At 43.6% G+C, this 144,179-nt stretch overlaps 1 protein-coding gene across 2 annotated transcripts; it reads left to right on the top strand.

Annotated features, from left to right (window-relative positions):
- The first annotated feature begins 64,895 nt into the window (after positions 1-64,895).
- On the top strand, positions 64,896-123,552 carry KIAA0040 (KIAA0040 ortholog). Of its 2 annotated transcripts, XM_068242545.1 has the most exons (4): positions 64,896-65,024; positions 84,176-84,311; positions 95,213-95,264; positions 122,687-123,552. In XM_068242545.1, exon 4 carries the CDS (start codon positions 122,829-122,831, stop codon positions 123,126-123,128), a length of 300 nt encoding a protein of 99 aa, XP_068098646.1. In that variant the 5' UTR covers positions 64,896-65,024; positions 84,176-84,311; positions 95,213-95,264; positions 122,687-122,828; the 3' UTR covers positions 123,129-123,552. The 2 variants fall into 2 exon arrangements, with proteins under 2 accessions (XP_068098646.1, XP_068098645.1); XM_068242544.1 differs by lacking the exon at positions 84,176-84,311.
- The last annotated feature ends 20,627 nt before the right edge of the window (positions 123,553-144,179 follow it).

Raw genomic sequence — 144,179 nt, 5'->3', positions numbered from 1 at the left:
CTGCAAAAGTTCGCCTGCGGGACCCGAACGCGAACCACTGAAGTTCGCATGGAACCGTTCGCAGGCGAACCGTTCGGCCCAACTCTAAGGACCATATCCATGCCAATGTTTAGGTTAACTTCTTTACGACCGCTCCACGCCAAGTGGCGCGAATGCGGCGGCAGCCCCAGGACCGCTAAACGTCAATTGGCGTGAAGTCCTGGGGCGGGGTTTTGCAGGAGATCGCGCAATGATGCGCATGCATGTCTGCTTGAATGACAGATCTCCACTCCGCCATTAGTCTGCTAGTGGGGATCGCCTCTAGCAGACTGTTAGTGAAACCGTCTAACTGCAGCCCTGTACAGGGGACAGCCGTGTCACTCGGCTGTCCCCTCTGGAGGCTCAGGAAGTGATCAGCTCTCATAGGTTGATGTCTATGAGAGCCACTCACTGTGATTGGCTGGTGGGGATGGATCGGGGAAATAAAAAAAAAAACATTTTTATTCAAAAAAAATTAATAAAATAAAATAAAAAAATAACTGCCTGCAGCAGCGATCAGAGCCCACCAACAAAAATCTCTGTTGGTGGGCAGTAAAGGGGGGCAATCACTTGTGTGCTGGGTTATACATCCCTGCAGGGAGCCCTTAAAGCTATAGTGACCTAAATTGTAAAAAATAGGTCACTAGGGGAGTAAAGCCTGTGGTCCTTTAGCGATTAACCTCCTTAGTGGTATGGACAGCTTATTTCGTCCATAACCGCCGGAGGGCGCCGCTCAGGCCCCGCTGGGCCGATTTGCATGTTTTTTTTAAAACAGGCAGCAAGCACTTTGCTTGCTGCGTCTTATAGATGATTGCCGCCGATCTGCCGTTACCCGACGTGTAACAGGGCCCCCCCAGACCTCGTGCGCAGCCTGGCCAATCAGTGCCAGGCAGCGCTGAGGGGTGGATCGGGACTCCCTGTGACGTCGATGACGTCATTCTGCTCGTCGCCATGGCGACGGGGGAAGCCCTAAAGGAAATCCCGTTCAGAACGGGATTTCCTTATGGGCAAGTGCGCCGGCGGCGATCGGAGGGGTGGGAGGGATGCGGCAGGGGGAATCCTGTAGCTAGCGCTAGGCTAGCTACATGATTTAAAAAAAAAAAATCAAAAAATACTGCGCAGCAGCCCCCCTGCCGATCTTAATAGAGCGCCAGGGAGGTAGAAATGGAGACGTGTTCTACTTGATGCACCTTTCCTGATTCAGTCCCATCACTTAATTTGAGGTGTGCCAAAAATGTGTGAGGACCTCGGCCCATGATGCAGGGGCGTTACAACAAATCATGGAGCCCTCCAGCAAAACTTTGATGGGGCCCCCTTAATGTTCTCAAGCCCTCCCTTACCTCTACTTGTTGACCCTCACAGCCTAAGGGGTCATCTTACTTGGGCCATAAAACAAGTGTGTGGCCATCAGAATCTTCACATCCATAACATGTGTAGCCACAAAAACACCTGATCTGGATTATCAGAGGGTGGGAAGGTTAGTAGTTGCCCCACCACCTCTGGGCCCCCCTGCAGTTGCAATAGCTGCTCCCCTGTAGTTATGCCCCTGCCTTGAGGGCTGCAGTTGGACATCCCTAACTGTACTACTCACTAGGCTTGTATGAAGCAGGTTAACTTCTGTCTTAGGATGTTAGGAGACTTTACCTGAAGATAAAAAGGCCAGTAGTTTATGAATTTGTTAAAGCAGACCCAAACCAAAAAAATGTTTTATTCAAAATATTTAGTTACACCACTCTGACTGACACATACAAAGATAAATAAACACTCATTCAAGCCTATGAGCATTTTAGTGCATACTTTTCACCCTTCTTTTTTTTATAACTAGGGTTATACAGGTGGCAGCCATTAGCAATTCCTCCTTTGCCAGACAACACCTACTCCACCAGTTTGCCAGATTCTTAATATGAAAGGAAGGCAGGAGTTCCTCCAATAAATGTAAAATATTTTATATTTGTTATCATGCAGCTGAAAAAAGGCTGCTATTTATTATTATAATTTATAAAATAGATTTTATTTCTGAAATCTTGTATTTTTAATTTGGGTCCACTTTAAATAGAATAACCCACGTGAAACAGTCTGAGATAAACGTAATGAGTTCTAGACTAATGTCTCTTTAAAAAAAGAGACTTTGTATAGCCCATCTTTTCTCCTGCATCCTGTTCTACCATCTCCAGAGCTGTGCCTGTACTGATTGCAAGGCGTATACAAAGTGAAAGATCTTCAAGGAAAAATATCATCTATAATATGATGTCAATAGATACTACAGTATATCATTTTTTAACTTTACAGTATACCATTAGTAATGAGCTCGAATTTCGCATAGTGTTTTGTTATGCTTCATAGACTTCAATGCATTTGTGAAAAACTGTTTTTTTCTCATATGTGTCTTATGCCTCATCGCCTTTGAAGCGTTTGTGCGAAAAATCAGTTGCAAAAATGTGAAACAAAAAAAAATGAAATTACCGGTATTCATTACCATCAACACTATATAACATCGTTAATTGTATGGTTTAGGTCACAGCTTTGTGAGGCAGATTAACCCCATGTATACTACAGCCATGGCAAGACTGAGAATTTATGAAAAAATGACAGAAGCCTTCTCAGGGAGAACACTATAGCTATGCCCATATCAATTCAGCCATAACATTATTACTACTCATGATACCAAAGATATCTATTTATATAAAACTTTTCTCTCACCTCACGAGCAGTGTTTTTCTGCACATGTAAGCCATCTACCTGGGACCTAGGAGCTTGAGGCTAGTTGCACACATAGCAGAAACGCTAGCGTTGCAGAAAACGCTGCGTTTTTGCCGCTAATGGAAGTCTATGGGCCGCAGGAAAAAACGCATATGCATTTTATATGTGTGCGTATTCAAAAACTATGGTTTTGTTGCATATTGTACAAAAACGCATAAAAAACGCACATAATGAAAGTCAATAGGAACGCAATGATATACGTTTTTCATCCATTTTTATATGCATTTTCCCTCAAAAAATTGTTTTGTGGTGTATTTCCGCTTCCTGTTGTCTTCCTAGTGATTTACATACATGGAAATATAAAAACGAATGAAAAACGCATACCGAACTGCAAGCGCATTAAAACGCACGCAAAATGATTGAAAAATGCTATGTGGTAAAAAACCGCAAACATACTCAAAACGCACCAAAAACGCACACAACATAAGAAGAAAACATGACCTAAACATGACCTAAAACGCAGCTTTTCATGTTATGTTATGTGTGCACCCAGCCTCAGGGTTCTACACAATATCTCAGCTGCTCCACTGCTTTCCCTGGAAACTGCTGGAGTCACTCTTCCTGCTTAAAAAGAAGAAAAAGATGAAAAAAAAAATACAGATATATTTATGTATAATATAATTGTATAAGAATCTCCTAGATAAAACATATCTTGTACTTGGGCATGTATCTCATGTAACGCACCACTTAACCTTTAGCAAAACAAAAGTAAGTAGTTGGAAGGTTCTGAATACTCCAGAGGCATCCCATGTCTTCCTCGACCCCACTGCTGCTGCCCAGAGCCCACTTCTTTTTTCCGCCCGTGCTACCATCCGTGTACGAGGGTGGCTGTACAGTGTATGCGCGAGTAAAGACTACCTGCAAAGCAGTACAAAGTCACTCATACACTGATGGACAAGCTCTTGCCAAATATGTTTAAAGGGTCCCTGCCCATGAACAGTGGGCACCAGGAGAATCAGGGAAGCCAAAGGAGAATCCCTCTACTGAGGTAAGTATCTATTTTCATGTTTTTTTTCCAATACAAATTGTGTTGCTTTAGAAATAAAGGTATATTTTTCTAAAATGTGTGCCCTTCTCTCCTTGTGCTGTGCCAATATTAACATTGTCATTTACTGTTGTAATTCATATATTTTGATACAGGTGTACATATAACACGGTTTTATTACATTTTGCATTTTTATGTACATTTTAGTCATCTTTTATGACATTTTACATTTTAATGTTTTGCAACTTTTACTTTCTAAGTATTATAAACAACCTGGAAGTTGTAAGCATGGGATGCAGTTATATGTTGTATAACATATGTAAAAAAAGAAAAAAAAAATATATATATATATATATATATATATATTATATAATTAGTCTCCCAGGTGTATTCTTTCCCTCTGCAGGATAATGTTTCTGCCTGTCAATTAAAGGGAGAAAGTTTAGATTAAGGAGGACTCAATACTTTACTACTCCCCCGTAAATAAGACGCTATTATAATTGTATCCTGTGATAAGAAAGACACTGAGGTCCTGCCAAATATACTGAGGTTATTTCCAAAAGACAAGCTGAAACAACTCATATTGAGCACAAGGGAGGAATCAAAAGGGCTTCTCTTTCACATTATATAGAAGACTTGGCAGACTCCTGCCTATTAGCCAGAGGTGCTCCCAGGAGACCTGGCTTTATCTCCCACTACTTGGACATAAATGTGATTCTGACAGGTGCAGCTTGCCTGAACATAACGCAAGCTAATATATGAAGGCTCCTTGCCTACTAGAAAGCCCGATCACATGCAAAATCACGCTGCGATGTGATCGTACAACCTTCAAATTATTACTATTCGTTTAGAAAGCGCCAACATATTCTAAGGCACTGTACAAAGTAAGAAAAACATATATGGGGTACATAATAATACAGACAACAGTATACACTAAGTGGCCAAAAAAATAGAGACACCCCTTATTTGAAACTAAATCAGTCTAACAGTGACGTCACAACACAGAGTTGCTTGTATAAGAAACGCTCAGCTTCAGACGACGTAGTTATCTTGGAAGTTAAAGTGGACCCAAATTTCAGAAATAAAATCTATTTTCTAAATTATAATACTAAATAGCAGCCTTTTTTTTAGCTGCATGATGACAAATATAAAATATTTTTCATTTATTGGAGGAACCCCTCCCTTCCTTTCATATTGCTGGGACAGAATCCAGCAGACTGGTGGAGTAGGTGGTGTCTGGAAAAGGAGGAATTGCTAATGGCTGCCACCTGTGTAACCCTAGTTATAAAAAGAGAAGGGTGAAAAGCATGCACTGAAATGTTCATAGGCTTGAAGGAGTGTTTATTTATCTTTGTATGTGCCAGAGTGGTGCAACTAAATATTTTGAATTAAAAAAATGTTTGGTTTGCTTCAATGTCAAAGTGAATAAGACAAAAGATTTAAGTTACTTTGAATGATAGATGTAGGGGAAAGATGCGCCTGGGAGTAATAAAATACTTTAAAAACAAATAAAATGAAAGAAAGTGAGGTGACTTACCTCACGGAAGACAAACTCACTTAATAGAAGAGTTTTTATTGCACTGACAACATGTTTCGTGGGTACTTGCCCACTTCCTCAGGCCAAACAGCAGTGCCAAGCAGTACTCAAAAATCTTCAAGTGATAAGAACTATACTGGTTGAAAAAGGCTGGTGGATGAGAAGTGAAAGGCAAGTAGCACTCAGAGGCAACAGAAGGGCAACAACACAACAAATTACCATTGAATTCAATGCAAGTACATCACAAAGCATATCCCAACGCACAACAAGGCAGACTTTGAAAAGGATGGGCTTTAGCAGCAGGAGACCTGCCTTTGGTATCACAGAAAAATAGGAAAAGACACCTATTGTAGGCCCAGGAACGATGACAATGCACCTTGTCACCGTGCTCAATGGGTCTGAAATTGGTTTGAGGAATATCAATCATAGTCCAGTCTGCTTCCATGGCCAGCTCAGACCTCAATCCTATTGAGCATTTTTGGGACAAAGTCAAAACATCAAGTCAAAGCTTGGAAGCGCCACCATCCAATGTGACCCAACTTAGTGCTCTTTTACACTAGGAGCTGATCCATGCATTTTGACGGATCGCTCCTAGGATGCGTTTAGAAAGGTAACATGAAAGTCTATTTGACTTAAATGTTAACTTTCACATTAGAGTGTTACGTTGCAATGCATCTGGGAGCTTCATAATGTCCAGCACTGGCGTTATCCCATCGGGTAAATTAAAACTGCCACCGCTGATCAGCATTGCACTGCAACTTCCTAATGTCAAGCTGCAGGTCATACCGCTTGCACTAAATCAGGTTCATGCACGTGTTATCTAATGTGAAAGAGGCCTTAGAGCTTCCATCGTGTTAGGATGTGCCAACATTCCTCAGCAACTGTATCAGCACCTTGCTGAGTCCATGCCAAGAAGAATATTGGCTGTGATCAGAGCTAAAGGTGGACTAACTCATTATTAGAGGGTGTCTCTCTCTCTCTCTCTCTCTCTCTATATATATATATATATATATATATATATATATCTTACACACACACATACACTTGAGTAGAATGACTAGTATATATATTGTAATTTAAGTATGACATAGTGGGCGTGATGCACAAAAGGCCATCGCAAAGCAATTTTACCGCTCCTATTGTCAGTAGAGCATCACCCATTACCTTATGCGCGTTGCTAGGATAATAGAGTAACAGGTGCTGCTTCCCTGATGTCAGGACTGCTAAATTAACGGCCTTCCATGCATCAGGCCCACTCTGTCACTCATTGATGATTTTCTGACAGTGCAGTAAATGATGATCTTCAAACTGTAAAGTGATCCTGTAAGGAGAAAAAAGTAAAAGTTAGATATTGACCTCACCTCAGTAGAGGGAAGCCTCTGGATAGTCCAAAGGCTTCCCTCATCCTCCTGGAGCCCACAGATCTAGCACTGGGGCCCTCTAAGCATATTTGACAAGGGCTTGTTGGATATGCTTGCATCTTTCAGCCGTGTTCTTGCCCGTGTACAAGTGCAGCTGTACTGTGCTTGTGCTCCTGTGTAGTAGCATGAAGCCAATTGTGCATGACTTTATCTTCCATGCACGAGCAGCTTCCTGCTACTGAGCAGGCGTTTATCAGAATTGTTTTTGCACAGTACAGGTGATGTCTATAGGTGGCCACACTCCATACGATTTTTTGCATTTCTTGTCAATTCAAAATTTACAATTAATTTTCCTGGTTGACTGTAACCTTAGAAAAATCTGACCAATGTACCACACTCCTGTGTTCAATTTTTACCTAATTGGGTAAAATAACCTCTATGGTGGTGTAGTGGTTAGCACTTTCGCCTTGCAGCGCTGGGTCCCCGGTTCAAATTCCAGCCAGGTTGACATCTGCAAGGAGTTTGTATGTTGTCCACGTGTCTGCGTAGGTTTCCTCCGGGCACTCCATTTTCCTCCCACATCCCAAAAACATACAGATAAGTTAATTGGCTTCCCCCTAAAATTGGCCCTAGACTATGATACAGGCACTACACAATACATACATAAACCTATATGATGGGGACTAGATTGTGAGCCCCTCTGAGGGACAGTTAGTGACAAGACAATATATGCTTTGTACAGCTCTGCATAATATGTTGGTGCTATATAAATAGTTTAAATAATAATAATCATACCGTCTTGCAAAAAATTGATCAGAAATTTCCACCACTGCTGATCACAAACATTTAAGAAAAAGGGAAATCCAACTGTAATTTTGACTTGAATGAAAAAGAAAAAAGGCTTCGATTTTTGTGTAGAAACAATTGTTTTATCAAATTGCTGTAAAATCAGATCATTTTATTGTATGGCATGTGGCCACCTTTACAGAGAGCATGGCCTCAAAATGGAAGAAGGTCCGGCCAGCAGCAGTGGAGTCGAACAGGACATGGGAAGCCTATTAAGAGGCTTCCCTTTACTGAAGTACATAATCTTTTTCTTTCCTTTGCCTTGCATTTTCAAGATTATTATTTATTGGATTTATATAGCGACATACCGGTATTATGCAGCGCTGTACAATACATGAGGTTACAGACAATGATTACAGGAGTGACCGATCGCACAATATAGGTAATAAGCAATAAGATACAACAACACAATACAGATAATTAACAAGCAGTGGCGTAGCAATAGGGGGTGTAGAGGTAGCGACCACATCAGGGCCCTGGGACCCTCTATCACAGTATTAGCTCTCTATTGGTCCTGTGCTCATAATAAACACTTCTATAGATGCTCTGAATAGTGGTAATCCTTAACACACCGTTACCCACCCTCTTCTTGCAACTCTGACACTGTGATTGGTCTTGGCAGGTTTTGGTGCGCCGTATCAATTATTATGTATAAAGTGCTTGGGGGGCCCCATGTAAAACTTGCACCGGGGCCCAGAGCTCCTTAGCTACGCCACTGTTAACAAGAAGATACAAAACACAATACAGGTAGTAATACAATGCCAGATCATACACTGGAGTGGTAGTGCCAATAATAGAAGTTCATATATTCTCGGTAGAGTGCACAATATGATACACAAGAGGAGAGAGCCCTGCCAAAGGCTTACAATCTAGAGCAGGGGTGTCAAACTCAAATACAAAGAGGGCTAAAATTGAGCTTTGGGACTCAAGTCAACCTCAATGTCTAGTGGCCACCTCTCTCCCCCATAAGGTTCCCTGCTGTCTAATAGCCCCCACTACATCCCCTATACAGTTCCCTGAGTTTAGTGGACCTCCCTCCCTCATCATGATGTTTAGTGGTTCTCCCTACCCTATACAGTTTCCTGGTGTGCAGTGGCCCCTTTCTCTCTCCTATACAGTTCCCTGGTGTCTAGTGCTTTCATCCTTCCTATATGGCTTCCCTGATGATCTAGGGCTTACCCTTCAATATAGTTTCTCTGGTGGTCTAGAGGGGGCCAAACATAATGCAAAGTGGGGAAACCACCTGAGGGCCAAATCTGATGTCTCCAAGGGCCAAATTTGGCCCACAGGCCAGAGTTTGACATGTATGATCTACAGAGAGGGGGTGGTGACACAAAAGGAGACGAGGGTGCATCGAGAGGTTCTTGGCAGAAAGAGTTAGTGCAGCCTCCTTGAAGAGGTGAGTTTTGAGGGCTTGTTTGAAGGTGTTGAATTAGGGAGCAAGCCTGATGGTCAGTGGGAGAGAGTTCCACAGGATGGGAGCAGCTCTAGTGAAATCCTGAAGTTGTGAATGGGAGTGTGAGATGCGTGTGGTGGTTAGGAGGAGGTTGTTGGAGGAGCGAAGTGGGCGGCCAGGTGTATATCTGCTGACCAGGTCCTGCCCGACCTATATCTCTCAAGGATCAATCACACTTCCCATTTAATGCACCCTGGGGAACTACAAGATCTACAACGACTACAGAATGTTTTAGTGACATCAGTATTCAATATAAATAAACACTACTTATAATGTATCCTTTGTGTTTTGTCATTTCAGAATTAGGCTGGAAATAAACTCACTGCTCAACATGACAAATATATTTCCAAGGTCTTAAATACCCTTTAAAGAGACTCTGTAACATCAAAAACATCCCCTGGGGGGTACTCACCTCGGGTGGGGGAAGCCTCGGGATCCTAATGAGGCTTCCCACGCCGTCCTCGGTCACACGGCGGTCTCGCTGCAGCTCTCCGAACAGCCGGCGACAGACCCGACTGTCCAATTCAATATTTACCTTTGCTGGCTCCAGCGGGGGCACTGTGGCTGCTTTCGGCTCCGAACTACACGGAAATACCCGACCTCAGTTGGGTCCGCTCGACTGCGCAGAGCAGACCCAACGGCGATCGGGTATTTCCGCCTACTTCGGAGCCGACAGCCGTCAGAGCGCCTGCGCAGGAGCCGGGAAGGTAAATAATGATGTCATCTTGTACAGAGGGCCGCAGCGAGACCCCTAAGGGACGGAGGACGGCGTGGGAAGCCTCATTAGGATCCTGAGGCTTCCCCCACCCGAGGTGAGTACCCCCCAGGGGACGTTTTGACGTTACAGATTCTCTTTAAGGGCCGGGGAACACTGGAGAGTCACGATTTGCACTTTGGAGAAATCACTGGTGAGGCTAATGAAAGCCTATGACTGTGATTTCACTACCGCGATTGTGATTTGCTAAAATCGCAGTGCCTGCAGAATTTTTGGAGCGATTTGATTCAGGGAATGCAGGGCCCAAAATTGCATTCCCTCAAATTGCTCTGGAAAACGCTCTGGTATTAGGGGATAAATTGCTACTAAAAACCGCATTCTCCACTTTGGTATACAGTATCTTTTCAAAATACAAGAGTAGTACATAAATGAGTCCAAAATGTGTGACTGCAAGAACGACCTTTTTTTATACGTTTTATGCCCCTAGGCCAACATTCCTCTTCCATTTGCAGCATCCTCCTCCCATTTCATGTGAACAGCAGATGTGTATGGCATTGGCAGCCTCCATATCCCTAATTAAAGGCTTACTTTCACACACAACTGAACCAAAAGGTGACCAAGACAATATGTAATAGCAATAAGGATGGTAAATGAGTACAAAAAGAAGCAAAGTGGTGAAGAGAAAGCTGTGTCTGTGTGCCTGGCCGACTGCAATAAAACATTTTTTATACTTCTTCTCCTCTCTGGATTCAGCTAATGGGTCAATCAAGTGATCCTGTGTAACACTCAAATTGGAAAGAATTCCAGGTTATATTTTTAGCATCTCTACATTACAGTAGAAGGAGGACTTTTTGGTCAAAGGTGATGAGCAGCCGTAAGGCCTCTTCCCCACTTTCTGGGGTGCGCACAGATCAGCAAACCGCTTTGCCAGTGTATCCCGATGGGGTTGGTCCCACTAGCAGCTCTGTGCTTACAGCAGTTTGGAAGCAATCCCGGAGCCATTGCATCAGTGGACACAGTAGCCTAATTGCGACTGCTCCAGAAAATTGCGTCACTTCCATGATTAAAAAGGAACTGTCGCGAAAATCGTAACATTTAAAACACATACAAATAAGAACAACAACAACAACAAATAACATTTGTAGAGCGCTTTTCTCCCATAGGACTCAAAGCGCATAAGCATGGCTCAGACCATCGTGGTACAGAAGAAGAATTTTATAAGTCCGGAAATGCCAGGCTAAACAGGTGGCTTTTCAGTCTGGATTTGAATAGCTCCTGGGATGGTGCTGACTTTACTGGGTGTGGCAGGGAGTTCCAAAGAGTAGGGGCAGCATAACAGAAGGCTCTATCTCCAGATTTTTTGAGGTGCACTCTGGGAGTGACCAAGTTTACAGAACTTGCTGATCTGAGGTTGTGAGAGGTGTGGTGCAGCTTCAGCAAGTTCTTCATGTATCCAGGGCCCAGATTGTGCAGGGATTTGAATGTCAGCAGTCCAATCTTGAAGTGTATTCTCCATTCTACTGGTAGCCAGTGCAGTGAGCGAAGGATCTGTGTAATGTGACAGTGGCGAGGCTGGCAGCAGCATTCTGCACTAATTGCAGGCGACGCAGGTCCTTTTTGAGAAGGCCAGCATAAAGGGCATTGCAGTAATCCAGCCGTGATGTGATGAAGGCGTGAACTAGGGTTGGAAAATCCTCTGGGGGAATCAGATGTTTAATCTTTGCAATGTTCTTCAGATGAAAGTAGGAAGATTTAGCTACAGATGAAATTTGGTTTCTGAAACTCAAATCCCCATCGATTAGTGCGCCAAGGCTGCGCACAAGGTTGGAGCTGTTTATGTCTGAATTCCCAATCCTGATTGGTGTTGCTTTAGGATAGAGCTGTTTTGATGGCAAGCACTGGCTTTAGACAAAGAGGACCTCAGTTTTGTCAGCATTCAGTTTCAACTAGTTATCATTCATCCATGCCTGAAGCTCAGCTAAGCAAGAGTTTATTTTTGGAGTAGGGTCTGTTCCACTAGGTTTGAAGGACAGGTATAGCTGTGTGTCATCGGCATAGCAGTGGTACGTCAGGCCATGTCGTTGGATAAGTGTACCGAGTGGCAACATGTAGATTGCAAACAGCAGAGGGGATAGGATTGATCCTTGTGGCACTCCGAATTGTAGAGGTGCAGGTTTGGACGTAGAAGTACATTTCTCCCAGAGTAAAATTAGCCATAAATTACATCTCTCCTATGTTGCTCTCACTTACAGTAGGTAGTAGAAATCTGACAGAAGTGACAGGTTTTGGGCTAGCCTCCATAGGGGATTCCTTTATTCTTTATGAAGAAATTCCCTGAAAAATATTTATACAAAGATGCTGCCTCCCTGCTCGCTGCACACTATTTTGGCAGATGGACGGAGCAACTGCCATTCACTAATAAAGAAAACCCTGAGAACCCCCTTCCCCCATGAGAAGATGGGCTAGTCCAAAATCTGTCAGTTATGTCAGATTTCTACTACCTACTGTAAGTGACAGGAACATAGGAGGAAAAGTAATTTATGGAGGAGATAGAGAGTATGTAGTCGGCACTGCTGTAAACTGAACTTTATTACAAAGGGTGGGGATACATCGATGTATCCCCACCTTTTGGAATAAAGTTCAGTTTACAGCAGTGCCGACTACATACTCTCTATCTCCTCCATTTAGTCACTGCTGTTTGAAGTCTGAGCACGCTGAGTGTGCCAAAGGTTTGAAGATAAGCTGCATGCCTGCTGCTCTCCCCCCTCGCTTATGCAGATTGAGTTGTAGTGCCGACTTTTCTGTTTCCACTGTACCTTCCCCAACACGTAAAAGTAATTTCTGGCTCATTTTACTCTGGGAGAAAAGTACTTCTTATTTTTGTATGTGTTTTAAATTATAAGATTTTCGCGACAGTTCCTCTTTAAGTAAATCATGGACACTTTGCGATTCCGTAGTGGTTCCCAACCCTAACTATATATGGTAAGAGCAAAAAATAAAGCAAAGCAGCTTTCACAATGTAACAGGCAGATCTACACTGACTAATCACCTCAGTAACACCACAGTAATCAAGCATTTTGTTTAAGTGAACCCCAGGTGGGAGGGATATGGAGGCTGCCATATTTATTTTCTTTAAATCAATACCAGTTGCCTGTCTGTCCTGCTGATCCTCTGCCTCTAATGCTTTAAAGCCTAGACCCTGAAAAGCATGCAGCAGATTAGGTATTTCTGACATTATTGTCAGATCTGACAAGATTAGCTGCATGTTTGTGATCTGGTGTGATTCCGACATATAGATCTATAGATCTATATCTATAGATATCTATATCTATAGATCTATCTATAGATGTGATTATTATGAGCACAGGACCAATAGAGAGCTAAAACTGCAGCTGAAGCACTGCGGCTATAACGCGCGATGTAAATTGTCAATGCTGTGCTATCATTCCAAATTTGGGGGGGGGGTAACTATCCCACTGAACTCAGCAAAACAATATGGGCCTGTGTGGGTGTGCGTGCGTGCGTGCGCGCATGTGTACGCACGCATGCAAGAAAAGTATGAAGGGGGGGCACCAAAATCAAGTTTCGCTCATAGCGCTGTGAAACCTAAGCCCGGCCCTGATTAAACCCATAATATAAACCCCAAACACGGACTATGCAGGATATTTGGACTCTGCAAAAGCTTATGATGCTGTTGCCTGCCACATCCCGGTACAAAAGATGAAATTGCTTGGGCTAGGGGAAAATCTGTGTATGTGGATAAAGAACTGGCTAAAGGGGGCCACACAATACATTAATTTTTATTTATATTTCTTTTCAATTGGAGAATTAAAAACACATTTTCTGATTGATTATATTTTTATGATTGATTATAACATAGGAAAAATCTTACAAATGTATCACACAAGTTCAATTTTACCTCAGCAGTTTGGTACAGTCCAAGGCCATGGCCCACACACTTGATGTCTGCCTTTTTGCTCTTGGCCACTCAAACTAAACAGTGAATGAAGAGGTTGATAAGGCTTGGGATGCAGGGATGGGATGGTGGGGGGTGGTAGGGTTCATGTATTATTTTTTTTTTGCTTTTTGTTTTTCGTTTTACGGTAACCACTTCAACCCAAAGCGGTTTTTACCCTAATGGACAAGAGCGATTTTCACCTACTCATCCCTTTCATTTGCCAATAGCTTAAACACTACTAATCACGATGAAATGATCTACAGTGGGTTGCAAAAGTATTCGGCCCCCTTGAAGTTTTCCACATTTTGTCACATTACTGCCACAAACATGCATCAATTTTATTGGAATTCCAAGTGAAAGACCAATACAAAATGGTGTACACGTGAGTAAATCATACATCATTCTAAACATTTTTTACAAATAAATAACTGCAAAGTGGGGTGTGCGTAATTATTCGGCCCCCTGAGTCAATACTTTGTAGAACCACCTTTTGCTGCAATTACAGCTGCCAGTCTTTTAGGGTATGTCTCTACCAGCTTTGCACATCTAGAGACTGAAATCCTTGCCCTTTGCAAATCCTTCTTTGCAAAAAAGCTCCAGCTCAGTCCGATTAGATAGACAGAGTTTGTGAACAGCAGTTTTCAGATCTTGCCACAGATTCTCGATTGGATTTAGATCTGGACTTTGACTGGACCATTCTAACGCATAGATATGTTTTGTTTTGCACCATTCCATTGTTGCCCTGGCTTTATGTTTGTCCTGCTGGAAGGTGAACCTCCGTCCCAGTCTCAAGTCTTTTGCAGTCTCCAAGAGGTTTTCTTCCAAGTTTGCCCTGTATTTGGCTCCATCCATCTTCCCATCAACTCTGACCAGCTTCCCTGTCCCAGCTGAAGAGATGCACCCCCCGAGCATGATGCTGCCACCACCATATTTGACAGTGGGGATGGTGTGTTCAGAGTGATGTGCAGTGGTAGTTTTCCGCCACACATAGCGTTTTGCATTTTGGCCAAAAAGTTCAATTTTGGTCTCATCTGACCAGAGCACCTTCTTCCACATGGTTGCTGTGTCCCCAACATGGCTTGTGGCAAACTGCAAACGGGACTTCTTATGCTTTCTGTTAACAATGCCTTTCTTCTTGCCACTCTTCCATAAAGGCCAACTTTGTACAGTGCATGACTAATAGTTGTCCTATGGACAGAGTCTCCCACCTGAGCTGTAGATCTCTGGAGCTTGTCCAGAGTCACCATGGGCCTCTTGACTGCATTTCTGATCAGCGCTCTCCTTGTTCGGCCTGTGAGTTTAGGTGGATGGCCTTGTCTTGGTAGGTTTACAGTTGTCCCATACTCCTTCCATTTCTGAATGATCGCTTGAACAGTGCTCCGTGGGATGTTCAAGGCTTTGGAAATCTTTTTGTAGCCTAAGCCTGATTTAAATTTCTCAATAACTTGATCCCTGACCTGTCTTGTGTGTTCTTTGGACTTCACGCTGTTGTTGCTCCCAATATTCTCTTAGACAACCTCTGAGGCCCTCACAGAGGAGCTGTATTTGTACTGACATTAGATTACACACAGGTGCACTCTATTTAGTCATTAGCACTCATCAGGCAATGTCTATAGGCAACTGACTGCACTCAGATCAAAGGGGGCCGAATAATTATGCACACACCACTTTGCAGTTATTTATTTGTAAAAAATGTTTGGAATCATGTATGATTTTTGTTCCACTTCTCACATGTACACCACTTTGTGTTGGTCTTTCATGTGGAATTCCAATAAAATTGATTCATGTTTGTGGCAGTAATATGACAAAATGTGCAAAAAAGTCAAGGGAGCCGAATACTTTTGCAACCCACTGTATATCTTGTTTTGTTTTTTTCACCACCAATTAGGCTCTTTGGGGTTGATATTTATTTTCAGTAATTACTTTATTTTCTATGCATTTTAAAGGGAAAAACAAGGAAAAAATGAAAAAATACACTATTTCTCCAATTTCATCCGCTATAGTTTTAATATAAACACTGCTACTGTACGTAAAACCCACACATTGTATCTGCCTATTTGTTCTGGTTATCACAACATTTTAATTATGTCCCTAGTACAAAATATGGTGACAATATATTATTTTGAAATAAAGGTGTATTTTTTTCTATGTATGCTGTGTACGTGCATGCACGGGAGCGCGCATGTGCACAGCAGCAGCAGCAGCAGCACTGTTTGACTTATAAAAACGTCCTGGAGCCGTTAAGAGGCTCTAGCAGGATGTTTTTATAAGTCTAGTTGTCTTTAAGTGGTTAACTAAAGTTGAAACAATGTACAATACATACTTGAATATTAATATAATACTTAATTTACAAAAATGTAGCTTACAGGGATGTTTTTAAACCGTTTCCTTGCCAAAGAAAAAAAATTGATATAAAAAGTAGCATTGCCATAGTAGCATTAGCTGGTGATCGCTGCAGCCATCACCTGTAGCATAGTGATGGCGGTATTCTCATACTGTATTTCTGATGTGTTTTCAGCGGTCCCATGCATGCTCTGTTTTTAGTAGTAAATCCATTATCAGAATTTGAAGGCCAGTAGAGTATACCACAGCAATAATAACTGACATTGGCCTCAATTCACTAAGATCATGCTGGAGATAATAAGGCAAGAGAAAACTTACCACCACACATTGATCTCACATTGATCACTTAAGGACTGAAGAGATAAGATAACTCTCTCACTGGGAAAACTTATCTCTACACCTAATAAGGCAATTATTAGGTGTAGAGATAAGTTTTTCCAGTGAGAGAGTTATCTTCTCTTCAGTCCTTAAGTTACCTCCTCTGTAGTTATTTTCACATGCAGTTAATTAACAGCCTGTCCTTAACTTCAGAATTCTGTAGTTATTTTAAGGACTGAAGAGTTAAAGGGACTCCGAGCTCAGACTAAAAATAAAATTTGAACTTACCCGGGGCTTTCTCCATCCCAGCCCTGGTCGGGACGTCCCACGCCGGCCTCCTGGCTCTTCTCCCGGCGGCTGTCCGCATAGCGCGTACAGGCTGGTCCCCCGGGCGACACTGGCGAGTGTCGGGCCTTCTCCTTCCTTATACGTCACGAATGACGTCACACGCCGGCCGCCGCGCGTCATGACGGCGGCCGGCTGACAGCACGGCGCATGTGCGATTAAACAGCGCATGCGCCGTGCTGTCACGCCGGCCGCCGTCATGACGCGCGGCGGCCGGAGTCACTTTAACTTTAGAGATCTCACCTTAACTTAAAGACAGAAGAGTTCAGTTCTCCCTGAAAGGGCAACTTATTGGCAAGATAATGTCCATGTTCCCTATGGCTGAAGTGGGCAATGATACAGTTTAACAGTATGCTGACCCGGAAGCTGTTATGGGGTAATAGCCATTTTCAAAAAGGAGGATGGAGAATTCCATCAATCACAGTGGACAAATACGACAGGAGAAAGAGAAAGAGGAATAGACTACACAGTATGACATGTATGACGTGTGTATGTTTATTTTGACTTTTAATTTTCAGTTCAGAGGTGCTAAAAGGATAAAATATTCAAAAATGTTTAAAATGATAGGAGGCAGAGGTGGACTTACCTCTGGTGAGCTTTGCACCAGACCTATTTGAGTTTTATGCTCCTTTTATAGTGCCCGATGAAGCGGGAGATGCCCGCGAAAATCGTTGCACTTGCACTTTCTGAAGTATCTAAATATTTTTTTTTGTTTTGAAGATACACAACACCTGTGTGTGTCTGCTTAGAGGAAGTAAGTCCACCTCTTCCTCCTCTCATTTTAAAAGTTTTAGAATTTTTATCCTTTTGGCGCCTCTGTCTTATTATACAGTTCCACCCTGTCTGCTTATAGAGTCCACCCTTGACGGAGGGGTGTTGCCCCTTATTTTCTATCTACAGATAGCGACTTCTTAAACCTGAGTGGGGACAGGTCTAATCTCCTCACCTGCTGATAAAGTGATTACCTGGATGGTAACCCATGTTTGTGAGTATAAATACTTACTTGTCATATACACTTACCAGTACATACTACACTATAATGGGCTCTCAGTGTCTCTATTCTGTGTTTCAGTTCAGGTTTGCTCAAAGAAACAATATCAATATTGGTAAATGGCAAGGTAGGCTACAGAATGAATGTTATCGCACCGTAACGGAATATACTGTAATTCCCTGGTGGTGAAGTGGTTAACAGAGTGACAGCAACCCCCCATGGATACAAGTATAGAAAATTCCAATATTTCCTTTAACTGTTTACAGCGATGACATTCTGTGAAGCGATGTGTAAGACAGCACTTGTGTTACTGACAAATGTCCCAGAATCGCCAGGAGACTACTTGAATGTACGCTCCAGTGGAGTGTGACGTTCCTGTTGGGCAGCAGATCCACTTACGGGAATACAGCTTGTATGTGCAAAATGAGATTGGTGAATACACGCAGTCATATTTCCATCTGAACATTAGGAGCATCTGTCTCTGGCCCAAGAGGCCTCACGGCTGTCAAAAACTAGTGTGGCAGAAATGACTAAGTTCTGGTGTTTTGGAACAAATCGTGTCACTTTAATGGAATAAATCTGCAGGACAGTCCATTACAATCTTGGCTATTAATTATAAGGATGTCATGCAGTCACTAAGAGTATGTCCTGCTCAACAAATGAGGTCTTTAAACCCTAGGAAAGTATTGATTTTCATCGCTGCCTACTTAGCGCTGGGAGGTTCTATTAAACTGCAACGCCTTAACAAATGTCACCAAGATAGGTCCTGGAAACCTGGAGCCAAGCGTAGGCCGGGCTATCAATCATTCACATTTTTAACCTGTTTCCTGCCAAAGCAGGACACGCATGGGTGGCAGAGAGAGATAAGTGTTATTTATAATGATATTTTAATTGAAGTGTCGCAGATATGCTCATTACCATAATTAGTGTGCAATCTTCAGGCGGGAACCAGAGTGTAATGAATAGCGAGAATAATATTAGCCTGGGACACAGTCAGGCTGAGCTGTGTGCCAGCACTAAATTGGGCAATTTGCATAACGAGATGGCAGCCTCGTTAGAAGAAGCACAAGGCTGTGCGATATGACAAGCTCTTCTGAAAGCGGGCTGTGCAAAGAGGGAGACGCTAGGGAGAGCCACTCTAACGTCCAGGAACCCAGCCAAATCCCTCTACCGAGGACCCAGAACTTCTCATTTACTGAAGAACATCCGGCTCCACCATATTGTTCCAATAAAATACATTGTCTTTTGAGGTCCTTCATTTCAATGCTTAAAGAGAAACTCAATTTGAAAGAGATTTCAATAAAAATTATATGGTTGGGTAGCGTTACATATAGTAGATTTAGCTCTTTACCACCGCTCTGCCGCCTCGTCTTCTCCGTCATTAGGGTTTTGAAAAATTGGTAACGCCCGTTAGTAAAAGGCCGCGACCCTTGTGACTACTTCCAGGTCACAGCTCTAGTCGGAACACAAGGATGTGCATGCTGCGCGCTCCAGTACGTCACCCTGCTCCAAGTATAGAACTGTGCATGGAGCAGGGTAGGCTGGTTGCACGTGCAAGGGGGGCGGAAATGGGCGGCGATTGGCACTGAGAGAGGCTGAGCTACTGTGAACAGCCCTGCCTCTCTCTTGAAGCATATTCTATGAGTAGGTCATAGAGAGGTAAAAGATTATTATCTGGCGTGGGGGGGAGATGGGGTCACTTTAATGCGGGAACACACGGTAATTAGGTCTTTAATATGATTTTTGGAAAAACATAGGGAAAAGAATCACTTCAGATTCTTTTTAAAGCAAATATCCCTTTTGTTACAAGATGGAATTATACACATGTGCAATTTGCATAGTAGCAATTTTAAGTGCGATGTCTGTTCCAGAAATGGTCAGTGGCGTAGCAATAGGGGGTGCAGAGGTAGCGACTGCATTAGGGCCCTTGGGCCAGAGGGGCCCCGAAGGGTCCACCTTCTATCAAAGTATTAGCTTTCTATTGGTCCTGTGCTCATAATAAATAGAATGTCGCGAACGGTTCGCCTGCGAATGGTTCCAGGCCATGAACTGGCATGGAAAGGCCGCTCAATCGAGCGGACGTTTCCATGCTATACCACTAACGACCTGCCGACGCCTATCGGCGTTAGCTGGTCGTTAAGTGGTTAACTGAGAGTGATATGGATATTTCCTGTAAACAATACCAGTTGCCTGGCAGTCCAGCTGATCTTTGTGACTGCAATAGTGGCTGAATCACACCCTGAAACAAGCATGCAGCTAATCCAGTCTGACTTCAGTCAGAGCACCTGATCTGCATGCTTGTTCAGGGGCTGTGGCTAAAAGTATTAGAGACACAGGATCAGCAGGCGATTCAGGCAACTGGTATTATTTTAAAAGGAAAAATCCATATCCTTCTCCGTTTAGGTTCCCTTTAAGGATTTGTAGCATAAAAGCCAACTCACATTGGCAGGGATTTGAACCCGGGTCTCACTGTGTGGTGGGCAAGCACCCTAACCACTGTACCACAACAGTACTAACTGAAGCTGGCCTAGCATTTACCCACAAGAGGCTAATTAAAATCTCCCTAGAAGAGTGTGTAGCAGCTGTCCCATAACTAATTAGTGTAGGCAGACAACTGAGTCAAATGGTATAAGGACCTTGCTTGGAGGAGGGAGGGGGACGGGCCTCCAGCAGTGATGTGTATTTCACTCAATTAGGTGTGTCTCCAGGTATTAGAGCCCTTGAAACATGGTTTCTATCATTTTTCCAGCTGGTAGAATTTTTTAAAAATTTTCAAAGTTCACCTCCCCGTTGAAGTGTATTGCGGTTCGCGAACTTTTTCGCAAACCGAACCTTTCGCGGAGGTTCGCGAACAGGGTTCACGAACCGAAAAACGGAGGTTCGCGACATCTATAATAATAAACACTTCTATAGATACTTTGAATAGTAGTAATCCTTAACACATTGTTACCCACCCCCTTCTTGCACCTCTGACACTGTGGTTACCCTTGGTAGGTTTTGGTGCGCCGTATAAATTTTTATGTATAGAGGGTTTGGGGGGGCCCCGTGTAAAACTTGCACTGGGGCCCAGAGCTCCTTAGCTACGCCACTGGAAATGGTTTAATATGGTTTTCATAAGGGGCTCTTCTGATATCCAACAGCCTATTCTAGCTACTGCAATTGTCATGCAAAAACTGCTGTAAACTCTTTTATGCTGTCCTGTCCTTATTACTGCTTCTATAGCTTTTGATTGAGCAGGTCAGATTTCCTGGTACCTTTTTTTCACGTATGTGGTTCTGGGGTTACTTACAGTGGGTTGCAAAAGTATTCGGCCCTCTTGAAGTTTTCCACATTTTGTCACATTACTGCCACAAACATGCATCAATTTCATTGGAATTCCACGTGAAAGTCCAATACAAAGTGGTGTACATGTGAGAAGTGGAACGAAAATCATACATGTTTCCAAACATTTTTTACAAATAAACTGCAAAGTGGGGTGTGCATAATTATTCGGCCCCCTGAGTCAATACTTTGTAGAACCACCTTTTGCTGCAATTACAGCTGCTAGTGTTTTAGGGTATGTCTCTACCAGCTTTGCACATCTAGGGCTCGATTCACAAAGCGGTGCTAACCCAGTTAGAGACTTTAGGCATGATAACCATTGCACCACTCTGGTGAAAAGCCAGTTTAGGTGTGATAAGTTTAGGCATGATAAGTTTAGGTGTGATATGTTTAGGCATGATAAGTTAAGATAAGTTTAGATCGCTTGCAAAGTCCCGCACGCAAATCAGCGCCATTAATCTTTATACGAAGTGCACCAGTCTTTGCTAGCGTAAAACTTTTGATCAGCTGTGCACTGCGGTGCTAACGCAGTTGGCGCTTAAACTTATCATGCCTAAACTTATCACACCTAAACTTATCATGCCTAAACTTATCACACCTAAACTTATCACACCTAAACTTATCATGCCTAATCTGAGTTTAGGCATGATAAAGGGCTTTTCACCAGGGTGCTAACTGTTAGCATCGCTTTGTGAATCAGGCCCTTAGAGACTGAAATCCTTGCCCATTCCTCTTTGCAAAACAGCTCCAGCTCAGTCAGATTAGATGGACAGCGTTTGTGAACAGCAGTTTTCAGATCTTGCCACAGATTCTCGATTGGATTTAGATCTGGACTTTGACTGGGCAATTCTAACACATAGATATGTTTTGTTTTAAACCATTCCATTGTTGCCCTAGCTTTATGTTTAGGGTCATTGTCCTGCTGGAAGGTGAACCTCGCCCCAGTCTCAAGTCTTTTGCAGTCTCCAAGAGGTTTTCTTCCAAGTTTGCCTTGTATATGGCTCCATCCATCTTCCCATCAACTCTGACCAGCTTTTTCTGTCCCTGCTGAAGAGATGCACCCCCCAAGCATGATGCTGCCACCACCATATTTGACAGTGGGGATGGTGTGTTCAGCGTGATGTGCAGTGTTAGTTTTCCGCCACACATAGCGTTTTGCATTTTGGCCAAAAGGTTCAATTTTGGTCTCATCTGACCAGAGCACCTTCTTCCACGTGGTTGCTGTGTCCCCAACATGGCTTGTGGCAAACTGCAAACGGGACTTCTTATGCTTTCTGTTAACAATGCCTTTCTTCTTGCCACTCTTCCATAAAGGCCAACTTTGTACAGTGCATGACTAATAGTTGTCCTATGGACAGAGTCTCCCACCTGAGCTGTAGATCTCTGCAGCTCGTCCAGACTCACCATGGGCCTCTTGACTACATTTCTGATCAGCGCTCTCCTTGTTTGGCCTATGAGTTTAGGTGGGTGGCCTTGTCTTGGTAGGTTTACAGTTGTGCCATACTCCTTCCATTTCTGAATGATCGCTTGAACAGTGCTCCGTAGGATGTTCAAGGCTTTGGAAATCTTTTTGTAGCCTAAGCCTGCTTTAAATTTCTCAATAACTTGATCCCTGACCTGTCTTGTGTGTTCTTTGGCCTTCACATTGTTGTTGCTCCCAATATTCTCTTAGACAACCTCTGAGGCCATCACAGAGCAGCTGTATTTGTACTGACATTAGATTACACACAGGTGCACTCTATTTAGTCATTAGCACTCATCAGGCAATGTCTATAGGCAACTGACTGCACTCAGACCAAAGGGGGCCGAATAATTATGCACACACCACTTTGCAGTTATTTATTTGTAAAAAATGTTTGGAATCATGTATGATTTACGTTCCACTTCTCATGTGTACAGCACTTTGTGTTGGTCTTTCATGTGGAATTCCAATAAAATTGATTCATGCTTGTGGCAGTAATGTGACAAAATGTGGAAAACTTCAAGGGGGCCGAATACTTTTGCAACCCACTGTACAGTACATATAATCAGTACTAAATCTAACTAGCCACAAGACTTGTATAATTCATAGGTGTCAGTAATTGAAGGGATGAATTGGCCACACTATTTTCTACCTTACATGAACAGACTAGTTTATAATGGTGTCGGCTAAATTGCTAAAACCCTGCAGGAAACCACTAAATGAGGCTCCAGAACAGGAAAATTGACAGCGGTTTATTTGACATCAGTTAGTGAAGCAGCTCATATGCATAAGGAGGTGGGGTGTCCAAACATCTTAGGAAGAGAAATGACACAGAGACAAGAGGAGTCCAGATAGTGTAGTACATTAATAGCTCAAATGTAAACAAAACTACTCACAAAGGTGGATTGCAGGAGCGGCAACCAACCATTTGAAGCTGGTGGAGGCAGGTGGAGACAATGAACCCGACTCCACCTGGGGTGTCCCAATGGGACTGTATGCAGTCACTCTCTTGATCAAACACACCAACTGAATAACACAATGGTGTCCACCAAGCGTAAACAGAGGGGTCCCCTCCAATCTTACAGTAAAGGGGGATATGAAGCACGCAAGAGGGGTAAAGAGGCACCCTGGTATGGCTAAAATTAGGTTAAAAAACGATAAACTATAAATATGTGCCAGGACACAAGTGCCAGAAAAGCTGTAGCCAATAGTATCAGGTGCTCGATACCATTGGCTACAGCTGTCCTGGCACTTGTATTGGCCTGAGGAAGCGAGCTTGCACCCGTGAGGCGCGTTGCTTGTGCATAATAAATCTTGTTGTTTGTCACATGTGACTGTTGTTACTGAGGTAAGCCACCTCACTTATTCATATTTTATAGTTTTTTTAAGCTAATTTTATCCGTACCTGGGTGCCTCTTTATCCCTCCCTGTTGTGTGCAGCTTATATGCAGTTAGAAACAAGCTCAGCCCTGCCTGCCAGGGACTGGGAATTAATGTGTGCTGAACTTTAAAGTTCTACTGAGATTACGTTACTTGGCCATATTCGCTATAAACAATGGATATTGGCGTTCCTTCACTGTGAAAAACAGTATATTTAGCTACATTACAATGCGGTGCATATATCTTTATATTGTCAATGTTTCTAAGATACGCAGTGAGACATACTGCAAGTCTTCCTCTTAAAGAGAAACTCCGACCAAGAATTGAACTTTATCCCAATCAGTAGCTGATACCCACTTTTACATGAAAAATATAATGATTTTCACAAACAGACCATCAGGGGGCGCTGTATGACTGATTTTGTGCTGAAACCCCTCCCACAAGAGGCTCTGGTACCGTACGGTACTCTGGGCAAACTGCCACAATGTAACAATGACACACACAGGAAATGGCTGTTTATAGCTGTCTGTTAAAGCCAGAACAGCTACATAATCTGCCCACAGTAACAATGTCACCATGTAATACATGTCAGAATGTGAATCTGGGAGAGGAAAGATTTTACAATGAGCAAACTCTGACTAAATCATGTATACATAATTATTGTAAAAATTAAGCACCTTTTTATATTAAATTATTTTCACTGGAGTTCCTCTTTAAGATAACAGTTTACTCTTATCTTTTGCTATTCCCTCCGCACAAAAGCCGGTTTACAGCAGTAAGCATAAAATTATCTCTATTGTAAAAGAGAGTTACTGCCATGTAAAGGAAAACAGCACAACGCTGCATCATTGACAAATATCTCAATAGAGCACTGAAGAATTCTAACTTTCGCAATCCCGACGGCGTATTCCAGTTAATTTACAGGCGGCGTATTTCAAAGAAAACTTCATAAAGCTTTGTATAGAGAGAGAGAGAGGAAAAAAAAGTCAGGCTATTGTTATTGGGGAAATGAAAGAAGTTTACACATCTATAAATAGTTTATACCATAGCTTGATTTGCATCTAGAACGTTAATGGAAACTTTCTTAGTTCCCTTTTAACTGTGTATTAATAATTTCTTTTTTATTATGTGCCGTTGACAAGTTTTGCTTTTTTTTTCTTTATTTTATTATTGACATTGAAGCTTGTTTGTTTTTTGGGAGTTTTTTTTTCACAAAGTTTTTTTTTTCTACAAAAACAATCATATATTTTCTTACAGCAACTTTCTTTAATTAATCAATGTAAATTTAAGAATGTTATTGTAACTCTACATAATAAACTTGAACTGCCATCTGTTCTTGCTGTTATTTAATTGTTTTTTATGCTTGCCATTTCAAATAGAGCATTCTATGGAAATGGCACTTTGTTTCTCCACTCCTGTAATTTGGGAAGCGTATTGTGGAGGGAGTTTTATTAGCTCTCATCTGCTGTGTCCTTGACTGGAGGTCTCTACATTCATACCAATGAAATCTTAGTTCCTCACACAAACTAATTGGCTAGAACTGGAAAAAAGTTTATTTGCGTGATGTGGAGGCAGCTGTGGTATCTCAGCGAAGGTGTGGAGAGGCTAAATGCTTTCGGTGTCCCTATTTCCTAATTCAGGAGCATCTATGAATCTACTACATTTCTTTAATTTGAACCCAGGTGGAACCAGGAACAGGAAGTTACAAACAGCAATAAAAGGTTAGGCAGCTTTCACTCTTATCTCTTCAAATGCGGGAACTTTATCACACTGCGAGCCTCAATCCCATCTCATGCTTTAGTTACTTCTGGCACAATCTGTTAAAGAAATAAAGGATATAATAAACTGATTTTCTCAGCATCATTAGCGACCAATGAGGACACTGGTAAAATGGCATCAATATACCAAAATAACTTTGGGATGATATTTAAATTGTAATACTTACAATACCCCCTCGCAGTATTGGAGATTGCAGAAAGTCTCTGATACTATAACAGTGACTTAAACCACCTGAAACCCTAAAGGTTGTACCATTAGCAATAACTCCAGAGAAGATCAAGTATAATGTTATTGCTTGAATTTTCTCTTTTCTTTTGTTTTTAAGTTCCCTGGAACAAGAAACATTTATGGACTGTTCTATTTAAACTTGTATATAGATAGTGGTATCTTCAGATACCAGACGGGGAGTGTGCTGTCACAGAAGCCTTTTTTTCTATTCTCTGTGTTGGTATGTCCCTTCTCCACCTGCACTTACATAGCATATGTCCCTGTAGACACTCCCTGTGCTCAGACACCTCCATTTTAGTTTTTGTTAGTGTTTCAACCTTAGTTAGCAGCAGGACTGTAGAATTATCATGTAACTCATTGATTTTTTATATTCTATGCATTGTGAACTGGATTAAAGCATTGTTGGAACCTACAGGCAGTTTCTTTTGTAAGTATCTGCTACTGTGTTGCTCAGCTAGGAGATACGCCATCCACACAGTCTGAATCTAAGGACAGGTAACTCTTGCACAATCAACATTTGTGACAAAATAGTGCCCAAATCATCTGAGCTCTAATATCCTCCCTGCCCCCATATTTTTTTTGCTGTTATTTCCTCCTGAATTACCCTGATTTCTGTACTACATTTTACCTCTAACTTCAAATCAGCTGCGCATGGGAGATGGGAGGAGGCGCCCCAATACAATATGCAATGGGTAAACGTGGATAATGAAACAGTCTTACCTCAGGTAGGAGGTTTAAAAATAATAATTTTATTATTATCCTTAGGAAAAGATGACACATTTCGCAGGACCTGCCAGCTTCCTCGGGTCTATAGGATAGTGGTTTCTGGAGCTGCATGGAGGGACTGGGGGCGCCTATAGAACAATTTGTAACAAAAACAATTACAAAATGTAGAATGGCAAAACCTAAAAAAAGTGGTCAGAAGTCTCAGGGATAAGTGTGAAGCCTGCCTTAGTGTGAACCTATACTGTTTTAGCTTACAGATGCACATATAAAGGATAATGTATGCCTTTAGATTAATGTGTGGCCTGTCTCTCACCTCAGCATATCTGAAATTGGCCAGAAATCTCTGCATTGGGCAGACATTTCTCTGTTTTCAGTGGAAGCTGCGGGCACAGATGAGTACCTTCTGAGGGTATCAGGTGCTAGACATTTATTAATTGCTCTTCTGTTGCTAGGAAACCAGCGAAAATATAATTAATAGATTGTCGATTTCAACAACTCTTAATTTTGAGGGAATATTGCTTTCTAAATTATGCAGGTGTTTTAGTTTGCAGCATTATTGGTATAATAATTGCTAATATTGCTGTATAAAATATGTATCATGCCTATTAGAAGCATTCACTTATTAAGGATCTTATTTTGCAGAATTGTCCTGTCCAGTGTAATTTTTTGGAACATTAATGCTTCCCTCCCTCTCCATTTAATTAAAGGGAACCTGAGGTATGAAGGATATTGTAAGGGATCGCTCCTCTCAGCCGCAGTATGGTCTGAGGCGGCGACAGAGGTAGAGTCAGCTGACACTTAGGCAGGGGTTTATGTAATAAATAATAATATATGGATGCTGATCCTGGCTGGAATTGAACCCTGATCTCTCACATCAGAGGCAATGCTCTTAACCACTATGCTATAGCTGACACATGTTTTGCTGGTTAGTACTGGTTACTCAGCTGACATGTATTGCCACCCGTGTCAGCTGATCTCTCTCTCAGCTGATACTTAAACAAGATTAATGCCTGCGTGTGATTGGCTGTTGTGTGCATGTGGCCGGCCACTGATTGGATGCTGTCAGTATTTAAACCTTGCTGTGACAGTTGCTTGCTGCCTGTGATAGCTCTAGCTTGCTGGTTGCTCTGTTTACCTGCTGTTATTATATTGGATTATCTAGATTTTGGCCTCTGCTTGTTCTCTGGATTCCCCTTGTCTGCTATCTGAACCGACCAATTGCCTGGATTATTGTTACGACTGTTTGCTGCCTGCCTTGACCTCGGATACGTTCTTTGACCTCTCTCCTGCCTAGCCCTCCTGTACTGCGACATCTCTGTTTACCCGTGTATGACCCTGAACTGTTGCTGGACTTTGCTACTCTGTACTCTTGTTTAGGCCTGGAAGTTTATTTGCTCAGTTTATTTTATTCAACTCCAATACCTTACACACTAAAGGCCTGGGTGTAACCGAAGTGGGGTAAGTGTTGTCTCTCACCTCTCTTTCAAGTGGGGACGCGCCACATAGAGTGAAGTGTGTGGAGGCAGATTGGGGCATTGGAGCTGATTCGTGAGTGGAGATTCCTACAGGCCTGACAAATATAAAGACTTATTTATTTTCTTTTAAGAAATGCAAGTTGCCTGGCTTTCCCCCTGATCCTGTGTCTCTAATATTTGTAGCCACTGACCCCGAGGAAGCATACAAATCAGGTGCCCCGACTCAAGTCTGATCTAACATGCATGTTTCAGGGTTTTGAGTCAGACACTTCTGATGTCAGAATAATCAACAGGATACCAGGCAATCGGTATCACTTAAATAAATATGGCCACCGCCATATCATCTTTACCTCAGGTTCCCTTTAAAGGGCAAGTAAAGTAGGATGGATATGGAGGCTGACATATATTTCCTTTTTAACAATGCACAATGCCTGGCTGTCCTGCTGATCCTCTACCTCTACTATTCAAGCCATAGAACCTGAACCACCATGCAGATCAGTTGTATAACTCAAGACTGGATTTGCCATATGCTGGTTTCAGGTATGTTCAGGCACTACTGGTGAATGAAAGATCAGCAGGATGCATAGAAACTGGTATTGTTTAAAAGGAACTAAATATGGCAGCCGCTATATCTTTAAATACTGCTGTCTTTAGGGAAAGGGGGGGGTGGGGAAGGTATGGTTGAGCTCACTCACCACCATTCCCAATCAAGACTGCCGATCACCATATTTATAAATATGATCATCATTTCATATATTGTCAAATGCTGGTCACTGATTTGGAGATCCTTGGCGGACATACGGCCGTGCAAGCGCACAGGGGCCCCTCAAGCTCCGTTTTTGAGGGGCCCATTAGGCATTGCAGGCGTTTTTTTTTTTTTAAGTTTTTTATCCCCGGGGGGCCCGACTTTATCATTCCCTCACCTCAGCGCCCCCCCCCCCCCCCCTGTTATGCGCGGCGCCGAGCGACTAATAGCTGTATCTCCCGCTCGGCGCCGCGCATAACAGGAGGGGGGCCCGCCGAGGTGAGGGAGTGATCGGGCCCTCCTCCCAGCCTGAGCAAATAGTCCACCCACCCTCCTGACCAGGTAATCTTATCTTTTACCCTCCCAGACCGACCAGCCCACCCCCCAGGTAATTCTACAGCCCGCCCCCATGGTAATCCTACAGCTTCCCCCCCCCCAGGTAATCCTACAGCTTCCCCCCCAGGTAATCCTACAGGCCCCCCCCCAGGTAATCCTACAGCACCCCCCCCCAGGTAATCCTACAGCCCACCCCCAGGTAATCCTACAGCCCGCCCCCCAGGTAATCCTACAGGCCCCCCCCCCAGGTAATCCTACAGCCCACCCCCAGGTAATCCTACAGCTTCCCCCCCCAGGTAATCCTATAGGCCCCCCAGGTAATCCTACAGCCCGCCCCCCAGGTAATCCTACAGCCCGCCCCCCAGGTAATCCTACAGCCCGCCCCCCAGGTAATCCTACAGGCCCCCCCAGGTAATTCTACAGCCCCCCCCCCGGTAATCCTACAGCCCACCCCCAGGTAATTCTACAGCCCCCCCCAGGTAATCCTACAGCCCACCCAGACCCAGGTAATCCTATAGCCCACCCACCCACCCCCAGGTAATCCTACAGCTCCCCCCCCCCAGGTAATCCTACAGGCCCCCCCGGTAATCCTACAGCCCACCCCCAGGTAATTCTACAGCCCCCCCAGGTAATCCTACAGCCCACCCAGTCCCAGGTAATCCCACAGCCCACCCACCCACCCTGACCCAGGTATTCCTCCAGCCCACCCAGACCCAGGTAATCCTACAGCCCACCCACCCAGATAATCCTAAAGCCCACCCACCCAGACCCAGGTAATCCTACAGCCCACCCAGATCCAGGTAATGCTACAGCCCACCCACCCAGATCCAGGTAATCCTACAGCCCACCCACCCATTCAGATAATCCTACAGCCCACCCACCCAGATAATCCTACAGTCCACCTACCCAGACCCAGGTAACCCTACAGCCCACCCACCCAGACCCAGGTAATCTTTCAGCCCACCCTCACCGGTAATCTTTTAGCCCACCCACCCTCATGGGTAATCTTTTGCATCACAGGTTATCTTTTAGCCCACCCACCCTCACAGGTAATATTTTAGCCCACCCACCCTCACAGGTAATTTTTATTAGCCCACACACCCACCTACCCTCCCGACCAGATAATCTTTTAGCTCACCCACCCTCCCCACCAGGTAATCGTTTAGCCCACCCACCCACCTGCAGCACTTTACAGAGTACATCGTTATGTCGCTCACTGTCCTTTAGAGGAGCTCACACTACTCCTACCATAGTCATAGTTGAATGTCTTATCATATTATTATGTATTTATATAGCTCTGACATCTTCTGCAGCGTTTTACAGAGTACATAGTCACGACACTGACTGTGCTCAGAGAAGCTCACTATCTAATATCTTCTATATGTATAGTAAATAGCGCATCATTTTTTATTAGGAGACAGGGCTTTACTCAAAGTTCCCTGTTGATGTCAACTGCTGAATTAACTGCTGCTAAGTTCATGTACCTGTCATCGCACGTATGATTGCACGTATTTTCTGGGCATATCTGCCGACTTGATTGCACGTATTTTCTGGGCATATCTGCCGACTTGATTGTACGTATTTTCTGGGCATATCTGCCGAAAAGATTGCATGTATTTTCTGGGCATATCTGCCGACATGATTGCACGTATTTTCTGGGCATATCTGCCGACATGATTGCACGTATTTTCTGGGCATATCTGCCGACATGATTGCACGTATTTTCTGGGCATATCTGCCGACATGATTGCACGTATTTTCTGGGCATATCTGCCGACATCATTGCACGTATTTTCTGGTCATATCTGCCGACATCATTGCACGTATTTTCTGGGCATATCTGCCGACATGATTGCACGTATTTTCTGGGCATATCTGCCGACATGATTGCACGTATCTTCTGGGCATATCTGCCAACATGATTGCACGTATTTTCTGGGCATATCTGCCGACATGATTGCACGTATTTTCTGGGCATATCTGCCGACATGATTGCACGTATTTTCTGGGCAAATCTGCTCACATTATGTGTATTTTCTTCAGAAAACCTGCACAATTATGTGAATTTTCTGGGGAAAGGGTCACCAAAACTTGGGCCCACTGTCTTTGCGTTGCACTTTTCAAGGGAACCTGAGGTGAGAATAATATTGAGGCTGCCATATTTCTCTCCTTTTAAGCAATACCAGTTGCCTGGTTGCCGTGCTGGTCCTCTGCCTCTTATTCTTTCAACCATAGACCCTGAACAAGCATGCAGCAGGTCAGGGGTTTCTGACAATATTGTCAGAACTAAGAAGATTAAGCTGCATGCTTGTTGCTGGTGTAATTCAGTTTATTACTGCAGCCAAATAGATCAGCAGGGCCGCCAGACAACTAGTATTGTTTAAAAGGAAATAAATATGGCAGCCTCCATATCACTCTCACCCTGGGATCACTTTAAATTACAGTTAGCTCCGCCCTTATCCGGTCATTGCCACGCCCATTTTTTGCCGCGGCGCGTAGCGCCGCAGGTTCTGTCCACACCCGTTTTTAGGTTATAGTCACGCCCATTTTTTGCAGGTCAGGGGGCCCCACAATTGATATTTTGCACAGGGGCCCACTGCTGGCTGTGTCCGCCACTGAGTAGAGGAGAGTGATGAACAGGGTGTTTTAGTGCCCTCTTCTATTTAGTGCCACAAGAGGGGTCTGAAGAAAATTGCAGCATAGTCGCAGCTGCCAAGCCAGGATCCTCACATAGTTTTTGCTGAATGTAATAAATTGCTTTGAACAGTGGCATAGCTAAGGAGCTCGGGACCCCAGTGTGAGTTTTACATGTGGCCACAAGCACTCTATTGATATGGAGCCTCAAAACCTACCAAGGACAGTTTCAGTGCCAGAGAAGTGTAATCAAAGTAAGGAAACAGTTAAGCATTACTACTGCTCAATGCACATGTAGAGGTGTTTATTACCAGCATAGATAGCACCAATGAAAATCTAATAAGGCAGATGGATACATGGATACATTTTTCAGGATACCCAATTTTATGTTAATTATTCTGGCTTTAGCTTCAGACACACTTCCTGTACTTATTTATTGCAGTAAATTAGTATGTAGCTGTAATGCTGGGGGGAGGGGGGGCATACTTTCTGAGTCAGCGTGTGTGCTCCAGACTATGTAGCTAGGTAATGGAAGAGGCTACACATATGGACACAGGAGTAATGAACAAGGGAGAAAGATTGCCCAGAGCAACTGCAGCTCTGGGCCGCCTATCAGGCTAGATGCTATGTGATACAATACACAACAGACGTAGTCGGTAACAGGCTTGGGTCATACACGATAGATCAGATGGCAGTGGTACAGTGGACTAGGCGGAGTCGGTAACAGGCTAAGGTCATACACGTAAATTCAAAAAAATAACAAACGGCTCAACTAGCGGATAAATATATATTTGCAGATCTGCATATATATTTATCAAGAAACTAGCTAAAGAACAAGTAATAACAATTAACAAGACAAACAACAGACAGACAGACGGAATGCTTTGCCAATCTAGTTACTGCCCCAGCGACGGCAACATTCACACTGACATAGACAAGACTAACAGGTAGGAGCGTAACTAATGGCAACCGCTGCTTTAGTTACATACTCAAGTACAAGGCAAGAAGGAATACTACCAGTCACCAACGTGGTGCTGGCAGAATCCAAGCTATCAGGATCAGAAGGACTTTACTGTATCCCCGTGGATACAGCAAACGTCCAAGCAAGAAACCAGATTAAACAATGCAATATACAATTCACATGAATGACCCAGCAACAACTCAGAGAGCTGAACACTATTTCAGGCGGGGTCTGAAATGGGAGGCAGACTTTTATGTGGACATCAGCCAATGGATGCAGACATGCAAATTCCCACACAGCTGAATGGTAATCACTCAATCCTGAACAAGATTGATTACAAGCTGCTAGCTGAAAAACTCTCATAACAAATACATGCAATATTATGCAACAACATGCATGTAGGAAATCCCGGGCTATCTGGCTGCAGTTCAACTGCAGCAAGCAATAGGAGGAACCATGACAGCATCCTGAGCTGCTCTGAACTGCAGAGTGATTGCAAATGACAATGAGACTTATTGCGAATGCGCAACCGAATGCAAGCAGATAGTCAGAACTGCTCGGTTGCAGTTCTGCAACCGACAGAACATGCTACAGGAGAGATTCTGACAGTAGCCCTGCTCTTCCAATGATGCCTAGCCTAGACTGTTTGGTTAGGCAGATTTCTCCTCCAGAGCATTCTGGGGGAACAGGTGTTGTTTCTACTGACTTTGAAACCACAGTAAACAAACCTGTGCCACCTGCGATACATTTCAGAATGTAAATCAGAGTGAGGAAAGATTTTACAATGGGCAAACACTGATTAAATAATTTATAAATATATTTTTTTAATGAAGCAATTTTATTCATTAAGTTATTTTCCCTCTTTAAAGCTAAGTACACATTATCAGGAGGCATCAAGCTATAGGGGTTTGTGCAATTCATCTGTTTTACAAGATCATTATTAGGCAACATTTCTGCTAAAATCCTGTCTAATTACTAATGAGGCAAAGTGGTGAATCAGAATAACAATCAGTATCAGGAATATGCTGATCATTTATCTATCACATTTATCTATCACATTGTATATAATGTGAGACTAGTTTTATTCTTATCTTCAGTCAACTTAGCAGCACTGGAAAGTATTCTTGTTAACAGTCTGTGAGAAAAGGCACAAATTGCATCATTGTTTTGTACTCTCTGCCTGCCAACATTCCTCAAGGATGGCTGCTCTTTTCATAATAATCATGGTGAAGCATATGCTCATGAACACAGCACAAACCCCTTAGCACTGTCATGCCATTGTTGTTTTCTTGCATTGATTGGCGCATTGGGGTTAGTCTGTTAAGATATACAAGCCTATGACTGCCTGGTCCCTTGAGCAGCTAAGTAACTGGCTAAGAACACTATATAGAAGTAGCAGCCAATAAAAGGCGTGCATTTATCTGGAAGCAGAACTCCAGGCAGGGCAATAGGGGCAAACTGGGTAATTGCTTTGGGCCTCAGATCTGGCCATATGAGTCCCAAGTCTCCCCCCTTAAGTGGCCCCCGCAGCCCCCCGTTGTATGGGGGCATTGGGAAGCCTCCCCATGGCACTCCTGGATAGTGATAATGTAGCGTGAACTAATTCCCACAGGGCAACCGCTTTGCAGTATTGGTTTTAGACCCTGCATATTTTGGCATGTGAAAGCAAATGCACATTTGCATGAGCAATGTCTCGTGAGAAGCCAATTAGGCCAAATTTGCAAAGCCAGATTTGTCAGGTTTAACTTGGTTTGGTGCACACATTAAATTCTCTGTGTAGTGAGGAAACCCTAAGGGCCCCTTTTCACTACACGCGGTGTGATGTGATCACTGCCAAACTGCATCTCACGCTAGTCAATGAAATACTTTCCATTGACGCGAATTTGCGTTCGCAGTGTGATGCGATGTGGCACAGCTAAAATTATAGATATCATGCTACACTTTCCTGCAGCATGCATCTGAGTCCCATAGCAGTAGTATTGAGCCCCGCCGCATTGCACTGCAACCGCAACTATCCGCGACTGGCTGCGATGCAGTGCAATGATCACATTGTGGCAATGCGGCTAGTGGAAATGGGCCCTAAAGAAAGACAGAGGGAGTGCACCAGCCGGACAAATGAGAATGCTCCGTTGTGTGTAGTCTGCATGTGTCACTGGGGGAGGGTACTGTACTTGGGGTGGAGGCAAAGGTCCCCTAATGCTATCTGGGGGGGAAGACCAGTAAACGACATGCCACCCTATACTGCTATCTGGTAGGGTTGGGGGAGACAATGGCTCCAGTTTTACTGCTATCTGGGGGGCAAATTTTTGCTAATACTATTGGGGGGGAGACAAAGGTCGCCTAATGCTACTGTCTGGGGGGGCTCGTAGCGCTATATTGGGTCTCCCATGATAACCCCATTTTATCTTGAACCAGCCACTGCTGTACCTATTTGCTATTGACTTTAGAACTTGCCTGAATTTTATGTTGAAAATGGTGGTCCCCTAGTTTGTGTTCCCCTTCCATTAGCTTTATGTTATTCGTTTCTGGGCAGGTCTCTGTCGCATCACATGCCCAGTTCAAATCTGTGTTTATACAGTGCAATTGCATAGGCATAACAATACGACCATACTATATATTCTTGTTGTTGTAGTTGTTTTCTAAGCGTACCTGTTCTATACCGATAGATCTGTGTCAGTTGTAGCCTTCCTCAACTCGTGTCCAGTATGTATACAATGTTGTTTATTTCAGCAAACAGAGTTGTATGGGTTTCCTGTTCCTGACAAACCTGGTTTACATCATATTAGCAAAAAATGATTAGACTATACACTCCCTCTAATCAGGGATGTCAAACTCCAATCCTCAGGGGCCGAGGTCATCACATTTCTGGCACAGCTCAAATTAATTGATGGGAGTGAATCAGGAAAGGTGTTGTTCATCAAGTAGAACACATTCTCCATTTCTAAGTCCATCCTAAACACTGGCATGGATATGGCCTTCCAGGACTGAAGTTTGACATCTGTGCTCTAAGCCAATAAGACCCATTTCCATTGCCCGTTCTTTTACTCGTTTGCCTCATTGCATGTGTGGGAGGTAAAGTTTGCTGCATTCCATGTGTTGTAGGTAACGTTTGCCTCATTGCATGTGTGGGAGGTAAAGTTTGCTGCATTCCATGTGTCATAGGTAACGTTTGCCTCATTGCATGTGTCAAATATGGAAGTGGGTCATACAGTGTTTCTGTACTGCTATGCAACTCATTGCCCAAGTGAAAAACTTGGTGATAGTGGGGTGTATTCAGCAAACCGTGGTAAAATTACTGCCCGCAAAGAGTGCATATCAATTTTACTGGTACTTGAGATAGTGCTCAATGTGCAGCTGGCGTGACCCCCGCTACCCCTGGTGGTACTCTGGTAATCTGCATGTTACCTAGGTAATGGAGGTCACACTAATTGCACAACACGCTCCACCCTGATATCAGGAGTACTGATAAAATTGCTGTGCAGTCCCTTCGCATTGCAATTTTATTCTCATGTCCTGAATACATCCCAGAGTGTCTCGATTTTGTTTTCAAGAGTGGTCTACTTACTGTAATTGTTCATCTAATCGACTAGCCCTTTGTAGTCAAGACTACTTAAAAAGGCAATCTGTGGTTTCCTGTCAGCCTGGCTCAAAATAGGTCATCTTCTGTATTTATAATAGGAATTAAAGGAAAGTTTCTAACTTTCAGCTGTGTGTGTCTGTATACCTATTACCTTGCTATTACTTTTTACATTTGTACCAGTGGTGTAGCCATAGGGGATGCAAAGGTTGCACCAGCATCGGGGCCCTTTCTCAACTGCAGTATTAGCTCATTATTGGTCCTGTGCAGATAATTATCACTTCTATAGATGCTTTGAATAGTGGTAATCATTTACAAAGTGTTCCCCATACCCTGATTTCACCTCTAATACTGTGGATGCACCATAGCAATTGTTATGTATAGAGTGCTTGGGGGGTCCAAAGCTCCTTAGCTACACCCAGAAGGGTAGCTAAGGTGCTATGGGCCCCAATGCAAGTTTTACATTGGGCCCTGCAAGCACTCTATATGTAACAATTATATGGTGCATCAACACCTGAGAGAGGGCCCTTTGAGGCCCCTCTGGCCCAAGGGCCCCTGTGCAGTTGCAACCTCTCCACCTCCTGTTGCTATGCCACTGATTTGGGGAACTCTGCTCTACTCTGTAGCTACGAGAGATGGTGCTTTTTCTTTTGAGATATTTTCTTACTTAACTTACTTTTGCATTTCTGGACCAGAAAATGAGGAGAAATATTTCAAATGGGAAAACAGACACTGTATTTAAATAATTAAGATCAAAATAATAGTAATAAAAGTGCCTACATTTCCATGTTGACAAGTGGTTTGCCCATACATGGAGAGATACATTTCGTATATGCCTTGCTGAAGAACTGTGTGTTGTATTTGATTCCTTCCTAGTTACAGTTGTGAAGAATTACAATGACAGCAGCCAATGCATCATAAACAAAGGAATTCAGACTCACACAGAGAAGCTGCATTCTTCTACAAAGAAGAACCCATTATAAAGGAATTGTAGTATCCAGGACTGCTTGATTAGGTTAGATGGCTACATCATGTTTCTCTCCAAACAGGGACACCTGGCTGGGCTGCTGACTAGTCATGAGCAAAACTGATTGCTTCAGCTTCACAGAAATATCAGCAGGAATGTTACATTTTGTTTGGAGCAGAAATCATTAAGGCAAATAGAGGAATATAACATCTACCTTCAAAAGAGCATTAGAGAGGGTTTCAAACTGTACCTGAGATGAATGATTAGGGTCAATTTATACTTACCTGGGGTTTCCTCCAGCCCCATCATGACTGTGGGCTCCCTCCTTGTCCGCCCCAGCCGCTCCATTCTTCCAGGATAACCAGTATCTGCCAAAGTCAGGGCCAGTCGTGGTTCCTGCGCCTGTGCAGCACTACTGCGCAGACGCAGAACGATCCAATCCGCGAGATCGCGTTGGAAGCGCGTGTGGCTAGGCCGTGCAGGCGCAGAATACTGGCACTGGCAGATACCGGAGGCAATCCTGAGAGAACGGAGTGGCCGGGGAGGCCAGAGAGGCAGACCACGGTCCTCATGGGGCTGGAGGAATTCCAAGGTAAGTATAAATTGGCCCTAATCCTTCATCTCAGGCTCCCTTTAAAGAGAACCTGAGGCCAAAAATGATTAAAAAACAGATTCTTACCTAAGGAGAAGAAAGCCTCTGGATCTTAATGAGGCTTCCTACTGTGTCCTCTAGTCCCCTGTTGCTGTTTGCAGACCCTCCAACTCAGAAAAGGATTAAGATGAACTTTGGCATCCAGCGGTGGCCCCCCTTACAACACCACTTTCAGGGCTTCACCTCTCATATAGCTTCTCTGGTGGTCTAGAGTGGGCCAAACATAACGCAAAATGGGGAAACCACTTGTGGTCCAAATTTGATAACTCTGTGGGCCAAATGTGACCTGCGGGCCAGAGTTTGACATGTATGCTTTAAAAAGTGCATCAAAGCCCAAAAACCCACATTAACCTATTCAATGGAAACACAGGTCCCAGAATGATCAGGTTTACTCTTGCTAGATTTGTGTCTCTGCGCTGAATAAAAATCCTCTGTTCTGTGCACCTCATTTCCCCTTGGAGATATGTGTCTATGAATAAGAATTTTACCAGAACGGTTGGATAACAGACAGAATTGCCTTCAGACAAGAAGAGTGACTCTGAATTACAGAATTGAAATTGACAAGCAGGATTCTAAAACTGTGCTGGGATCAAAGACAAAAGAACGCTTAAGAATTCTCCTTTCATATTTGAAATCCTTTTTATTTTAGACTGTGTTTTTTGTTTATTTGACAAGCCTTTTTCTCTGTCAGTACTTGTGCTCTCATTTTACCTTACCTTAAAAAGGGTCAGAAATTAGGCTATACAGCTGATTTGATGTGTGAGCCATGATTTTGTACAAAAATATGGTGGTGGGTGTCAGCAGGGGTTGAAGGAAAGGATAAACATTACATTACAGGACACTTCTTTCCTACCTTTCCAGATAATTGGGTTACTGCAGTCCTGCAGGTCCGAGTTGGGTAGCAGACAGAGATGGACTCATAACCCTGAGCAATGATGGGTGACAAATCAGCGTCGCCACTGTCACATTACACCAATCATTTACTCACTGCACTGGCTACCTGTAAAATGGAAAATACTCTTCACGACTGGACTGTTGACAATGAAATCCCTACTTAAAGAGTCACTGAAGCGAAAAAAAAAATTATGATATTATGATTTGTATGTGTAGTACAGCTAAGAAATAAAACATTAAGATCAGATACATCAGTCTAATTGTTTCCAGTACAGGAAGAGTTAAGAAACTCCAGTTGTTATCTCTATGCAAAAAAGCCATTATCTCTACGACTTTCAAAGTCGTGGAGAGCGCCGTTTTCTGACTTTTATTATCTCAACTGTAAGTAAACAAATGTCTTTTTCTCTGCTAGAGGAGAGTTCATTAGTTCACAGACTGCTCTGAAAGAATCATTTTGAATGCTGAGTGTTGTGTAATCTGCACATATTAAAGAATGATGCAATGTTAGAAAAAACACTATATACTTGAAAATAAAAATATGAGAATATTTTCTTTGCAGCTAATCTTCTAGTAATTATTCATAGTACACAACCAATTCATTGTATCATATATATTTTTTCGCTTCAGTGTCTCTTTAAAATGGACCTGAACTCTGGCTCAGGAAAGAAGGAAAACCTAGAGAAATGCACCCTGTATGTATTTAGAGAGTTTAGCCTTTCTAATTCCCCCTCATGTGTGTCTAATCACAAGTTGTAATTTGACAACTCCCCTGTGTCAACTGATTGCCATGGCAGATAAGATCATTTGAAAGCACAGGATGTTAACAATATTCTGCTTCCATGAAAGCAGGAAAAAGAAACCCTGCAGATTTTTTGTAGGATTTGTATCAGCTGTAATAAAAATATGTTTTTACTTTATAGATTAGTATGCTGTTGCGCATCTTTTAGAGCAGAGGGGGAGTTCTGAGTTCAGGTCCGCTTTAATTTGAGCCCTATATACATGAAAGACTTGCTGAAACTGCACCACACCTCTCACAATATCAGATCAGCAGGATCCATAAACTTGGTCACTCCCAGAGTGCACCTCAAAACCTTTGGAGCCAGAGCTTTCTGTCATGCTGTCCCTACCCTTTGGAATTCCCTACCACACCCAGTAAAGACAGCCCCATCCATAGAATTATTCAAATCCAGACTGAAAAACCACCTGTGTAGTCTGGCATTTGCGGACTTGCACAATTCTTCCTCTGTATCAACATTTACCAATCAACCAATTCTTGGTCTGAGCCATGCTTAATGTGCTTTGAGTCTTATGGGAGAAAAGTGCTTTACAAATGTTGTTTGTTGTCGACCGTTGTTGTAACTGAGAAGCCTTGGCTGGCATTATCTACTGTTGTACTGGACCACACTAATCCCACTAAGCACCTGTGTAACCCTCTCTAAATGTCGCCTGCAGTGAATGAACTGGCTCACCTTAACTCATGGCATGCACTTAAAAAGGGAATTTAAAAAATCCATGTTCGACTGTAAAATTATATTGTAGCTTTAAATTGTCTTACTTGTGTAGGTGGTTTTTAGGAAATGAATCTAAACTAAATGCAGCCAAGCAGATGCTGGAGATATTCACATGCATGTAGAGGAAGTCACAAAACCACAGTGAAGAGAGTAGATACCAGTCCCAGAAGCACCTGGCTGCTTTCACACCTCAGTTCACACTTAATTATTCCACTTTGTTTTAACTGTTGCAGGCAAGTGATTGCTACAAAGTGATGCTTCCTAATAGTATTATTACTGTATATTCATATGGGGCTGACATCTTCCCCAGCTCTTTACAGGCTACAAATGTCAATAGCTGCCCTCATAGGAGCTCTCAATCCTTACTATAGTTATGTAATCTAAGGGGGTGGGAGTGGGGAAAGGGGGAGGGACCAATAATCTATCAGTATGTTTCCTGGGATGTGGAGGAAACCCACACTAAGAAGAACACTCACAAACTCCATGCAGATAGAGTCCTGGCCTAGGTTCCGACCTGGGACTCTGCACAGCAAGGTGAAAGCACTAACCAATATTAAAATATATCTATCAACAAATACTTAGGGAATGCAGATAGAATGAACTGCAGAGGTTAATCTTAGCCTTAAAGAAAACGTAAGTGTAACTTAGGTGCCCAGATTAACTTACCTGGGGCTTCCTCTAGACCCCTTTAGTCCTTCTGGTCCCTTGTCATTGTTCTGATCTGATCCATTCAGCAGCTGTCCCCTCCAAAAGCTGCACGTGTGGCCCTGACCATGCCCCTCCCTAATCGCGCTCCCATACCCGGGAGTGGCCAAGGAATGCACAGTTGCGATTTTTACGTACCGCACAAGAGCAGAACCCTCCTGGTCATGGGAGCAAGATAGAGGAGGTACGTGGCCAGGGCCGTGCATGTGCAGTAGCCACCACCTGCGTCAGTTGTCCAGCTTTTGGAGGGGCACAGCTGCTGAATGGATCAGACTAGAATGACAGTGAAGGACCAGGACTACAGGGTGCTGGAAGAAGCCCCAAGTAAGTTAAACTGGGCATCTTAGTAACACTTAAAGCGGACCTGAACTCAGTACTTAATCTCAGCTCTAAAAGATAAGCAACAGCATTATAACCTTTAAAGAAAAACATTTCTTTGTTACAGGTGTTACAAGTCCTGCAATACATCTGCAATTTGTCTACTTCCTGCTTTCATGGAAGCAGACATATTGTTAACATCCTGTGTTTACAAATGGGCTCTCTGCCGTGGCAGTCAGTTGACAAAGCTAAGGGATCAAATTACAAATTGTGCTTAGTCACAGATGAGGGGGCTTTAGACAGGCTAAACTCTTTAAGTACATACAGGGTGCGTTTCTCTATATTTTCCTTTTGTCCAATGCAAGAGTTCAGGTCCACTTTAAGACTCCCTTCAGGGCCCATTTCCACTATCACGAATCCGCATGCGTTGCCCGCATGCGGATTCGCACAGCCAATACAAGTGGATGGGCCTGTTTCCACTTGTCAGTTTTCCTGTGCGTTTTTCTGTGCAGGATTTTTCTGCATGGCACAGCCCTCAGAATTCGCCTGCGTGTGGAATGCAGGCGAATGGCACGCAATGTATTTAATAGGGAAATCGCATGCGTTTTTTGCCGCGAATTCGCATGCGATTTCGCATGCGATTTCGCATGCGATTTCGCATAGGTACCCATGTTAATTTACACAGGCAGTGACATGGTTAAAATCGCATCACCCTAACCTATGCGAAATCGCATGCGAAATCGCGACACAAAAAGCATGCGGAATCGCACCCGCATGCGATTTGCCTGCGGTGATTCACCAGCGATTCCGCAACGCTATAGTGGAAACGGGCCCTTAGTGTTCTCCTAACAGGCAAGTCTCCACTGAACAGAAGCTGTACATGCTCACTAGCTGCCAATCAATTAGTTTGCAGCTAATTACTTAAAGGAACACTATCGATTAACATTTTTTTTTTTTATTATTATTATTTAGATGAGAATCGTTTGGGAAGTGCTTCTAACGCCTGGTGAATACATTTGACTGCTAATCTCTTTGTTTACAGTTATCAAATTCCTTTCACATTTCACTGACGCCAAATCTGACAGACCAGTGAACCATGATCCACACTAAAAAAACACGAGCAAACATATTCAAACAACAAATTATCATCATAATCACCTTAATAGGTATTTGTAATCGGGGGAATAGGTCACCGACCTCAAGATTAATACTAACGACAAAGAGAACTAAGAACCCCCTTGAGTGAACCATGAGGGGAGGGGGGAATTCCCTCACACTACATCTGTTAACCCTGTGTGTGAGATAAGCCTCACTACCTTAACTGCAGCTGCCTGTGTCTCTCTGAATGTGCTGTCTTAACAGAGAGCAGAGGAAATGTATCTTGTTTGTAATGGTGTGTGAAACCTGACACCACAGGTTTTTCATATAACTCTGTAGTCTCACATGCAAAGAACAGTGTAATATTGAAGCAGAGACTCACCTTTGCAAATGAATCATTCCAATACAGCTACAATCTACACACAATGAAGTAAAGCTTTTGCCGCTAATATTTAACATGAAAAGTAGTAGAATGTTTACACAACTTCTTAGACATTATTTGTATATCGTCATTTTAGAACACTTGGTTATGGATAGTGTTACTTTAATATAGAGGCAGTGGCATAGCAATAGTGGATGCAGAGGTTGCGACTGCAGCGCCCCGCCTCCCTCAACCACAGTATTAGCTCTTCAGTGGTGCTATGCTGGTAATGATCACTTCTATACAGTATATGCTTTGAATAGTGGTAACCATTAACAAATTGTGACCCCACATACTGTGAATGTCCTTGGCAGGTTTTGCTTGCACTGGGGCCCAACGCTCCTTAGCTGCGCCACTGGATGCAGGCTAACTAATCAGCAGCTAGTGGCTTTAATTTGCTGCTGGTGCTGCTTCTTCTTTTTGGATCAGTGGAGTTTTGTTCGTTAGGAGAACTTTATGTTCATCTCAGTGTACTGTAGTGTGAGAAATATGGAGGTTGCCGTGTTAATGAAAAGTTGGTTGCCTGACTGTTGTGATAATCATCAGACTTCAGCAAGATCTGACATCTGCATGCCCTTTGGCTATGGGATTTCTTTAAAAGGGAACCTGAAGTGACAGGTGACCTGGTAGAGTATGCAATAAACTGCGTGAAGCAGAATTACGTGTGTAGAGTGTTAAGCACGATGAGTAGAGCGTAATGCATTGCATGTAATGTATTGTATTCTGCTCTACTCATCATGCAGTGAGAGTTTACACACGTAATCCTGACTAACATCAATTTATCGCATACACCCCATGATAAGATTCACATATGAACATTTAGTACCAATGCTACTTAAGGCCCATACCCTTGATGCAATTTTTACAATGATTTTTCCGACAGCTGGTGATTTTTAGAGTGATGAGCGATCGTTTCTGCTATCCCGTGGCTTGGGTAAAGGTGCGCATTACACGAGCGATGTTTGGCGATGCACGGCCATAATGACCCTCACAGCGGATCAGATGTTTAAGATCCACGATGACTCCCACGCAAAGTACTATGATTGCTTGAACACTCATTTACGCTCATCGTGTGCCATCACGTGACGTTGCGTGTTCCTGCTGGAAGGAAGATGGATCGGGGTACGCCCCTTGTCACGTGATGATGTTGTGATCCATCTTCTTGCGTTGTTAGGTGAATATTCAGCTTTAGAACTTGCCTGTGTTCACTTTTTGGGTTTATTTTTTTTATTGTAAGGGATAATAAATCAATGCTTTATCTGTGCACAAGGCATGAAATCATCAAACCCAAATGATGAATCAGGGCCTCCAGGCAGAGCTGGTTCTAGACTTTTTGCTGCCTGAGGCAAACTTGTAAGGATGCCCCTCCTTCCCCCGATCTGGAATGATCGCACAGCACCTGACAATTTACTCTGCTTCATTTAATGTTCTCACATGACACACTGCAGCTAAACGCGATAAAACGCTGAGTCTGTGACAAACTGCTCACCCTCAGCCACTCCATTCCTCCTCAGTCAGGACAGCAGTGCCACTTCCTACTTTCTGTTGTGCAAGTCAAATGAAACACTAGTGTTCTTCTGCCTCCTTCCTTCTCACTCACTGTCAGACTCCTCACACAGCACAACAAGCTGCTTTTCCCCATTGATGACCTCTTCACCTCGCTCTCCTCTCGCTTCTCCTCCTACTCTGACTGCATGTTGCCCCTGTAAATCTCTGCGCCTGATGCAAATGTTTCACCTCGCTCTATGAGAGAACCGGCCCTGACTCCAGGAAAGTCTTAAAGGATAAAGAAAGGATAAGTTCTACAGATACAATAGTTTATTTCATAAGTTTAATATTTTAGGATTGCTTTTAAAAGCCCAACTCCAAGTTTTAAATATAGCATATAACAGCTTGGCAAGCGGCATGAGTCTAGAGAAGTCTGTGTAGGAGACTATAGCTAGGCAGCTGTGTAGGCCTCCGAACTCATACCACAGAAGACTGCATGGGGCTGAAGAACGGTCATGTGGGAGTCAGCTGGCAGGCTAGACTGCAGAGTTTGACTTCACTTTTCATGTGGCTGTACTATAAGGAAGGAAAGTTTAGACAAGACACTGAACATTTATATCGCACTTTTGTCCTGGCAGACTCAAAGAGACAGAGCTGCAGCCACTAGGACGCGCTCTATAGGCAGTGGCAGTGCTATGCTGGGAATACACAATTAGTTTGTTTGGCAGATAGATGGCTCGATAGATAATTTCCGACAGGTCAGATCTGATTTTGATCAATTTTCTGATCACTTCTATACAAATCGATCAGAAAACTATCGAAAATCAGATCGGACCAGTCGAAAATGATCTATCGAGCCATCTATCTGCCGAAAAACTCATTGTGTGATCTCAGTATTAGGGAGTCTTGCCCATGGTCTCCTCACTGAATAGGTGCTGGCTTACTGAACAGGAAGAGCCGACATTCGAACCCTGGTCTTATGTATCAGAGGCAGAGCCCTTAACCTGTACACTATGCAGTCTTGTAGTCAAATCTGGCATGGCCACACTCACAACTGTGCATTCCTGTATGTTGTGCCCTCCTTTACAGTGCTACCTGCATGGTGTTTCACCATTCATATAACCTACGGTTGTGATGTTTAACCATACTGCGCCATGGTGCTGTGACTGTGGACATGGTAAAGATGAATATCGGAATGATGACGCAATTGGGTGAAGAGGAACCCCAGTGGCTGAAGTGGAAGAAGGTAGCTATATAATTACCCCTGACCGTTTCTTGTATTAGAGCTGTGCAGGGGAAGGATGGGCAGATACTCAGAAAGCTTGTCATTCTAGGGGTTGGCAGGGTGATAATCAGAGATTGTCAATTAGATGCAAATCATTTTGACTTTCAGTTTTCATGAACATTTTTTGCAACTTGGAACTGGACCAACCAAAAGCGACCTAAAGATATTTTGATTGGTCAGTTTTAACGTGTACAATTTCCATAAAATCTGAATGCAAATGATTTGCATCTCATTGGCCATCTCTGGTGCTAGCCAGTGTGTGTATGGACATGGGGTATGTGGGATAAGGCCAGACACATACAAGTATGCATCACATGGAGGGGCATAACTACAATTCATGGGGCCCATCAGCAAAACTTTGATCCCCCACCTTCCCCCCCAGTGTTCACACCCTTTCCCGTACCTCCCCTTGGAGCCATTCACGGCCTTGGGGCCAGTCGCACAAGGATCATAAAACCGGTGTTGCCATCATGATCTTCACACCCATAACAAGTGTAGCCACAAAAACACCTGATCTGAAGTATAGTCCCCTGTATTGGAGGAAGGGAAGGTTAGTAGTTGGGGCAACCCAGAGCTCTGGGCCCCCTGTGATCGCAGGTGCTGCTCCCTCTAGTTACCCCCCCCCCCCTCCACATGGAGCAGATGAGCACATGCAAGGCTGTGGAAAAGGGCTTTGTATGGGGAGGGGGTGTGTCTAAGGAAGGGAGGTGTGACTGTGAGAGGGGGAAGAGGGCAGGAAACAGCAACTGCCTGCTAGCCAGGATCTATATACTTCTGCTGGGCACGCTTGATTTAAAGCGGACCTGAACTCAGAACTTCCTCTCTGCTCTAAAAGACAAGGAACAGCATAATAACCTTTAAAGAAAAACATTTCCTTTTTACAGCTGATACAAATCCTGCAATAAATCTTCATGTATCTGCTTCCTGATTTCATGGAAAGCAGACATATTGTTAACATAACATCCTGTGTTTACCAATTAGCTGTTCTGCTGTGGCAGCGGAGGGATCAAATTACAACTTGTGATTAGTGACAGACTGAGGGGGAATTAGAGAGGCTCTCTAAAAACATACAATGTGAATTACTCTATGCTTTCCTTCTGTCCTGTTCAAGAGTTCGGGTGCACTTTAATACATTAGATACTGCTAATAATACTGTATGAGTATTCTAAGGTGTTTAATAATCCTAAAAGAAAATGTAAGTAGCATTTCGGTGTTGCGACAAAAGAATCAGGCTGCTATCAGACACAAACATACTTCTTCTACTTCTACTCTTTTTTTTTTTTTCTATTTTTTTTTTGATTTGTCCGGATATTACTTTGCTGCAGACTATAATACAACGTAGCCCTAACATAGCCGGAAGCAGCAATAAACACTTCCCAGTGGATTTAATGAGAAAGCTTGCAACAATAATAATTCACAGGATCTCAAATAACCACATGCATGTCCAAATATAAAGACTGCAGAGATAATACCCCCTGCTTAAGAAATAAGATAGTGTATACATACAAGAGGAAGGAAGCACGACTTCAGTGAGAACTCGAGAAAATACAAATAGGTCAGATGTGGTTAATATGTGCACATGAAAAGGTAACTCAAAATGTATTTCCAACATGTACAGGGCCGGGCCATGTTTATAGCTAAGAAATGTACAAGCATAACATAAAAAAGCCTAGCAACTTAAAGGGCACCCAAGGTGAAAATAAATTAATGAAATAAACAATGGTATCTATCTTCCTTCTCCTAAAAATGACTTTTTAAGATATTGCCCAGTTTTATTTTCTATTTAAATCTACTTTTTAAGTTTTTACTGTTTTATTGTTCTGCTCAATGACACATTCATTGAAGTATACCAGAGCTAAAATCTACGAACGAGTGACCCTTTTTATCTCTTTCCTGATCTCAGAAGTTCTTTTTGCTAGGAAAGTGTTTTATAGTTGTAATTTCTTATCAGTGAAGGTATCTCCTTTGATTTACATTCTGAAATGTATCACTGGTGGTGACATTCATTTAGTTCTACAAGGTAATCTGCACGGAATGTTCGTTACTGTGAGTCCTATGCACAGTGGGAGAGGCTGCTTGCTTGGCATTTGGAAAAAGCAGTTATTTTCTACAATGCAACAAGGTTCACAGACAGCAAACTGTCTGATTTATGAGGGATTGCAGAGTGCAGGGGGACCTTAGGGGGGTTTGGGATAGCAACAGAGGCTGGGTTGTATAGGCAGATCCAGCCTCTGTATGCAGATAACATTCTTTAAACACACCTCGGGTTCTCTTTAAAACCAGCCTCAAAAAGAAATAAATATGGCAGCCGCCATATGCCTTTCACTTCAGGTTCCCTTTAACAGGTGTTATTTTTATCGTTATCTAACGGAATATAGAACAACTTTTAAATGTGCCCTTCAACACATGCCACATCAATGCACATCTCTGCCATGTTTCCTGCAAAATAGACCATTTTTTTCAAATTACAGTAATTATTCTGACCTTTGATATTATAGTAAGGTACTGTTCATTTTCTCCTGCACTTATGCATTCTTGCTGCCCCAAAATGCATGATGTGCTTCACTTTGCCTGCAGACACACGGATACATCAAATGTGAATAATGTGAAGTGCCACAGCCATTTACAGAACGTCTCTTCCTGGCAGCAATTAATTTTAATAACTGTGCACAAGCAGCAGTTCAATCTAATGTCAAGCTCAGTATGCCATTATTTATTACAGTATATTGCCACTTTCTAATAAAATAAAATTATAACTACACAGTATGCTGTAATCAATGAAAATGTTCCCTAAGTTCCCCAAACGCCCTCAGAAGACCTCTGGTATCTGCTCCGCCCCTCCTCTGCTGATCGCGCCTGCAGGTACATTTGGCCTAATGAATGATCAAAAGAGCTGGCGCTTGGTTTACTAATTACTCACCCACCACTGCCCTTCCAGACAAAATAACATTTATATCGCCCTTTTTTTCTTGACGGACTCTAAGCACTTGAGCTGCAGCCACTAAAGGCGAGCTCAGTAGGTAGTAGCCGTGTTCGGGAGTCTTGCCCAAGGACTCCTAACTGAATAGGTGCTGACTTACTGAACAGGAAGAGCTGAGGTCACCTGTGTCAGAGGCAGAGCTCTTAACCATTACTCTATCCAGCCACTACAAACCAGTAGACAGGAGACAGATAGGAGACAGCCAATGTAATGAAATGAATTCACAAGCCATGTGTCTCCATGGCTGGAGGAATCACAGCTGCAATGCATGTCAATAAACTAAACATTGGCTCCTGAGATCACTTCCTACTCTGAGACTTTCTGCAGTGGCTGCTACCTTCTCCTTCACACTGATCGCCAAGTGGGGGCACAATTATAATAAGAGTAGGATTATAATAAGGAGGGTGCTATAATTTGTGTAGAAGTATAACCCAGGGCAGTGTTATTCTGAGGGGAGTACTATAATAAAGCGTATTATAATGGAAGGAGCGCTATAGTGTGGGGCACGATGACGAGGGAGGCACTACAATGGGGGGCACTATAATGTAAGAACACTATGATGGGAGAGGCCATAATGTTAGTAATATAATAAGGAAAGCAGTGGTGTATCTAGAGGGGAGCAGCCCCTATGATTGCAGGGAGCCCAGAGCTGTGTGTGTGTGTGGGCGGGGGGGGGGGCCCAACTACTAACCTTCCCTCCCTCTGACACAGGGGACTATACTTCAGATCAGGTGTTTTGTGGCTACACATGTTATGGGTGTGAAGATCATGATGGCCACACTTGTTTAATGAGCCTTGTAAGATGGGCCCCAAGGCCGTGAAGTGCACCAAGGGGAGGCAAAGGAAGGTTGTGAACATTGGGAGGCCTCATCAAAGTTTTGCTAGGCGGCCCTATGAATTGTAGTTACACCGCTAAGGGGAAGCACTATAATGAGGCAAACAAGAGAGCGCTAAAGGTAAGGGAGAACAATAATGATGAGTTCTGTATTACTTGTCAGACCCACCTCCATCGTGGACGCTGGCCTGTTTGTGAGTGTGTGCATGCGGCAAGCCCTGGGATCATTCTCATGGCTAAAGGCATCTGTATGTCAGTGTGATGTTAGATTACACGTTTGAAGTCCAGCAAGGCACACGAGAATACTTGACAATTCATTCAAGCTCTGTACATGAAAGCCTCTCTTGCTCAATCAGTACACAGTGCTGATTACTCTTTCAGTTAATCTTAAGGTGGCCATACACTGGCCCGATTCCCGGCCGTTTCGACAGCAGATTCGATCCTGGGATCGAATCTGCTGCCAATCGTTCGCGGTAAACGCCGCCGACGATCCGATTTCCTCCCGAAATCGGATCGGTCCGTCGATCGCGCCGTGCGGGAAATTACCCTCGATCGCCCGCGGGTAAAGTGCGCGTCGCTAGCGGCGGCCGATCCGATGAAAAATACATTACCTGATGCGGGCTCCCGGGCGTCTTCTCCGGATCTTCTCAGCGCTGCACCCGCTCCATCCCGGCGCTTCCTGGGTCACTGCAGTGACCCAGGAAGTTCAAATAGAGGGCGCTCTATTTGAACTTCCTGGTCACGGAGTGACACAGGAAGCGCCGAGATGGAGCAAGAACAGAGCGGTGCAGCGTGGAGAAGATGCCCGGGAGCCAGCGTCAGGTAATGTTTGCGCGGGGGGAGGACAGGCGGCAGGAGCAGCTGAACAGATTGTGATCGGTTTCAGGCTGAAATCGATTCACAATCTGTTTGCAGTAAAGGCAGCCATACGATCCCTATCTGATCAGATTCGATCAGATAGGGATCTGTCAGCTGGTCGATCTGATGGCACATCGACCAGTGTATGGCTGCCTTAAGTCTAGACCTGCCTTTCCCTGCTTATTATTGACTCCAGCTAATGACCTTGCTTACGCTTCATATGTGCCTGTCCTTGACCTTGGCTTGTGACCCGACTACACATACTGCAGCCTGAATCGACCTTGGCTTGTCCTTCAACTACGCCTTCACATTGCTGCATCTCCTGTTCTCTCTTGTCACTGGTGGGGCAATTCCAGGGTTTGCGACATGATGACTACCAAGCAAAGTAGTCCACTGTCCACTAGGGGTAAAAGCTCATCATCCCTGGCGGGGTATTTTGGAAAAGAGCCATAACCACTTAGACTCCACATCTTGTTAGAGTGCATACCTTCCACTATATGCTGAAACAACAGAGCCTGCTCTTGAACCATAACAGTACTACCCATAGTTGTAGTTCTCTCTCCATTTAGCCCCTCAGATATCAGCAAGCAGGAGTGTGCTTTAAGTATTATAAGTCCCTCTCCCCATGCCTGCTTGTCTTCACTGTGGTGTTTCCAAGTACTTCACACCATCCTCCTGCCATAGCTCTTCTGAATACTGACAACGTGGTAGTTAAGTCCATTGAGGTGACTCATTGGGGTGCCGTAGGGCTCTGTTAGAGACAAAAAAAGGTCAGAGCTGCTGTGGTACTCCTTACTGCCAGATTTAAAGCACATATTGTTTATTTGATCACTATATAATTGCAAAACAATTAATAAATTAATAAAAAAAAGTTTTGATATCTTTATACAGTAAATACTGAAAAAATACTTGAGATCAGAGGTGTAACTATATGTGAGCAGCACCTGCAATCACAGGGTGGGGAACAGAGCTGTGTGTGTGTGGGGGGGGGGTTGGCAGCTGCTAACCTACCTTTCCTCTGGCAAAGGGGACGATACCTCAGATCAGGAGTTTTTGCAGCTTGTTATAGGTGGGAAAATCATGATGGCCACACTTGTTTTATGAGCCTTGTGAGATGGGCCCCAAGGCTGTGAAGGGCACCAGGGGGAGGCAAGCGAAGGGGTGTTATCATTGGAGGCCCACCAATGTTTGGCCGGGGGTACCATGAATTACAGTTACACCACTGCTTGAGATATCAAAATTGTGTGAGGAGAGATCAGTTATGGTTATTATCAGTTATTACCACTTTATGAGTCTTAAATGTTACAGCTGTAGTCACACGTGACAATATAATTGCTGGAATCCTGACAAGTTAAAAAAAAAGATAGAAAGAAAAAGAAATAAAGACAGCAAAGAGAAAGAAAATGCAAAAAAAAGAAATGTACCTGCCGACGTGACGCAGAGAAGATATACAGGTCACAGAGAAGTTAATAGTGTATTATAGGCAGCGTGCAGAGTCTGCGTTCTATCTGCAGAGTTGTTTAACTATGTGTGACCCCCAGCGACACCTGTTCTGGCCTATAAAAGCCTTTAATATTCCTCTCCTGACCCCTCCTCATATGTGTTTGAAGCTCTGCTGCATCTCGTAATATGTGTGTAATATTTCTATAATGAACCCTCCTTCTTCCAGCTGTGCCGCTACATCTTAATCTGGCCTCAGAGACCTACTTTTTATTCTCTACCTCAACCACTTCAATGTTATCCTTTAAGGAAAAAAATAACACAAGGAGCAGAGACGAGTTCTATTTTTAGGTTACACTCAGTGTAAAAATATGAAAAATTAGACTCTCCTGGCTCAGGGAAGCAGTGTTATGTTAAAGGCAGACTGCGCTGGGTAGACTTTCCATGAGTCAGACAGTATGTCAGTGATCCCAGCCCACTGCTGAAGTAACAGAGAACATTTGTGCGTCTCACTGCATCCCTGAGACCAACACTATTTGTTCTACACCTTGTTCATTCAGAAAGAATCTGTACTAAATGTCCTGTGTGAGAGAAATCCATTGCCTGCCTAATAAGGAACCCATACAAGTCTGATCAGCAGGCACCTCCAGTTACTATCAGGGCAACAATCACGCTTGGTTGGCTATTTCTGTCTGTTCTGTGGGGAGAGGTGGCATCCACTGATCGACAACTCCAGAATGGGGTTTGGGGTGTTTTTGAGAATCATCGAAAATAACATTAAGATTTTTTTTTTAAATGCCTGTTCCTAAAGTTTTCAACCATCAATGTCTACAGAATAGTAACATTTCACAATCAACCAGGTTTCTTTTGCATAACCAGTCATAGATCTAAGCATTACTATCTGCACAGAGTTAGTATGTCCTCCCTGTATCTGTGTGGGTTTCCCCTGGGCTCTCCTGTTTACTCCCACAACCTAAAAACATACAGTTACGTTAATTGGCCTCCCCCTAAAATTGGCCCTAGACTACAATACATACACTACACGATACATACATATGAACAGTTACGGTAAGTGACGAGAATATATACTCTGCACCACATACGTTCAAAAGGCTTAGTAATACTGAACCCAGGACATTTTGGTATTTGCATGTCTGATGTTGTGCTACAGGAACTGATCCCAAATCCAGATGGTGGGAATATGTACATCACCACTGGTACCTTATGGTGTAGCGGGGGATGAAATGAGAAAAAGAAAGTGAGATAACTCATAATTAAAAATGTATGTATTATTTAGGACTCGTTTCCACTATCGCAAAACCGCATGCGTCCAACGCATGCGGATTCGCACATGTAATGCAAGTGGATGGGCCTGTTTCCACTGTAGCATTGTTGAGGTGCGTTTTTTCAGCGGTGAAAAAAAAGCACAAAAGAGCCACAGAATTCGCCTGCGAGTGGAATGCATGCGAATCTCCGCTAATGTATTTAATAGGAAATTTGCATGCTGTTTTGGTATGCGAATTTTCATGCGAATTCACAAGCAAATTCGCATGAAATCAATGGAAAAGCACACTGGCATTGCCATTAGTTAAATTTGCATACATCGTCATCCATGCAAATTTTCATGCGAATTCGCACGAAAATTCACATGCACACGCATGCGAAATTTGCATCCGCATGCGAATTTTGCCGCAGCGATTTTGCAACGCAATAGTGGAAACGAGCCCTCAGAAAGTACAGCAGCCAAATGGAGTGAAGAAGCACTCAGATGACTGAGGTGTTAGAAGTGTGCTGGGGTGTACTCAGCCCTCGTATCAGTGGGATAAATTCACTCATCAGAAGGGATCCATTCATCTATTCCATCAGAAGGGATCTGGCACAACGCTAACAAAAAATCCAACTTTATTAAAAAAGCATTAAAATGTATAATGCTATGGAGGCACCAACATAAACAGGGAATGTGTGGTATGAACAAGCATGAGGACCTGAAACGGGTTGGGGACTGTAGTCACTTTCCAGCTTTATGGTGATGCTTCCATAGAATTGTATAGTGACTGTATGAACAAGGGTGAGGACTCTAAAAAGCGTGACGTAGCAACTTTTCCAGCTTTATGTTGATGCCTCCATAACGTTGTATAATAGCTGTCCGGTGTGAACAAGGGTGAGGACCCAAAAGGGGTGGACCATAGCCACTTTCCAGCTTTACATTGATGCCACCATAGCCTTGTATAGTGGCTGTGTGGTGTGAACAAGGGTGAGGACCCAAAACGGGTGGACCATAGCCACTTTCCAGCTTTACGTTGATGCCACCATAGCCTTGTATAGTGGCTGTGTGGTGTGAACAAGGGTGAGGACCCAAAACGGGTGGACCATAGCCACTTTCCAGCTTTACGTTGATGCCACCATAGCCTTGTATAGTGGCTGTGTGGCATGAACAAGGGTGAGGACCCAAAATAGGCGGGCCGCAGCCACTTTCCAGCATTATATTGATGCCTCTATAGTGTTGTATATGGGCTGTGTGGCATGAAAAAGGGTGAGGACCCAAAATAGGCGGGCCGTAGCCACTTTCCAGCATTATATTGATGCCTCTATAGTGTTGTATATGGGCTGTGTGGCATGAACAAGGGTGAGGACCCAAAATAGGCGGGCCGTAGCCACTTTCCAGCATTATATTGATGCCTCTATAGTGTTGTATATGGGCTGTGTGGCGTGAACAAGGGCGAGGACCTGAAACGGTGGGCTGTATCCACTTACCAGCATTATGTTGATGACTCCATAGCGTTGTATATTTTTATGATTTTTCAATAAAAATTGACTTTTTATGGGAGTTGTGCCGGATGCTATGATATTATAGAGAAAAATGGGAGAAATAAAATGTAAGTGAAAATATTATTATTATTATTATTAATCAGGTACATTCATTTAAAAAAAATAGTGCTTCTGGTTTCTATTAAAATTACTTGATTTCAAATAATATTTGCTTTGTAAAACCAGGTCATGGGTTATTTCATTTTTATCACTGGTCTCCCCATCACTCCAGGTCACTCAGTTTAGGATGTTTTAGGTAAAGGTTAAGTGAAGCTTGGGGCAGCAGGACAATGGCAGATGAAAATGTACCAGATGCATTATTAGTAAAGGTACATACACACGTCAGATTTTTCCAAACGACCGGTCGTTTGGACGTCTGAACGACCGGTCGTTTGGACGTCAAATCGGGCTTGTGTACAAACGGTCGTTCAGCTGATAACACTGGATTAGACCAATCCGCCAATCGTTTCTGAACGATCATTTTTCCGAACGACCGGTCGTTTGGAAAAATCCGACATTTGTACGCATCTTTAGACTAGTACTATATATTCCCATTTTTATCTCATCATGTTACATGTCAGTTCAGTTAGGCTGTAATATACTGAGAATTCTAGCTTACCTTCCCTGCAGAACCTCTATGCTAGCAGGTGCAGAAAGAGAATAGCTAAGATTGCCTCTGACCCCTCTGATCCTGCTCACTCCATCTTCCACCTTAAAGGGAACTTGAACTGAGAAAAAATATTTAAAATAAACACATGAGGTAACTTCAAATGAACATTACATAGTTACCTTGCCATCAGTTCCTCTCAGAAGCTCACCATTTTCTTTTGACAATGATCCCTTCCAGTTCTGACAACATTTTGTCAGAAGTGAAATATATCAGTTGCTGTCAGTTAGATATCAATTACTGTCAGTTATGGGTGAGAGGACAACTGATGTGTCATGTATCCCTATGGCTCAAGCGGGCGATATTACAGTTTAACAGTGTGCTGACCAGAAAGCTGGTATGGGGTATTGCCAAACAGGACGCAAGAGAAGAGAAAGAGATTGAGGAGTAGACTACACGGGTTTATTTTGACTTTTCGTTTTTAGTTCAGGTTTTCTTTAAGCCTTCAGGAGAAAGATACTGGTCAGTTGCAACAAAAACTTCCAGGCACGGGAACAGCTTCTCCCCTCAGGTGGTAGCAATGCTTAAAGCGGACTGAGATAAAGCACTAACTAGAATGAGTAACTTGTCTATATACAGTGGCTTGCAAAAGTATTCGGCCCCCTTAAAGTATTCCACATTTTGTCACATTACTGCCACAAACATGAATCAATTTTATTGGAATTCCACATGAAAGACCAATGCAAAGTGGTGTACACGTGAGAAGTGGAACGAAAATCATACATGATTCCAAACATTTTTTACAAATAAATAACTGCAAAGTGGGGTGTGCATAATTATTCAGCCCCCTGAGTCAATACTTTGTAGAACCACCTTTTGCTGCAATTACAGCTGGCAGTCTTTTAGGGTATGTCTCTACCAGCTTTGCACATCTAGAGACTGAAATCCTTGCCCATTCTTCTTTGCAAAAAAGCTCCAGCTCAGTCAGATTAGATGGACAGCATTTGTGAACAGCAGTTTTCAGATCTTGCCACAGATTCTCAATTGGATTTAGATCTGGACTTTGGCTGGGCGATTCTAATACATGGATACGTTTTGTTTTAAACCATTCTATTGTTGCCCTGGCTTTATGTTTAGGGTCGTTGTCCTGCTGGAAGGTGAACCTCTGCCCCAGTCTCAAGTCTTTTGCAGACTCCAAGAGGTTTTCTTCCAAGATTGCCCTGTATTTGGCTCCATCCATCTTCCTATCAACTCTGACCAGCTTCCCTGTCCCTGCTGAAGAGAAGCACCCCCAGAGCATGATGCTGCCACAACCATATTTGACAGCGGGGATGGTATGTTCAGAGTGATGCGCAGTGTTAGTTTTCCGCCACACATAGCGTTTTGCATTTTGGCCAGAAAGTTCCATTTTGGTCTCATCTGACCAGAGCGCCTTCTTCCACTTGTTTGCTGTGTCCCCCACATGGCTTGTGGCAAACTGCAAACAGGACTTCTTATGCTTTTCTGTTAACAATGGCTGTCTTCTTGCCACTCTTCCATACAGGCCAACTTTGTGCAGTGCACGACTAATAGCTGTCCTATGGACAGATTCTCCCACCTGAGCTGTAGATCTCTGCATCTCGTTCAGAGTCACCATGGGCCTCTTGATTGAATTTCTGATCAGCGCTCTCCTTGTTCGGCCTGTGAGTTTAGGTGGACGGCCTTGTCTTGGTAGGTTACAGTTGTGCCATACTCCTTCCATTTCTGAATGATCGCTTGAACAGTGCTCCTTGGATTGTTCAAGGCTTTGAATATCTTTTTGTAGCCTAAGCCTGCTTTAAATTTCTCAATAACTTTATCCCTGACCTGTCTGGTGAGTTCTTTGGACTTCATGGTGTTGTTGCTCCCAGTATTCTCTTAGACAACCTCTGAGGCCGTCACAGAGCAGCTGTATTTGTACTGACATTAGATTACACACAGGTGCACTCTAATTAGTCATTAGCACTCATCAGGCAATGTCTATAAGCAACTGACTGCACTCAGACCAAAGGGGGCTGAATAATTATGCACACCCCACTTTGTAGTTATTTATTTGTAAACAAATTTTGGAATCATGTATGATTTTCATTCCACTTCTCACGTGTACACCACTTTGTATTGGTCTTTCATGTGAAATTCCAATAAAATTGATTCATGTTTGTGGCAGTAATATGACAAAATGTGGAAAACTTCAAGGGGGCCGAATACTTTTGCAAGCCACTGTATATTATCTAAAGTTTACATAGCAAATCTAGCTGTAAACAGCTTCAACAGTTTATGATTATTTATTTCTGTGATACAATGAAAGCGGCCATGTTCTGTTTGTCACAGGCAAGCTGTCTATCACAGCTGTTTGTCACATGTAATGTTCTGTTTGTCACAGGCAAGCTGATCTGTATCTCCAGCCCTCAGCCTGTGAAAACTCCACTCCCCTCTCATCTGCCTCTGAAATCTCTGGCTAACCAGTAGAATGGAGAATACTCTTTAGGATTGGACTGCTGACATTCAAATCCCTGCACAATCTGGGCCCTGGATAAATGAAGGACTTGCTGAAGCTGTACCACACCTCTCACAACCTCAGATCAGCAAGTTCTATAAACTTAGTCACTCCCAGAGTGCACCTCAAAAAATCTGGAGATAGAGCCTTCTGTCATGCTGCCCCTACTCTTTGGAACTCCCTGCCACATCCAGTAAAGACAGCACCATCCCTGGAGCTATTCAAATCCAGTCTGAAAAGCCACCTTTTTAGCCTAGCATTTCCGGACTTATAAAATTCTTCCTCTGTACCACGATGGTCTGAGCCATGCTTATGCGCTTTGAGTCCTATGGGAGAAAAGCTCTCTACAAATGTTATTTGTTGTTGTTGTTGTTGTTGTAATAATCGCCTCCTCCTCCTGCCCAGACTGAGCTCCTATAAGCCCTTGCTACATGGACCTGAGAGTGCCAAGACACTCTGTAAAAGCTGTGGGTGAGGCTTGTTTAGTTTATAGGGAATTAGAGTATTAAAACAAAAAAACAAGTATTTAGCTTGAGGAATGCCCTATAAACTATATGAAAGGAACACAATTATGCAATGAGTAAAAGTTTATCTCTGATCCACTTTAATGCAGAACCATGCTAGAGCTGCTAAGACTGTAAAGCATTAAAGCACAGAACTGAAAATGAACACTTCTCACCCTGTTTGCTACTACTTTAACTTATATACTGTCCTTGACTTGCAATTATTTATGCTGTGTGTCCTTGTATTGTTTTTGTCTGTTAAGCAACTGCCAAGTCAAATTCCTTGTAAGTGAAAACTTATTTGGCCACATTAAAGAGTAACTGTCAGGCTGCAGAAGCTAATTTAAACCTCTATTCTCCTGTGTTAAACAGTTTAGACGGAAGCCAAAAAGGCAATAGTGAAGATAAAAATCTCTCTTTCATTTGATGTGTGCTTATCAGCAAAGCTGTTAGACCCAAGCTAGGACGCAAGCCGCATACCATACTGCAAAGCATTCTGGGGCCCTCCCCTCGGCTGCTAAGGAGAAGTTACAGGATCAAGTTTCAGCAGCTTGTAACTCAGTCCAGCGCACAGCACTGATAAATTGATAAATCTCCCGGCAGAGTACACTGCAGGAGTCCGCTATTGTTCCTAGCCACATGGCTAATTAATATTCACTGCACACTAGTGTTATTCAGTAAGAGCTTTTCTGTGATCAGGAAGCAGGCAGGACATGACGACACATTTGGCTTCATAGGAGACAGACAAACATGGAACCTGCCATGAGCTGTCAGGAGCATCAATCTCTGCATATACTACATACAAATTCTGTGAAGTACAAATGTGGACAGTAAAATGCATATGTAATGTAAGTACAGCCAGTATTTAGCTACTGATATATGTGTTTATTTTCTCTGAGACCTTATACCTAACAGCTCCTCTTTAAATTGATTCTGAACTGAGAGGAAAATGTAGGTTGCCACTGCTGACTTCCTTGTACAGTAATGTTACTTGCTTTTATGTTGAGCTGATCTTTTGCCTATAATGCCTTCTGTGTCACTGACCCACAACACAAGCCAATCAGATGCGCTGACTGCAGTCTGACTATCCTGGCTACATGCCTATTCCAGAGGCATGACTGAAGCCCAGAGATCAGCACGACAGTCAAGAATTTTTAAGAAGGAATAAAAATTGCACACCTTCATTTCTCTCAATATACTGTAGGTTTTGGTTAACTCTTTGCCCAGGGTTGGGTTGTAAGCTGGTGATTGTATGAGACAAGCAGAAAAGAGAAGTGAAATTAGGGTCAAGGCCAGTGCACTGAGAAGGGTAACATTGGACGGTGGATGGGAAGGGTGGAGAAGATTAAAAAGATTACATTGACTTCCCTTTTTGTAGTTCCCCTAAGAACATTTATAATATAATGCTTGCTGTAGACCAGTGGTCCTCAAACTAAGGCCTGCTGGCCGAATGCGGCCCCCTGAAGCTTTTTTGCTGGCCCTCCACACACAAAATGTATTACTTATGGATGCAGCAGCAGTGCTGGCCCCACGTTTCCACATGGAACCCATCAAGAAGTAATTCGCTGGCTTCCAATTCAATTCCGCATTAGGTGGCACTGCTGTCCAATTTTATGGCAGGTTGTCACCTGGGTATGCTTCACTGTCTGGTGCACAAAAGCATTGTGGTGGTGGTGGAGGTGGGGTGATTAGAGGTAATATAAAAGCAGTGTGTGGGGTGGATAATTTGCAGTCCTTGCAATTACCGTACTTGGGAAAGGGGGTTGTTTTGGGGGGGACTTTTGAAAATACAGTATGCATCATACTGTTTGAACTCGATGGACGTATGTCTTTTTTCAACCAAAATAACTACTGTATGTAACTATAGATGCTTTCCTTGCGTTGAAACACATCCATGGCTACAATTACTAGGTAATGCCTAATGATGTTGATCCAGGGATTTTATCTGATTGCCATCTGGAGTCGGGAAGGAATTTTTCCCTTTAGGGGCTAATTGGACCATGCCTTGTAAGGGTTTTTTCGCCTTCCTCTGGATCAACAGGGATATGTGAGGGAGCAGGCTGGTGTTGTACTTTATACTGGTTGAACGATGGACGTGTGTCTTTTTTCAACCAAAATAACTATGTAACTATAGATGCTTTCCTTGCGTTGAAAGACTATGTAACATTTTGAACACTGATTGCTTTGTGTGTGGGGGATTGTGTTTCAGGCGCTGTTTACACTACCTATGTTCAATGTAATGTTTTTCTACATCATTTTATGTACACCCCGTTCCCCCAGCAGTCTAAAGTATGTTGACCTGGCCCTTGACTTAAAATGTTTGGGGACCCCTGCTGTAGACTGTCACTACGGGACTTTGGAGCAGTTTGAAATAAAAAGTAATTTATTTTGTTTTGAACAAAGTGCAGTTAAAACATCTATCTGGTTTTGATTGCTCTCTGTGTCACCACTAGCCTAGCCATAGTATAGTATATCACCCCTCCACCAGGGGTGGACACAAGTATCTATCACTACACAGAGAATTAAATATGTGCATTAAACACCAAGTGAACACATACCATAACTGGCTAAGCAAATTTGGCCTAATTGGCTATTCATGAGGCATTGCTCATGCAAAGCGGTCGCCCTAGTTCATGCTGCAATAGCACTATCCAGGAGCGCCACGGGGAGGCTTCCCAATGCCAGTGGGGGCATTGGGAAGCCTCCCCTTGGCGCTCCTGGATAGTGGTATTGCAGCATGAACTAATTCCCGCAGGGCGACCGCTTTACGGCATTGGTTTTTGACCCTGCATAAGTTGGCATGCGAAAGCGAATGCATATTTGCATGAGCAATGCCTCATGAATAGCCAATTAGGCCAAATTTGCTTAGCCATTGGTTTTTGACCCTGCATAGGCGGGTGGTGGATGGCTCTTTCCAGGTGGTGTGAGCCCTGGAGTGGGCTGTCTGCGCCTGTCCTCCCCCCCCCCCCTGGAGTGCAGTGTGCGAGCCAGCCCTGAGCTCCAAAGCTCGGTGCGACCCATGCTTCATTCCTTTCCTTTTCAAATGTGTTGCACCCAAACTATGCTCAGCAGCAGAACGCAATGGACGTTAAGGTAAGTGCCTGGTTTAAAAAATTGGGAGGTGGGTGCAGGTGGCGCTGGCCACGCTTGAGGAGGCCCAGCCTCCCCCTCCGGGGTGCCGCTGTGGGTCCCAGGCAGTGAGAGCGCCTGGGACCCCGCGGTCCCCCCGGTTGTATGGGGGCATTGGGAAGCCTCCACGTGGCGCTCCTGGATAGTGCTAATGTGGCATGAACTAATGGCATGAACTAATTCCCGCAGGGCGACTGCTTTGCGGCATTGGTTTTTGATCCTGCATAAGTTGGCATGCGAAAGCGAATGCATATTTGCATGAGCATTGCCTCATGAATAGCCAATTAGGCCAAATTTGCTTAGCCAGTTATGTCAGGTGTTCACTTGGTGTTTAATGCACACATTTAATTCTCTGTGTAGCGACACAAATATCTAATTGTTAAAAATTGCTTGGAAGGCAGCGGTGGACTTACCTCCTTAAAGCAGACACATAAACTGTCAGTGTCGAAATGACATAAATTTATTATATACTCTACAAAGTGTTGCAAAGCGTTTCACAAGTATAATCCTGCTTCCTCAGGCAATAAGAAAGGCGTGTAGACAGTGTACAATCAGGGATGCATCCCTGCTACACCTCCAGTAATGGCTCCACCCTACCCCTAGTCATGCATACCATGAAAAATTAATGACAAAAAAAACTATACTAAACTATAAACTATACATATTTTCATTATATAAACCAGACTGATCCTTGCTGTCATCGGTCATTTTCCTTCATATTCACGTTCTAAAATAAGCTGTATTGAATGTAGAGGATGGGGATGAAGTTCAGAGTCATATAAACAAATTTCTTTGGTGCAAAATACAAATATTTATGCAAATCTGTACATCATTACCGACAAATGAGGAGAAAAGACAGAGAACGTGCTTCCAAAAGAGGTACAGTCTCTCTGAAAAACAGATGACAGCTATGAGTATGTACAGTAGTTCCGCTTATCAGGAATTCAACTAACCAGAAGTTTCAACCAACCAGCACAAATCGCCAGCAGTATTCACAGTGGTCAAGGACAACGTCTTATGCTACTTATACACTTAAAAGATTAATGAAAGATCACAGACCAATTTTACCCCCTTCCATGTAGAATGAGAGCATACAGTCTATTCTATTGAGCTGAACTCCCCATCAGATAAAAATCTTTGCAAGATGCTGCACACAAAGATGCTGTACACATGCAAAAGATCAGTATCTGAAAAAGATCAGTTCCTGTCCCCTAACGTAAGACATTTCCTGAGAATAAGCCCTAGTAGGAATTCCTAGCATGCTTGAAATATAAGACATCCCCCGAATGTAAGCCCTGTATAGCATCTATTATAATTCCAGAGCAGTGTATTAGTGATGAGCATCCATAAAGAGGGGACCCAATTGCAGTCCAGAAGGATGTTAATGAAGTTATGACTATGGCAGAATCAATAGCAGTCCAAGCATATTACTATGGAAGCAAAGCACAGCAGAAGTTGCAGTGGTAATTGGTAAAGGACCCAATAGCAGTTCGATTGTATTGCTGTAGAAACAGGGCAGAAGCCAATTGCAGTTCCCCCTTGTCTCTTGCTAATTGGTCAACAGCAGAAGCATATCAGCCCCAAAAAGACTTGTGTTGGTATAAGCAGTTCTTATAGTAGCAAATATCCAGAAGCATAGGCAGAAATGCAGGTAGATGCATGGATGTATTAATATGCAGCAGTGCTCATGAAGATGCAATAAAGTTGATTAGTTAACTTTAGTGTCAGTTATTATATCAGTACAGGTTCTGGAAGCAAATTTCTGACATACAAACAGCAATAAAAACACTTAGGCCCGGTTCACATTGGCATAGAAAACATTCCGTATAATGGACTGGAACGGATCCTAATGAATGTGAACGGATCCCATGTTAATCAATAGTATCCGTTCACATTGCTCCGTAGAAACAGATTCATTCAGCCCATTCTGCCGAAAGGACCGCAGGTTTGGCGAGGGAGCGCTGTTTCCAGATCGGCGGACCCATCGCATTCACAGTACTTTAATAGAACAGAGAGTCATAGATCAAAAACTGACAACCAACAAAAACTGATCAGTTTCATGAATTCATTTTTGATCCATCCAGTCTGAACTGGTGCAAACCTGTCAAGGGAACATACATTTCCTAATGCGCTTGCGCACCTCCTCCATTTACTATATAGTGCATGCGCAGCACCGTCTCATGTCAACGCAGCAAATAGGGTTATTCTTTTCCCTGGAGGGGGTTTATTAATTGCCCATGGGAGGGGGGTAGTTATTAATTTCCCACCAGAGGGGGACTTATTAGTTGCCCACCTGGGGAGGGTTCTGTGCAGTGCTGGATTTACCATAAGGCACTGAAGGCACATGCTTACAGGTGCCTGATGATGGAAAGGCGGCTCACTCCCTTCCCCAAGTGCCTCCCTCTTGCGTCCCAAGTGGTGCATAAATGAGAGGTTACTCCACCAGCTCTCGGCATTCCACTTAAGAGATCTCCCCTCAGTCAGGGGCACCTCTAGCTACTTAGTATTAGGTAGGCAGCCAGCAAACTTTGAACTTGGTTCGGAGGGGGTTTGTAAGTTTGTGGAGGGTGAAGTGTAGGGTGCTGTGATGTAAATCCGGGCCTGGTTCTGTGTGAGAGCAGTGACAGATTAGGTCATACTAGTATACATGAATACTGTTCTGTCAATGTATGCTACTTTATTGGAACACCGGCCCTGATGGGAACACCAGGCAGCACGGGGGTGTAGTGGTTAGCGCTCTCGCCTTGCAGCGCTGGGTCCCTGGTTCGAATACCAGCCAGGTCAACATCTGCAAGGAGTTTGTATGTTCTCCCCGTGTCTGCCTTGGTTTCCTCCAGGCACTCCGGTTTCCTCCCACGTCCCAAAAACATACAGATAAGTTAATTGGCTTCCCTCTAAAATTGGCCCTAGACTACAATAAGTACACTACATGATACATACATAGACATACGACTATAGTAGATTCAATTGTGAGCTCCTCTGAAGGACAGTTAGTGTTACAAGACTATATTCTCTGTACAGCGCTGTGTAAGATGTTGGCGCTCTATAAATAATAATAATATTTCTACAGAGGGAGGAATGCTCTACCCTACCACACTGTGTGTAACTGTCTGTGCTACTGCTAGGAAGGGTTTCTAACTTCCTGTCCTCATGACTCGGTTTTGATACATTATAACCACTGCTGGAATCCCAGTGATTCAGGGTGAAGCCAGAATATTTAATTATTTATGTTCACTCCCAGTGCTCAGTGCTGGTTTCGTTTGTTTAAGGTACTGAGGTGCCTCAAAGCAGCTTGTCCACGATTGTCTTGTTAATTATTCACCATCTCTGTAAGCCTAACCAAGGCTGTTGTGTTTCCAGCAATACTTCAGCGTGCACTTCCCTCCCATGTGTTCTGTTCTCCGGCAGCCCCGCTCTGTAGTTACATCAGTTTATACGTCCTGGCCGGCGGCCATCCCCAGCTATGTAATGGCATGCAGGAACCTGAGGCTTGTACAGCCTAGAAAGCCTCATAGCCAGGGCTGAGTGAGTCACTAGAAGCTGCAGGTACCAGGCAGAGGGGAGGCGGGCATGTGGGGAGGAAATGTACAGGGGAGAGGCTGGGGAGGGGAGGAGGGCAGACCTAGGAGGACTGACAGAAAAAAACAGCTCTTTACTATTTCCTTGACGTATCTTAGGATGGAAGTACTCAGTGAGAAAAGTTAACTTTCTGAAAACTTGATGAAGTTTATGGATCTGGTGTTCATCCGAGAGGTAAGTCACTGCTGCTGATATTATACTGTGACATGTGGGAAAGTATTATGGGTAGAACTTGCCACTGTGTGTGGCTGTCAGTGGGTATCAGTGTTGCAGCCTTTCATAGCAGTGAAGTGTCCCTACAGGTGAGTGGCAGTCATGAATCGTGCGATTAGCAAGTGAAGTATGGACCTGTGGTGTATAGCTCCCAACTGTCCATTTTTAAGAGGGACAGTCCTTCTTTGGGAATTTAATCCCTATGTCCTTCTTTCTTCCTTATTTGTCCCTCTTTCAGGACTCATGTATAGATCTGTGTAAGGGCCCTTTTCCACCAGCGCGTTTGCGCTGGCTGAATCGCAAAACCGCAAACCGCTAGCGATTTTACAATCGCTACGGTTTGCTTTTTAACATAGGAATCGCGGTAGGTCATTTCCACTACCGCGATTCGCTTTTGTCGGAACGCGAACGCGCGGCGGAGCGATAATTGCCGCGATTTTGCTATGCAGTGCATAGCATAGCAAAATCGCGGCCGCAAACGTCGGGGGAATAGCCGGTTTTGCGATTCAGCAATCGCTAGCGTTCAGCATGAACGCTAGCGATTGCAGGTGGAAAAGGGCCCTAAGTGTAAGTATTTTGCTTCTGAAAAAAAATGAGTTTAAATGACTTTAAGAGACTCAGAGATGAGTCTCGCTACAGTTTTTTTTACTTACCCGGGGCTTCCTCCAGCCCCATAAGCATGGATGTGTCCCTCGCCGTCCTCCGAAGATATCCCGTGAGCCCCGGTAAGTGGCCCAGTGACATCAGCAGCGGACTTTCTGCACATGCGCGGACCTTCTGTGGCCCCGGCTGACGTCACTCAGTCAGACTGAGTCTGACTGAGCCGCTTACTGGGGATTGACTGCGGGAGAATGGCGGCGCTGAGGAGGACGGCAAGGGACACATCCAAGCAACAGCATAATGAGATTTAAAGAAAAAAACATTTCTTTGTTACAGCTGATACAAATCCTGCAATAAATCAGTGTGTCTACTTCCTGCTTTCATGGAAGCATATATAGGCTTAACATTCTGTGTTTACAGATTAGCTGCTCTGCTAAGGCAGCCACAGCTAAGAGATGAAATTACAGCTGAGATTAGTCACAAATTAGAGGGAATTAGGATAAACTCTCTAAATTCCCAGGATGCATTTCTCTCTGTTTTCCTTCTGTCCTGTGTAAGAGTTCAGGTCCACTTTAATGGCTAACTGTACATGCTTTGTTGCAAGCTTTCAAAACACTACCTAGGGCTTCTGCTAGACCTCTACAGTTTATCATGTCCCTCAATATGCTTCTAATCCCATCCAGTGTGACGCCTTCCGAAAGATAAACGACTGCGCATGCGTGGCCCTGTCTGTGCATCGGCTTGATCATGCTTCTGCAGCGGGGAGCGATCTGTACAATGGGAGCGCGATCAAGGAGGTGTTTGGGCCACGCATGCACAGAATTCGAGGCTAACTATAACCAGAGGATCTTTTGGAGGGGCAGGATATGGACTGGATCAGACCAAACAAAAGTAATTGTAACTTATAGACTTAGGCCTGGTTCACACATAAATCTGCACATTTCCGGTCTGGTCCAGTACTGCCCAGTCCTGTCAGTTTCGCTTCAGTTTTATATTAGTTTTAGACGACTGGACCAGAAATATGTGTGAACACAACCATAGAAACATATACAAAACTGACAGGACTGGACCGGACCAGAATTGTACACCTTTTATGTGTGAACATAGCCATAGAAATGCATACAAAGCGAACAGGACTGGACCGGAAATGTACAGATTTGTGTGTGATATAGAAACACATACAAAACTGATGGCAACTATCAAAAACTGACAGGACACCTTTTTTTTGTGTGAAGCACGCCTTATGGAATCACATACAAGTCTCTGTATGTTACATTCACTTTTGTACGGTTCTGATCCCGTTTTCTATCATGCCTAAAGACGAAATGTAACACTTCGAAAGCTTGCAATAAATCATACTCAGTTATTAAAGGTATCACCTGAATCAGCATTTGTTAGTTTGATTTCAGTGTAGTGTGCGATTGTGATAGTATCATGGGTGGCAAAATGTTTTGTTACATTCTGATCAACAGATTGTTTAAGTTGTGAGTTTGATGGATAGAGATATGCTTTTAAATTCCATTTAACAGTTTTTGTGATCCACAGGTACTGAAATTTATGGGGGGCTGAGCTTTATATGGGCCACTTCAGAATTCTGATCTGAATGTCTCAAAGCTGAAATGTTTCAGTTCGGCTTCTGCTAAACCCAGTAAATAGACTAAAAAACGAAGGGAAAGTGAAAATGAAAGCTAATTTCTAGGGCTTAAAGGCAACGGGTATCCCCAGGAGCTAAAGATATGGCAAGATCTGCACACCAGAGTTTCCAGGTTCTCTTTCTGACACATTGATTGGAAGTGGTGGTCACTGTCCCTATTGGGAGATTGCAGCAGGAGGAATGAGACTGGGTTTTGGGTGAGGGGGAAGAATAGTCTAGTGAGGTGTACAAGGGCTGTGGAGTCGGAGTCGAGGAGTCGGAGCAATTTTGGGTACCTGGAGTTGGTGGTTTCATTAAACTGTTGAGTCGGATGATTATTGAACCAAATTCATCCTTTAAAAAAATTACACTAGGAGTCGTGAGTCAAAGAGTCTGAGCAATTTTGGGTACCTGGAGGTTTCATAAACCAAGAAGTCGGAGTCAGGTGATTTTAGTACCGACTCCACGGCCCTGAATTGTACGTGTTTCTTGCATGCAGGCTATAGCCTGAATCCTCCCGGACCTCCTGAATGCTCACAAACCCCCTTTTAGCCCAATCCGCTCACTGCAATGACCTTGCACCGCACCTCAACTCACCTCTTCTATTGCTAACTTTCCTTCTCCCCAATTGCCCTGACTTTATGCCTATCCATAACCTTTTAATTTCCGAAATGCCTATCACTAACCTACTCTTTACCTTAGCCCTTTAGACGGTCACTAAAACCTAATACCAGTAAACAAAAAGTTATTTACGATTGTGGAAAGTAGTTAGAACCTGTTTAGGGTTTTTATTGCTGTCTGTGTCCCTGCACAAACTGATGAGCTATGAATAACTTTACCTGAACTTGAGCTTTAATCCCATACTGTCACATAAACTCACCCATTTACCTTTGTTTAACCCTAGTCTGTCCCTAAAGCCTTGTACACACTTTAGATTACCATTGTCCGGCAGGGTTTGAGACACGATTCTTAGGGCAGCAGTTAGTGGCCTAGGTTGTATGGACACATGGTTTGCCTATAGACTAGCGATGCATTATGTCACTGTGGATAGTGTCGGATGAACGATATCCAATACATTACAGAAGAGGCGAAGCATCAGAGAGAACAATCTAGCGCCAACATGTTGGGACCATTGTACACACACTAGAGCCTTGCTCGAGCTGTTTTTTGTGGCATACTTGGCCGGGTTTAATCTAAATTATGTATGAACACAAAGACCTGAAGTCCCACATCATAACCTTCCCTGACCTACTCATTCTCTGATGATAGTGTTACTTCAGCATTGGGACACCTAGTAATTGCTTCATGGGCAGCCTGCCAAGCTGGAAGTCTATGGTCAACTCCAGGTAGAAAGATGCGTGTGCATGTATGTGCAGTCACTCATTTAAACCAGTGCCAAGAAGTAGTAGGCTCGAGTGAGCAAAGAATGCTAAGCTGCAGATCATTTCCTATTAGAAGAGAGTGGGCAATCATAAGTGCAGCGTTATCACGTGACAGGGCGCTATTAGAACCAGGAAGCAAGCCTTTTTTTGAACCATCAAAGGTGAGCTGGTTCTATCTTAATTTTGACGGCTTCAGCTCCACATGTGGAAACTGAGTCATCTTGCATAATTTAGATCCACTGTAATTGGAGTATAATGTGTGTAGTTCTGCAGTGAACCTGCCATAGTATAGATATAGATGTTGTCATGCTGTTCGTTTTTAGAAGTACCGGGAATTGGGTATCTTCTTGTTATGCGCATTACATGCATTCACTACAAGCAAGTCAGGGTTCACAAATCTACTGTTTCCCAAAATGCAACACAACGGATTAAAGGACATGTGGATGGATCCTGTAATATGTGTAGAATCCATTCAGACATGTTCTGATATGTCCATTGCAAGAACTTTGCATAAGGGGGGACAGTCGCAATGAATCGTACACTGCAAACGCTGTGAACGTCCACGGCAGGGCATTGGTCTAATGTGAACTTAGCCTGAAGGCCCGTACCCACAACACGATTTATATAGTGATTTTTGTGACAACCATCGATTTTTTTTGAGCAATGAGGGTTAGTTTCCATGATCTCGCGACTTGGATACAGGCATAATTACGCGAATGCCGCTTGTCGAGGTGATAACGACCATCATGGTGAATTGGAGCTTAAAGGATACCCGAAGTGACATGTGACATGATGAGATAGATTTGTGTATGTACAGTGCCCAGCACACAAATAACTATGCTGTGTTCCTTTTTTTCCTTTCTCTGCCTGAGAGAGTTAAATATCAGGTATGTAAGTGGCTGACTCAGTCCTGACTCAGACAGGAAGTGACTACAGTGTGACCCTCACTGATAAGAAATTCCAACTATAAAACACTTTCCTAGCAGAAAATGGCTTCTGAGAGCAAGAAAGAGATAAAAAGGGGAATTTCTTATCAGTGAGGGTCAGACTGTAGTCACTTCCTGTCTGAGTCAGGACTGAGTCAGCCACTTGCATACCTGATATTTAACTCTTTAAGGCAGAGAAAGAAAAAAAAGGAACACAGCATAGTTATTTGTGTGCTAGGCACTGTACATACACATGTCTATCTCATTATGTAACACGTCAGTTCGGGTATCCTTTCAGATCCCAGACGACTCCCACGCAAAGTGCCACGATCGTTTGAACTCTCGTTCGCACCCGTAGTGTGCCGTCACATGACATCTTGTGTACCCATCGGCAGGAAGATGGAGCGGGCAACGCCCATGATCAGGAAATGTCGCTGGGATGCATCTTCCAGCGTCCTCAGATGAGTATTCAACTTTAGACATGGCTTGTAGCTTGGCCACGTGGCTTACATGTCAGTGATGAGTGGAGTATGACTGCAAAGGAATTTCTGTCACACACAGATAGTAGGGAAATCAGACGCCTCAGCAATCTCTGATGAGACATGTTTTGGTTCTGTATTAAGACAGGTCACAATCTTCCATGCATGCGACCTTTCTGCGTACAGTGCAGAGTGCCCTTGGAGGAATTCTGTGATTTGTAGTCACACAGCTGGGGCAGGTTCCTGGAATATTTTGTTATTAAGTAGAAGGTGTAATGGGGTTGCAAGGTACGGTTATATAGGTGTGATGCTTGTGTGGCAATTGTTTGCATAGTAAAATGCTGCGGGCGTGTCTCAGCTCCAGTACAGTGTTGTCATTGTAATGTACATATGGATATAAGGCAGCCTACAAACCACTTATACACCCACCAGTCCAATCCAGGCTATAAAAACAAAGAGGGCATTGGATGCATCTGAACTGTTTCAGTAAGCTTTTCCTGGGGTGGAGATCACTACAGAATGTAAGAGAACCTGTACATTTCAGCTGGATTGTTAAAAGTTGTCTGCTTTTACATGACAAAAGTTAGCAGTCCCTGCCTGGCGTACATGTAAAACAAGGGGCATGAAAAATTGGGTGCCAAATAGCGGTAGCAGAATATCAATAATTTGACCAATACTCTACTATCACCCTTTTGTACCCCATCTCTCACACAAATGATCCCCTATCTATGTCTAATCCTAACTACCCCCACCTACTCCTAACACTAACCCTCTCCATCTATGCCTAACACAAGCCACCCTTCAAAGCCTGGAGTTAGGTCACAATGTAGCCATATTCTTGTACACTACTGCTCCCAGCAAGCATCATGGATGGATAGGTGCTCAATTTTGGCAGCAGCTTGTCGCTGTCCCTTAAGAGTTCCGTTACATAGTTGTGAAACGCCACCTCCGCTGCTAGTTTTCTGTTTAGGGACGTTTGAGCGCCGCCATAAGCGCCCATGTTAGCCCCTAGCAACTTCAATAGAGTTACCTTGTTTGAGAGAAGTGCACTGCTTTTGACTTCAGTCTGGAGAACTTGTTGTGCTGTAAATTTTTGGAATGCTTTGATCTCTCTCTACTTAGCAGAAAATATAGAAACTGATAGCAGAAGTCCTCTGTTATTGTCTTGACTGCCCCCTAGTGACAAGTGGCCATAAATACACATTAGAGCAGTACTAATTAGAAGCAGGGAAATGTAACAAATAAGAAAGGAAAAAATGTGCTATAACTAATTGGCCTGGAGGACTTGCAAGCCTCAAAATAAATTTGCTGCTAAAGGATTGAAAGCCACGAATATCAGCTATAATAGGAAATATGGATGCCAGAAGCACTTAATAAAAATAGCCAGGGCTGTCTTCTATACAAACTGGCTGCGCCCGCTATTCCACGTGTGCTGGAGGAGGAGCTTGCCGTGTGCAGCAGGCGAGGGAGTGCGGAAGTGCGCGGATGACAGGGGGATGGCGGTGCTACGTGGAGTGAACAGCCGGTCGCGGTCCGCTACCTTTCCACCCTGCGCTTACCTGTATGCCTGTTATAGACATACATGGTGAATACGTCAGTGTATTTTTAATTGATTTTAAGCAGAATACATTTTTTATTTGAAACTTGATTACGCTATGTGGAGCGTTTTTATGTTTTATGTTATGCAAATGAGGATATGAAGATGTTACAGAGAAGAGCCCAGTTCTGACCAGAGGGGCATAAGTTTGTTTGACAGAACGCATATAATAATTTGGTATGATCTAAAGTGCGCTCACAAACCGTGTGGTGGTGGAATTTGAAGATACTGAAGTTTGTGAACTGATTGGAAGATTTATTTGCGCTGATCAATAGAGACTATCTTGTTACTTTTTTGAGATTGATATTGGGCATCAATTTAGATTGGCAGCAATCTTTGGATTGGATTGTTGTGTGTGTGGGACTGCGCACAGAGACTTCTTGTATTTGTTCCAGAGAAAAAACCTTGGCCATTGAGTAGCAATTCACTTGTTGCTGAATCGAAAGTGAAATTTAAGTAAGTTGACCTCCCAATCTTCCCTATTATTCAGTGACTCCAGCTGTCACTTTACCTCATAGTATTTGGGCAGTGCCAGTGGAGGGTCAAGCTTCTCTTAACACAAATGTCAAACTCTACATATCATTTCACTAACATAGATCTTGCACTGTTTTAACATGCAGTTTTCACCCATGTTAGTACCTGTTCATATATTATGTTCCCTATATACTCAGTCTAAGTTACCTGGGTTTGAGAATAATGTATATAAATTATCCTAAAGTGTTATGGTGGTCTCGGTTATTAGAATGCCATTGTATGACAGTAGAAGGAAACAGTCAATCGGATGATATGTAAGGAAACCTGTGTCAACAATTTACTTTATAATATTAAAACCCTTTTCCTCATTTTTTTAACATAACCCTGACACACCTCCCCCTTGCCAAACTAACCTATGTACGCCTATGTATGCCTCACTCTCCAAACAAAACCCCTCTGGCCAAACAGCAATGGAGTCTGAAGCTCTAGGAGCTACTTTGGCTGTGATAAGCACTGTTCAACTCCCTCTCCCCTCACAACCCCATTGCTACAGCCCAGGAACCTCTGTGACTTTCCCACAACCTAACAATCCCAAATTCCTCTACATTTTTGGTGTAATGCGTATGTGTCTATCCCACATTCGCTGTGTCTATCCTACCACTTAGCAACTTTCAACTTGTCCTAACCACCAAAGCAGTTTAGAATTTATGCTTAACTAATGTATTTACCTCCCTTAACCAATAACCGTATCTTAAAACTAACCAACCCATAAAGTCACGCGGTGCCTAAAACTAACTAACACTAATCTGACTTACCTAACTATAAATTAGTCATTCTTACTTATTGGAATGTAAAGTGCTGGTAATTGCTTTACCCTGGCTCTGCATCATTGGCAGGTGCCAGTTCCCTCTTACATCCTAAAACATGCCCGTTAGCAAGGCTGGATTTATACTTTTTATGTCCCTAGGCCAAGTATGTTGGAGCTCCGCTTCCATGTATATCAGTCCCCTCCCATTCCATGTGTAGCCCTCTCTACCATAAGTAACGGCTATGTACTGCAGCCACTTTCTTTCATGTACAGCTCCCTAGGGAATCTGCTTCCCTTGTCATGTGTTGTGCCTCATTTGTAGCCTTCTCTTTCATATGTAGCAACCCCTATTCCAGGTGCAGGTGTCCCCCTGGGCTGCAGCCGCCCAATACCCTGGCCTTTGTGGCCTTTCCAGAAATCCGGCCCTGCCCATAAGTTTATTGGCTTATCCCAAAAATTGGTCTTAGACTATGCTAGGATACTAGAGAATACTAGACAAATCTATGATAGGAATTACTGGTAGATAGTAAGCTCCTCTGAAGCACAGTTGGTGACTTGACTATGGGACCTGCATATCAATGTGTAAGATGTCAGTGCTATAAAAATACATAATTGTAATAATTCAGCATAAAAAGGTAGCATAGAATACCCCAGCTGTACACATGTGTAAGCACTGATGTACACTCCCCCTCCCCCCACAGCAATATACAAGCATATGCTAGTTCTCAAGCCTGTACATGTACAAGTCTATAAAAGGAGGGTGGGGGGGGGGGGGGAGAGGGGGCCAGATTAAACTGCTGGTGTTTGGTGGGATGTATATCTAATAGAAGACACAACTGAAGCAGGACATTACATCAGAGCAGGGGCCTCACTGGAGACTTGGCATTGCCCAGCATTGAATGGCATCATCATGCAGCAGTTACTATGGCAATACAAAGAGTGGGGTTAATATTTACATATTACATGGTCTCGGTGTTCTGTTTATACATGACAGCAGAAATTCCCATGGATCAGACTGAGGAGGAGGTGGAGGATCCCTCTTGTTGGGATGTTATTTTTCTGTCACCCGTGAGAGCTCAGCTCTCAGTATGGTAATCCTCCTTGTATACAATAGCGGTGTATGGGGTTGGGGATAAGCAGGCGTCTGTGCTTGTTTCACTAACATCTTGCATGATAAACAACTGCTGCTTCCCCTCTCCAGCAGAAAAGACACTGAAGCCATTGAACTCCTCTCCCTTGGGCTTCTACGCAGCCCTGTGATAACAATTTAAAGGAAAAACTTTTACGCCCCCCTCTCATTAAAGTTGAAAATTCCGCTGGACCCAAATATGGGCAATCTGAATGTGTGAGCCGAAAATAAAACAAGTTGCTTGTGCCTGGAACTTAACCCATTCACTGACCACTGAGAGCTGGTGGGAAAAAACAAACAGAGGCGCAAGTGTTTCATGTTTATACAGGGCATAGTGGGCTTTATTTATAAAAGTATTAAAGAAGAATTGTCTGCGTAGGCCACAGCCACCGATCAGAGGCAAGCCCCCCACAAATGTAACAGTTTCACTCTGGTACTGCTTGCAACTGACCCACTTTCCACTAACTCCTGGAGTTGTGGTGACTAACAGCTACAACTAGGCTTAGGTAGCCCTTGACCAGCCTAACTTTTTATAAAAACTATGCAGTTCCCTCTTGCTAGTGCATCATAAGTAGCAAAGTTTTAAAAAGTGTGCAAATACCTTAATTTTAAGGTATTTAATATTATTGTGACATCTTCCGCAGCCCTTTACAGAGGAGACCATAGTCATTTCACTAACTGTCGCTCAGAGAAGCTCACAATCTAATCCTTACCATAGTCATATGGCGTTAGTGTAGCCTAAGGCCAGTTTTTGTGGGGGAACCAATGAACTTCGAGGAGAGAGCCAGCGCATACCACAACAGGCTGCATCTGAAATGACCAACAGCTCACATGTGCAGCACCTCTTATAAGCTATCTGCACAATACACATTCAATTCAGATGCAAAACATATGCATAACTACTATTACTTTTTATGCAAACAGGAAACTCAGGAGTACGGGCTGGGAGCAGCTAACCTGGTAGTTACATACTAGCAAAATAACGAAGGGGGGGGGGGGGGGGGGGGGTATCGCTAAAAACATGCTGAAATTGACTGGTTAATCGCTCAGGCATACACCACCTCTATTAGTCTGAAAATGCATGCCCTGGGTCCAAAACAAATGCTACATTCCCAGGGTTATACATATGTTGTTTTTAACTTAGGTTAGGCCACTTGCCCAGAGATCTACCTCACCGTGGTGCAAGTGTCCGGTATATTATACTTTGCATGCAAACTATAGTGGAGGCCAAAGATCCTTCATAGCATAATAGATGTAGCATTTGTTTTGGACGCAGGGCATGCATTTTCAGCCTAATAGAGGTGGTGCATGCCTGAGCGAATAACCAGTCAATTGCAGCACATTTTTAGGGCTATGCAACCCCCCCCCTCCCCCACCACCTTTTCCTGAACCAATGAACTTAGCGATATGTTTTTAGTATGTTGGAGCAAACGGACACAGAAACAACATATAAACTCCATGTTGATAGTGTCCTGGCCCAGATTTAAAAGGGACCTCAGTGCTCCAAGGCAATAGTGCTACCACTATGCACAGGGACACCCATGATATGTGATTGCTGCTGTTGGTTGTTCTCCTTGTTCCTGGTAGCTGGTTTAGAAACAATGCCTTCAGGTGGAGGTGTGGTTGAGCTGCTATCCTCTTAGGATAAGGTGGATGGCGTGGCCAACCTGTTGCTCAACTCCAATACGGCTAGAGTCAATGGAAGGGGTTATTCCAACAGCTGGGAGTCATGGATCTGGTTGCCAAGATCTGTGGAAATGTCCAGGGGGGTCTATTAGTCATTCCACGGTGCTCCTATGTCTTAAAATTTAGGCATTTACACATGCTTAAAAACATTTATTTGTATATCATGTGAGGGGGAATGGAGGAGCTTTGTAATAAAAATGTAGGCCAGAGAATCCTTTAATGTAGTACTAGCAACTATTGGCAACTATTTGTTGTGACTAGTCAGTAGCACTCGCCTGTGTGATGTATCCCCAAGTAGTCTTTCATAGCTGCTGGAGCAGGTCTACTTTGGCTTACTATTTGCCTGTCTTAATATTTTACAGAAGAGTCTGCTTTGTGTGATACTGTGAGGACTGTTTCTGTAGACGTGTGTCACACTCAGAACTACATCACTCAGCCTTGTTCTTGAGGCCCCTTTTACATTTGCCTTTCCCAGGGAAACCTGGGAATCACAGTGGTGTACATCCTGTCCAGCAGGCAGTACGTCACTGGGTGAGGGGCGGCAACAGGCAGCAAAGGTCATGGGGGGACTGCACTACACATGACCCAGTTGGTGCACTCTGCCACAGGGTCATATGAATGACGTTTTTGTGGTGCGATGCGATGGGGCGGAGCACTGAAAACGCAATGGCCTGGTGTAAAATTGGACGGAACCTGCTTGTGCAATCACCACAAGTGATATACATATATTGTACCCACAGCTGCACTAAAAACACATAACCAGTCTGCTTTCATCTGACAAGGCAGTGACTGGTCATGAGACTTACCACTGCTATGATAAAAAAACGTTACTTCCTACAGGCGATAGCGCTATGATTCTGGAGATATTGCTAAACTACAAGAGACAGAGCGGCTGCTACCATTATACAGCAGATAGTTCATATGACAAAGATATTTCTAACAGGCAACAAAAGGATAAACATGCAAATTAAATTCAGTCCCCATTCTGGAGTTTGGTGAAATAATGCTCATGCTTGCCAACAGAGGCCAAGTTTCAAATCTTGGCTGTACCTATTCGGTATGCCAGTAGCTATTCAGTAAGGAGTCCTTGGACAAGACTCCCTAACACTGCAGGGTGGCCTACAGAACATGCCCTTAGTGGCCTTAGAGTCCAACAGGAGAAAAGTACTATACAAATATTAGCATAATTATTATTTTGGCTGAGAAAGCTAGATCATCATGGACCTTATTTTTCACCTGGCCATTATTAGGATCAGTCTTCCTGATGAACAGAGATCTGCTGTTTCCCCGTTGTGCAGTCCTGTACTGCTACAGTATGGATGGTGAAATAAATACACACAGTTATGAAGGATGGCTGTCTGGCTCATGTTGAGGTACCGTACATTAAGGTACTTTTAACTTTGTTGTGGCAACCAGGAGAAATAGAGCTTTAGGGTTACTTTGCTGCCAACTTCTTCATTGGTTACTTCACTCCTGGCTTCCAATTCTCCATCAGATCACACCTGCACAGTCGTTTGTCATCTTTTGTCCATAGCTAGTCCTGTGTTGGCTACACACAGGATGACACCACAGGCTGATCGATCCTATTTTCCATTTTAAATTATGGTTAGCAGCCCCTCTTTTGTTCAACCTGCATGCATTGGGCATCAGGTCTCCTAGCTTGTGGCCTTTGCAGAATTCAGTCTACGCTCATTATCACAGACAGTGATTTTCAGTCATTGCTGCCTTTTCTACACTGAGAAGATAAACTCTGGTTACCACAGGTTTCACGCATCATATCATCCATCATTTAGCTGGTCTGAGGGGAATAAAAACAGGTAGAAGCCAGTCTAAAAACAAGAAGTGGTAAGAACTTCCTGGCTTCATAACTAACAGATTCTCTACAGATTCTTCACTTCACTATTAACCTTTTAGTAGCCAAATAAAGTAAAACTTTATTTGGCTGCAGGGCTAATTTTTTCCTGCCAGGGCAGGGTATGTAGAGTGGGCGGCAGCAAGCTTTTATAGGTTAACCTCTCTGAATGCTGGAACAGCTTCTTCTCTCCTCCACTGCAGTGGCGATGTAACCCCCGACTTGTCTTCTCAGTCCGATCACATGGTATGACATGGGATCAGGATCCAGGTGACAGTGTCAGTGTTACAGCGCCACATGGTGATGGAAGAATCTTTTTCATCTCTTCCATCACCACTCTTCCACTACCTGGTGGTGCTGCAACACGGACATGGTCTCCTGGATACCGATCATGTCATATCATGTGATCGGATGTGATTGGGACCCAGAAGACATGTCGGAAGTTGAAAAACCACAGGTGGAGGAAGAGAAGGAACAGGTAAATATAACTGCCCCCTTGCTGCCCGCTCGTATGGCTGCACATCCCCACTGGCCCAGGTAACCAGGTAATAGGAATTCCTGTTAGTTTGTAAAAAAAATAATAATAATAACTCAATGGGAATCCTCCTGCAACAGAGAAAATTCTCATTGGTTCACATGGACCAATAAGAATCCTCCCTGTTGCTTGGTAGGATTTTCACAAACTAACAGGAAGCCCTAAGCTTTCTGGTTATCAGGAGAGTGGGGAGAGTGCTGGTGACCAGAAAACTGGCGGAAATACTGGCGGACGAGTAAGCCCTCAGGTGGCAACACAAACGCATCTGATAGAAATGGAAGGTGCAACCATAGTCAGCCTATCCAGAGCAGATGCATTTACCGCAACTTTTCCACATTCGCTGCATTTACAGAGTAGTGTGAACCCAGCCTTATAAAATGCATGCAAAGTATAGTTTGCCGTAGTCTTGCTGAGATAAGCAAGGCCTTCCCTAAAAAAGACATCTGGAGGGTGGCAGCGTATGTTGAACCAGAATACAGTATATTGTACATCAATATACAGCATTAATGATGTCTTCACAGATATGTAAGCAATCCAATCCAATTTTTTTTTTTGGGGGGGGGGGGGGGGCAGGGTTTTAAAGAGACTCTGTAACAAAATGTTCAGCCTTATTTCTTCTATTCTATAAGTTCCTATACCTGTTCTAATGTGGTCTGGATTACTGCTGCCTTTTCTAGTTGCACTGTCTCTGTTATAGGTCTAATCTTCTTTTCTTTGTCAAGCTTTGTCGACCCAGGGAGGAAGTGGCTGCCTCTGCTGTGATAGGGAGAGGTTATGCACAACTCCTCCACGCCCCCTGCAGGCTCTGTGTGTGTGCTTTGTGTATCTCTTACAGACAGGTCTCTGCTCTCAGTTTTCTGAGTTTGTGAGGCTGAGAGAGGAAGGAGCTGCTGCCTGTCACATGCTAATCCCAGACTGGAGTGCAGATAATTCACAATGTAATAAAAACTTGTAGTATACTGTAACATATTATATATATATGTATGTATGTGTGTGTGTGTGTGTGTGTGTGTGTGTGTGTATATATATATATATATATATATATATATATATATATATATATATATATATATATATATATATATATATATATATATATATATATATATATATATATATATATATATATGTATATATATATATATATATATATATATATGTATATATATATATATATATATATGTATGTATGTATATATATATATATATATATATATATATATATATATATACATACAGACGTCACTTCCTGGTTAGCGGCCACGTTTTTTGTTTGTAAACCCTGCCTAAAACTGGCGATTAAAAGCCAGGATTGCGTCGGGGAGCGGTGTAAACGGCAAAGAGGGATCCAGGAGATCACAGTGGCTCGATTGGTATGTTGTTAATTGTACAAATCGGACAGTACAGATTCTCTTTAATAAAACTAGGCAATATCAAATCTACAGGGGTGGTGTATCTGTTGGATGCTGGTCACCGGCTGGCCGGATCTTCACCGATATTTTTCCCAAGGTGTGACGCTTTTTCAAGTTTGTGTCTTAATAAAACCGTAGTGGTGCGATGGGAGTCACATGCTTGTAACAATTGCTGGGCACAGTGTACATCCAGAACACATTGGCAGCTGTTAAATCAGAACTACTGGTTGTCAATTACCAGGGCTGCGTTTATAGGCTTGCCCACGTGTTGGCCTGCTCTGCTGACACATGGGCAGGACAACAAGCTCAACCCTGTGGTTCTAAATTGGCAGCATATATTTAACACCTGCCAATGTACTCTGGAAGCACAGAGCCTGTCACTATATGTGTATGCCCTTGGGTTGGACTCCTTGATATAATGACAGTGGAGCAGACATCAGACAGTGATTGAGTGAAGCATTGGTTGCCATACGAGATACATACATCTTATCAGTTAGTGATACTGTTTATATGAACGGTACATTCTCATGGTTCTCAACCCACACATATTCATATTGCTCCAGAAGTGCTCTCAACACCAGGCTTTCTGGTATATGTTAGAATACCAATCCAGGCTAATCAGCTGCCATACCTGTTTTGTGGTAATTTTCTGACACAAAAGAAAATTATTACTATTATTTAACATTTATAGAGCGCCAACATCTTCCAAAGCACTGTACATAGTATATATAGTCTTGTCACGTAAAGGGCAACTGTATCTAGAGGGCTATGCCATATTCATTTCCCTTTAAGCAATACCAGTTGCCTAGCTATCCTGCTGATCCTCTGCCTCTAATACTTTTAGCCATAGACCCCGAACAAGCATGCAGCAGATCAGGTGTTTCTGATATTATTGCCAGATCTGACAAGATTAGCTGCATGGCTTGTTTCTGGTGTGTCATTCAGACACTACTGCAGCCAAATAGATCAGCAGAATAGCCAGGCAACTGGTATTGTTTAAAAGGAAATAAATATGGCAGCTTCCCTCCATTACCCTCTTGTTACATTTGTCCTTTAACTGTCCCTCAGATGGGCTCACAATCTAATCCATACCATAGTCATATGGCTATGTGTGCATCGTAGTCTAGGGCCAATTTAGGGGAAGCCAATTAACTTATCTGTATGTTTTTGGAAGTGCTTGGAAGAAACTCACATAGACACGGGAAGAACATACAAACTCCGTGCAGATAGTGCCCTGGCTGGGACTCAAACTGGGCACCCAGCACTGCAAGGCGAGAGTGCTATCCACTACGCCCCCAAAAATGTACTGATTATTGACCTGAGTGATCATGTTGATGCACGCGAAATGCGCTGTGTTTTACTCATATCTGTAGTTTCTTATAAGAAGTAAGGTAACTTACCTTTTAAATTGTTTTTGATTTCAATATTTTTATTGGACTTTTTCAATAAACAATGTAACAGTAAAAAGGACAATTCTGTAAACTGTTTATAATTATTTAATTTGGGGGGCACCTACCTCCCAGTGATGTTACCCACCAACCTCCATGCGGGTTGTTTTTAGTTTAGGCAATTGTTCCTGCATTTCCCCATGTACAGTATCTGACTTTTCTGGAGAGCGACCTAACCCTCACTGAGGAACATACACTATGCTTGGTAGTTGGAACCACCACATCCAAGCCCCTTTAAGTGGGATAAAACTTCTTCATAATATTCAATAAAAAATGTGTTTTCCTGCTTATTATTACCCACACAGTTGCCACATTTGCATGTGTGCACAAGTAATATTGCCTGTTTACAAATTACAAATTCACAAAGTGCAGTTTATCTGCTCTGAAAGCTGCCATTGCATTGTATTGCATATCTGCCTTATTTACTAGAGATCACTTCTGAGCTCTTTATGCTCCTCAGCTCAGTACAGCTAAGGGCTCTTTTACATTAGATAACCCATGCAAGAACCCAATTTTGTGCACACGTTATGACCTGCGGTGTGACGTCGGGAAGTTGCGGTTCAACGCATATCAGCAGCACTAGTTCCAATTCACCCTTGATGGGAAAACGCCACAGCTGGACGATTCAAAGCACCCGTAACACAACGAAATGCTCTGAAACCCTTTGTCTAATGTGAAAGGTAACATGAAAATCAATAGACTTTCATGTTACCCTGCTTACTGCATCCTAGGAGCGATCCGTCAAAACGCATGGATAAGCTCCTAGGGCTCGATTCAGTAAATGGTGCTAACCCAGTTAGCACGCCTAAAGGCTTTGGGCGTGCTAACTAGGGTGCTAAGTTGTTAGCACATACGAACTACTTAGCACCGTAGTTAGCACATGCAAACTTAGCACCGTAGTTAGCTCATGCAAACTACTTAGCACCGTAGTTAGGACATGCAAATTACTACTTAGCACGTGCAAAGCATGTTAGCACATGCAAAGTGCCTTTTCACTGGCGTGCTAACACTTAGCACCCTTTTCTGAATCAAGCCCCTAGTGTGAAAGAGCACTGAGTTTGGGTAGTGTGATAATGTATACAAAAAATTTCTGACAAAGGAATGTAAACAAAAGATAATGTTATCACTTCTTTGGATGTAACCAGATGCTCCCCACTGAAGCAATGAGCTTTCCACTGAAGAACAAACTCCTGTGTTTAAAGAGACACTGAAGTCTCATAAAAATCATCTTTTTATTTCAAAAATGTCTTTTACATGATAGCCCTAACTAAAACACTGTATCCCCGCGGCTGTAATTTAACTAAATCCCCCCTAACTCCCTCCTCCCTCTCCCCCGCTAAATCCACTACTTTCTTGGTCTGGGATTTTGCTGCTGGAGGAGGCAGAGCTTTCAGCTGCATCTCTGCCTCCTTATGCGTCTATCAGCGCGTATCTCCGCCTCTCCCCGCCCCTCTCAGTGAAGGAAGATTGAGAGGGGGGGGCGGAGGTGGCGATCCGGCGCTGATAGACGCGCTGAGAGGCAGAGCTGCAGCTGAAAGCTCTGCCTCTCACAGAAGCGCTCCCCGGATTGCCCCCCGGAGAGTTTGGGGGGATTTAGTTAGATTACAGCCGCGGGGATGCAGCGTTTTAGTTAGGGTTATAATGTAAAAGACATTTTTGAAATAAAAAGATGATTTTTATGAGACTTCAGAGTCTCTTTAAGGCCTTGTTCACATTACAAATCGCTACCGCAATCGCAAGCACTGAGCGATTTGGTAAGCACTCTTAAAAACGCTTTTCCCTGCGCTTTGCGCTTAGAAAAGTTCTTTTCTAAGTGCTTTTCTAAGTGCTTTTATGGAGTGATGATTTTTTTTTTACACTTCCTGACGTCAGTCAGGAAGTGAACTCTTTGACCCGGAAAAGCACTCGGGAAATCTCAACTTTGCAATTTTCCTATACTTTCTGTTAAATCACAAACTCTTAGAAAATAGTGCAGGAGCCACGTTTGCAATTCAATAGAAAGCGCATCGCTCATGTGAGAACACTTACATTGAGCATCATTGCACTTTTAAGGCGATTTTTAAAATCGATAGCACTTAATAAACAGCGAAATCGCTCTTAGGGCTTAATTCACAAAAGAGTGCTAACTGGCTAACTTGATTCAAAAAAGTAAATATAACCTAATTTAAGGATCTGGACTGCTGATCTAAAATGGGAGATGGTAAATATGCAAATGCAGTGTTCAGCTGCATTTGAAGGTGTGTGTATATAATGTTTAAAAAGGATCAACAGTCCATGGGCCTGATTCACAAAGCCGTGCAAACCGTCCAGCACGGGTGCGGCAAAAAGCCAGCACGCGAAGTGCCGCCCGCGGACCCCCGCATGTGGGCTTGGTTTGCGGGGCCGTGCGGGCTGTTTGGCGCGGGTGTGCTGGGCGGTTGGCGCGTGGGGTGCCGTTCGCGGGCTTTTGCGCGCGCGGGGTGCCGCGATTCGCGCGGTCGTGGACTTCAGGTTAGTAGTGTCTGACACACAACCTTTGTTGCTAATCCAGTCAGACTTGAGTCAGAGCACCTGATCTGCATGCTTGTTCAGGGTCTATGGCTAAGTATTAGACACAGGATCAGTAGGATTGCCAGGCAACTTGCATTGTTTAAATGGAAATAAATATGGCAGCCTCCATATCATTCTCACCTTCCCTCTAAAGAACAAAAGAATTTATAGCATTATGTAAATTGCTGTAGATACACACATCTTACCCATTATATGTTTGCAGTGCTCTCTGGTACCCCCCAAATAAGACACTGATGCCACAAGATTATCCGGACTACTAGGCAAGTGGTATAATATAAAAGGAAATAAATATGGCAGCCTCCATATCATTCTCAGCTCGGGTTCCCTTTAAAGGGAACCTGAACTGAGTAAACCTATTTAAAATAAAAACATGATGTACCTGCAAATAATTATAATATACTTACTTCACCTCAGAAGTACCTTCACCTTACTTCCTCTCAGAAGCTCGTCATTTTCTTCTTACAACGATTCCTTCCAGTTCTGACAAGATTTTGTCAGAACTGAAATATATCAGTTAATGTCGGTTATATATCAGCTGCTGTCAGTTATAACTGAAAGGACAAGGTAATGTTCCCTATGACTCACATGGGCCATATTACAGTTTAACAGTGTGATGACCAGGAAGCTGTTATGAAGTAATGGCCACTTTCAAAATGAAGGACGGAGTATTCCATTGATCAGACTATGCAAACAGGACGCAGGATAAGAGAAAGATTTGACGAGCAGACTTCACAGAGGTAAGTGTAACGTGTGTATGTTTATTTTGACTTTTAATGTTTAGTTCAGGTACTGAAGAGGAACTTGAACTAAGGATTGAACTTCATTCCAATCAGTAGCTGATACAGGGCCGGTGCTACCATAGAGGTAAAGGGGGCAATTGCCCCAGGGCCTGTAGGGGCCCCCAAGGTGTCTCCTCCCTTAACTGTTGCTCCACGGGGACTTTGCAGATTCTTTGGCAGAGTAGTGCCTCACCTGTGCTGGTGGGCAGGTGAGACACTACACTGCCAAATGGCCCAGTAGGGAAATTTGGCTGCTACAATGAGCCCCTAATGCTGCTTTTTGGTTGGGGGTGTCTGTTGGAGGGCCCCTGGGTTAATTTTGCTCTGGGGCCCCACTGTTACTAGAACCGGCCCTGAGCTCATACCACCCTTTTCCATGAGAAATCTTTACCTTTTCTGGAATGGATCATCAGGGACGTCTGTATAGCTGATATTGTGGTGAAACCCCTCCCACAGTGTGATGTCATGACCATGGTCAATAGTTTTACGCAATTATGCTTCGCCAAACTACGGCTTCGAACTCAAATATTCGCTTTTTAAAATTACGGAAACAGCCTTGCATCTACCAAGGAGTGGAATCAGCTGTGATCGTGGGGCGACGGGGGGCCATACACCCCGGAAGCGTGACTTGGTCTGGCTATAGACCGCAACGTCTGGTGAGTGAGTCCATGAAGGGGGGAGAGGTGGATGAATCTATGCTGAGAGCGCAATTACTGTTTCCTCAAATATTCGCTTTGCCTGCATTTCGTAGACTACGAGTTAAAATACGCAATTACGCGTAGTGCGAAGCGTAGTGTATGCGGATGCTTATGCCAGTATGCAAAAAAATTTACGCATTAATTCGTATTACCGGGAACTCTTCTATGCGTACATTCCCTTTTCCAATGCGTAAATTTGTAAGCATACAATCGCACGCGGAAAATTAGACACAAGTAACGCATTCGTAGTTCACTACGCAATACACATGTTAACTGCGCATAGTGGGCGTAAGCTCCGCGTAAATTCGTAAGCATAGTTTTGAAACTTCACATATGAACTGCGATGCGTAGATTCGAACTACGATGCGTAAATTCTCACTGGCGTAGTTTCTGCTCATCCCTGGTTGCATGGTGGTAAATAGGCTGAATACCTGGCAGAACTAAAGCTGTCACCACCAGTGATACATTTCAGAATGTAAATCAGAGAGAGGAAAGATTCAGGCATACACTGACTAAATAATCTATACATGAACATTGTAGAAAAAAATAGGCAATTTTATTCATTATATTATTTTCACTATAGTTCCTCTTTAAAAGCAAGTACAGAAGAACATGCTGTCCGTGGGCAGTATACAGCAAGCAGTGTGCAATACTGTAGGTGCCTCAAGGCAGCCCAGCTGTCATTCAGTTACACTTGGCTATATGCTGAAAGCAACTGTTTAAAATGGAAAAAAGTAGGAAGGTAAACACATCTGCTAGAGCCACCCATCAGATGTTTAACAAGTCTTAAAAACCATTATACAAGCACCCGCATGCTACCGATGTCACAGAACAACAGCTGGATACTGGAACCTTACTGGTCTTTTACCATATTTTTATTGAATAGGACATAGAATGCTGCTGTGCACCACATGCTATACTAAACAAGAGTGCTTGTGCTAATTGTAGCAGTATAAAAGAATGTTTGCACTTTTACTTGATAATTGACAGCCAAGTGATGTCTAGCAGTGAGGGTGTGTTTATATAGCTTAAAAAATAACTGAGGACAGCATCTTAAAGAAAACCTGAACTGAACATTAAAAGTCAAAATAAACATTTACAAGTCATACTTACCTCCTGTGTAGTCTACTCCTCAATCTATTTTTCCTCTCCTGCATCCTGTTTGTCCACTGTGATCAATGGAATTCTCCATCCTCTATTTTGAAAATGGCTATTACCTCTTAACAGCTTCCTGGTCAGCACACAGTTAAACTGTAACATCACCCACTTGAGCCATAGGGAAACATGGACACATCAGTTCTCCTCTCAGCTGTAACTGACAGCAACTGATCTATAACTGACAGCAACTGATATATTTCAGTTCTGACAAAATGTTGTCAGAACTGGAAGGGATCACTGTAGGAAGAAAATGGCGTGCTTCTGAGAGGAACTTATGGCAAGGTAACTATGTAATGTTCATTTGAAGTTACCTCATGTGTTTATTTTAAATAATTTTACTCAGTACAGGTTCTCTTTAAGGTCAAAGAACAACTGACGTGAGAAGAATATGGAGGCTGCCATATATATGTCCTTTTAAATAATACCAGTTGCCTGGCAGCCCTGTTGATCTATTTGGCTGTAGTAGTGTTTGAACCACACACCTGAAACAAGCATGTGGCTAATCGGTTCAGATCTGACAATAATATCAGGAACACCTAATCTTCATATGCTTGTTCAGTGTCTATGGCTAAAAGAATTAGAAGTAGAGGATCAGTAGGACAGACAGGCAACTGGTATTGTTTAAGAGGAAATAAATATGACAGCCTCCATCTTCCTCTCACTTCAGTTACCCTTTAATTTCTCAGCCCCAATATCCTTAAATTAAAATCTACCCGCTCCCTTGCTGTTCTGACTCTGTCTCTTCCCCTAGCGTACCCTAACACTGTCCTTGTCCTCTTTATTTTCTCTTACTCTAACCTTTCCTTCCTCTACTCTGCCTAACATTAATTGCAACCCCTTGTAAAATGCACCGACCCTGTAGCACTAACCGTAACTTAACCAATTCTGTGGTTAAATCCTAACATTATCCTTTACCCTGGGCCTAACATTAAACATAATTATGTAAAGGGATCCTGAAGTGAGAGGGATATGAAGGATGTCCTATTAATTTATTTTTAAACAATGCAGGCTGCCTGGCTGTCCTGCTGATTCTCTTTATCGAATATCTTTAGCCATAGACCCTGAACAAGCATGCACATCATGTGCTCTGAATGAAGTCTGAATAAGTCACCAAACCTTTTTTTCTGGGAATGACCTAGTACTCTGGAAATAAAGAATGTAAAGGTGGCCATACAACAGCCGACATGGCAGAAGATTGACCATCCGATTCCAATATTCAAATCGAATCGGATGAAAATCAGAGCATTCCAGATCAACTATGCAACCAATTTTGGCCTGATATTGCTCCCCCCCCCCCCCCCCCCGCCTCGTTGCCCATTTACCTGTTGGTGTCCAACACTTTCTCTGTATCCACACTCTTCCTCACACCCCACGTGGATGCCGGAATATTGCACGTGGCAGCATGTGTAACATCACATGCTGCCACGTGCAATACGCTGGCAACCACATGAGACACGTGTGTGAGGAAGAGTACGGATAGAGAGACCGTGGTGGACACCGACAGGTAAACTATTCATACACAGGCCCCAGGGGAGTACGTCTGTATTTGGGGAAACACGGCTGGGGGTGGCAGCAAGGCAGTGTTGCTAGACCAATTCCCGAAAGATTTTGTGCTGAAATCTATTGGGAATCGGTCTGCTGGTGCATGGGAAGACAACAGATCTCTCTCTGATCAGATTTGATCAGAGAGAGATCTTTATCTTGGTCGTCCTGCCCATACTTCATATGATGTATGGGCATCTTACGGTGTGATGTAAATCTGTAGAACTGTAGTAGAACTTTAGTGACTTGCCACATTCTACAAATCTCCTGTTCACCTTCCAAATTACTCATGTGGAACAATGATACAGTCACATGTTGTCGCCTGACTCTGGCTTTCATGATAAACTTGTCCCAGGAGAAAAGCATATTGTAGGCTTTGTAACATTTCTCCACATAAATATATGTTGGTTGATTTGTTTACACTGATGTCAGGGTTGTTTTATATTGCCATTTTGGCCCTGCAATAGGCTGTGCCCCCCACATTCTTGCCTGTGTGACATTGGAGATTCTGATCTTATCTCAGCTGTAAATGATTAAATAGTATTTCATGGAAATATTTTATCCCTCATTCATCTGACAAATGCCATTACCAGAGATGAAAACTCACGATTTCCATGAATCGTGTAACGTCTCGTGTTCACAGGTCTAGCGTATCAGAGGAACAGGAACTGGGGAGACTTTTTCTCACAGTATTAATTCAATCACTCCTTGCCCAATTTTGAGGGCCTTTCTCCTCCTTCCCCTGCTCAATGTTACATGTAATTGGCTCATAAACTTCCAAAGCACACACATTTCAATCCTGCTGAGCTGTAAGCTCCGAGCTCTCTGCCAACTCCTAATTCCTGCAATAACAATGTCTATTTCTGCAAGAGCCTCACAGATGTGCCAGTGTACCCCTCCGCTGCCCTGCAGTATAACTTCTTCCACTGTGCACACCCACACATTCATCCCTGCCAATGGTGTCAGCACGCCCTTAGCACAGCTTGTTATTCTTATATAAACTCAGACACAGTTCCTTCACTGGGTCCAACACTGTACTTCTAAGGAGATTCTTGTTTGGTGCCAGCAGCTTAGACCTCATGAGGTGGAGCATTGCTGGTCTCTGCCATCTACATATTGAAAACTAGTCTACTGCTAATAGTATGACAGGTGTTAAGTTCTACAAGAGATACATCGGATATTTTTACATTAATATAGGGCATAGGGAGCTAAACCTGTATTTGTTGTAGAGTTTACTTTATTATAAGGATAGGGTGTGAAAAGTGCATCCATGAAATAAAGAATCCAGGGAAAAAGGCGCAGGGAATTGCCACTAGCATAATGCAGTAGAATCTCATTTTAGTAAACTCTGATATAGTAAACCTCTGGCTATAGTAAACTCAGTCCTCAAAAATTATTATAAAAAAAAATTATAAAAAAATATTCTACTATTACGGTATATGTTGATAGTAAAATATTGGTAATCTTAGAAAAAATACTTAACCTAATCTAACCTTACTCTCCCACAGAACCCTCCCTCCACTGATGCCTAATGCTTAACCCTCCCTGTACCGATGCCTAACTCTTAACTCTCCATTGACCAATGCCTAACCCTTAACCCTCCCGCTACCTATGCCTAACCCTTAAACACCCCCCCCCCTCCTTCCCGGCCTGACCCTTACAACCCCCCCCCCCTCCCTTCCTCGGCATCTAACCTTCTATCCCCCCCCCCCTTGCCCGCTGTTTTAAAAAAGCAGAAAAATAAGATACAAGAATCTGCACAATTTCAGTACAATGCAGTTGAAATACATTGCCTGTGCGACAAACACAAGATTTGCTTCCTGACATTTTGAATACTTACCATAGATCGGATCGGGTACAGCTTTTTCCATCACAGCCCGACTGGGACCGAACTAATGCACATGCATGAGCCATCTGCACCTACGCAGTAGCACGGATCCTATCGGGCTCGGCTTTTTCCGCTGAAGCCTGAGTGGGCCCATACTACTGCTCTCATGGCTCTACATCAGGGATGTCAAACCGGTCCTACTGTAAGAATGTATATGTTGGTTGCTAGTGGCAACAGCACCACACACCTTTTGCTCTGGCACCAGCAACTCATCAGAGCTGCAACTCACAGCAACAGCATACAGGAGATAGAGCCTCAGGAGAGGGCCGAGGTCCTCACACATTTTTGACACAGCTCAAATTAATTGATTGGTCTGAATCAGGAAAGGTGTGGTCCATCAGGTAGATCACATTCCTCTCTTTCTCAGTCCATCCTAAACACTGGCATTGATCTGGCCCTCCAGGCCTGGAGTTCGACACCTGTGCTCTACATGAAAGACGTAAAATTGGCCAATCAAAATTGTATGTGTGTACCAGGCTTTAGTAATGGTGAATCAGAACCTGGGTTATGAAGGAATGGTTTGCATATTCACTCAAATAGAAGAAATGAGGCATCATGGGAATTCCTTTTTGCTCACATATAGCTGAATAACTGCAAATACCTTCTGTTCTACAAAAAACAAACGAATGCTGGGTACACACCACGTTCCTGCCGTCGTTTTGCATGTTAAGTATGCAAAATCGATGGCAGGAACGATCGAAGCCCGAATCGAGCACATCGGAAATAGTCGAATCGATCCCGATCGACCCGCGGATCGATCAGGAAAACGCATGGTGTGTACCCAGCATTATGTTTAGCTGGGCATCTGATAAGTATATGTTAACAGTGAAAAGGTTCTTTTTTAGAGCATGATGACTATCACAATTCTGAAGAATAAATGTTAAAAACACTTCCCTTAAAACAGAAATCATTTATCTGACTTATTCCTCGTTTTGCCACTAATATGAATAATGTGGGTGCTTTCCCCGGGTTTACACATGCATAGCATGTGAAAATGCCTCAGTGTTATTTAAACAAATGTAATACAGGACCATAGTGTAGTATTGTGATGAGTAAGTTAATGAGTAATATAATGTGCTCATCGTGTGGTTGAAAAGTTCATCTACAGGATTACTGCTGGTGTTTTCTGGTTGACCTGCGTTCATTTATATTGGCAAGAGCATCTTTATTCAATACCTCTTGTAGTATTTAGTCATCCAGCACGCCTAAGCAGTCACAAATGTCACCATCCAGTTTTTCTGAATCTTTGGGAGGTTATTTGCTGGGGGCAAGGCAGGACTTCCGCAGTGTTCTCTACAGAGCACTGTGTCTCGTCAGGGACTATGGGGGTAATTTGCTATCACTGGAGTACCTAGACTAGGTTATCCAGCAAACTTTACTGGATTTATTTGCCAGTGACTACTGTTTGGTCAGCGATCCCAACCTTTGCTAGAGTCATCACAGATACAAGGCCAGAGTTTTGCAAAGGCCAAACAGGTCCGGGCCTTGGATGGGTACTGCCCATGGGGGTATTTATGGAAATAGAAGAATAGTATCTACATATGGAACCAAAGGCTGCAAATGAAAAAGGGAGACTGTACATGGGGAGCAAAACATGGAAGTATGTGAAAGAGTAGGACAGGTGTCAGGACGACTTCTGCTCCTCCTGCCTTCCCCCTTCAAAACGCACCGGAACTGTGCAAATATATTTACTCTCGTTGTGTCAGGTCTTCTCTTCCTCCACACCGTCGCTCTATGCTGACCCCTTCTGGCTCCCGATCACATGACATACAGTGGCTGGCGGGAGAATGAGAAGACCGGCTACAATAATATTATAATAAATATATTTACACAGCTCTGTAAGGGGAATGGTAGGAGGAGCGGGTCTCCATAGCCCTCTGGCCTGAGGGGCTGGGTTATTGGCTGCAGAGGGCCCCATATTGGTTCTGTTTGCTGGGGGGCCCAGTGGGGTATAGTTACTTCCATAGCTGTTGATCATGGATGTTGCACATAGAAGTGGGAGATGCACATGGAATGGGAGGGGGGCAGCTGCATATAGTATGGGAGCCACAATAGAGATGGCCATGGGAGAAGTTCACACAATGAGTTGGAAACTGGTAAGTTAGCGGTTGTGTGATGCCATTTAAGTGGAGCATCTTCAGAGTGAACAGCTATAATCCTGATGTGGGTGCAGCACATTACTGCAAATCACAAATAAGAAGAAAAAGTACAATAATGTAGCCGTTCTACTTTCAATTTAGTCAGTTTTAGCACTTGAATAGCGCCAAATATACACACAAACAAGTAAAGAGAACCCGAGGTCAGAAAAATGTGGATTTATTTCCTTTTAAACAATGCACATGGGCTTGTTCTTCTGCTGATCCTCTGCCTCCTAATACTTTTAGCCATAGACCCTGAACAAGCATATGTGTTTCTGACAAATCAGATAAGATTAGCTGCATGCTTGTTTTAGGTGTGTGATTCAGATACTACTGCAGCCAATTAGTTCAGCAGGGTTGCCAGGCAACTGATATTGTTTAAAAGGAAATAATTATGGCAGCCTCCATATGTCTCTCGCCTTAGGTTCCTTTTGAAAGGGGACAATTTAGGACTAGGATTGAGGAATAAGGGCATTTGTTTCCAATTCAGAGACTTTGCCTTCATAATAGAGACAGTTAGCTATGCAACGACAAAGGCATCTTCTGCACTTTGTAAAAAGGAAGGTATAACATTGAGAAGCTCGCAGAATAACGTAACGCCCACACAGAGTTAAAACAAACATCTGCGGCTGAAGTCAGTAGTTATATGTGTCCTTCCTGATACCATTATCACAACAGTATCTCCAATTCTGCAATAACTGAGATTAGGCTTCACAAAGAAACTCTAATACACACCCAAACAAGCCAACATAGAGAGCGCCAGTAACAATGACATGAGCTCCTCTTTCACTGGCCTCTTTTCAGAACAAATCCTGAAGGAGAAACATACATGCCAAAAGCTTACGTTTACTAGTCTGCACAGTTAGCCGCTAAAATGGTAGCATTCTAAATGTGCCCAATTCTATAAATAAAATATATTGTCTTTCTTGCTGCGGATATTAATACTGTATAATCTCGTTATAGTAAACTCTGATATAGTAAACATTCGGGTATAGTAAACTGAATGTCCAGGCCTGGGCTAAGCACCCATTATAAGTATATGAGAGTAATGCTTGGGACTGTAAACCCAGATATATTAGAACTTCTGTTATAGTAAAAGTGCTTCTTGACCCCTGTGGTATTCTGTATCTGTATCTATAGTGTAAGGTGGGCACACTGAGCTGGCACATGCGTCATGTTAGTCGCAGACTCATGAGCCATGTTCGGTGGGCAGCCACTTGTAGCCTGCTCTCTATCTGCATGCTACTCTGGGCCTGCGTGGATTACCTCTAAAGCACCAGCTGGTGAGACCTATGCTACCTGTGTAAGCTGCTGCCTGATTACTGAGGGAATAGCCTGTCATCTGTGACTTGCTTGTGCATGGCTGCAACACTACAGTATCATCCAGGCTGCACAGAAATACGGACAGAGGAGCATACTATAAGTACTGTACCTGGTGAAACCTATGCTTACATTGCAAGCTGTTGTGTGATTATTACATGCAAATTCTTGCATATTGAGCACTGTGCATTTTTATCTCGCTTAGACACAGCCTGTGCTTGCTTGCTCAAGCATTGAAAATAAGAAAATTACTCCCAATTATTGACTGAAATAAAACCCAATACTATAGTATAGTTTATGTGCTTGTGTATGACCATTTCTGATATAGTAAACACACTTTGCCAGGTCCCTTGTAGTTTATTTTAAAGGGATTCTACTGTATGCTACAGTCTATAAGTCTATACATGATTCATGTATGCCATTGTTGTTGGCCTGAGGGCTTCTAGACACTCTATAACTGTATTACGCTCGTAGTGACCTTGCAGCTACAGGGAGAACTCTGATATCCTTCACTTTTAACAGCTGCCCCAAGGATGAAGACAATGACCTCGAAATTATCTCTCTGGTTTGTCTGGCTCAGTTTTTATTGCAAAGTATATGAGTGATAATAGGCCAAACAGAAAAGACATTGCAACATTTAAAAATGATTTAGGTATGCAGTTCTCAAAGATAATGATTCATCACCCAGACCAGTCATGAGGAGAACAGGCTTGTTTTGCACACTTCTCTCTCCTTTTTGTCTTGAAGTTTTTAAAGTGCTTGCCCAGCTTTCCAGAGATTCTCACCTCTGCTCGAGGTGTAAGCATATGAATATGGTTATCTGTCCCACAACTATAGTGGATCTTATGTTGCAAAAATGTAATTGAGCTTTAAAAGAAATTAATATTCGGTAACATCCTACTCTTCATGTGGCATACCAAAAACCAAACTGACACTTCTCCAGTCCCTACTGAACTCTGCTGCCTGCCTCATATACTCCTCCCGCTACTCTGGTATAGCACCTCTCTGACAATCTCTCCATTGGCTACTTATTACCTAATGGATCTAGTTTGACCGCTTCATCACTATGGGTAATGGTTTTTTTCACCTTATGGACCAGAGCAATTTTCACATTTCAGCGCTGCTCCCATTCATTTGCCAATAACTTAATCACTACTTATCACACCTAAATTATCTTTACACCATTTTTATTTTTTTGCTACAAATTGGGTTTTCTTTGGGTGGTACTTTTAGCTAAAAATTCTTTTATAGGCATTTTAAATGCATTTTAAAGGGAATAAAATGAATAAAAAAATGCATTATATGTTGCAAAAGTACAGTTATTCTTTAGAATACATACCATACTTACGGGAGATATACACAGATGTAAAGTCAAGGGCTTGTTTCTCTGACTTGTTCCATTAAGGAAGTATTCACATACAAATTAGGGCAGAGTACATACCATTTGTATGGTGGTTTGTAAGCAACGGATGCAGGATTGAAAACAATCTGTATAGGCAATTACAGTATATGTCTGCCTGTGCTCACTGAACACAATACTGCTCTTAAAGGAATACTTAAGTCAAAAATAAAAAATGATTTTTACTCACCTGGGGCATCCCTCAGCCCCCTGAAGCTGTATGGTGCCCTTGCAGCCTCCCTCCGATCCTCCTGTCCCCGCCGGCGGCTACTTCCGGGTTCGGCGACAGCCGCCGACAGGCTGGGAACGCGAGTGATTCTCCGTGTTCCCAGCCGCTGTATCACCCTCTATGCTGCTGTAGCGTATATGTTATATGCTATAGCAGCATAGAGGGTGATATAGCGGCTGGGAATGCGGAGAATCACTTGCGTTTCCAGCCTGTCGGCGGCTGTCGCCGAACCCGGAAGTAGCCGCCGGCGGGGACAGGAGGATCGGCGCAAGGCTGCGAGGGCACCATACAGCTTCAGGGGGCTGAGGGATGCCCCAGGTGAGTAAAAATCGTTTTTTATTTTTGACTTAAGTATCCCTTTAAATCCGTCCCTGAAAACAATTCTCTACTTGCACTTTAGCTTTACTTTATTCAGCTATATGAGTACTGCTTCCTGTCTGTGTAAAGTTCATGTCTAATATTTTGCTTCTTATCTTGAATTATATAGGTGAAGACACCACATTTCTTCCCACTGGGTTTACAGCTAAACCATTTTATAGGTAAGTACTAAATTAATTTTCTGTTTTAATAGAACATAATGTTTATTAAAACTGCAGGTGTTTGCTTAGAGTTAGAAACATCCATGTTCTGATTAACCTTGGATCCCAGGCCATGGCATCCCTGCACAGGCCTGGTCCTAACACTGTGTAGCATTTTTGCAGCCAGTACTTCCTCCCACCACTAGAGATCACTAGAGACTGCAGAGACGTGGAGAAGAGCAATGTGATTTAGGCAAATACGTTATCATTCCAGGGTGGCAAAGTCCTCATCTCCCCCTTTGTCATGTTATGATTACTCATCCAAAGGGTTGTAATCTATACCCCTTATTAATCTATTTGACATCAATTTAAAATATATGTGTTTTATAGAAGGGCTGTGAAGTCAGTACAAAACAATTCCTCAGTTTATGAAACCACCCACTCTGTGACTACAGGTACCCAAAATTGTTCCGACTTCACAGCCCTGGTTTATACATAAGGGCCTCAATTCACTAAGCTTTATCAAATAATTTATCCAAAGTTTGATAATTTACCTTATGGGTAAAATCAAATTTTTAATTCACTAAGGTGTTATAGATTTATTGAACGTTTTATCGATGAAACATTTGATAAATCTATAACAAAATTAGATTTTACCCATGAGGTAAATTATCAAACGTTTGATAATGTGTTTGATGAAGCTTAGTGAATTGAGGCCAAGGACTTTGCACCTCTAGTGACCAATGAGAACACTGGCTGACAAGCACCGTTCATCCAAGTAAGGCAGTCAGAAAATGGAGGAGACACACATTGTTCAGGCCATTCCCAGGATTAGTTTGCCGGAGTTTTGGTAAAATTATGAAATGGAGATTTTGAAAGACTTAATATGTCAATATTAAGGTCATATCTGCTCTTGTGCAAAGTTTGTGGAACCAGATTATAAAAAATCTGTGGATATAGTCTAAACTCTTTCATTATTTATTTATTTAGTTATTACTGTTTTTTTTTTTTTCAGAAGGAAGCAGGTGTGCTTTCTGTTAGAATGAACTTAAATTAGCTTACCCTTTAAAATGTCCGTCTGCATACTAGTAAAAACACATACCGTTTTGACATTCCACAAATGCCTCCCTCACTTAGTGTCTGTGCGAACTTATACCCATAGGCCACTTTAAAAGCAGATTACCGCTGTTTAAAGCAACACTACAAAGTCTTCTGTTCATTTTTATTTCTTTGACACAGCAGCAATTAGAAGTGTTATTATTCAAAACTAGGCAAAAAAAAAGGATTATACAGTAAACTCCATTGTGTCCCGCACCAATGGGAATTGGCTGATACTAGATAAGTGAAGTTTCTGGTTGCTTGAGAGTCAATGTTAAAACTAGGCTTAGCTAAAAAACAGTACTATACCCCACACTGTATACTTACCATAAACTCTCTATTAACGTTGATATACAGTAATTAAAAAACATTAAGACAAAGGACAGACTTAGCCTAAAGGATACATCCAGTCTATTTAAAAAAAAATCCACTTACCTGGGGCTTCCTTAGCCATACTGTACCCTCGCAACACATCTCCACTCCCCGCCGGTGGCCCGAGGTCCCCTCCGGCACAAGATGCCCACTGCGCCTGCACGAGCGGCTCTCAGAGTCCCGCTGACATCATCCAGACTGTACCGCGCATGGTGACGCGCAAGCAGATGCCAAACTGGCGAGGTCGGCATCTGCACCGGAGGGGACCTGGAGCCACCGGAGCTGCGACAAGGGCACAGGACGGATGCAGGGGGCTGGAGGAAGCCCCAGGTGAGTGTATTTTTTTTTATTGTGCTCGGACCTTCCCTTTAATGTAACAGAGGTTTATTACTGTATAAGGAAGTGTAAACGTAGATTTATGCATCCTGCAAGGCCAGAATTTTTTTACTGGTTGCTTGAGACTTCTGGTTAACTGAGTTCTGGATAATGGGGGTTTTACTGTATATGTTTCTGATAACCTACTGCTCTATGGCATTCTTAACCTCAAGACAGGTAATTTGGGTGCTGAGATTGATTGCAAATTTAGGTGGTGCCATAGACCTCAAAGTAAATTGAGGCTATTGTGCACCGAGTGATTAAACTGGGCGCTATCATGTATTGACAATTGGCACCGAAGCTCGGCTATTGTAATACTGGACTCCGGATTGGTTGCAGTGTGCATATAGCTGAGTACCGCTATCAGCTGTGTCGTTCAGCTATACAGGCTAGTGTTAGGCATAGGTAATTGTTAGGCATAGCTGGGGGGGGGGGGGGGGGGAGGGCTAGTATTGGGCATAGTTTGATAAGGGGAGTACAGTACCAATAGTAGCACATATTCAATATCCAAGATCCGTTGTATCCCCATTTTCCTTCCAGTCCCTGGGGGGATTGTTGGGGGCGGAAGCTGTGCAGATACGTCGCTAGCCTGCAGGCTTGTTATGCGCCTGTCACTATGGAGAGGGGTGGAGCAACGAAGCACAGCAATCTACAGATCGGTTTCCAGCAGGTGGGAGAACAGTGCACTCAAGGGTCACCTGAGTGTCAGATATCGCAAAAGATCAGGCATGTTGGATCTTTAGGTGACATTAGGGAGTTCCTGTACACACGCAAATATTTTTGCTCAAGGTGGTCCTTATCAGCTACCCCAGCTGAGTTTAACCATTTCTGCCGCCCGGATGTGAAGCTCACGTCCAGGCGGCTGCTCTGTTGCGGTGCCGCACTTTGGCGCGATCCCGCGCACGATCGCGGGCGTGCCCCCATGGTGTCCCCCGGTAGCCCTGGGTTTAGTGAACGGGAACATGGTTCCTGATCACCGATCCGTGTCCCCCGCAGAAAAACGAAGTGCTCTTACAAGAGGCTTCAGTCTTTCTGCTCGTCAAAATTTCCGCATCCCCCTTGTGCTTCCGCTTAGCGAGAAGCACAAGGAGAGAAAAAAAAACTCAAGGTGGCCATCTTGTGGCCAAATAGTAAAACTACATCTACATATTTTTTACATTACAATTTACACATATAACAACATTAAAAATTAACTGTTTATTTCCCACACCAAAATATTACCCAAATAAAATTTTTAATGAAAAAAAAAATTACAATTAAAAAAAAGACATACATTTTTAAATATGCATTTGAAAGGGGTATACAACGAACATTTTTTAAATTATAAGCTTTTAAATAGTGATGGACGCAAAACGGAAACAATGCACCTTTATTTCCAAATAAAATATTGGCGCCATACATTGTGATAGGGACAAAATGTAAATGGTATCATAACCGAGACAAATGCGCAAATAAAATACATAGGTTTTAATCACGGTAGCATGGATTATTTTAAAGCTATAATGGCCGAAAACTGAGAAATAATGAATTTTTTCAATTTTTTTTCTTATTAATCCTGGTAAAATGCATTTATAAAAAAATAATTCTTAGCAAAATGTACCACCCAAAGAAAGCCTAATTAGTGGCAGAAAAAAACAAGATATAGATCAATAAATTGTGTGATAAAGTAGTGATAAAGTTATTAGCGAATGAATGGGAGGTGAAAATTGCTCTGATGCATAAGGTGAAAAATCCCCGCGGGCTGAAATGGTTAATCTAGCATGTGTACGTACCTTTACTCACTATAGTTACGTGGCATTGTTAACTTAATTGATTTTCAGCATGTGCCTTGCCTAGGTAAAAAAGCTTTGGTTTGTGGGGTAAGGGCGGGGAGTCTGCTGCATGCAAGCTGAAGAACTGCTGTCGGCTGCTGCAGAACCTGAGGAGGCTTGGCTGGACTCCTAGGGCCTGATTCACAAAGCGGTGCTAACAGTTAGCACACTGGTGAAAAGCCCTTTATCATGCCTAAACTCTGTTTAGGCATGATAAGTTTAGGTGTGATAAGTTTAGGCATGATAAGTTTAGGTGTGATAAGTTTAGGCATGATAAGTTTAAGCACCAACTGCGTTAGCACCGCAGTGCACAGCTGATCAAAAGTTTTGCGCTAGCAAAGTCTGGTGCACTTCGCATAGAGTTTAATGGCACTGCTTTGCGTGCGGGACTTTGCACGCTATCTACACTTATCTAAACTTAGCATGCCTAAACTTATCACACCTAAACTTATCACACCTAAACTTATCACGCCTAAACTGGCTTTTCACCAGCGTGGTGCAATGGTTATCACGCCTAAAGTCTCTAACTGGGTTAGCACCGCTTTGTGAATCGAGCCCCTAGTAGACAAATTAACTTCATTTTGGTGAGTATGGTATTTTCTCTTTGCATGTACACCAATGCTGGACAGGGCACGATCTGGTAACATGCTGCGGACTTGTTTGAGGAGACGTGCTTGCTAAATATGTTGTTTTGGGGGTCATGCTACCTAATTCTGTAGTTTGGGGGACATGTTGCCTAATCATTTATTAAAGGTTTAGCTATCTATTTATGTTGCTTAGGGTACCCCCGACTCCTTCATATTCTGTATATACTTACACAAGAAATGAAATATAAATACAGCAAACTCCCCATTATCAGGAACTCAGGCGACCAGAAGTCTCAACTAACCTGCATGCCTGACCTTCTTTCCTTGAAGGGGGGGGGGGGGGAGGGGGTGTTGCAAGGCCTTAAAATACTTACCGCTCCTAGCAGGCTCCTAACAGTTTTTCGGCATCCGTGCATGGCTCCCGGTGTGTCACATGACCTGACACGCATCAGGTGACATGCCTGGAGCCATACACATAGGATGCCGGAAAGCCGCCAGGAACCTGGTGTCTGCTTATGCCTACTTCACAGCCTTGCCAGGAAAGCTACGTTGAGTGTTTTTATTTGTAGTTCTGCTCATAGAGTTGAGTTTCCTGAGGCAATATTGGGCGTACATTTAAAAAAGTCGCGGTCAAATTTAGGCGCGATTTATCGGGAAAATAAAAATATCGTAATTTAGAAATATCGATAATTTAACGGTATTTGTAATGTAATATTGATAATTCTGATTATTATTATTACAGGTATAAAACAGATGTGAGATGAAAACGAAAATATAATAACGTTAAATATCGTAATGTAATTCAACAACACAGCTTAACCCAACTGTTCTCTCACACAGAACCCTCCCTTGGTGGTGCCTAACCTTAACCACCCCCCCTGGTGGTGCCTAACCCCCCATGGTGGTGGCTAACCCTAAATGTACCTAACCCTACTCTGACACAGAACCCTCCCTGTACCTATCCCTAACCCCTAGACCCCCTAGTGGTGCCTAACCCTAACCACCCCCTGGTGGTGCCTAACCTTAAAACTCCCCTGGTGGTGCCTAACCTTAACCATCCCCCAGGTGGTGCCTAACCCTAACCACCCCCCTGGTGGTGCCTAACCCTAACCACCCCCCTGGTGGTGCCTAACCTTAAAACTCCCCTGGTGGTGCCTAACCTTAACCATCCCCCTGGTGGTTCCTAACCCTAACCACCCCCCTGGTGGTGTCTAACCCTAAATTATCGTAAATACTTCATATATTATCGTAAATAGAAATGTCAAATATCGTTATTACATCTGTACAGTGAATGTTATATTTTCGTAATTACAAAATTATATGTATTTGGACAGAATTTGCTTACATTCCATCATTAAACATGTTCATTTACCGTTATTACACCAAAAGACTTTTTAAGTTATCGTTATGACTGACTTTTTTTCTTTATTTAGCGTTATGATATTAGTTCTGATATATTATCATAAACTTTAACTTACCGATATTACCAATTCCACAACAAAATTAGGAATATTACCGAGTTTACTTTATCGATTTACGTAAAATATCGATTTTAGGCACTTCCGCCCAAACATATACAAAATTGAGTGTAAATTTACAAAAACGATAATTAACATTAGAAATATAGCCGCGCCCAAATCTATTAGCGCTATTTTTAGCTGATCCGAATATTGGACTGTCTTCTGATGTGCGTGAGCAGCTTTAGGCTGAAGTATTATGTGAAATATCCTTCAATGAAAATGAAAGGTTTTCTATATTGATAGGCAGTCATAATTATAACTTAACAGCTCTTTGACAGTAGCAAAGGTGTTCTGGCTTGTTAAATTCTTTAGATAATACATAGCTACAGTTTATTACAAGGTACTGTATAATTATCTTACCAAACCTTGCTGGTGATCTCTGGAATATATTTAGAAAACAGGATTAGTGCCCCTATTCATAATATATTTTAAACTGCTGTTTTTTGCTGATAGGGATTCACATAATTCCGTAATGGTATTAAACAAAATTACATTTCACCATCTATTACACTTTTGCCACAGGGATACAATATTTGCGTAGTGTGTGGTTCTTCTTTTGGAGAGCATGGGATGGGCAAAACAAATTGTTAACTGATATTTGTCTGCTTGACTGGCTTTGTCTGCTTGACTGGCTTTGTAAGGGTATGTAAAGTCAGGTGACATACACCTGCTGGTGTAAAAAACACATTTAAGGCCAATTCATGGGCACTTCTGTACTTCAGCATCATAGGAGAAGGTGTATAGATGCCACAACATATAAGCAGTGTATAATTTACATGCACTCTGTCAAGGTCCTGTTGATCTCGACACCAGTGATTGGTGCGGGCGCCCCTGAGGCCTGGAGTCTAAGTGGGCACGGGTCTTCACCAGCGCACTCCGCAAGGGTTGATGGGCCATCACCTATGGGTGACAGACTACTTTGCTGCCTGGTGCCTATCAGGTCATGACCGCCAGGGTGGCCCCACCAGTGACGAGAAGAACAGGATGGGCGAATCCTAAGATGAGGGAAGGACAACCTATAACCCTATCAGATGGAGGGTAGAGCTAGACTGAACTGACAACTGGACTGACTGATGGCAAGAACGAATGATAGGACAAGATGACTGGACTGACTGGTAATAACGGGACTGACCAGGAGGACGTAGTGACAGGACTGGCAGAATATAGTGACAGGACTGACTAGGAGGGTGTAGTGACAGGGCTGACTGGCAGGGCCTAGTGGCAGGACTTAATGGCAGGGCTGACTGGCAGGACTTAGTGACAGAACTGACAGGAAGGGTGTAGTGACAGGGCTGACTGGCAGGACTTAGTGACAGAACTGACTAAAGAAGACGGTGTGACAACACGCCGCAGCTGCTCAGATGAAACAGCACTGAGCGCTGAGTGGCCAGAATTTAAATACCCTAGACTTTGCGGCAGTGATGCCGTCCCGCACCCCGCCGCAGCTATAAGAACTTTAAAGAACCATTTGCGCGCTCCTTAGAGCACGCAGTGGCTGCCGCTGGAGGAGGACGGTATCCATGCCAGTTGTGAATAGCCAATAAAAGATTAGCCACACACACATAGGAACATGTTCTTAAATCTTGCACGCAGGTAGTACACAGCAATTTTACTGGTACTTATGCCAGTTACATATTGCACAATTAGCATAACCCAGGTTACCTGAGGAACGCACACAGAACGCATTTCCTTGGTAACGGAGGTTGCACTAATTGTGCAATCAACACTACCTAACTTGCATTAGTATTAGTAAATTTACCGTGCACTGCTAGCCTCACATGGGTGACATTGGGGTGAGGTTTCTCACCAGAATACAAGTGATGCACCTTATCCTGTATTAACTACAATGGAGCAGGATACATCTACAGCTTTTGTTTTTTTAAGCCTCATACACCTGGCTGTTCTTGGCTGTCTGAAAATCTATGCATGTACAGGTGTCCCTCAAGGTCTACTGAGTTTGCTTAAAGAGACTCCGTAACAAAAATTGCATCCTGTTTTTTATCATCCTACAAGTTCCAAAAGCTATTCTAATGTGTTCTGGCTTACTGCAGCACTTTGTACTATCACTGTCTCTGTAATAAATCAACTTATCTCTCTCTTGTCAGACTTGTCGGCCTGTGTCTGGAAGGCTGCCAAGTTCTTCAGTGTTGTGGTTCTGCTATGAACTCCCCCTTCCAGGCCCTCTATGCACACTGCCTGTGTGTTATTTAGATTAGAGCAGCTTCTCTCTTCTCTCTTATATTTTACAAGCTGGATAAATCGTCCTCTGAGCTGGCTGGGCTTTCACATAGTGAGGAATTACAGACAAGGGCAAAGCTGTTTGCAGGAAGAAAAGAGCAGCCTGAAACTTCAGTGCATGAGAGATGCAGGGGGAAAGAAACACACAAATGATCTCTTGAGATTCAAAAGGAAGGCTGTATACAGCCTGCTTGTGTATGGATGTATTTTCTATGTGTGGACATACTGTACATCAACCTACTTCCTGTTTTGGTGGCCATTTTGTTTGTTTATAAACAAACTTTTTAAAACTGTTTTTAACCACTTTTAATGCGGCGGGGAACGGCGAAATTGTGACAGAGGGTAATAGGAGATGTCCCCTAACACACTGGTATGTTTACTTTTGTGTGATTTTAACAATACAGATTCTCTTTAAAGGCTCGTACACAAGTCATACTGAAGCAAACGACGGGTCCATCGGCACCTCCCACTGGGCGGGTTTTTAGCAGACAGTACAGCGTGTGCACAGTCTATCAGCGGACTGAAAAGGCTGTTTCTGAGCGATCCGCCGGGACAGAATCCGGCAAACTGGTGGAGTAGGTGGTTTCCAGCAAAGGAGGAATTGCTAATGGCTGCCACCTGTATAACCCTAATTATGAAAAGAGATGGGTGAAAAGCATGCACTGAAATGCTCATAGCTTGAAGCAGTGTTTATCTTTGTATGTGTCAGAGTGGTGCAACTAAATATTTTGACGTAAAACATTGTTTGGTTTGGGTCCGCTTTAAGTCTCTGTAAAAAAAAATGAGTTTTACTCACCTGGCGCTTCCAGCAGCCCCCTGCAGCTGTATCGTGCCCACGCAGACTCCATCAGATTCTCCTGGCCCCGCCGGCAGCCACTTCCGGTTTCGGCGACAGGAGCCGACAGGCTGGGAACGCGAGTGATTGTTCGCGTTCCCAGCCACAATAGCGCCCTCTATGCTGCTATAGCATATAGTATATAGCATATAGCAGCATAGAGGGCGCTATTTTGGCTGGGAACGCGAAGAATCACTCGTGTTCCCGGCCTGTCGGCTCCTGTCGCCGAAACCGGAAGTGGCTGCCGGTGGGGCCAGGAGCATCTGATGGAGTCTGCGTGGGCATGATACAGCTGCAGGGGGCTGCTGGAAGCCCCAAGTGAGTAAAACTCATAATTTTACAGAGACTTAAGTGTCCCTTTAAGCAACCGCAGAAGCCACTCCATCATTCCCAGCGCCATCATCCCTCCTCCTGTCTTCATAGAAACATTATGTGTGCCTTGGCTGTTGCCTAGGAACGCCTCTGTACAGCATTGGGGCCCGGCTTGGTCACCTACAGGATCAAAACAACCAAAGTGGAGAGGCCTCACTCAGAAAGTGTTAAGCATTGAAAAGGAATTATACTTTATTTGCAAGAAACAGGAACAAAATGGCTCACACATTTCGGACAAAGAGTATGTCTTTAGGTGATCTTACCAGGCAACACAAACTATTTTCACACCTTTACAGTAAATTGCTTCTCTGGAAGTCTTTGTTGCAGAAAGTGGCCGGTGTCTGTGCTGCTTACAAAGCACTACACATGTGTTAGAGATTAGATTGCCAGCTTCCTTGAGGAACAGTTTGGCCTCTTTCACATTTTGTTGGACAGATCAGCCTCTCAACTGCTGGTAACCAAGTGCCTTCTTGCTATAATTTGATACCCCACGTGTGTCAGCGCTTCACACATGGTGCAGTTACGTTGCTGTAAAACAACGTTTCTTGTGTCCGGGTGCGGCTGTGGCCAAACGTTGATGTGATTCAATTGCCACAGACGGTGTACGTATATGTATGCCGCCGGTGAGCTGGGCGCAGGGTGAGCTGGATGACGGCTCACCCTGTTGCTGCTCAAATTCCCGGCAGCGTTAAATACTAGTACAAAGGGGAAAAGTCTGCATGTCTAGAGTAAGACATCATCACATCACATCACAGCTATGATTAAGGACTGAATAAGTCCAAAACATGTCAGCTTGAGATGTGATGGTGTTTTACTCTGGATATGTCCACTAATAAAGGAGAGATTAACGGATCGGTGTGGACTTTTTCCCTTTGTACTTACAGTATATTGTCTATGGGCTTTGCTGACCTGGACCTGCACGGTCTGTTGTCTGTGGGGTGTAGCGGTGTCAACCTTTTCGCAAAGCGTTAAATACTATTCCCCCTCTGATTTGCGACGACTCAAAGTCAAGGTAACGAGGCGACGAGATGTAATTCGGGGTCCGGTGATCACCCTGTGCAGTATAACATTACTGCTGTGGAGACGCCTACCGTGTTTCCCCTAAAGTAAGAAATTCCCTGAGAATAAGCCCTAGCAGGAATTCCTAGCATGCTTGAAATATAAGACATCCCCCGAATGTAAGCCCTACCTGTCAGCAGCCTGCATGACATCACCAAGTCACGCTCAATACAAAGTCTGGATACAGGAGACCAGCAGTATAATGTGAGTTCTACAGTCCTATACATGTGTGTCAGGCAATTTGTGTTTTTGTTGGAGCCAGCTCTCCTGATCTGTCGTGAAAAGCATCAGCAGCACTTCACCTCTTCCCAGGACACACAGCTTATCCTATCATAGCTCTGGGGATCCTGACAGAGTTCTCTGCCTGCAAGAAATAGACTCTTACCCACATGATCAGCAGAATCAATTTCTTGTAAGTGAGAGCCAATATCTGTAAACCACAAGCTCTGTGCATGCTGCTTGTGTTTCAGCATTGCATGCAGTATATACATTTTGTATAGAAAAATTACCATTTTTCCCCCCAAAATAAGACATCCTCTGAAAATAAGCCCTAGCACATCTTTTGGAGCAAAAATTAATATAAGACAGTGTCTTATTTTCGGGGAAACACAGTAGTTTCAGCGTTGAGCACCATGCGCCGAACCCCCTATTTTGCACAGACACCCTTGCATAATGTGCATTAACGTAGCTACGCAAGCGTTACCCGTATAATGAGGGTTGCGCTAATTGCACAACATGCCCTACTCAGGTAGCGTAAGTTACAGTTAAATTGCTATGCTCTGTTTGCGCATGGCCACTTTACTGTAGGATAGATAGTGAATCAACTGCTGACTGAAACTGAGCACCTGCAGAGGAGCAGGAAACATTTGTGACTGGACTGCTGGAGTCTACAGAAATCTAATGTGAATCCCCTCATTTTTAGGCATCTCAGCTCCTGTAGACATTATTCAGGGAAGACATATGAAAAAGGCAGTTATTCTGTTTCCAGCTGATAGTAAACAATGTTGTTGCTAGGTCTTAGCAATGAAAGCAGATGTAAAAAACACATTCCTGGGCAGGGCTGGGGCTGTGATTCAGGCTGTTGCTATTTACCAGCTGATTGCACTGCTGGCTACACCATGTTCCTGCGAGCTGGTGGTAATTGTGTCATAGTTGCAATTTTTTTCTTTGTGTTTCATCTTGTCTGGGGTTTGTGTGCTCAGACTCTGCTGCCCTGCGTTTATTCAGAACTCTCATCACTACTTCACAGCCTGTGAGTTTCACAAGAGCTGATATTACTGCTTCCCGTAAGCTATGAGTTCAATAACTCTGCAAAGGGGAAGGGAGGGCTGTAAATATTTAGATTTATACAGTATATCTTCCCTGGCATAATGAGCCTTTCCCAGAAATGGAGCATGACTGTCAGGCTGCTTCTCTGTGTGAGAGAGAATCTCATGACACCACGCATCATGAAATTCCGCCAAGTAGTTTGTAGCCTAACGTATGCAACAATGCGCTGATTCTGCTCAGAAGTGCTGCTGAGGAAATGCTGTTTACTGGAACTATTTTTATTGGCTAAAATGCAAAGCATACTTTCTCTTAAATAAATGAGTACTCCTAATTATGAACTGGTAAGGGACACCTTTGGACCTCATATCATTGATCACTTCTCTAAATACTCTTGACAAAAACATTTTAGGTGAAACTGAAGCGAAAAAAAACTTATGATATAATGATTTGTATGTTTAATACGGATAATTGATAGAACATTAGAAGAAAAGAAAAGTCTCTTACATTTATTTTCAGTTATATAGCTTTATTTACTTAATAACATTACATAATTCTCTACTATTTTCAGTTTACAAACTACACTCTGTATTTTAAACTATGAAGAAGATCTAATGGCCATTTGAACTTCCCTGCTGGAAAACCTTAAAGGATACCCGAACTGACATGTGACATGATGAGATAGACATGGGTATGTACAGTGCCCAGCACACAAATAACTAGGCTGGGTTCCTTTTTTTTTCTTTCTCTACCTGAAAGAGTTAAATATCAGGTACGTAAGTGGCTGACTCAGTCCTGACTCAGACAGGAAGTGACTACAGTGTGACCCTCACTGATAGGAAAATTCCCCTTTTTACCTCTTTCTTGCTCTCAGAAGCCATTTTCTGTTAGGAAAGTGTTTTATAGTTGGAATTTCTTATCAGTGAGGGTCACTCTGTAGGCACTTCCTTTCTGAGTCAGGACTGGATCAGCCACTTACATACCTGATATTTAACTCTTTCAGGCAGAGAAAGAAAAAAAGGAACACAGCATAGTTATTTGTGTGCTTGGCACTATACATACACATGTCTATCTCATCATGTCATATGTCACTTCGGGTATCCTTTAAACAAAAAAAAAAAAAAAACAGTGAGAGACAGGTTGAGATACGTGCTTCAGAAAACAGCACTGTAGCCGACCAAGCTTGGTCGGAGAGCTCATGCTGGACACAATGAGATTTTTCAGTAGATTTACTGTCATTTCATTTTTCCGATCGCTTTTCATTCGATTTATGCGTTTGTTCACTGCTGTCTCCCCTTTCTATGGCTGCTTTGCCCGTTTGTGTGCTGCTTTCTGCCCCCTTTCTCTGGCTGCTTTGCCCCCCGTTTCTGTGGATGCTTTGTTACCCCTTTCTATGGCTACTTTGTCTGTTTGTGTGCTGCTGTCCCCCCTTTATGTGGCTGCTTTATGCGTTTGTTCGCTGCTGTCTCCCCTTTCTATGGCTGCTTTGCCCATTTGTGTGCTGCTTTCCCCCCCTCTCTGTGGCTGCTTTGTCCCCCGTTTCTGTGGCTGCTTTGCTCGTTTGTGTGCTGCTTTCTGCCCCCTTTCTCTGGTTGCTGTCATTGGTGTCAGGGAGTGCAGGGAAAAAAAAACCCATACTTACCATCTGAAGTCCTTTCCTCCTTCCTTGAAGCTGGGATCCTGTTACAACTCCCGTGCGTGCCGGAACTATAGAGCTGGCTTCGGGTGATGCGGCTGCTTTATAGATCCATCCGCAGCATCACTCGCAGCAGCATGAAGGAATCCTTCTGCTCTGCTGCTGCAAGCCTATGGAGAAGCGGGACTATAATGTCCCGCGGAAGTGTCAAATTGACACGGAACCCCTGGAGGGTTCTCGCGGGACCCCAGGGTTCCGCGGAACCCCGGTTGAGAATGGCTGCTCTATGCAGACAGTAAACTATTATCATGAAACAATCTTTTTATAACCATTAGCAGTAAGCTGAAGCTGGTGCCAAATAAGGGGAGAACTCTAACCTGTGGTTGTGTGTCTATGTGTATGTCTATATAAGTCAAGCTAAAGTGGCAATCCAGCTTGTATTCTGATCATACATAGGTTTGTAATGTAAATGCCTCCATCATAAAATGATTAAGGCCATATCTGCAAATCTGTTTGCCCGACGCAACATGAGATGATGAGATAAACGTGTGTATGTATAGTGCCAAACACATTAATAACCAGGCTGTTTTACTTGCTTTATTCTGCTGCCTGAAAGATTTAATTTCTAGGCATGGAAGTGACAGCTTCTGTCTTGTCGGTAGCTTGTGGGGAATATAGTACACATCACTGATAAGCAAATTACAGCCATACTTTTTTTCCTGGCAAAATAGAACTTCTGAGGACAGGGAGAGACAAAATACTATTGAGCAGGGCTGCCCAATAGGTCCATCGCGATCTACCGGTAGATCGCGACCGCCTGATTGGTAGATCGCGGCCTCCTGGCCGCATCCCATTGAATTTTGTGGCCAGCAGCTGTAGAACGCGGCCGCTTGGCCGCGTCCTATCAGATTCTGCTGCTGGCCGCTGATTTGTTCAGGAGAGGAGAGAGGCGCGGCTGAGAGGCCAGGGCGGCAGTGTCATGGCTGGGGGCGGCGCTGGAGGCAACACTTCCGCCTCCTCTCACGCTGGCCGCTGGAGCGCTTCCTCAGCAGTCTGTGAGATGAAGGCTGCATGCACGAGGTGTCATGGCTGCCCGCATCGCTGCTGCACATGGCCTGTACGGGGAGGCCTGTACGGGGAGATGACAAGCCTCCACAGTTGAAGGGAGGTAAGTGATTACATGTGCCCGCCCTATACCTAACTAACCTGTACTGAAGGCACATATACCTAGCTAACCTGTACTGAGGGGAACCTATACCTAGCTAACCTGTACTGAGGGGGACCTATACCTAGCTAACCTGTACTGAGGGGGACCTATACCTAGCTAACCTGTACTGAGGGGGACCTATACCTAGCTAACCTGTACTGAGGGGGACCTATACCTAGCTAACCTGTACTGAGGGGGACCTATACCTAGCTAACCTGTACTGAGGGGGACCTATACCTAGCTAACCTGTACTGAGGGGGACCTATACCTAGCTAACCTGTACTGAGGGGGACCTATACCTAGCTAACCTGTACTGAGGGGGACCTATAACTAGCTAACCTGTACTGAGGGGGACCTATACCTAGCTAACCTGTACTGAGAGGGACCTATACCTAGCTAACCTGTACTGAGGGGGACCTATACCTAGCTAACCTGTACTGAGGGGGACCTATACCTAGCTAACCTGTACTGAGGGGGACCTATACCTAGCTAACCTGTACTGAGGGGACCTATACCTAGCTAACCTGTACTGAGGGGAACTATACCTAGCTAACCAGTACTGAGGGGAACTATACCTAGCTAACCTGTACTGAGGGGACCTATACCTAGCTAACCTGTACTGAGGGGACCTATACCTAGCTAACCTGTACTGAGGGGAACTATACCTAGCTAACCTGTACTGAGGGGACCTATACCTAGCTAACCTGTAATGAGGGGAACTATACCTAGCTAACCTGTACTGAGGGGACCTATACCTAGCTAACCTGTACTGAGGGGACCTATACCTAGCTAACCTGTACTGAGGGGACCTGTACCTAGCTAACCTGTACTGAGGGGACCTGTACCTAGCTACGTTTCGGGGGGGGGGGGGGGGGTTGGTGCAATTAAAACGTCGGTAGATCTCCTGGCCTCGGCGAATTTTAAAGTAGCTCGCGAGCCGAAAAAGTGTGGGCACCCTTGCTATTGAGTGTTTCCTAACTATGGGACACTGAATAAGCAGCCACTGGTTAGGGCTCTTCCACATCACAGGGTGCGTTGGAGAACGCTCAAAGCATACGTTTTGTTGTATGCGTTTTAATGCGTTTTGATATGCGTTGCACTGCAGTGAGTGTGCGTTTTTAATCCGTTTTCAATGCGTTACAGCACATAGAAAAACGCAGTTAATTTTTTTTTCTTTTAGTTTTCAACTTTCTACATTGTTCCTCTGTTGCATTCTGGGACTGATTGCCTGCGTTAATGGATTAAAAACGCGCATAGTGTGCGTTTTACATTGACTAACATTGTAACGCATAAAGCTAGCGTCGGCCAAAAAACTGCGCCTGGGTGCAGTGTAACGCAACGCACAAAAAGGCTGCGTTATATGTGAAAGCTAAAATGAAAGTCTATGGACTTTCATTCCACCTTGGGTAACGCAAACTTTACCCTTTGCGTTGAAACGCAGAAAATCTGCCCTAATGTGAAAGGGCCCTAAGAGACAGTAAAACATTAAACCTACTTTGTAAATGTTCAAATATAAAAAAAAAATATAAAAAAAAAAAACATGGATACTTAAAGACAAACCGTGACCAAGAATTGATCTTCATCTCAATCAGTAGCTGATACCCCCTTTTTACATGAGACATATTTTCCTTTTCGCAAATGGATCATCAGGGGGCTCTGTATGGCTGATATTGTATTGAAACCCCTCCCACAGGAAACTGTCAGGACCATGGTCCTGACAGTTTCCTGTCTGTGAACCTCATTGCATTGTGGGAAATAACAGCTGTTTTACTGTTTACAGCTGTTTCCAACTGCCAAAAATGCAAGCAGCATTTCCTTCCACTGACATCACCTGCCAACAGTAAAAATGTCACCATGTGATAAATGTCAGAATGTAAATTAGGGAGAGGAAACATTTTTTACAATGGGCAATTATTTATACATCATTATTGTAAAAATTAAGCACTTTTTTATTAGATTGTGTTCACTGGAGTTCTTCTTTAAAATCATTTATAGGAGTAGGAAGATAAATATTTACAGTGGGTTGCAAAAGTATTCGGCCCCCTTGAAGTTTTCCACATTTTGTCACATTACTGCCACAAACATGCATCATTTTTATTGGAATTCCACGTGAAAGACCAATACAAAGTGGTGTACATGTGAGAAGTGGATCGAAAATCATACATCATTCCAAACATTTTTTACAAATAAATAACTGCAAAGTGGGGTGTGCGTAATTATTCGGCCCCCTGAGTCAATACTTTGTAGAACCACCTTTTGCTGCAATTACAGCTGCCAGTCTTTTAGGGTTTGTCTCTACCAGCTTTGCACATCTAGAGACTGAAATCCTTGCCCATTCTTCTTTGCAAAACAGCTCCAGCTCAGTCAGATTAGATAGACATCGTTTGTGAACAGCAGCTTTCAGATCTTGCCACAGATTCTCGATTGGATTTAGATCTGGACTTTGACTGGGCCATTCTAACACATAGATATGTTTTGTTTTAAACCATTCCATTGTTGCCCTGGCTTTATGTTTAGGGTCATTGTCCTGCTGGAAGGTGAACCTCCGCCCCAGTCTCAAGTCTTTTGCAGTCTCCAAGAAGTTTTCTTCCAAGTTTGCCCTGTATTTGGCTCCATCCATCTTCCAATCAACTCTGACCAGCTTCCCTGTCCCTGCTGAAGAGAAGCACCCCCCGAGCATGATGCTGCCACCACCATATTTGACAGTGGGGATGGTGTGTTCAGAGTGATGTGCTGTGTTAGTTTTCCGCCACACATAGCGTTTTGCATTTTGGCCAAAAAGTTCCATTTTGGTCTCATCTGACCAGAGCACCTTCTTCCACATGGTTGCTGTGTCCCCCACATGGCTTGTGGCAAACTGCAAACGGGACTTCTTATGCTTTCTGTTAACAATGCCTTTCTTCTTGCCACTCTTCCATAAAGGCCAACTTTGTACAGTGCATGACTAATAGTTGTCCTATGGACAGAGTCTCCCACCTGAGCTGTAGATCTCTGCAGCTCGTCCAGAGTCACCATGGGCCTCTTGACTGCATTTCTGATCAACACTCTCCTTGTTCGGCCTGTGAGTTTAGGTGGATGGCCTTGTCTTGGTAGGTTTACAGTTGTGCCATACTCCTTCCATTTCTGAATGATCGATTGAACAGTGCTCCGTGGGATGTACAAGGCTTTGGAAATCTTTTTGTAGCATAAGCCTGCTTTAAATTTCTCAATAACTTGATCCCTGACCTGTCTTGTGTGTTCTTTGGACTTCACGGTGTTGATGCTCCCAATATTCTCTTAGGCCCAGTGCACACCGAGCGGTTTTTGGAGCGATCCGCCGGCCGCATCCGCCTCTAAAAACGCTTGTCTAATGTATTGCAATGGGATGGTGCACACCGGCGGTTTGCGGTTTTTGCCAAGCCGCAAACGCGCCTCCTGCTGCGCGTTTGCGATTTTCGGAAGCGTTTCGTCCTCAATGTAAAGTATAGGAAAAACGCAAACCGCTCTGAAAAACGCTAGTTCAGAGCGGTTTGCCAGGCATTTTTGTTACAGTAGCTGTTCAGTAACAGCTTTTACTGTAACAATATGTGTAATCTGCTACACAAAAACGCACGCAAAACCGCTAGGTATGTTTAGAAAACCTGTCTAAACATACCTAGAATCGCTCTGAAATCAGCTCCCAAAACCGCTAGCGTATTGCGGATCTGCTAGCGGTTTTGGTGTGCACTGGGCCTTAGACAACCTCTGAGGCCCTCACAGAGCAGCTGTATTTGTGCTGACATTAGATTACACACAGGTCCACTCTATTTAGTCATTAGCACTCATCAGGCAATGTCTGTGGGCAACTGACTGCACTCAGATCAAAGGGGGCCGAATAATTATGCACACACCACTTTACAGTTATTTATTTGTAAAAAATGTTTGAAATCATGTATGATTTTCGTTCCACTTCTCATGTGTTCACCACTTTTGTGTTGGTCTTTCATGTGGAATTCCAATAAAATTGATTCATGTTTGTGGCAGTAATATGGCAAAATGTGGAAAACTTCAAGGGTGCCAAATACTTTTGCAACCTGACTGCACTCAGATCAAAGGGGGCCGAATAATTATGCACACACCACTTTACAGTTATTTATTTGTAAAAAATGTTTGGAATCATGTATGATTTTCGTTCCACTTCTCATGTGTTCACCACTTTTGTGTTGGTCTTTCATGTGGGATTCCAATAAAAATTGATTCATGTTTGTGGCAGTAATATGGCAAAATGTGGAAAACTTCAAGGGGGCCAAATACTTTTGCAACCCACTGTATCTCATCAGTTTATTTTCACCCCTGGTTCACTTAAAAGGGAACCTAAACTGATCAGTAAAAAAAAGGGTTTAACTAACCTGGGGCGTCTACCAGCCCCCTGCAAACGCCCTTTGCCCGTGCTGTCACGGAACGATCCTCCGGTCTCTTGCAGCAGCTGAGTTCTGATTTTGGTTACAGGACCAGTTGATGGCCACTGCACTTGCACGGCCCTGGCGGCGCGGGTACTAGATCACGCTTCCGCATGCGCAGGATGCTCCCAGAGATGGGAGCGTGATCGAGGATGCGCACAGTCAGGGTAGTGCAGGCACAGTGGCCATGGCCAGGCCCAGTCGCCGAAATCGTAATGCGGGGGACCGGAGGATCGTTCCAGGATGGCAAAGGGCATAGGGAGGGTGCAGGGGGTTGGCAGAAGCCCCAGGTAAGTTAAACTCTTTTTTTTAACGTTCAGTTTAGGTTCCCTTTAAGGTTAGTGTGTGGCATAGCAGAGGAGGGACAATTTTAAGGGGCCAGAGGCTAAGGTTAGTGTTGGCGCGGAGTGAAAGTTTAAAATGATCTTAGGCCATCCAGGAAATCATTTTATAGATATTGGCAATATTCTTCATTACTGATCCATTACTGACCTTGTCCTGCAACTAGATTATACAACACGAAGATGTGGGCAATATGAGTCCACAGATTCTTGAACAATGGAGGACTATATCAATGGTGGTACTGTAATGGCAAAGTGTGTTTAAATGAATGTGGAGTCATAAAGGGCCCTGCTTGGCTGTGCATTTCAGTTCTGGCTAGAGATGAGCGACTTTAATATACAAGATGAATTCCGTGTGGTAGAGTTGATTTCTGTATCAAGGAGGTATTGCTACCCAAGTCCCCCTTAACACTACATTGTGGTTGTTTCCGAATGCTCTGCACACTTTGCAGTATTTTCATCAGATAACTTCATCAGAGTGTTCCCAAATGTCACTGCAAATACTGTACACAGTCTTACCATCATTACTTGACCATTCTCCTTCCTATATGAGACACGAGGAGGTTGCTTTGGTTTCATTCTGTGTTCAGGTGGTGAGAGAAGAGGTTAGGTTAGGAACTATGACTTGACTCAGAAAGACGTTACCCTTTATAGCAACTGCTGAAGACAAATAATGCTATTTCATCTAGCTCATTTACATTAGAAAGGAGACAGGAAAAGCATTTTGACCAGGATTCTATTTTTGCAATGTCTGTTTGCTATTTCTGTCCTCTTATACTATCACAGGCAGTTGTGACCGCTGCGGATTTGTCTTCAGCTGCAGTATTTACTCACTTTTGCGGTTACCAGGATTTATTTTCTGTCTTCATATATTTTTCTTAAAAAAAAAAAATAGTACCCATTAGTACTTGCCATTTAATACTTTGCTTCAGGCCCTATTTGCACTGCCTTGCGTTAGGTTGCATCCCATTTGCCAAATGACATGCAATGTAACTTAATGCAACTAAACGCAATGGATTAAAGGTTCCGCCAGGGGGAAAAAATCCACTTATCTGGGGCTTCCTCCAGCCCCTGGCAGCCGTCTTGTGCCCTTGCCGTGGCTCCAGCGGTTACCGGTCTTCTCTGCTGCAGAAGCTGACCTCGCGAGGTCGACTTCTTCTGCGCTCAACCGCTACACTGCTGACGTCATCAGCGATGCACTGCGCAGTTGATGACGTCAGCGGTGGAGCGCAGAAGAAGCCGGAGGGAGAAGGACCCAGAAGCCGAGCTGGCGAGGTCGGCTTCTGCAGGGGAGGGGGCCGGGAGCTACCGGAGCTGCGGCGAGGGCACAGGACGGCTGCCAGGGGCTGGAGGAAGCCCCAGGTAAGTGTATTTTTTTCCCTTGACGTATACTTTAAATGGAAATATGGCCTAAAGGATCAATATTGCAAAAAAAATACACGCATACACATATTTGTAAGATGGAGATTTCTTAGAGTAAAATGCTCTATAAATTACTTTTTTCCATTGTCTCAGTCACTTATAGTACAGAGTAATCTGACAAATAAGCCATACATCTTTTCATGGGGGTTTCTCATCAGTTCCTTTATTTCTTACAAAGAGAATTCCTGAAAATGATTTATACAAAGATTCTGGCCTCCCTACATGTTTGCAAACATTTTTCAGTTGCACTCAGCAACTGCTATTCAGTGTTTTTGAAGACAATACCCTGAGAATCCCCCATGAGGTGATGGACTAGTCCAAAACCTGTTAGATCTGTCAGATTTTTACTACCTAGGGCTGCTGAACAAATAGTTACCTGCATTCTGCAGTCACATGAGGTGCACATAATATGCAGGGAGTGAATAGGTTAATTTGACAGATGGAAGTTAAATTTCACTGAAAGTATACCTTTGCATTGCAGATGAAAGCAAAAGGCTGTTACTTTGCAGATTACCCTTATATGATACGCTTTGCCTGTTTTCCATGTTTCTACAGAAACTCTACTGTTCCCATGGTAATTCAGAATTGGGCAGTTCTTCTGAAACCTAGTTATGGCACAGGTATTTAAAGAGAATCTGTACTGTGAAAAGCTTACATAAATAAAAGTACCAGCCTGTTTGTAGTCTTCTCCTAGCCCCCTCTGTGACATTTTCACTGCTCCTGCTGCTTTCTTGGTGATAAAATCACTGTTTTATTCATTGTTTTTGTAAACAATGAAGATGGCCGCCAAACAGGAAATACATCATCAGAGCAGGTGCTTGTTTGCAGAGCCTCCTCTCAAATGTGACTTCACTGTGACTTGGCTGCTTGCCTGGGCTTTGAACTGATCTTTCTGCACTCATAGCTGTTCACAATGTCACAGACAGTCACAGACAGGCTGGCTGTGAGCAGAGACTCATACACACAGCACACACACACAGGGGCGTATCTAGGTAATATAGAGCCTATGGCAAACAATGAAATTGCGCCCCCCCCCCCCTACCCCAGTCAGAGCCCCCTTCCCCTCTAAAAATAGTTTTTTTTCTCATGTACATGTATTATACAGTAGTTGCCTATAAACTTCAGCAGTATCTTGGCTTGGGATACTGCTGAAGTTCCTTTTTTGGAAATAACTCTTATCTCCTCTCTGTCCTCTTTTCTTACACTAAGCCAAGTGTGCCCTCCATACATTAATGAAGTAGCCACGTTCCCTAGATAACAGAATTAATCTTATTTGAGGTCTGAGTGATGAGGAGGCATGGGGGCAGGCATGGCGCCCATGGTTCTGTGGCGCCCATGGCACATGCCATGCCTGCACCCCTCTAGATACGCCTCTGCACACACAGAGCCTGCAGGGGGCGTAGGGGAGGTGTGCATAACTTCTCCCTATCACAGCACATTCCTCTCTAGGCTGACAAGGCTTGACAAAGGAAAGAAGATTAGCTATATTACAGAGACAGTGCAACTAGAAAAGGCTGCGGTAAGCCAAACCACATTAGAACAGGTATGGGAACTTATAGGATAGAAGAAACAAGGCTGAAAATTTTGTTACAGAGTCTCTTTAATGAGCAAGTTTTACAGATTATGGACATACCAATCTGCAAAAGTATTTCTCTAAGTATAGCTTAACTTTACTTGCCATCACATCCCGCCATCTTTTCCGCCACTCAGCATCTAAATCCAGGGGCGTAAGTAAGGAGCTTTGGGCCCTGTGTGAGTTTTATATGGGGCCCCAAGCACTGTATTGATAGGGAGCCCCAAAACCTATCAAGTAAAGCTGCAGTGTCAGAGAGGTGTATTTTGAGTAAGGAAACAGTTAGTTAAGGATTACCATTATGCAATGCACATATAGAGGTGTATATTACCAACATAGCACCAATTAAAAGCTAATAAGATGTATGAAGGAGGGCCCTCTGGTCCCTATGTGGTCGCTACCTCTGCAACCCCTATTGCTACGCCACTATCTAAATCCAGGGCTGTGGAGGCGGTACAAAAATCACCCGACTCCTCAGTTCATGAAACCACCGACTCCAGGTACCCAAAATTCCTCCAACTCCTCGACTCTGACTCCAACTCCACAGCCCTGTCTAAATCTGTATTTGTAATAACACTAAGTTATCTCGAGGAACGAATTCATGGAACAGGAAGAGAGAACAGAATGCACGTCTATTCATCTGATAACATCTGCTGGTGATTTATCCATCCTTTAAATTGAAATGGAATTTCTATAAGACATTTGCCTGTACACTTTGCGTTACGTTTACTTCCCGGCCTCTAATTGCAGTTTATCTTTATCTGTTGATCTTTGGATTCTAATAAAGAGGCCTCTAGCTTGATGTGTTTAACAACGACTCCATAAAATAAAAATTTCAATCGAACAGCAATTAAAATACACAGACATGGCAATTATTTCTGTCCAGCTAGCGTTCGGTATTGACATTCTGTAGAATGTATCAAATACTGCAATGTTTCATTTATAAGTCTTGTTATACCCAACCCAGATTGAAATAGCTTCAAACGTCTTATTAGGACTACACGTCATTCAAAAATAACAGCAGAATACAATTTTTTTTTTGTAATAAAGTTTATAGTAACATTATAGTGGGTAGCAAAACATGAGAATTAGCCGTGACCTTTGACATTAGGTCACGTGCAGAAATTCAGTTAACTTTTACTCTCCTAGGGGATAATTTTTAACCATCTGTTTAAAATAACTTTTCAGCAATCTGCAATTTAAAAAGTGCTAAAAAGTACCGTAGTAATCAGTTGCTCTCAGTTATAACTGAAAGGTCAACTGATTTTCAAAGTAAGTCTCATGTTTTCCTATGGCACCTTTCACACTTAACCTTCCTGGCGGTAAGCCCAAGCTGAGCTCGGGCTATGTCTCGCAGGAGTATTTCTCAGGCCCTGCTGGGCCAATTTGCGTAATTTTTTTGTTGTTGCACGCAGCTATCTCTTTGCTAGCTGCGTGAACTCACCGATCGCTGCCGCTCTCTGCTGATTCCTCGGCGCGTTAGAGGGTGTCCTCCCACCCCGAGACCCCAGCGCAGCCTGGCCAATCAGTGCCAGGCAGCGCAGAGGGGTGGACCAGGACGTCCATGACTTCGGTGACGTCATCGCGCCCGTCGCCATGGCGACGGGGGAAGCCCTAATGGAAATCCCGTTCAGGAGGCGATCGGAGGGGGTGGGGGGATGCCGCTGCTCAGCGGCTGTCATGTAGCTAGCGCTAGGCTAGCTACATGATTTAAAAAAAATAATAATAATAATAAAAAAAAACTGCTGCGCTGTCCCCTGGCGGTTTTAATTGACCGCCAGGGAGGTTAAACAGGAACTCCAGTGAAAATAAAGTAATAAAAAAAGTGCTTCATTTTTACAATAATTATGTATAAATGATTTATGCCTGGTGCACACCAGAGGAGTTTTTCTGAGCGTTTTGAGTTTTTAAATCTGCTGCTAATGTTATCCTATGTGTCTGTGCACACTGGAGCAATGAGGTTTTGTAAAAAAAAAACATAGCATTACATTGGGAAGAGCTGTTGAAACCTCTAGCGTTTGGGGAGCTTTTCTGGTGTGTCTCAGCCCTTAGTCAGTGTTTGCCCATTGTAAAATCTTTTAAATCCCTGATTTACATTCTGACATTTATCACATGGTGACATTTTTACTGCTGGCAGGTGATGTAGCTGCTGCTTGCTTTTTTCGCAGTTGGAAACAGCTGTAAACAGCTGTCTCCCACAATGCAACAAGGTTCACAGACAGCTAACTGCCAGGACCATGGTCCTCACCGTTTCCTGTGGGAGGGGTTCCACCACAATATCAGCCATACAGAGCCCCCTGATGATCCGTTTGTGCAAAGGAATAGATTTTTCATGTAAAAGGGGGTATCAGCTACTGATTGGGATGAAGTTCAATTCTTGGTCACTGTTTCTCTTTAACGCGTTTTAACTGAAATATTTTTCACAATGCATTGCTATAGAGAAAGAAAAAAACGCGTACCAAAGTGTAAACGGGGCCTAATGAATCCTCTGGGCGCCGGTCTTCTTCCCTCCTGCAGCTCCCAGTGACTTTGTGGTGTGCTTGTATGGCTTCCTGACATGCCACCTGACCCGCATCGGGATAACATAACACATCGGAGCTGTGCACGGAGGACACCGCAAAGCCACTAAGAGATATAGGAGAGAAGAATGTCAGCAGGGCATTAACAGCTGACTGTCACCACTAAGGATCATGGAAAGTGTAGTCCCGTGTCCAACACAGAGTTGGTGCAGAAGGCAAGAGAATATGATGGACCAAGAATAATGATTTTATCATGCTTGTCCAGTGTGAAGGAGTGGAATGGTTGATTTGCCCAGACTCTCAGTACTCCGCACTGTAATACTCCAACAAGCAGTAGAGTCTGCACCATCGGTTTGTAATAAAGCTCTTTTATTCCATCAAAATAGTGCAAAAAGTAATCTGTAGCAGCGACAGCCCTGCTGTTTCGGTCTATGCAACCTTTCTCAAGCCGTTCAGCATTACATGTAATGCTGAATGGAGATGTAATGCTGAGCGGCTTGAGAAAGGTCGCATAGACCGAAACAGCACGGCTGCCGCTGCTACAGATTACTTTTTGCACTATTTTGATGGAATAAAAGAGCTTTATTACAAACCGATGGTGCCGACTCTACTGTGGATTGTTTAATGACTTTATCATGACAGCAAAAAATATTTTAAGGTGTTGCCAGAAATTGCTGAAAAATTGCTGTACGAAAGGCTAGGAAAAACGCTAAGCGATTTGCAAGTAGCGATCTGCAGTTGGCGCCTGGCCTTAAAGAGGAACTGTAGTGAAAATAACATAATGAATACAATTGTTTTTTTTTTACAATATTCTCTTGCAAATTATTTAGTCAGTGTTTGCCTATTGTAAAAACTTTCCTCTCATTGACTTACATTCTGAAATTTATCACAGGTGGCGACATCTTCAGTCCTGCCAGGTGATCTTTACAGAATGTTCGTTACTGAGTGTTCTATGCACAAAGAGATGCTGCTTGCTTGGCAGTTGGAAAATGCTGTTATTTCCCACAATGCAACAAGGTTCACAGACAGCAAACTAAAATCATGACCATGGTCATGACATCACATCATGGGAGGGGTTTCACCACAATATCAGTCTTACAGACCTACTGATGACTCGTTCTTCTTCAAGGCTTTATCTGTTAAATGTTTTAAAGAGAACATTTTAATCAAAGTAGTTTCAGAGTGTTTTGTGGGTTTTCTAGAAGCCAAGAGTTTCACTTAAAACATATTAAAGTAAAGTTGTAACACGCATACACTATGGTTGGAGCAGAAACTTAAACCACTTAGTATTTTCCTTTTAAGTAACAAATACAATGAGCTGTGGGTAATTTCCAGTCCCAACACAAACAGGATGTGTCATTCTTTCAGCGCCTGGTCTGAACAGAGTTCAAATTAAAACAGGAAGTGTGTTGCTAATTAGAAAGTAGCTTGGTTATTTTCTGCAGTTCATAGATGGAGACAAGCTATCTAGTGCAGGGGTGCAAAGCTGAGTATTTTACATGATTTCTATTAAAGAAGTGTAATTACAGAAAGCTTTAAAAGTCAAATCAGTTAATTTGGGAGCACAACCCGTAAATTACACTAGGGCACTGCCATAATCCGCAATGTGATTTAAAGCATCCAATGAGTAAATTGGGTGCCGTGGTGCAGCTACTATATAGGCGAACTCCAGCTACGCATGCAGCAGGCGGCTGGGCAGCATAATCGGCGCCAAGGCTCGGCTATTACCGTATATAGCTGAAATCCAGATATTTCCCATCATAAACCACATTGGCTTTGGCACAGGTATAGCTGACCTTTTTTCGGCTACAACAGAATATTAGGCGTAGATAGTGGGACTCATGTTAGATATAGGTAAGGTTGTTTAAAGTGGAATATAACCCAGTATTTCTTCTTTGCTCTAAAAGATTATTTACAGTATATAATATACTAACTTTTTTTAGTAAAACAGCATTTAAAGGGTTACATCACAGGACTGACTTTTTCTTCTGCAGGGGCAGCGCATCCGAACTGGTGATAAGCTTATCTTCTGTATACATTCTTTACTTGATACAATAAAGTAAACATTCTCTGGCTGTGCAGAAACTTATGCTAATGAGTCCTGGAGTGAAACACAGGTCAGAAATCACTGATGGCTGCATTTAAAACAGAATTACAACAGTTATGAATAAAATGCACCAGCAGTTTTCAAAGTAAATAAACTGAACTTTGGGAAGTTATAATTTATAAATGAATAATAATACTTGTGCACAAAAGCAATATGATAATTGTATGGGTTATAAAAAGTAGGAAAACACATTTTTGTTGAATATTTTGTCAGAGTTTTAAACCGCTTTAATGATATAGGGGAGGTTAGTGTAAGGTGTAGGTTAGGGGTTAATGCTAGGTCAGGGGGATAGTGTTAGGAGTGTACACAGCAGTTTTATCGGTTCTTGCAGCAGTGATGTAGTGCACATTGAGCAATTAGTTCAACCTGCGTTACAAAGGTAATATGCCTGCTGCTATTGCAATGTAACTGTAGCAAGATACTTGTTGCCAAAGTAATGAGGGTTGCGCTAATTGCATAATGTGCGCTATGTAACTTGCATAAGTACCAATAAGGCAGCGCGAAGCCAATTTTACCACAATTAAGTGAACATGCCCCAAGAGTTCTAATGAAATCTTATGGCGCAGAGCGGTAGACCAGGTGACTGATTGATATCAGGAAACCGTGTGTGTACCTAGATTGTTGAAATTATTTTTATAGATCTCTCGTTTACATTTAGTAAAAAATTATATATCTTTAACCACACAGGGTGAAGTCAGCCTTCCTGCACAGCAGGTGGACCGTCCTTTAGAATTTGAGGCACGTACCTGACCTCGTTGCCATGAGTTTCCACAACATCAGCTTATAAATCATAGAGTCACACGACCACCAAGGAGCTACAAGGCCCATCATGGAACAAATAACTGCTTTCTTCCAAAGCATCTCTGACAAGTTACAAAATAAACATGAACAGGGACTCTACAACAGCATCTGCCTGGGAGTACTGCTCGCGCTGCCACTGCTTGTCCTGATCATTTCCAGCATCATTTGCTGTCATTTCTGCTGTTGTCGGACCAGAAAAAGCAATACGCTTAAACCCCCACCGGGCAAGAAGAAAAAGAAAAAGAATGATGAGGAGGACTTCTGGATTCCATCCCCTCAAGCCAAACCTATCATGTTGGTGGAGAAGAGCCCATCTTTTTCTGTATAGTTTTGAGCCTGTGAACGTTAATGGATTGGACAAGAGTCTGCTCATCGTTTGTGGATGAGCACAAGACAGCTGTTTTAGCTTCGCAATAACATATCAATAAGTGTTATGACATATGCAATACATGTGCGTAGCCTCGCCATCCATCAATAGGTCAAGCAGTGGATACTGGCACTTGTGGCATTCCACATATATTTATGCAAACTTTTCTGAATGTAATAATCAGATAAGAGCTTTGTATGAAAGAGGTCATTTTTGGAAAGAAGCACATATATGACAGCATAAAAGTGCCCACTAGCGATGCAATTTTAGTGAACAATCGCATTTTGATTAGATTGTTCAGGTCGTATCGTATAAAAACAGAAAAGCACAATCAGTCTTGAATCGTTCCTTTAAAGAGAACCCGAGGTGGGGTTCTTCCATCGCAATCCATATACAGAGGCTGGATCTGTCTATAGAGCCCAGCCTCTGTTGCTAGCTAGTTTCTTTCAAAGCCCCCCCTGCGCGCTGTCAGACCCCATAAAACACAGCCGCGCTGGCGACACGCAGCGTGTCGCAGCCGGCTGTGTTTAGCTCACTACTGTCAGTCTCGCCGCTCTCCCGCCTCCTGAATTGCTCCGGTCCCCACCTACGTCCCTTCCCTCACCGCTGATTGGAGGGAAGGGACACAGGCGGGGACCGGAGCGATTCAGCAGGCGGGGGAGCAGCCGAGACTGACAGTAGTGAGGTAAACAGCCGCGTAGCGCGGCTGTGTTTTATGGGGTCTGACAGCGCGCAGGGGGGGGGGCTTTGGAGGGAACTAACTAGCAACAGAGACTGGGCTCTATAGACAGACCCAGCCTCTGTATATGGATTGCGATGGAAGAACCCCACCTCGGGTTCTCTTTAACCCTTTAGCAGCCAAGGCTTGCAAGTGCTCCTGGCCAATTTATTTTAGCACATTTTTTTATGTCTTATTTGTTACATTTCCCTGCTTCTAATTAGTACTGCTGTAATGTGTATTTATGGGCATTTGTCACTAGGAGGCAGTGTGAGACAATTTCAGTTTCTGTATTTTCTGCTCAGTAGAGAAGGATCAAAGCATTTCAAGAATTTACAGTACAATGAGTTGTTCAAAACAGAAGTCAAAAGCAGTGCACTTTTCTCAAACGAGATAACTCTATTGAAGTTGCTAATGGATTAAAGGTATGGTCAATTGGTGTAATATTTTTTTTCATACAAATGATCGCAACTGGTTTCAATGGGCCATACTATATAAATAGCATTATAATTGTCATGTGCAGGTATGGCCGTGCAGAGGGTCCTTAAAGGACATCCAAGGTGAAAATAAACTGATGAGGGAAACAATTGTATCTATCCTCAGTCTCCTAAAAATGACTTTTTAAAGATATCCCATAGTTTTATTTTATATTTAAATCAAGTTTTTAAGTTTTTACTGTTTCTTTGTCTCTGCTCAAAGACACCTTCACTGAAGTATGCTAAAGCTCAAATCTATGAACTATTTTATTTTTATCTCTTTCCTGCTCTCAGAAGTCATTTACTGACAGGAAAGTATTTTATGGCTGTAATTACTTATCAGTGAGGTTTATTCTATATTCTGACCCAGTCCGACTCAGTCCCGACCCAGACAGAAACTGTCACTTGCATACCTGACGTTTGACTTCTTCAGGCAGAGAATGAAAAAAAGGAACATGGCCTAGTTATTTGTGTGCTTGGCACTGTACATACACATGTCTATCTCATCATGTGACATGCCACCTTAGTTGTCCTTTAAGGGGGGATGCTCAGATTTAAAAAAAGGGGCCGCACCCCCCCCCCCCCACACACACACACACACACACACACAGTAGTACCTACAAGTGGTGAAGGACCGTCCCCCAGCCCCATTGCTTCCCCCCCACCCGGCTCTCAAACTGTCCTAAACCATACCCCTGAGCCCCTCCGCTTGACACATACTTTCAGTCACAGAAGAGCTGGCTGCATTTAATGGTGTGGAGTCAGTCGGACCTGTCACTGGAGGCCGCACATTCCCCCCTCCCCCTCATTTCTGGCTAGGGGGTAATTTTTGTCATGTGGGTTCTGAATGCAGATGCTGGTTGCCATGTGGGTTCTGTGTGTGGGTACAGGGTGTCATGTGGGTTCTGGCTGTAAGTGTCATGTGGGTGTTGATTGCAAGTATTTAGTGCGATGTGAGATCTGGTTGTGTTTACTGGATGTCATGTGGTTGCTAGGTACAGGTACTGGGTGGGACATGGGTGCGAATACTTGGTGCCATGCCTGTACTAGGTGCTGGCTATGGGAGGGCATTGGGTGTCATGTGGGTTTTAAATTCAGGTACTTTGGGTGTGGGTGCTGATTAAGTGGGTGCTTGGTGCAGATATTGGGAGCCATGTGGAGGCTGTATGCAGGTGTGAGCACTGGCTGCAATGTTAGGCCTGTGTGCAGGTACTTGGTGTCATGTGAGTACTGGGTGCCAACTATGAGGGAAAGGGGTAAGGGTGGATGTTGGGAGAAGTAGAGGTTAGTAGATGTCAGTGTGGGTGCTGCAGGAAGGGAAAGTAATTGGGGGTGCTGGGGGAGGGAGAGGTCACTGTGGAAGGCAGTATCACTGCAGTGCTAATGCTGGGGAGGAAGAGGTCAATATGGGTCCTAGGTGGAGGGAGAGGTCCCTGTTGGTGCAAGGTTAAGGGAGAGGTCACTGTGAATGCTGGGGGAAGGGAGAGGTCACTTTAAGGCCGAACTGCAGGGCCACACAACTCAGCACACACGTTATTCCCCACCCCTTTTCTCCCCACCAACAGAATTACCCCAGTGTTTATTTTTATTTTTTTTTTATAAATATTTATGTTCTTTTTTTAAAAAAAAAATCAATTTTTTTTCCTCAAATCCCTCCCTTCCCCCAGCCAGCCAATCACAGCGATCGTCTGTCAAAGGCTTTAGCCTATGAGAGCTGATTGCTCTCCTGTGTCCCTGTGGGAACAGCCGTGTCACACATGCCTTAGATCACAGCGCTGTACTATTTTAATAGACTAACATTCTCCTAGTGGCGATCGCCACTGGGAGACTGAAGGCGGAGGCCTTCCAAGAGGAGATGCGCAAAAATCAACACGCGATCTCCTGCTAGCCCCATTGAAAGCCGTTCACGCCAATTGCCGTGGAGTGGTTCTGGGGCTGCCGCTGCGTTCACGCCACTCGGCATGGAGCGGTCGGGCAAGTAGTTAAAAGGGAGTGTGCTTGGGCACCCAGAGCCTTACCTCTGCACGTGCCTGTAGTCCAGGGTAGTTTAATTGTCCCGCTATTTACGTAATGCGGGATAGACACTTAGCACAACCCGCATTACCTAGAAGATTTGGATGTTGCTAGGGTAACGGGCTACAGAAGTAGTGTGCACCGCACGTTCGGTAACTAGCATAAGAAACTGTAAAATTGCTGTGTGCTCCCTTTGCATGGCAATTTTAATACTATTTACTGAATAGGCTCCGATATCGAGAATAGTTTGGATCCTTCAAATCTGTAGATTGATTAAATACAATATTTTCTGGTTGACCTGATAAAAACTATGATCGTCCATTGAAAATTCCACCATTAATAGGTACCTTTGAAGAGGGCTACTCCTACTTGACTACCTTCTACCTGACTACCCAAAGAGATGACAACTATATACAACTTTCTATATGATCCCAACCATTGTTACTTTTATTAATGTGTGTTAGACTCTTGAAGGGAGAGGACTATGGAGGTAGCTGTTGTGATTTCCTTTAATAAATGCTATTTGGTTAGTTGTTCTGATCTTCTGTCTGTCTTACCTCTTGAAACACTGACTCAGAATGAGCATTCACATCTGGTGTATTAACTTCCTCTGACTCAGCTGCTAGTCTGCTGAAGGAGTGTGTCTTACAAAATATTGCATCCCAAAGATCACCACATCATCCAGGAGTGTGTTTACTTTGTGGTGCAGTCTTGGTTTTGTTTTTGACATACTTCAGCTTAGTCCATTTCAGTCATTTTTGGCTGTTAACTCTAACCCTCCTTATTGTGGCCTAACCTTAACCCTTATTACATAACTCACATAAAGTTAAATTAAAGCAAACCTAAAGTGAAATAAAGTTCAACATTAGATGAACTATGTGACAACTCAAACTCTGCTAAAGTCATGGCATCCTGGAAGATATCGAGGTTACTTGAAGTGGGCTTGGGTGAGTTCCTGAACTGTATATACTCAATAAAAATAAGCACTTGTGCAGATCTTCTTTCCTCAGTGCACAAGTGCTTCCTTTTATTAGTCATGCTCAATTTGTAAACTCATGCATTTGTTGTCAAAACATGCTCATTCACATTTACGGGGAATGCATTGTTCGAAACTCGCATACGCCTATTGGGTATGCTCTCGTGCATGGCCGCAGGTATTTCCAGCCGTGAGGATTTTAGTTGCCAGGCAGTTGAATATTGAAATGTAGTGTAATGGGGAACGGGAGAGACCCCAGAGGCAACTAGCAGTGGTAAGAACTTTGGTAAAGGCCTCGTGGTTTGCTTAGATTTTAACCTTCACTTCACTTGAGGCGCCTTTTAACCTTTCCTTTGTCTCTTCTGTAACCCTCTTTATTTTTATCATCATTATCTGTGTGACTGTGAGTATTCATATCACCTCAAATTCAATTTAAATGGTACCTGAAGAAAGCTACTGCATTTAATGGTTGTGCCAGAAAACCCAATTTACCTGGAAGTGATGCAGCATATTTGTTGATGCAGGTCTAAGAAACCTTGAAAGTTGCTGTAGTCCTGGAAACCTCATATAATAGGTGAATGGTCAAGCTGGAGCAGTTTTGGATATGAAGCAGAGTCCAATTTTGAAAGTGAATGGTAATGATGTTGTTCAGCTTCGGCAATGCGTGGTTCGGAAGGCAGCTGAACACATGCTTTCAGCATGGAACAGTAGGATGGGTGCGTTTCATTTAACTCTGATACTTCGTCCTTCGAGCTTGGAAGTAGGGAGTATGAAAAGACCCCGTCCTGCTGTACAGTGCTGAAATTGTGCTGAATGTCTGTTGGATTCCAAACCATGCATTGCTGAATTCCAACAACAGCACTAGTGAAAGGCATGCACATGTTTATAAAGATAGTCAAGAGCCATACTATAACAGCATGTCTGTCCTACAGTATTGCACACAATCTCTGCTCTTTGCACTGTTGTAAAATGAATCTGTCTAGACACGTTACCTTACTATTAAACTTTTATGAAGTACCTAGGAGTTGCTGTATGTACTTTCAGTTTGGTCAAGAGTTGTCATATCAAAATAGTAGCTTTCTTGAAAAACTGTATGCGAGATCCCCAGGCTGCCCCCCCACCCCCATACTCACACATGTACACTATTGGTGCTTGAGGGTGTCCGTTACAATGATGGAGTATTATAAAGTTTGGGAGGGGCAAAGCACAATTCCCAGAAAATACTGCACACTATTTTCACATTATAACTCCCCAAGACCTTAGAGTAGTTCACCATTAGTTTATGTGGGCAGCACGGTGGCATAGAGGTTAGTTGTCAGGTGATAGCATGCAGCAAGTTTTTTATCACCTGGGCGGCACGGTGGTGTAGTGGCTTTCACCTTGCAGCACTGAGTCCCCGTTTGAATCCCAGTCAGGGCACTAGCAGCACAGAGTTTGTATGTTCTACCCATGTCTGCATGGGTTTCCTCCGGGCACCCCGGTTTCCTCACACATCCCAAATACATACAGATAAGTAAATTGCCCCCACCCCCCCTAAATTGGCCCTAGACTACTAAATATATGCTTCACAGTACATACCTAGACATATGACTATGGTAGGGATTAGATTGCGAGACCCTCTGAGGGACAGTGACGTGACTAGACATTAGACTCTGTACAGCGCTGCAGAAGATGTTGGCACTATATAAATACTAAATAATAATACCATAACGGCTTATGTTTGTGTTAAAGGACATATGAGGTGTGTGGATTAAAAGTATCTTTACTTACCTGTTGCTTTCTCCAGCCCCTACAAGTCAGTCACGGTTTCCCTCGCCGCAGCTCTGGTCTTCTCCCATCTCCCACTGCCGCCTCTGAAGATCGCACACCCCTGGATGGGTCGGTGTCTTCTGCGTGGGCGTGTGCAAGTGCAGTATCCTCCTGGTGATGTGGGCACATAGGGCAGGCACACGTCTACCATACACAGAAGATGCCAACCCATCTGGGGGTTGGCGATCTTCAGAGGCTTGCAGTGGGACAGCGGGGAGCACCACAGATGGAAGAAGATGGAAGAAGCCCCAGATAAGAAGATATACTTTTAATCAACTCACCTCGTATGTCCTTTAATTAAGTAAACGCATTAGCCAGTAGAATGGTACTGGCTCAGAATAGGCCTAAAAGGCAGCAAATCTATCGGTGAAGGAATTTAATTATCCCCATCGTGTTCATGAATAAGGAAAAGTCTGGACTGTGTGTTACACAATCAGTCAGTGTTCTGCCGCAATGTCCTGTGGTCCTTCCTAAAACCCAAATCCCTCTGGCCTTTTTCTCCCCTCAGCTCCACAGCCCCTTAGGTCTTTTAGATCTAAATAAATGTAACTGTCAGAATTGTATATAATGGTCTGAAAGGACAGCTGTACTTTTTGTAGACAACTATGTTGACGATATAAAGCACATTACAAAACAGTAGTAGTGGGGAAGTGTGTTGAGTCTGCAAATGCATTGTGGGATTTGTAGTTCCTTAGCAGCTGGAGGGCCAAGTTTGCCCATGCCTGTGTTACGTACACCTGGCCGGCCAGAGAACTTTCTCTTCTTTATGTGCTCAGCAATTACTTAAAGCGGTATAAAACCCTGACATAATATTCAATAAAAACATTTTTTCCTACTTTTTATATGCCATACAGTTAGCATATTTGCTTTTGTGCATAAGTATTATTATTCATTTAGAAATTATACATTCTTAAAGTACACTTATTTTACTCTGAGAGCTGACGTTGCATTTTATTTATAACTGCTTTATTCATCCTCTAACTTAATCAGAAAGCATCAGAAAGCATTTATGCTTGTCTGACTTTGTTCAGGGGACCCTGCAGTGTGAGAGAAGGCTTTGTTTACATTTCTCACTTCATACAATTAAGCACAAGATAACATTATGTAAAGTTCGGAAGCGGCCAGCTCTGCTGGAAAGGAAGCTTCTAAAGCCTGTGTTAACCCTTTGAACGCAGTTCCAGTAAAAAAAAAAATGCTGGTTGTATAAAATATGCTGTAAATAATCTATTAGAGCAAAGTAGAAATGCTGGGTTTCGTTCCGCTTTAACTACAAGTCAATCTGATAATTTGTCCTGCAGCCCTCATTCTTCAGTGAAGCATTCAAATGACATCAGACCAGTCTCTTAGTCTTTCATGTTTGTTTTTTTACTGTGTTTTAAAAGCAAACATTATATTTAGAGTTTTATCCCACTTTAAGCAGATCTTCACCAATATGTCAGCTGTACCTCGGACTGCATATATGTGACTTGGTTGTAGTTGCTGTAACAAACTGGCGCCTGTCCTTACATCATGACTTTATGAAAGATGCATACCTTTGCAAAGACAGCAAAGACAGAGGGTAAAGTATCTTCTACTGTTAATTGTATTTACTTTCGTCCTGCTGATTGCGTAATAAGTGCTGTATGTTGACAGCAGTAACAAAGAGAAACCCTAACTACATCCAGATATAGATTTGTTATGTAATACACACTTTGTATCCGGAGTAAGTAGATGTTTGAGTTAATGGGATGTGTGTAATAAGAGTCCTTGTTAAATCCTTGCTTATTGTTACAGAACAACTTGTATATTATTAATAGTGATGTAGCATATGTTTACAGCGCACTCCAACACCTCCAAAATGACATACAAGCTATATCTGAGCAACGCCTCAGCCGGTTCATTTACATTCATGAGGCTTCCGCAAGTCGCGAAATACATATTATGGATGCACGTTGTCAAGGCACACGTTGCCGATCTGCATCACTAATTCATTGGTTAAAGCACAACTATACCCTATCTTGAATAGCTCAAATTGTAACAGCAATCAGAATAAGTGACTATAAGCAGTGTATGTAAACAAAATGCTGAACAGAATCATTTTCTTTACAGACCTAAGGTGCTTGGAACTGTAACTTGTGCCCTCTCCTCTTTAGATTCAACTAAGGAGTGGTTACCATACCATATTTTCCTGAATACAGTAGAAATCGTGTGTACTTGAAGAGGTGGGACTTTGTGGTTCATAGGAAGTAGGTAGTGACCAATTGTAAGCCCTTTAGACTCCTTTCTCACTGCCAGTAAAAACGTTCCAATTATCAGAAGTGAACGGAATGGATCCTTTGCAAAGCAATAGGATCTGGTCACATTAGTCTGTTCATAACTCATTTGCTCCTTCTGTTTCAAGATTTTGGGAATAAACGTTTGGATCCTGAACAATTCTTCTGACTCAGCCGGATGAAGTGGGAGGCGACGGAGGCCGATGCAATCGATGCTAGCCAATGAGAACGTGCGATCCTCATTCTCACTAGGCTGCTCGCCACATACGTTTAGCAAAATACTAAACTGCTGACATCCATTTACCTCCGTCCACATGTAAGAAACCCCAGTATACAGCTCCAAGAGCCCCAGCAGAAGCATCAGGTTCCTATTGGTTTGAAATAGGATTAAGAAACAAGACATTTATAAATTGGCCTCTTGCCCTAAGTATAAATGTAGTCAACCTTTAATGATAAAAGCTCAAGTGTGGAAAAACATCTCCATCAAGGGCATTACTAATAAAACCATTAAAAATGATGCTAGGAATTACAGAGTTCACCATGCGGATCTCCTTTTATTCTACGAATATGTATTCATTGATCATATTGGTCGTACTCAGTAATCCTTGGAATTATTGATACTGATTGGGTTACCTCCTTAGTGATGATAAGCATGATGGCTAATACTGATTTTTGAGGTTAATGACATTTGTGCTTTTTTAGAATTGGTACCGTGGCGCCCCAATTAACTGAGAATACGTTGCTGCTGTGCTGGGATGAATCCTCACATCCAAAAGTAGATATAAAAGTATAGTTTCATAGCGCAGATGTACTCTTCTGTGTATGATGTTTCTCCACTCCACCACCTGTATGCACTCAAGGTGCAAACAAATGAACAGGGATGTTTTTAGCGGATAATATCAATTCCTTTATTTTCTGGATAGGTTTATCCCCTGAAGACGGCGAACGCCGAAACTAGTCGGGACAAGAGCGGGCAGCACGGAGGCAGGGTCGAGTGGTGAGGTCCTAGTACCACGTACAGTGGGAAGCGTTAGAAGCAGAAGAGGGTCCTAAGCGGATTAGGACCCTCTTGAAGTAAGTGCCCACCCTGTATACTCTGTACTGCTTTTATCCAGAAAATAAAGGAATTGATATTATCCACTAAAAACATCCCTGTTCATTTGTTTGCACCTTGAGTGCATACAGGTGGTGGAGTGGAGAAACATCATACACAGAAGAGCACATCTGCGCTGTGAAACTATACTTCTATTTGTGCTTTTTTGATTCGATGTTTAATATTCATAGTGAGATACTAAACCCATTTCTTGCATTGTAATGTGCAGTATTCTGCTGACAACCATTATAAATGCATACTTATCAGTCCACAACTGAAACTATTTTTGAAATAATATTGGTGTTGGTATTGTGAATTGTTCAATAAATCTGTGCAGTTTTTGAAGAGCATATACTGGTTTGTCCTCCTTTTCTCTTTTTTGCATATGTAGATTACCAGTGCTGTGCCTGCACTATACCCACCTCTTTGATTTAAAATGATATATTTATGTATTAACTATTACTGGCTAAAAACAAACACAAACGTTAGATACTTACCTAAGAACATGCTTCCCATGTCCTCCTCGACACCTCTGTTCTTGCTTTCTTATAAGCTCTATTCAACTAACTTTCTTTGTAGCCCCTCTCTCTAAAACGGTTCCTTGGTGATTGGGCTTGCTGTTATCCATCCAAAGTCAACCTAAAATTCAAATTGCAACCATTGATCCTAATTATATCCACAAAGATATAAAGTTCAACACTAGAGCCTGCCCAGAGAACGAAGATGTTAATGTACCTGTGCCCAACGCTGCCCTTTCACCTAGGGCCGGTCCTACGGGGGCCAAGGTCCTCACATGTTTTGGACACAACTCAGATTAATTGATGGGTCTGAATCAGGAAAGGTGTGGTCCACCAGGTGGAACACATTCCTCTCTTTCTCAGTCCATCCTAAACACTGGCATGGATCTGGCCCTGGAGGCCCGGAGTTTGACACATGTGACCTAGGGGTAATGGGCACCATCGTATACAAATATGTCATTAGAAGGAAGGAACTCAAGAAGCCTCAAGAGGAACCAATTATGGTGATAATGGATCACATAGAGTTCTATAAAATAATTGCCCACAGCTGCAATGTTTTTCTTGTGGGGGATACTTAAATAAAGGGCCTCCCCATTGAGGGCTGCCAACATTCAATTTAGGGTGCAAAAAAGGTGCATTGTGTTGCATGTATATGATGCCAGGTCCTCCACATGCGGCTGCAGATGCTTTTCAAAGTATATGCTGACCTTCTTAGGTCAATTTTGATTAAATTATGTTTTTAATGTGTATGTAGGGCTTAATTGCTAATAAAGTTTATATACTTTTTATATATATATTGTTTGAATATTTATTACTGAGGTATACATGTGCACCCAAGAGTCTGCTCTTTCTTCATCATTTTAAATAAAACAGAAAAATGCTACTGTAAGTTTATTTTTTTTTTAAATCGCAATGTTGGTGCCTGCATGAGATTGCTATCACACGAGTGACTGTTTAGTATTCTTTCAGGAACAAGGGCAACAATTCACTAAGATCATGCTGGTGATAATAAGGCAAGTGAATACTTATCACCACACATTGATCAGTATTTTAAGTGTAATGCTGGGAATACACGGTTCGTTTTAAGGCTCGGTTCACATTTGTTTAAAAAACATACCCGTGGCTCTGTTTTGGGGCCCGGACCAAAATCGGAGCCACGGATAAAAATGTTGAAAATAGGGGCAGTCTTCACACACTTCAAAAACAGATCCATGGGCGATCCGGGGTATCCGGCTTAAAAAACTGAATGGAGGGTCCGGATTTGCAGGTTTTTCACGGACCCCGGATATACGCAGAGGTAGTGAAACCCACTAGGGGAGGAGCCGCTATGCCGGAGGGGGTAGCAGGCAGGAAGGGAGGCAGCAGGCACAGCAGCAGGGAGGGGGGCCGGACCCCCCCCTTCTCTCACCTGGGTACCCCCTTCCCCGCTCCCCCTTCAGCTAGTTTCTTTTAAAATAAATTTAATAGTGAGCGGGGAACTTACTTGCTTACGTTCCACTGCTGGCTGCGTCACTCCCTGCAATGCCGCCCAATGAAGTACAAAGGAGTGATGATCGCTGCTAAATAGTTTTTAACAGAAACTAGCTGGAGGGGGAGCAGGGAAGGAGGGTCCCGGGTGAGGGGGGGTGTCTGATCCCCCTCCCCGCAGCTGTTCCCGCTGCCCCCCTTCCTGCCTGCTACCCCCTCCAGCATAGTGGCCCCCTCCCCACCCACAGGCAGGGCTGGATCCGGACTGCAAACGTATGCTGCAACTTGGCTGCATTGTGAAAAACGGATCCGTTTGCGTTCTGGGTTTTCAAACTTACATTGAAAGTACTTACACTGGTGCTTACAATGAAAGTATGCTTCACTGCAACTGTAAATGTGCACATTGTCTGATAGGCATACAGCATACTGTGCGTTATCCTGATGGAACCCACCTCACTGCTGATGGGTCAACGTGAATGTGCAATAGAAATACAATGGCATCGCGTAGCACTGCAATCATATTGTCCATTGTAATGGAACACAACAGGCACAGTGTGAAAGGAGCCTTAAAGAGGAACTGCTGTGAAAATAACATAATGAATATAATTACTTTGTTTTGTTTTTTACAATACAGTATAATCTTGTTATAGTAAACTCTGATATAGTAAACATTTGGGTTTAGTGAACTACATGTCCAGGTCCCGACCATAAATATATGCAGGGCCAGCGCTATCATAGAGGCAAAGGGAGCAATCGCCCCAGGGCCCCTGAGCTTGTCGGGGCCCCCAAGGTGTATCCCCCATCTTAACTGTTGCTACCCAGGGACCTCTGCAGAGTCTTTGGCAGCATAGCGTTTCATCTGTGCTGGCTGGAATGTGACACACTGCACTGCCTAAGAATCTACAGGGGCCCCGGGGAGCACAGTTAAGTTGGGAGGTGATTGAGAAGAAGGGTCAGCAGCCGGCTCACGGGCCCAGGAGGAAATTTTGGCTGCAACTTAATGTTGCTTTTTGGTCGGCGGTGTCTGTTGGGGGTTCCCAGGCTAATTTTGCCCTGGGGCCCCATTGTTACTAGAACTGGCCCTGAGTATATGGGAGTAATACCTAGTACAGTAAACTCTGATATAATAGAATTTCTGTTATAGTAACATGTCTTTTGGCCCCTTCGGCATTGTGTATCTGGCTATAGTGGAAAGAGGGCAGGCACATGCGTCATATGTCAGTCAGAGACCCACAAGCGAGTCAGTGGGGGAGCTGGTAGCAAATTGTAGCCTGCTTGCTATCTGCACACTACTCTGGGCCTGCGTGGATTACCTCCAAAGCACCAGCTGGTGAGACCTATGCTTCCTGTGTAAGCTTCTGCCTGATTACTGAGGGAATTGCCTGTCATCTGTAACTTGCTTGTGCATGGCTGCAATGCTGCAGTATCATCCAGCCTGCACTGCAATGAGGACAGAGGACCACACTATAAGTGCTGTACTTGCATTAACTGGTGATATATATGCTTCCTGTGTATGCTTTTGTGTGACTATTGCACATCAGACAAAATTTGGTTGAAATGAACGTAGGTCAAGGAATGATCAGGGAATGTTGACAATCACAAATGGCCAACCTGTATACACACATGAACGATCAAAGAAAAAATGAGTTAAGAAAGAATGCAGAAGTGAAGTCAGCGGTGCAATTAAGTGAAATGACCGATATCTGCACAAACATGTGCGACAACGAAAGATCGATGATTACAGCGACAAATTAAATAGAAAAGTGAAAGTAGCATATTACTTGTGCGGGAATATGTGGGAAGTGATGAATCTAAACGAACAGTAGAAAAGCTAAATACGCGCCTGTGCTTTCACCTCTTTAGAACAACGCAGGCGCGGCTTTCGCGCGTGCACTGTACAGAAAATAATCACGGTGTGTCGGTTAATTATCTGTACATGTTTTCTACTGCAAACGTTGGTCGAAAAAATCCAACAGGTCCGATCATGGCCAACTCCTGATATCCGTCGCTAGCCGCCATCGTTGACTGTCGGTCGTTCAACACTGGCACTCAAAAATTGGTTGAAACCTTGTTGATTGGACGTTTTAACAGCATTGTGGCCGATTTTTACACCCATCCTAATTGATGCAATGAGCACCATTGCTTCATACACCATTTCTGATTTTTGTCTGGCTTTGATAGGCTTTTCTGCGCCATAGTTTCCTGCTCAAGTACTGAATTCTGATTGGCCACATGGTTTGCCATGCTTCATTGCTGCCTGCACCTGTTCTCATGTAGGGTAACTTGCTAGGGGTTACTAACTACTCCTCTATTTATAGACACATCATTTCAGCAGTGTACAACGGATATATTTAAATGAGTTCAGCAGTAAATCCATACAAAGTACTTTATGTTCAAAGCTAATAATTCATTTCTGCAAATCGGTGTTTCTCCATGTCCGCAGGGATGCCAGCTATGCATGTGCTATTAATATTCTCCAGCAATACAGGTGACTCAATCAAGCCTTCTCCATACAGGATCTCCGGGAAGGTATTGCTATACCCCAAGGAGTCATTTGAGAAGTCACACTTATGCCAGCATGGCTTTGTTTAATTGCTTTTATTTTGTAAACAGGCAGTGTTGTTGCACTGAATTTTACACTAATTAAAAAGCCAAGTGTTTTTATTTTCTTTTAAAGGTGTGAACACAGGCTCTTTTATTGTCACTTGTCAGGTCTCAATCCTATGGGCACTACTGCAGAAAATAAGTGCTGTACACACACGTTTCTCAGCATACTGTTGTCATAGGAAGGGGAGGAGGAACAATGCTGTAGTGCATGATGGAGAAGCTTCTGGTGGGGCAAGGTGGGGAACAATGCGCCCTCAATAGTGCCCTTCATTATAGTAGGCCCAGTTACAGTTCCCTCAATCACAATGTCCCCTTTATAGTGCCCTTTGTTATAATTCCTTTAATTGTAGTTCCCTCAGTTAAAGTACACTTCATTACAAGGGCATAAATAGAGGGGAGCAGCCCTTGCGATCGCTGGGGGGCCCAGAGCTGTGGGGGGCCTTAGCTACTAACGTTATCTTTCTCTGATACAGGAGACTACTTCAGATCAGGTGTTTTGCAGCTACACTTGTTATGGGTGTGAAGATGATCATGATGGCCACACCTGTTTGATGACTCGTGTGAGATGGGCCCCCAGGCTGGGAGGGTCACCAAGTGGAGGCAAGGGAAGGGGTGTGAAAATTGGAAGGCCCTGTCAAAGTTTTGCTAGGGGGGCCCCCATGAATTAAATTTATGCCAATGCTCCATTATATTGTTACCCACAGTGCTCCCTCTTTTGCTCCACTCTCAGTGCCCCTGTTAGTGTTTCCATAATTATTGTTCCTTTTTTACTTCTCTCATATAATAACCCGCAGTCTCCCTCAGTCTCCCTATTCCAGATCACAGTCCCGTTCCCACGGTCAACCTTCTTAGTCAAACTAACCTGATGCACAACAATCACTTGACCAACAGTGAGTGTGACTTAGAAGATTACGGCACTGTAAATGGCTGGGAAAGAACTGTTATTGGCAGTGTAGATAAGTGAATATTATCCAGCACGCTTCTTCACATGCGTGACTCTGCACTGGGGAAGGCAACTGCGGCATTCTATTATTCTATAATACTATTTTGCTTAGGCATCCACTTTAAAACACAGATTAGGTGTGGGGATCGACAGGTGTAATAGATGTCTGTGTGCCCATCAGAATCTTCACACCCATAACAAAAACACCTGAACTGGAGTATCAGAGAAAAGTAAGGTTAGTAGTTGGAGCTCTCCAACACATTCTGGCCGCCCTGCAGTTGCAAATGCTGCTCCCCCTACTTACGCCCCTGGTTAGGCACTAGGAGGGTGTTAGGCAATAGGTTGAGAGAGGTAGTGTTAGGCACTAGGAGGGGAGGGTTTATGTGAGAGAGGGTGCCAGGTATGTGCATAGTAAAATATTGGTAATTTAAATGACCAATATTTTTAATAGTGGCACCACCCGGTGCCCAACGCACATATTCGTTGAAAAAGTCTTATAGTATACATAAAAAAACCTGAGGTGACGTAAAAGGAAGACACTATACATACCTGGGGCTCCCTCTAGCCCCCTCCAGGCTGATCAGTCCCTCTTTGTCCTGCGCCGCATGGATCCTACACAATTTCCCCCGGAAAGTCCTCTGGTCTGGGGTGTACTGCACATGTGTGCTCCCATTGCGCTCCTGTAGCCAGGAGCATTGTGCACCTGTGCAGTAGTACTGAGCAGGTGCAGTACTCTCCCGGCTGCTGAAGCGCAACGGCACATGTGGCTCGCCTGCGCCTGCACCGACTAGCCCCAACTTCAGGATTTTCTGGGGCAAATTCCGGAGGATCCAGGTGGTGCAGGAGGACGGCGATGGGCCACACAGCCAGGAGGGGGCTGGAGGAAGCCCCAGGTATGTATAGTGTCTTCCTTTCACGCCATCTCAGATACCACTGAAATGTAGATGAGTGCCATACATACATTAGGCAATGCTATGTGTTATTGTAATTGATCTTTATCTATATTCCCTGCATAACTTGCTGCTGTAACATCATCTCAGGCTTTCAGTAGATGGCATGATGAAGGAGAAGGCTGAGAGCAGGGTTAAATGATAAACATATCCTCATCTATAACCTCTCCTATTAGCAGCTGTGACAGTGTAATGTTCTATACACTGGAGACAGAGTGGGACAAATGTTCAGGTAACTCTCAGAAACCAGGAGAAGCTCCCCAGCGTACTTCAGGAGACAAGACAGAAACGCCAATAATTACGGCATCAGAAAAGAGAAGCATATTCCATGGTGAGGGAGCTGCAATACTGGCTACAAATAACCTATCGTACAAGCTGAGAATGGGCACAATAAGGCTGTATTCACAGTCACACATTGTGGTGCATTGTGTCAGACAATATAACCACATGGTCCAGTGAGAATGAGCTCTGCTCCACCTTTATCCAGTGCCGTTTTTAGGCATAAACAAACGAGGCAGATGCTTTGGGTGACAGCTGCAGAAAGGGGCACCACAGAGCTATTCTTACCACACTGTGCTTCATGGAATTCTTATATATACTACTGTTGGTTCCATTCATCCACAAGGATGATATGGACATTAATGATTAGCAAAACAATTTACTCTTGAATAGCACAGTAATGAATGGTAGGTGCTATCAATGTGCTAATTACCGTATTTTTTTTAACTATAATTCACACTTTTTCTCCCTGAAAAGCAGTGGAGTAACAATAGGGGCTGCAGCCCCTACATCTACGGAGTGGCTATCCCAGGGCCGTTTTGGGGGGCAGGAGGGGTCGCAGCATGAGGGGAGAGCGTGGTCACCTACATCAGTGGGGAGGGGGGCCACTTCCCCCTCCCTCACCTCAGGCTATCCCCTCAGCGCCCCCCCTCAAGCATTAATAGGTGGCATCAGCGGCAGGCAGGAACACAGACATACCTCTATGCATTCCACCTCCGGAGGTTCTGCTCCCTAATCTTCTGATGCTACATCCTGTTTATCAGGAAGTAGCATGTGGCACTTAGAGATTGGAACTCTGCGGTGGAATACAAAGGTATGCTTGTGTTCCTGCCCGCCACTGCTGCCACCTATTAATGCTGGAGGGGGAGCACTGAGGGGAGAGCCCGAGGTGAGGTGGGTGGGGGTTGTGGCTCCCCACCCCGCCGATGTAGATGGCCACGCTCTCCCTTCATGCTGCGAGTCGCGACCCTGCCTGCCCCCCAAAACCAACCTAAGGCAGGCCCCGGGAGGCCCATCCAAATTTTTGAAGGGGGGCCCATGATTTCTAATTATGCACCTGAAAAGTGGGGTTCGGGCGCTTGGCCCCAACACCCTTCTTCTCTCCTGGAAAGAAAACCACCAAGCTTTTTATTGCTCCACTGCAGTAAATAGCTTGGTGCGTTTTCTCCGAGGAGAGAGGGGAGGCGGGGCCCAGCAGCGGAAGTGTAATGATGCGGGGTCTTAGGGGCGGCTTCGTGGGACAAGATTCTGGAGGTAAATATAACTTTTCATTACAGCAGCACTGATGGATTTTTAGTTTTGCATGGAGGTCCTCTTTAACAATGTATCTCTCACCTGACCCAAGGGTGCCCGCGGCAATCAGCTGCTTCTCCTCTCACTCCTCCCCCTAGTGCCGGCATTTCCTGGTCAAGTCATTACACATGCGACCAGCTCTGGGGGGGGGGGGGGGCGAATGAGAGGAGAAGCAGCCCATTATTTTTTTCTTTTTCAATCATTGTAGTGGGTGCAGGCAGTGAGAGTGGAGAGGCAAATATGAGCGCAGCATCACTCAGCTGAGAATGTGCACCTTCTTCTTAATTTGTGACATTAAGAAATTAAAGCGTGAAACAGTAATTATCAAGCTGCTTGTCAATCTTGTGAAGCCGTGACAGATATGGAGATGACTGTGGTCACATGGTGTGATCTGCTTTGCTCTGAAACTTCCTGCATTCTGCAGCTGTAAAATGCACTTACAGTATGTGTAACTGATGTTACATTTTATTTCATTAAACCACAAGGGCCGGCGCTATCGTATGGGCAAGGTGGGCAATTGCTCCATGGCCCAAGAGTCTGTTAGGGCACCGTGTCTCCCATCACCCCTCTCAATATGGCTTGCAGCCTCCTGCTGCCCAGGTATGAAAGTATGTGGCGGGGTAAGGCAGCAGGAGGGGAACATACATTACCTTCTTTTGTGCTTGGTCCTGGCTGCTTGTCATCCAGCATGATGCTGGGACCCGTTGCCATGGCTCCCCAGAGGTCTGCAGTGGTCTCCCCCGTAATGCAGGAATGTCACATCACGTTAGTAGCGTACCTGCCTACGAGGAAGGAAGAGGCGCCATGCTGCCACCGGGGTGGAGAAGTGGAGGAAGAGTCCTGTCTGGGAACGCACACACTGCAGAGGGAACCAGCATCCCCTGAGTAAGTGATGCTGCATCCTTTTCACTGTGCACACTCCGCAATGTTAGAGTGAGCCCGAGGTGAGAGTGATATAGAGGCTGCCATATGAATTTCCTTTTAAACAATACCAGTTGCCTGGCAGCCCTGCTGATCTATTTGGCTGCAGTAGTGTCTGAATTAAACCAAAAACAAGCATGCAGCCAAATTTGTCAGTTCTGACAATATTGTCAGAAACATCTGATCTGCTGCATGCATGTTCAAGGTCTATGGCTAAAAGTATAAGAGGCAGATGATCAGCAGGACAGCCAGGCAACTGGTATTCAGTGGTCTAGCTAAGGAGCTGTGGGCCCCGATGCGAGTTTTACAATGGGGCCCCCCAAGCACTCTATACATAACAATTGATACGGCGCAGCAAAACCTTTCAATGGCAACTACAGTGTCTGAGGTGCAAGAAGGGGATGGGGAACAGTTTGTTAATGATTACCACTATTCAAAGTATCTATAGAAGTGATTATTATGAGTACAGGAGGACCAATAGAGAGCTAATATTGTAGTTAAGGGAGGGCCCTTCGGGGCCCCTCTGGCCCAAGGGCCCCGATGCGGTCGCAACCTCTGCAACCCCTATTGCTACGCCCCTGCTGGTATTGCTTAAAAGGACATAAATATGGCAGCCTCCATAAGGCCCGGTTTACACTTGCGTTTTTTTCCGGACCGGATCCGGAACGTATACTGTACAAATGGAACAGACGAGATTGGATCCAATGATAACCTATGGGTCCGTACACATCCGTTTGTCCCACCGGATCCATTTCCTTCCGGATTTTACGTTCCAGCGGCCGGTCCGGAAAAATGCTGCAGACCCTATTTTTCCTGAACGTTGTGCCCTGCGGAACTGATCCGGAAGGTTTTGCAGCTCAATAGGAATAAATGGAAAATGGAAGTTGACAACACACTGCCTATAAAAACGGACCTTTCTAGCCCTCTTCCTGTATGCTTTCTATGGTACAGCGGCCATCTTTGTTTGATGACACATTTGCCCAGCAGGGTTTGACTGGGATTCCTCCCAGTTCGTGCTCGATTATTTGGAGAAGATGGCAGTGATCAGACCATACAGCATAGAGGACCTGATGGTCCAAGTGCAGGCTCAACCTGCCCTATGGGATAAGGGGCACCCAGACCACAGTAACCTCCGGAAGTGCAGGAAGTTGTGGGAGCAAATTGCCAAAATCTATGTGGAGGGATTCGATGAACTGAATCGGAAGCGCAAAACTGCACAACAATTGATTTGGGGGGCTTGTGGTGTTGCATCTGTTTTGTTGTTTGGGGGGGGGGTTTCATATTGAATATGTAGCACGCAGGCCTTGCCCACCCACGTGTGTCTGGGCTGCAGGCCTATAGGCCTGCGACAGCCTGCGGCCCAGACACGCACGCTCTGTGTGTACCCGTGTCCCACCCACGTACAGTGCCACCTGCATACCTCCCAACTTTTTGAGATAGGAAAGAGGGACACTTAAGTCACGCCTCTGTCACACCCCTAACCACGCCCTTAGCACACCCCTAGTCGCACATACCATAAAGATTTCAAAAGTTATAATTTAAACCACACTGGTCTTTTCTATTCTGGTTCATTATCCTTCATGGTAACATGCAGAAATAAGAAATGTATCAATTTAATGGATGGGTATAAAGTTTAGAGTTAATTAAACACATTTTTCAGTAGAAAAAGACATATATTTACACAAATCTGTACGAGTCCTGAAAGAGCAACAAATGAGGAGGAAAAAAAGGATGGGGCTCCCAAAGAGGGACTGTCCCTCCAAAAGAGACAGTTGGGAGCTATGCATATTATAACTGCTAAAAATAAACGTTGTGATAATGGATGCTGCTAGTTAGTGCTTCTCCCCAGTGAGGAATTGTAATAATACAGAAAACAGGAAGTGGAATGGAAAGGAATTAGAAGATGCAAATCATGCAATTGTGATATTCTGACTATTACTGTCTTATTTACAGTCACTGGTGATCATGAAAGTGTGACCCTCCCCTTCCTCCCATGTATGCTACTGAGGGGAAAGGGAATACTAGTAATAAATAATAATAACACTGGTTACAGAAAAGACAGCTAAGTTCTCTCTCTCTATCTGTGTCTGCAGCAGCACAGGAGGAAAGAGTTACATTCCCAGGTCTGTCACCATCTGCCCCAGTCACACTCACAGCCTCTGCAGTACAGGACAGGCTGCAGTGATCTGTGTGACTGAGACCAGTGTTATCTCCTCTGTCTACCATAAAACTTCAGTGCAGGGAGTCACGCTGATTTATGTTCCCAGATGCAGTCTGATGCTTGTTAGTGTTGTCCGGATCATGAACGATTCGGATCTTTGATCCGAATCTATTTTATGAGTCGATCATCCGAATCATCAAAATGAGTGATTCGGATCGCAAAAGGGGCGGGGCCAGGAGCGACACGCCCCCTCTCAGCGGGCAGCGAGGTCCTGGAAGCAGAGCTGAGATGGATCGCTCTGTTGGATGGGAGGCAGCCTTGCAGGGAGACAGGTAGATGAGAGAGAGGGGACATGGGTGCCACTGCCAGATATGTGTAGAGCACACATACTGGCTATAACGTGCTGCCCATTATAGGCTGGCTGTTCCGTAGTGCTGCACACTGAACACATGGGAAGCTTTTGGCTCAGCATAGCTCAGTAACTTTGCAGACAGTGTGCTTGAAAGGCAATATAATCCTCCTGCACTCGGCACTAA

This window comes from Hyperolius riggenbachi, chromosome 6, assembly GCF_040937935.1.
Source record: "Hyperolius riggenbachi isolate aHypRig1 chromosome 6, aHypRig1.pri, whole genome shotgun sequence".
NCBI lineage: Eukaryota > Metazoa > Chordata > Amphibia > Anura > Hyperoliidae > Hyperolius > Hyperolius riggenbachi.
Note: the sequence above shows the minus strand (reverse complement) of the source record. Positions and strands in the feature narration are given on the sequence as shown.

Excerpts from the sequence above, each read along its gene's own strand:
- KIAA0040 (XM_068242544.1), top strand. The coding sequence starts at position 122,829 with ATGGAACAAATAACTGCTTTCTTCCAAAGCATCTCTGACAAGTTACAA.